We start from the raw sequence: 144,179 nt of genomic DNA, 5'->3' as shown, positions 1-144,179 counted from the left end.
CTCTCCCAATGGATAGAATTCGATTACAAGGTGAGTCAAACTCTCCTGATTGATGGAATCCTATTACAAGGTGAGTCAAACTCTCCCGATTGATGGAATCCTATTACAAGATGAGACAAACTCTCCCGATTGATGGAATCCTATTACAATGTGAGTCAAACTCTCCCGATTGATGGAATCCTATTCCAAGGTGAGTCAAACTCTCCCGATTGATGGAATCCTATTACAAGGTGAGTCAAACTCTCCCGATTGATGGAATCCTATTACAAGGTGAGTCAAACTCCTGATTGATGGAATCCTATTACAAGGTGAGACAAACTCTCCCGATTGATGGAATCCTATTACAAGGTGAGTCAAACTCTCCCGATTGATGGAATTCTATTACAAGGTGAGTCAAACTCTCCTGATTGATGGAATCCTATTACAAGGTGAGTCAAACTCTCCTGATTGATGGAATCCTATTACAAGGTGAGTCAAACTCTCTCGATGGATAGAGTCCTATTACAAGGTGAGTCAAACTCTCCCAATGGATAGAATTCGATTACAAGGTGAGTCAAACTCTCCCGATTGATGGAATCCTATTACAAGATGAGATAAACTCTCCCAATGGATAGAATCCTATTACAAGGTGAGTCAAACTCTCCCAATGGATAGAATTCGATTACAAGGTGAGTCAAACTCTCCCGATTGATGGAATCCTATACAAGGTGAGTCAAACTCTCCTGTTTGATGGAATCCTATTACAAGGTGAGTCAAACTCTCCTGATTGATGGAATCCTATTACAAGGTGAGTCAAACTCTCCTGATTGATGGAATCCTATTACAATGTGAGTCAAACTCTCCCAATGGATCAAATCCTATTACAAGGTGAGTCAAACTCTCCCAATGGATTGAATCCTATTACAATGTGAGTCAAACTCTCTCGATGGATAGAGTCCTATTACAAGGTGAGTCAGACTCTCCCAATGGATAGAATTCGATTACAAGGTGAGTCAAACTCTCCCGATTGATGGAATCCTATTACAAGATGAGATAAACTCTCCCAATGGATAGAATCCTATTACAAGGTGAGTCAAACTCTCCCAATGGATAGAATCCTATTACAAGGTGAGTCAAACTCTCCCAATGGATAGAATTCGATTACAAGGTGAGTCAAACTCTCCCGATTGATGGAATCCTATACAAGGTGAGTCAAACTCTCCTGTTTGATGGAATCCTATTACAAGGTGAGTCAAACTCTCCTGATTGATGGAATCCTATTACAAGGTGAGTCAAACTCTCCTGTTTGATGGAATCCTATTACAAGGTGAGTCAAACTCTCCTGATTGATGGAATCCTATTACAAGGTGAGTCAAACTCTCCTGATTGATAGAATCCTATTTCAAGGTGAGTCAAACTCTCCCGATTGATGGAATCCTATTACAAGATGAGACAAACTCTCCTGATTGATGGTATCCGATTACAATGTGAGTCATACTCTCCCAATGGATAGAATCCTATTACAAGGTGAGTCAAACTCTCCCAATGGATAGAATTCGATTACAAGGTGAGTCAAACTCTCCTGATTGATGGAATCCTATTACAAGGTGAGTCAAACTCTCCCGATTGATGGAATCCTATTACAAGATGAGACAAACTCTCCCGATTGATGGAATCCTATTACAATGTGAGTCAAACTCTCCCGATTGATGGAATCCTATTCCAAGGTGAGTCAAACTCTCCCGATTGATGGAATCCTATTACAAGGTGAGTCAAACTCTCCCGATTGATGGAATCCTATTACAAGGTGAGTCAAACTCCTGATTGATGGAATCCTATTACAAGGTGAGACAAACTCTCCCGATTGATGGAATCCTATTACAAGGTGAGTCAAACTCTCCCGATTGATGGAATTCTATTACAAGGTGAGTCAAACTCTCCTGATTGATGGAATCCTATTACAAGGTGAGTCAAACTCTCCTGATTGATGGAATCCTATTACAAGGTGAGTCAAACTCTCTCGATGGATAGAGTCCTATTACAAGGTGAGTCAAACTCTCCCAATGGATAGAATTCGATTACAAGGTGAGTCAAACTCTCCCGATTGATGGAATCCTATTACAAGATGAGATAAACTCTCCCAATGGATAGAATCCTATTACAAGGTGAGTCAAACTCTCCCAATGGATAGAATTCGATTACAAGGTGAGTCAAACTCTCCCGATTGATGGAATCCTATACAAGGTGAGTCAAACTCTCCTGTTTGATGGAATCCTATTACAAGGTGAGTCAAACTCTCCTGATTGATGGAATCCTATTACAAGGTGAGTCAAACTCTCCTGATTGATGGAATCCTATTACAATGTGAGTCAAACTCTCCCAATGGATCAAATCCTATTACAAGGTGAGTCAAACTCTCCCAATGGATTGAATCCTATTACAATGTGAGTCAAACTCTCTCGATGGATAGAGTCCTATTACAAGGTGAGTCAAACTCTCCCAATGGATAGAATTCGATTACAAGGTGAGTCAAACTCTCCCGATTGATGGAATCCTATTACAAGATGAGATAAACTCTCCCAATGGATAGAATCCTATTACAAGGTGAGTCAAACTCTCCCAATGGATAGAATCCTATTACAAGGTGAGTCAAACTCTCCCAATGGATAGAATTCGATTACAAGGTGAGTCAAACTCTCCCGATTGATGGAATCCTATACAAGGTGAGTCAAACTCTCCTGTTTGATGGAATCCTATTACAAGGTGAGTCAAACTCTCCTGATTGATGGAATCCTATTACAAGGTGAGTCAAACTCTCCTGTTTGATGGAATCCTATTACAAGGTGAGTCAAACTCTCCTGATTGATGGAATCCTATTACAAGGTGAGTCAAACTCTCCTGATTGATAGAATCCTATTTCAAGGTGAGTCAAACTCTCCCAATGGATAGAATTCGATTACAAGGTGAGTCAAACTCTCCCAATGGATAGAATTCGATTACAAGGTGAGTCAAACTCTCCCGATTGATGGAATCCTATTACAAGGTGAATCAAACTCTCCCGATTGATGGAATCCTATTACAAGGTGAGACAAACTCTCCCGATTGATGGAATCCTATTACAAGTTGAGTCAAACTCTCCCAGTTGATGGAATCCTATTACAAGGTGAGTCAAACTCTCCCAATGGATAGAATTCGATTACAAGGTGAGTCAAACTCTCCCAATGGATAGAATTCGATTACAAGGTGAGTCAAACTCTCCTGATTGATGGAATCCTATTACAAGGTGAGTCAAACTCTCCCGATTGATGGAATCCTATTGCAAGATGAGACAAACTCTCCTGATTGATGGAATCCTATTACAATGTGAGTCAAACTCTCCCGATTGATGGAATCCTATTACAAGGTGAGACAAACTCTCCTGATTGATGGAATCCTATTCCAAGGTGAGTCAAACTCTCCTGATTGATGGAATCCTATTACAAGGTGAGTCAAACTCTCCCAATGGATAGAATCCTATTACAAGGTGAGTCAAACTCTCCCGTTTGATGGAATCCTATTACAAGGTGAGTCAAACTCTCCTGATTGATGGAATCCTATTACAAGGTGAGTCAAACTCTCCCAATGGATAGAATCCTATTACAAGGTGAGTCAAACTCTCCCAATGGATAGAATCATATTACAAGGTGAGTCAAACTCTCCCGTTTGATGGAATCCTATTACAAGGTGAGTCAAACTCTCCTGATTGATGGAATCCTATTACAAGGTGAGTCAAACTCTCCCAATGGATCGAATCCTATTACAAGGTGAGTCAAACTCTCCCAATGGATAGAATTCGATTACAAGGTGAGTCAAACTCTCCCGATTGATGGAATCCTATTACAAGGTGAGACAAACTCTCCTGATTACAAGATGACACAGCTTCCCTTAAGATTTATGTTCTTGACGGTTCCCTCACGTTGACTGACTCCCTCTGAAGATGCTGTAAAAGGGCAGATTGTGTGAGATCTGTGTTGGAGTCGGGATTGATGGGTTCAAATGGCCTTTTCTAATTCCAACTTTCTTATCTTTATACATTGACTCTAACGTACCGACCATTTAGCACCAGCTAGCTATTGATTTATGGCCAAGTTTCCACTAGGACTCATCCGAGATGCAGTTAGCCGACTGCCTACTGAGGGGCGACAGGGTCGTAGGATGCTCTTAAATAGATAATCAAGGTCCTGTTTCCCTCCAAGAGGCAGCTCTTCCCTCTGGTGTAGTTTGAGATCTTGTTGAACGAGTTTATATTTCATTCCCTCTGGGTCTCTGGCTCTGATGCAAAATCTGGATAAATTACAAGTACAAAAAAGATCTAAACCTGAGGCTAAAGGATCATCAATCCAAAGTTACCCAATGGAAGCTCCTCTCTAACCAAAGAGGCTCAGGTTAGTTTCAGGAACAAGAACAAAATCTTGTTTTTAAATATCACCTTTAACCTAGAAAAACCTCCCAAGGCGCTTTACTGAAGCGTATTCGGACAATAATAGACACTGGGCCAAAGGAAGAGATGCTGGGAAGGGTGGCTAAAAGCTTGATGAAAGAGATGGTTTAAGGAGGGTCTTCAAGTAGGAGAGAGAGGTGGAAGGGTTTTCCAGAGCATTGGGTCTAGATGGTTGAAGACATGGTCGCCAATGATGGGGCAAAGGGAGAGATGATGCATAAAAGGCCAGAGTCAGAGGAACAGGGAGTTCTGAGGGGCTGTAGGATTGTAAGAGGTTTCAGAGTTAGGGGGAGGGGTGAGGCCATGATGGAATTTAAACATGAGGAGGAGAGTTTTAAATTGGACACATGTAGCTCAGCGAGCACAGAGGTGATGGGTGAGTGGGACTTGGTGCGAGATAGAATATGAACTGCATAATTTTGGATGAGCTAAAGTTTACAGAAGTTGGAGGATGGGAGGCCGTCCAGGAGAGCGTTGGAATAGTCGGGTCTGGAGATAACAAAGGCACGGATGAGGGTTTCAGCAGCAGATGAGCTGAGGCCGGGGCGGAAACGACCGATGTTATGGTCTTTTTCATGGACAGGATATGGGGTTGGAAGTTCAGCTCAGGGCCAAATAGGACGGGAAGGTTGTGAACAGTCTGGTTCAACCTGAGACAGTGTCCAGGGAGAGCAATAGAATAAGTGGAATGGGTGTGGAATTTGTGTGGCGGCTGAAGTATTCATACTGGTCAGGCCGCCTAGAAACAGTTTTTTTTTAATATATATTTCAAAATATACCTTATTTCATAAAATTTTAAGATACACACAGTTCAATGTAAAAAGGCACAATTTCAAGCAATACAGTTTGAACCAACACAATGTGGATCGTACACACTATGATCCCATTATTACAATTCAAAACACAGTACATATCTTCTAATACAAGGTGGGGTGGCCTTACACGGTGGCCTTTCCCCATCGATCCTTTGTGTAGGTCACACCTCACCTCAGTGAGTGCATCCCTCAACACGTCCTCCTGGACCTTGGAATGTGCCAGTCGGCAACACTCGGTCGTGGGCAGCTCCTTCAGCTGGAAGACCAGCAAGTTTCGGGCGGACCAAAGGGCCTCCTTCACCGAGTTGATGGTCTTCCAGCCGTAGTTGATATCTGTCTCAATGTGCGTCCCGGGGAACAGCCCATACAGCGCAGCATCCTGTATTACCAAACTGTTAGAGATGAACTGGGACAGATACCAACACATCTCTCTCCACACCTTCTGCATGAAGGGGGAGTCCATCAGGAGGTGGACGATGGTCTCCTCCCCAGTGCAGCTTCGAGGGCTGCTCACAGTGGCACTGAGATTCTTTACCTGTTGGATGGACCGCACTGGGAGGACCTTTCTCACCACCATCCAGGCTAGATCCTGGTGCCTGTTGGTCAGTTCTGGTGATGAGGTGTTCTGCCGAAACAGGTTGGTGCCTCAGTGAAATCCGACCAACTGCTCTCATGGATCTAACTTTGGGCTCTCACTGTTGCCTCATTATGCAGAATCTTCACTTACAATATTGTAGGAATTCTTTAAGAATTAAATGCTGTAGTTTCTCTCAAAGATGATGCAAATGTTCCAAGTTAATAAACCTTTGTTTCTTCCTGCCCTGCGGTGTATAAAACTGGATCCAGGCAAAGCTTCACATGGAAATTCAGACAATTACATATGAAAGAATTGTTCCTATTCACCCTATCTACAGGACACTGTCATCTCGTGCCCCACTCTCTCCAAAGCTAACTTTTGGAGGAGGCAAAAAATTGGAGATAAAATACCTGTGGTCAGTTTTAACAACAACAGCTACTTGCATTTATATAGCGCCTTTAACGTAGAAAAATGTCCCAAGGTACTTCACAGAGGTGTGAGAAACACAGACATTGAGGTAAAGATGGTGCAGTCAGGAGGGGTGACCGAAAGCTTAGTTAGAGAGATGGGTTTCAAGTCGGGTTTTAACAGAGGTGATGAAGTGGCAGGGTGGAGGGGTTCAGGGAGGGAATTCCAGAGCATGGGATCTAGGTGGAAGGTGGGCAAGAGAGGATACACAAAAGGCCGGAGTCAGGGAACGGAGAGTTAGGGACACAGAGAGTTGTGGGGCTGTAGGAAGAACCCGCAGGGGTGAAGCTCTGGAGGAATTTAAAGACATGAATGATAATTTTATGATGCATCGGGGGACCGAGAGCTAGCATTAGGTCACCAAGGACAGGGTGACGGGTGAGTAGAATTGGTGCTGGGCGGAATACAAGCAGCCATGTTTTGGAGTAAGATGGAGTTTACGGAGGGAGGACAAAGGGAGGCCGGCCAGCAGAGTCTTGGAGTAATTGTGAGTGGAGGTCATAGAGTTATACAGCACGGATAGAGGCCCTTCGGCCCATCGTGTGAGGTGTGGATGAGGGTTTCAGTGGCAGATGGTCTAAGGCAGGGGTGGAAAAGTGGGGAAATATCGGAATACCCACTGACATTTTCAGACAAAGCGAAGAAGGTCATCAGGGAGATTAGAGAGAAATTATCTCGCTGCAGATCAGAAGTTTCACCCTGGATTAAACATCCAGCTTGGGAAGGAAGCTTTAAGCAGAAGTTTATCCCGAACAGTAATACAGTCTCCAGTCCATCCTTTTATTGGCGTCTATTGGATATGGCGCACTGAGCAGAGGCATGGGTGTAGCTGCAGATTCCTACAGGATATAGGAACAGATTAATTGTTCTCACAACTCCCTAGACAGTTGGCAGCCACCTCGCAAGCATCTTACTGGGAACATAGGAACAGATGGAGGCCATTCAGCCCCTCAAGCCTGTTCCGCCATTCAATCAGATCATGGCTGATCTATATCTCAACTCCATTTACCCGTCTTTGCTACATATCCCTCGATATCCAACAAAAATCTATCGATCTCAGTCTTGAAAGTTTCAATTAACCCCCAGCATCCACAGCCTTTTGAGGGAGAGAATTCCAGATTTCCACTCCCCCTTTTGTTCTTCCCAAGCTGAAGAATCATTGCTGAAGTAGAAAGAAAGTCACTATTGTTACTAACCATAGTTACTGATCTTAGGTTTGGATTAGACCGGTCCTGAAATATACCAAGCCAGTTTGGTGTTTGTTTCAGTTGAGTGTTCGTTAGTGCTGTTCACCTGCCATCGAAGTCTAAAGCTTGGCACACAAAGCCCCTGGGTCAGCACCACATCTGTACCAGTCACTCATACTGCCAGTATAAACTTGGTGCCAGTTGATGCTAAGTATTAGTACTAGTGACATTAACTGATGCTAAGTGTTAGTACTAGTCCCATTAACTGATACTAAGTGTTAGTACTAGTGACATTAACTGATGCTAAGTGTTAGTACTAGTCCCATTAACTGATGCTAAGTGTTAGTACTGGTCCCATTAACTGATGCTAAGCTTTAGTACTCATCCCATTAACTGATGCTAAGTGTTAGTACTAGTCCCATTAACTGATACTAAGTGTTAGTACTAGTCCCATTAACTGATACTAAGTGTTAGTACTAGTCCCATTAATTGATGCTAAGTGTTAGTACTAGTCCCATTAACTGATACTAAGTGTTAGTATTAGTCCCATTAATTGACACTAAGCTTTAGTACTAGTCCCATTAACTAATACTAAGTGTTAGTACTAGTCCCATTAATTGATACTAAGCTTTAGTACTAATCCCATTAATTGATACTAAGCTTTAGTACTAGTCCCATTAATTGATACTAAGCTTTAGTACTAGTTCATCTGTTCTTCAGATTGAAACTTTAATATGTTTCCTCTGAAACCTTTTGATTTTTAGGATAATTATTATGATGATCTATAATCAACATTTATAACCCATAATACAGGGAGTCCAATAAAGTGAAACAGAAGTAAACCTGCAGTTAACTTCCTCTGTCTCAGTTACCAGCCTCGTCGATGGAGCAGCCAATGTAGACGACTACATTTTGAGTGAGATTTCTGCTGTGAGTTACCGGAGTGAAGAATTTAAAATTATCATGTTTAATGTTTAGCTGATGATTGGAGGAGTTTATTTTGCTGCTTTTGATAATTTCCCAGCACTTTATAGAAACAATGCAGCGTTTGGCCCGTAATTAGCTCCCAGAGGACATCTCACCGATTCAATAATTAACACAATCTAAGACCTGTGTATAGGTCATCGCTAACACCCTTTAACATTGAACAATAAACACATCAAAGTGGCAGAAAAGAGGAACAGCACAATTATGATACTCTACTTCAAAACCCACCGTTGCTATATAGTTGCCTGATTCCCAATTTTCCCAATTCAGGTGTCTCCCAATTGCCAGCCCAGTAACTGTACTGATGGGGATATAGGGAAGACCTTTAGTATAAAACATCTTAATATAAAAACAATTTGAAGTCATTTCTCAGTGAAAGTGTTTGATGACTGTTCCTGTATTGTAATCAAACGGGAAGCCCTTATATCTGAAGACCAATGCAATCAACTCTTCATTTTGAAAGGTTGTTTATTACTTGTTTGGGTTATAATTGGATATTCACCGGCCTATCAGCCTCCTCCCAATCACCAGTAAAGAAGGAGTCATCAACAATGCCACCAAGACACCTTCTCACCAATAACCTGCTCATTGCCGTTCAGTTGGGTTACCACCACAATCACTTGGCTCCTGACCTCATCACAGCCTTGATCCAAACATGGCTCCAAGAGCTGAGTGTCAGAGGAGAGGTCAGAGAATAGGGCACCCTGGACACCATGGCAGCAGTCGACTGAGTATAGCATCAAGAAAAACTGAGATCAGTGGGGATGAAAGGGAAAACTGCCAGTAGTTGGAGACACACCTGACACAAAGAAAGATGGCTGTGATTTCTGGTGACCAATCATCTCAGCCCCAGGACATCACAACAGGAGTTCGTCAAAGAAAGGTCCTCGGATCAAATATCTTCAGTTGCTTTATCAATGACCTTCCCTCTGCCATAAGGTCAGGAATGGGGCTGTTCACTGACAATTCCACAGTGTTCAGATCCATTCACAATTTCTCTGTCCATGCCAGCAGGTCCAGGTTTGAGTTGACAGGTAACAGGTAACCTAGCTACTCAAGTGCCAGGTAATGACCAGCTCCAACAAGAGAAAGCCCAGCCATTTCCCCCTGAACTTCAACACCACCAGTAACACCGAGTCCCCCACCATCAACATTCTGGGCTCACCATGATCAGAAACTGAACTGGACCAACCACATCAACACCGTGGCTACAAGAGCAGGGCAGAGGCTGAGTACTCGGTGACGAGTGGGTCATCTCCTGACCCCTCAAAGACTCTTCACCTTCTACAAGGCTCAAGCACAGGATGGAATACTCCGCACTTACCCGCATGGTGCAGCCTCAACACCCAATGCCATCCAGAGCAGTTTGTTTGATCCGTCCTCCAGCCACTGGACCCAATATCCATTCCTCGTCCACCATTGGCTCACTGGGGCTGCAGTGTGTACGACCTACAGGATGCACTGCAGCAACTCACCAAGGTTACATCAACAGCACCTCCCTCCTGTCACCTCCATCAATCAGAAAGACAAGAGCAGCAATGTTGTGGGAACACCATCACCTGCACGTTCCCCTCCAAGTCACACACCATCCCGACTTGGAAATATATCGTCCGTTCCTTCATCATCACTGGGTCAAAATCCTGGAACTCCCTTCCTAACAGCACTGTGGGAGAACCTTCACCACACGGACTGCAGCGGTTCAAGAAGGCGGCTCACCACCACCTTCTCAAGTGGCAATTAGGGATGGGCAATAAATGCCGGCCTCGCCAGCGACGCCCACATCCCGAGAACAAATTAAATAAAAAGCTATTTAGGCACCTGCCCAATTTTATGTCTGTCAGAAATATTTGACCCTTTTAAAACCCCATTAGTCCCATATAGTCTACTCTGTGTCCGGCAATTTCAAACCTGTTTGTCTGAATTTCTTATTTCAATTTAATTTCTGTTTTTGCTACTTTGACCACATGATGGTGCCAAAAGCCTGGAAGGAAAGTTTAATCTTTCTCATCAGCAGCCTTTGAAACCTTTTGCATTGTCTTAATGATTTGTTAAAATATTTAAATTGGTCAACAGATATTAGCGCTAGTTTTATATAATGTGACTTCTGAAGGTGAAATAATTTTTAACACTCAGCACAAAATGTGACAGTCAGTTGTCGTATTAATTTCACCAGTACTAAAGCAACATAGTGTTGCAATGCAATGATATTACCCTCGCAGTTTTATCTGTTGATGGTTTTCCTTTCTGGTTTGTTATGGGTTGGTATAGTTTGGCTTGGTTTGGCTTGGCATAGCATAGGATGGGTTGGTATTGGTTGATATGGGTTGGGTTGGGATGGTTTAGTGTAGTTTGATAAGGGTTGATATGAACTTGTATCATTTGGTACGGGTTGGTATAGCTTGGCTTGGTAAGGGTTGACGTACTTTGATATGGATCGATATGGCTTGTCTTGGCATGGTTTGGTAAGGGCTGGCATACTTTGATATAGATTGATATGGCTTGCCTTGGCATGGTTTGATATGGGTTGACGTGGTTTGGTAAGAGTTGGCATGGTTTGATATAGGTTAATATGGCTTGCCTTGGCATGGTTTGGTATGGCTTGGCATGGTTTGGTAGGGGTTGGCATGGTTTGGCAAGGGTTGGCATGGTTTGATATGGGCTTTGGTTGGACTTCAGACTAAACCAATAACATGTGACACTTGCAATATCAAATCAAATCAGACAAGTTGTTGTGACTGAGTTATTGCAGCACTTTCCTGTCAGTGGTTTTCATGGTCTTTGAAACAACTGGCAATTGGGCTTATGGTAGTTGTTGGGTGAAATGTGATCCACTCTTGTGAATAGATATGATATTTGCTGCTGCCTTCTCAAATGGAAAAATATTAGTTGTTAGGCACAATCTAAACAAGTGGAGCAGCTATTTACTCAAGAATGGCTTTGAAAATATGACTCCCATATGATCTGGGCCAGTAGTTTTCGAGGGTTATTGGGAGGTCCATGGCTTGAGTTAGCTTCTTGGTTTGGTGCACTTCAACAGAACGTTTGATATCACTCCTTGGATTTGAAATACCTTTTTAATGGTCTGACTGTCCCTTCCCTATCAGCATCCGAGCCCAACTCTCACCTTCTGAAGGGGAGGGATAGTGGAGTTAGTTGCAATTTTATCAAATTTTGTTTGCTAACACTTCTGTGAAGCGCCTTGGGACGTTTTACTACGTTCAAGGTGCTGTATAAATACAAGTTGTTGTTGTTGGATACGTAATTTCCAACCTCCTACGAGTTCTTCCGCCGACTCTAAGAATTATACAATTTCGAGTTGATATTGGATTTACAGTGGCCCAATGAACTTTCCACATTGGGACAGCACAAAGATCTACTCCCTGACCTCTAGCTGGCTTGACTTTCTTCAACTGTGAAACCATTTCTATTTATTCACAGTGAGCTTCTGATCAACACTAAACCATGAGGCTGTGCAGGTTTGTAACTTCCTAGACCATATGGTGTTCTACTCTTCGAGAGTCTGGATCACCTTCTGCTGTTAGCCTCTTCCTTCAATGAGAAGGTTGCAGACCAGTTGGGTCCTGCATTCACCATCAAGGTGTTTGAGGTATTTGTCCTCTTGTCAAATATTTACATCAATAAACAACTTAATAAAAGAAACAGAAGAAATCTCTTTGGTGACACCCTTGTAAATTTTAAATTTTTGTCATATCAATGTTAAAGGGTAAGTCATGTCAGGACAGCCCAGCCCCGTGTTATGCTCTTCCTGCTCTATGTGGGAAATCAGGGACCCTTCCGGTGTCCCTGACGACCATGTGTGCGGGAAATGCATCCAGCTGCAGCTACTGACAAACCGCATTGCGGCACTGGAGCTGCGGATGGATTCATTAAGGAGCATTCGCGATGCTGAGAACGTCGTGGATAGCACGTTTAGTGAGATGGTCACACCGCAGGTAAAGGTTGTACAGGCAGGAAGTAATTGGGTGACCACCAGGCAGAGTAAGAAGAGCAGGCAGGCAGTGCAGGGGTCCCCTGTGGCCATCCCCCTCTCAAACAAATATACCGCTTTGGATATTGTTGAGGGGGATGACTTATCAGGGGAAGGCAGCAGCAGCCAACTTCCTGGCACCAGGGGTAGCTCTGCTGCACAGGCTGGGAGGAAAAAGAGTGGAAGAGCTATAGTGGTAGGGGATTCTATCGTAAGGGGAACAGACAGGCGTTTCTGTGGCCGTAAACGTGACTCCAGGATGGTTTGTTGCCTCCCTGGTGCCAGGGTCATGGATGTCACTGAGCGGCTACAGGGCATTCTCAAGGGGGAGGGTGAGCAGGCAGAGGTCGTGGTCCACATTGGGACCAACGACATAGGTAGGAAGGGAGATGAGGTCCTGCATCAAGAATTTAGGGAGCGAGGTAGCAGGGCCTGCTTCTGGGGAAGGTGGGACTTGTACAAGTCGGACGGGTTGCACCTGAACCAGAGCGGGACAAATATCCTTGCGGGGAGGTTTGCTAGCACTGTTGGGGGGGGTTTAAACTAACTTGGCAGGGGGATGGGATACAGAGTGGAGCTACAATAGGGGGTGATGTGCAGCCAAATATAGAGAAAAAAACAAGTCAGCTTGGAAGACAGGGCAAATATGTGAGGGCAAGGCTGGATGGCATCTATTTTAATGCAAGGAGTCTTGCGAATAAGGTGGATGAACTGAAGGTGTTGATAAACACATGGGAGTATGATATTGTTGCTGTCACAGAGACATGGTTGAGGGAGGGGCAAGACTGGCAGCTCAATATTCCGGGGTACAGAATCTTCAGGCGAGACAGAGGGGGAGGTATAAGAGGAGGGGGGGTCGCAATATTAATTAAAGAATCAATTACTGCCATAAGGAGGGATGATATATTAGCAGGTTCCTCTAATGAGGCCATATGGGTGGAGCTTAAAAACAAAAAGGGGGCAAGCACTTTGATGGGAGTGTACTATAGGCCCCCAAACAGTCAGGGGGAGATAGAGGAACAGATATGTAGGCAAATCTCAGAAAATTGTGCAAATAATAGGGTAATAATAGTGGGGGATTTCAACTTCCCCAATATTAACTGGGATACTCAAGAGTGTAAAAGGCTGAGAGGGTACAAAATTCTTAACGTGCATCCAGGAGAGCTTTTTGAGCCAGCATGTAGAAAGTCCTACAAGAGAGGGGGCGGTACTGGACCTAATTCTAGGGAATGTGGCCGGCCAAGTGGAAGAAGTGCTAGTAGGTGAGCACTTTGGTGACAGTGACCATAATTCGGTGAGATTTAAGGTGGTCATGGAAAAGGACAGGGAGGGGACGGAAATAAAGGTTCTAAATTGGGGGAAGGCCGATTTTAATAGGATAAGGCAGGATCTGGCCAAAATGGACTGGGATCAGCTGCTTGTAGGAAAATCCGCATCGGAGCAATGGGAGTCTTTCAGAAGGGAGATTGAGACCATACAATGGCAACATGTTCCCGTAAAGGTCAAGGGTGGTTCCAAGAACTCCAGGGAACCTTGGATGTCAGGGGATATACGAGAATGGATTAGGAAAAAAAGGAGGGCTTTTGGCAGATACAAAAGGCTAAAGACGGAGGAAGCCCTAGAGGAGTACAAAAAGTGCAGGGGGATACTTAAAAAAGAAATTAGGAGATCAAGGAGGTGCCATGAAAGAACACTGGCGAGCAAAATAAAGGAAAATCCTAAGATGTTTTATAAGTATATTAAGGGTAAGAGGATGACTAGGGAAAAAATAGGGCCCATTAGGGACAAAAATGGCAATCTGTGTGTGGAGCCGACAGATGTAGGAGGGGTTCTAAATGAATTTTTTGTATCTGTTTTCACTATGGAGAAGGACGATGTAGACATAGAAATACGGCAGGGGGACTGTGATATACTCGAACATATTAACATCGAGCGGGAGGAGGTATTGGCGGTTTTAGCAGGCCTAAAAATGGATAAATCCCCAGGCCCGGACGAAATGTATCCCAGGCTACTGTGTGAGGCAAAGGAGGAGATTACGGGGGCTCTAACACATATATTCAGAACCTCTCTGGCCACAGGGGATGTGCCAGAGGACTGGAGAACCGCTAATGTAATACCATTATTCAAGACGGGGAGTAGGGAAAAACCGGGGAACTACAGGCCAGTGAGCCTAACATCAGTGGTAGGAAAATTATTGGAAAAAATTCTGAAGGACAAAATTAGTCTCCACTTGGAGAAGCAAGGATTAATCAGGGATAGTCAACATGGCTTTGTCAAGGGAAGATCATGTCTGACTAATTTGATTGAATTTTTTGAGGGGGTGACTAGGCGTGTGGATGAGGGTAACGCAGTGGATGTGGTGTACATGGATTTCAGTAAGGCCTTCGATAAAGTCCCCCACAGGAGACTGGTCAAGAAGGTACGAGCCCATGGAATCCAGGGTGCCTTGGCACTTTGGATATAAAACTGGCTTAGTGGCAGAAGGCAGAGGGTGATGGTCGAAGGTTGTTTTTGTGACTGGAAGCCTGTGGCCAGTGGGGTACCACAGGGATCGGTGCTGGGTCCCTTGCTGTTTGTGGTCTATATTAATGACTTGGATATGAATGTAAAAGGTATGATCAGTAAGTTCGCTGATGATACAAAGATTGGTAGGGTGGTAAATAGCGAGGAGGATAGCCTCAGTCTGCAGGACGATATAGATGGGTTGGTCAGATGGGCGGAACAGTGGCAAATGGAATTTAACCCGGAAAAGTGCGAGGTGATGCACTTTGGAGGGACTAACAAGGCAAGGGAATACACAATGAATGGGAGGACCCTAGGCAAGACAGAGGGTCAGAGGGATCTTGGTGTGCAAGTTCACAGATCCCTGAAGGCGGCGGAACAGGTAGATAAGGTGGTAAAGAAGGCATATGGGATACTTGCCTTTATTAGCCGAGGCATAGAATATAAGAGCAAGGAGGTTATGATGGAGCTGTATAAAACACTGGTTAGGCCACAGCTGGAGTACTGTGTGCAGTTCTGGTCGCCACACTACAGGAAGGATGTGATCGCTTTGGAGAGGGTGCAGAGGAGATTCACCAGGATGTTACCAGGGCTGGAGCGCTTCAGCTATGAAGAGAGACTGGGAAGATTGGGTTTGTTTTCCTTGGAGCAGAGGAGGCTGAGGGGGGTCATGATTGAGGTGTACAAAATTATGAGGGGCACAGATAGGATGGATACTAAGGAGCTTTTTCCCTTCGTTGAGGGTTCTATAACAAGGGGACATAGATTCAAGGTAAAAGGCGGGTGGTTTAGAGGGGATTTGAGAGAGAACTTTTTCACCCAGAGGGTGGTTGGAGTCTGGAACTCACTGTCTGAAAGGGTTGTGGAGGCAGGAACCCTCACAACATTCAAGAAGCATTTGGATGAGCACTTGAAATGCCATAGCATACAAGGCTACGGACCAAATGCTGGAATATGGGATTAGATTAGACAGGGCTGATGGCCGGCGCGGACACGATGGGCCGAAGGGCCTCTATCCGTGCTGTATAACTCTATGACTCTATGACTCTAACTCTATGACTCTATGTTGGAAATAATAAATCGGTATCAAGCTGTTCTTGCAGCAGATGTAACAGGAATTCTGAACATACAAACTTGGTTTTGAGAATCAATTCTAACGTACTTGCTGTTTCAACAACAAACAACAATTTGATTTTGTTACATCTTTCATTTTATTTGAACTGGAGGCTAAAGCAATCCTGAAAGCAGACACTCGACTGAATTGTGTTAGTCACAAGTTAATGTCCACACTTGATTTCGAAGCCAATATCTGGTATGGGTTTACTCATTCTCAACAGAATTTTCTTACAAAGTTGTCTCATGTTCCAATTACTAAACAAATTCTTCATCTAATAATGTTAAATTATACTTTATGACATTTGATACTTTATTAAACTGCAATGTATCACATCACCTGAATAAAATCAGCTTCTCTTTCAAGTGAAACCCCCTCAGGGATGATTTTTGTCCCATTGTTGGGTGGGATGGGATGGTACAGTGCTGAAAATCGGGTCGCAGCACTGACCGCCTTTGTTCCCACACTATTAGGGGGTTTGAAGTGGGCAGTCCAAGCTCTGCGGGAGATGGGTTTAGCCCACTATATCAGGGTCCCATTGCTAATGAGTGAAACTTTGCTGACAGAGCTTCTTACTTGACAACAGTGAATACACTTCAAAAGTACTTCATTGGCTGTAAAACACTTTGGGACATTCTGAGGTGATGAAAGGCCGAATATAAATGCAAGTTCTTTCTTTCTTTCATTTATTCTTCTATTATATTGGTGTGAATTGTCTCTTGCCCATCCCCGATTTCCATCGCTCCACCATTGGCGGCCGTGCCTTCAGCCGCCTGGACCCTGAGCTCTGGAATTCCCTCCATAAACCTCTCCGCCTCTCTCTCTCCTCCTTTAAGACGCTCCTTAAAACCTCCCTCTTTGATCAAACTTTTGGTCACCTGTCCTAATATCTCCTCATACAGCCCGGTGTCAATTTTTGTCTGATTTCTGATCCTGTGAAGCGCCTTGGGACATTTTACTATGTTAAAGGCGCTATATAAATGCAAGTTGTTGTTGTTGAATTGTGGTAGCACCATTAGATAAGATGGCTTATTCGAAGGTGGTATGTAGCATCATCAGTTATATATTTGAATCCGACATCATTAAATTCACTTTAAAAACTCCACTTCAAGGCAATTGAAGGGTTAAAGAGGAGATTGTTGCCATTCAGCAGTCCTGGTATTGGGTGAGACACAGGATTCAAAGGATTGTGGCCAATACCTGGAGTGAGAGGATGGGAACAAGCTGAGTGTGGAATTCATGGTCAGAACAAGTAGCAGGAACATTGTTTGTCTAGCCGATTGTAAGGAGTCACACAACACCAGGTTATAGTCCAACAGCTTTATTTAAAATCACAAGCTATAACCTGGTGTTGTAAGACTCCTTACATTTGTCCACCCCAGTCCATCACTGGCATCTCCACATCATGACTAGCCGAAGACATTCATATCGAGGGTGATTGACCCATTATGGAATTTTGTGATTGTGTGCGTGCTTTATATTATACTTATGAAGGCTACATTGTTGGAGGTGCCATTTTTCAGATGAGAGGTTAAATTGAGGCTCTGTCTTTTATTAAATTTCAAAATATACTTTATTTCATAAAATTTGAGGATACACACAGTTCAATGTAGATACACAGTTACAATTCAAACCAATATAATGCAGGTCGTACACACTACGATCCTACTATTACAATACACAGTACATATCTTCTAATACATTCTGTACAATACAAGGTGGGGTGGCCTTACACAGTGGCCTCTCCCCATCGAGCCTTTGCGTAGGCTGCTCCTCGCTTCAGTGCATCCTGCAGCACATACTCCTGGACCTTGGAGTGCGCCAGTCGGCAACACCCGATCGTGGACAGCTCCTTCAGCTGGAAGACCAGCAGGTTTCGGGCGGACCAAAGGGCCTCCTTCACCGAGTTAATGGTCTTCCAGCAGCAGGTGATATCTGTCTCAGTGTGCGTCCCAGGGAACAGCCCGTAGAGCTCAGCATCCTGTGATACCGAACTGTTTGGGATGAACTGGGACAGATAGCAACGCATCTCTCTCCACACCCACTACACGAAGGGGCAGCCCATCAGGAGGTGGACGATGGTCTCCTCCCCACTGCAGCCTCCAGGTCAGCTCGCAGTGGCGCTGAGATTTGGTGCACGTAGGATGGACCGGACTGGGAGGACCCTTCTCACCACCATCTAGGCTACATCCTGGTGCCTGTTGGTCAGTTCTGGCGATGAGACGTTCTGACAAATGGCATCAACCGTCTGGTCGGGGAACCCCAATCGAATCCACTCTCTCCTTTCCCTGCAGGACCCCCAGATCATTTCGACCACTGTCTGAAGGCCTTGTAGTCGAAGGGGTTCCTCCTCAAGATCTTCTCCACCTGGGACAGGTGAGGGGGGCAGTCAGTTGGATGGGACGTCCTGCGTCTGCTCGGCCAGCATGGCCGGACCCAGCCTTCTCAGTGTGGTGGACAGGCAGAAACTCAGCACATAGTGACACTTGGTGTTTGCATATCGAGGCTCGACACACATCCTGAGGCAGCCGCACACAAAGGTGGCCATCAGGATCAGAGCAGCATTGGGGATGTCCTTCCCCCCTTTGTCTGGGGGCTTGTACATGGTGCAGAGCAACACCACAAATACCTCGCACCTTATCACCAGTGGATGGAGGATATTTGGATTTTCAAAAGGCATTCGATAAGGTGCCACATAAAAGATTGTTACGCCAGATAAGGGCTCATGGGGTTGGGGGTAATATATTAGCATGGATAGAGGATTGGTTAACAGACAAAAAACAGAGAGTAGGGATAAACGGGTCATTCTCAGGTTGTCAGGCTGTAACTAGTGGGGTGCCACAAGGATCAGTGCTTGGGCCTCAGCTATTTACAATCTATATCAATGACTTGGATGAAGGGACTGAGTGTAATGTATCCAAGTTTGCTGACGATACAAAGCCAGGTGGGAAAGTAAACTGTGAGGAGAACACAGAATCTGCAAAGTGATATAGACAGGTTAAGTGAATGGGCAAGAAGGTGGCAGATGGAGTATAATGTGGGGAAATGTGAGGTTATTCACTTTGGTAGGAAGAATAGAAAAACAGAATATTATTTAAATGGTGAGAAACTATTAAATGTTGGTGTTCAGAGGGATTTGGGTGTCTTGGTACAAGAAACACAAAAACTGCAAGCAATTAGGAATGCAAATGGCATGATGGCCTTTATTGCAAGGGGGTTGGAGTACAAGAGTAAGGAAGTCTTGCTGCAATTGTACAGGGCTTTGGAGAGCGCACACCTGGAGTACTGTGTACAGTTTTGGTCTCCTTATCTAAGGAAGGATATACTTGCCTTGGAGGCGGTGCAACAAAGGTTCACTAGATTAATTCGTGGGATGAGAGGGTTGTCCTATGAGGAGAGATTGAGTAGAATGGGCCTCTACTCTCTGGAGTTTAGAAGAATGAGAGGTGATCTCATTGAAACATATAAGGTTCTGAGAGGGCTTCACAGGGTAGATGCTGAGAGATTGTTTCCCCTGGCTGAAGAGTCTGGAACTAGGGGGCACAGTCTCAGGATATGAGGTCGGCCATTTAAGACTAGATGAGGAAGAATTTCTTCACTCAGAGGGTTGTGAATCTTTGGAATGCTCTACCCCAGAGGGCTGTGGATGCTGAGTCGTTGAGTATATTTTAGGCTGAGATCGATAGATTTTTGGACTCTGAGGGAATCAAGGGATATGGGGATCGGGCGGGAAAGGAGAGTTGAGGTCCAGGATCAGCCATGATCTGATTGAATGGCGGAGCAGGCTCGAGGGGCTGAATGGCCTACTCCTGCTCCTATTCCTTATGTTCTTATCACCAGGTTCCTGCTGGTTATGGAGAGGGAGCGCCCCCCACCCCCCCCACATACCAAGCTTCTGTTTGGCCTTGGCAATCTGCTCCTCCCAGTACTTGTTGCAGACCTACAGCCCCCCGAAACCAGATCCCCAGCACTTTCAGGTAGTCAGACCTGACAGTGAAGGGGTCTCCCACCTGCCAATGAACATGGCCTCACTCTTATTGTAGTTCACTCTGGCCCCCAAGGCCAGCTCGAACTAGTCACAGATAGAAACATAGAAAATAGGAGCAAGAGAAGGCCATTCGGCCCTTCGGGCCTGTTCCACCATTCAAAATGATCATGGCTGATCGTCTAACTCTGTACCCTGTTCCCGCTTTTTCCCCATATCCCTTGATCCCTTTACCATTAAGAAATATATCGATCTCCTTCTTGAATACATCTAATGACTTGGCCTCCACTGCCTTCTGTGGTAGAGAATTCCACAGGTTCACCACCCTCTGAGTGAAGAAATTTCTCCTCATCTCGGTTCTAAATGGCATACCCCGTATCCTGAGACTGTGACCCCTGGTTCTGGACTCCCCAGCCATCGGGAACATCCTCCCTGCATCTAGTCTGTCAAGTCCTGTTAGAATTTTATATGTTTCGATGAGATCACCTCTCATTCTTCTAAATTCTAGTGAATATAGGCCTAGTCGACCCAATCTCTCCTCATACGTCAGTCCTGCCATCCCAGGAATCAGTCTGGTAAACCTTTGTTGCACTCCCTCCATGGCAAGGACATCCTTCCTCAGATAAGGAGACCAAAACTGCACACAATGCTCCAGATGTGGTCTCACCAAGGCACTGTATACCTGCAGTAAGACATCTCTGCTCCTGTACTCAAATCCTCTTGCAATGAAGGCCAACATACCTTTCGCCTTCCTAACTGCTTGCTGCACCTGAATGCTCGCTTTCAGCGACTGGTGTACAAGGACACCCAGGTCTCGTTGCACCTCCCCTTTTCCCAATCTATCACCATTCAGATAATAATCTGCCTTTCTGTTTTTACAACCAAAGTGGATAACCTCACATTTATCCATGTCATACTGCATCTGCCATGTTCTTGCCCACTCACCCAACTTGTCTAAATCACATTGGAGCCTCTTTGCATCCTCCTCACAGCTCACATTCCACCCCAGCTTAGTGTCGTCTGCAAACTTGGAAATGTTACATTTAATTCCCTCATCCAAATCATTGATATATATTGTGAATAGCTGGGGCCCAAGCACTGATCCCTGCGGTACCCCACTAGTCACTGCCTGCCACCCGGTAAAAGACCCGTTCATTCCTACTCTCTGTTTCCTGTCTGTCAAACAATTCTCAATCCATGTCAGTATATTACCCCCAATCCCATGTGCTTTAATTTTGCACACTAACCTCTTGTGTGGGACCTTATCAAAAGCCTTCTGAAAATCCAAGTACACCACATCCACTGGTTCTCCCCTATCTATTCTACTAGTTACATCCTCAAAAAACTCCAGTAGATTTGTTAAGCATGATTTCCCTTTCATAAACCCATGCTGACTTTGCCCATTAGTCTGCGGACCGACTGCTGATCAGAGCTGAAGATGGTGACGTCGTCCGTGTACAGGGAGGCCTGAACCGAGAGCCTCCGCTGCCAGGGATCGTCACCCCCCCGATACCTGTGTATTTCCTGATGGATGTGGCAAATGGCTCGATACAACACATGGACAAGACCGCAGAGAGAGAACAGCCCTGCCTGACTCCTGATCCGATCGGAAAGCTCTCTGACTCCCACCCGCTGATGAGGATTGTGCTACAGATGTCCGTGTACAGCAGTCCGATCCAATCGCAGATTCCTTCCCCAAAACCCATTTTGAAGAGCACGTCCATCATGTACGTGTGGGATATTCTGTCAAAGGCCTTCTCCTGGTCCAGGCTGATGACAGCTGTTCACCCCCCTGTCCTGCGCGTCGGCGATCGTATCCCTGAGCAGCACAAGGCTATCAGAGATCTTCCTCCCGGGTACAGTACAGGTCTGATTGGGGTTGATCACCCTCTCCAGAGCAGATTTGAGCCTGTTGCCGATGACCTTAGACAGAATCTTGTAGCCAACATTTAGCAAAGAAATGGGGCACCAATTTCTGATTTCTTCCCTCTCCCCCTTTCACTTGTAGATGAGGGTAACGTTGCCTTTCCTCATGGACTCTGTCATGCTGCCTGCCAGAGGCATACCCCCATACACTTCCAGCAGGGCCAGACCTATCCAATCCCACAGAGCCGAGTACAACTCAACCAGTAAGTCATCGCTTCCGGGAGTTCTGCTCTTCTCGAAGGACTGGACGGCCTTTGTCAGCTCGTCCAAAGTCAGGAGCCGAAACTGAGGCTCTGTCTGATTAGATGGACATAAAAGTCCAATGGTATCGAAGAAGAGTAGGAGATTCTGTGTCCTGGGACCAACATTTCTCCTTTAATCCACACTACCAGAAACAGAGTAACTGCTCATTTATCTCATTTGCTCTTCGTGGGATCTTGCTATGCACAGATTGGCTGCTGCATTTGCCTAAATAACAATAGTGACTGCACTTCAAAAGTATTTCATTAGCTGCGAAGCATTTTGGGAGTTCCTGAAGACGCTATATAAAATGAAAGTTCCTTCTGTGTAAACGCACGAAGTGTGGTAAACAAGGTCGGTGAGCTGCAGGCGCAAATAGCCACATGGGAATATGATGTTGTGGCGATAACGGAGACCTGGCTCAAAAAAGGGCAGGATTGGGTACTAAATATTCCTGGATACAAGGTGTTCAGGAAAGATAGGGAAAGAAAGGAAGGGAGTGGCAGTATTGATTAAGGAGAATATTGCAGTGCTGGAGAGAGAGGATGTCCTGGAGGGGTCAAGGACAGAATCTATTTGGTTAGAGTTAAGAAACAATAGAGGTGCCATTACACTACTGGGTGTATTCTATAGGCCACCAACTAGTGGGAAGGATATAGAGGAGCAAATTTGCAGGGAAATTACAGGGAGGTGCAAAAGCCATAGAGTAGTGAAAATGGGGGACTTCAACTATCCTAATATAATTGTAAACAATTTTACAGCACCAAGTTATAGTCCAACAATTTTATTTTTAATCCCACAAGCTTTCGGGGGCTTTCCCCTTCCTCAGGCGGTGTGGAAATGAGATTTTCGAATCCTTCGCATTTTAAGATCACATAACAATGCCTGGTGATTACTGCCCATTGCCAAGGCAATCACAGTGAGCAGACAGAAAGGTGTCACCTAAAAAGGCCACCGAATATACAAACCCCCAAAAAAAAGAGAGAGAGAAAGAGAGAGAGAGAGATAAGGAAGACAGTCAATGACCCGTTATATTAAAAACAGATAACATTTGTTCGCTGGTGGGGTTACGTGTAGTGTGACATGAACCCAAGATCCCGGTTGAGGCCGTCCTCATGGGTGCGGAACTTGGCTATCAATTTCTGCTCGACGATTTTGCGTTGTCGTGTGTCTCGAAGGCCGCCTTGGAGTATGCTTACCCGAAGATCGGTGGCTGAATGTCCATGACTGCTGAAGTGTTCCCCGACAGGGAGAGAACCCTCCTGTTTGGCGATTGTTGCGCGGTGTCCGTTCATCCGTTGTCGCAGCGTCTGCATGGTCTCGCCAATGTACCATGCTCTGGGGCATCCTTTCCTGCAACGTATGAGGTAGACAACGTTGGCCGAGTCACAGGAGTATGAACCGTGCACCTGGTGGGTGGTGTCCTCTCGTGTGATGGTGGTATCTGTGTCGATGATCTGGCTTGTCTTGCAGAGGTTACCGTGGCAGGGTTGTGTGGTGTCGTGGACGCTGTTCTCCTGAAAGCTGGGTAATTTGCTGCGAACGATGGTTTGTTTGAGGTTGGGTGGCTGTTTAAAGGCGAGTAGTGGAGGTGTGGGGATGGCCATAGCGAGGTGTTCGTCATCATTGATGACATGTTGAAGGCTGCGGAGAACATGGCGTAGTTTCTCCGCTCCGGGGAAGTACTGGACGACTAAGGGTACTCTGTTGGTTGCGTCCCATGTTAGTCTTCTGAGGAGGTCTATGCGATTTTTCGCTGTGGCCCGTCGGAACTGTCGATCGATGAGTCGAGCATCATATCCCGTTCTTACTAGGGCGTCTTTCAGCGTCTGTAGGTGTCCATCGCGTTCCTCCTCGTCTGAGCAGACCCTGTGTATTCGCAGGGCCTGTCCATAGGGGATGGCCTCTTTGACGTGGTTAGGGTGGAAGCTGGAAAAGTGGAGCATTGTGAGATTGTCCGTGGGCTTGCGGTAGAGTGAGGTGCTGAGGTGCCCGTCTTTGATGGAGATTCGTGTGTCCAAGAAAGAAACTGATTCTGAGGAGTAGTCCATGGTGAACTTGATGGTGGGATGGAACTTGTTGATGTTATCGTGTAGTCTCTTTAGTGATTCCTCACCGTGGGTCCATAGAAAGAAAATGTCGTCGATGTATCTGGTGTATAGTGTTGGTTGGAGGTCCTGTGCGGTGAAGAAGTCCTGCTCGAACTTGTGCATGAAAATGTTGGCGTATTGGGGTGCGAATTTGGTCCCCATGGCTGTTCCGTGTGTTTGGGTAAAGAGCTGGTTATCGAAGGTGAAGACATTGTGATCCAGGATGAAGCGGATGAGTTGTAGGATGGCGTCTGGAGATTGGCTGTTGTTGGTGTTGAGTATTGATGCTGTCGCAGCGATGCCGTCATCGTGGGGGATACTGGTGTAGAGTGCCGAGACGTCCACCGTGGTGAGAAGTGTTCCTGGTTCAACTGGTCCGTGGGTACTGAGTTTTTGTAGAAAGTCTGTAGTGTCGCGACAGAAGCTGGGGGTTCCCTGTACGATGGGTTTCAGGATGCCCTCGATGTATCCAGAGAGGTTCTCACACAGGGTTCCGTTGCCTGATACGATAGGACGTCCGGGTGTGTTGGCTTTGTGTATCTTTCGGAGGCAGTAGAAGTCTCCCACGCGGGGAGTACGTGGGATGAGAGTGCGTAGGATGTTTTGAAGGTCTGGATCGAAGGTCTTGATCAGTTTGTTGAGCTGATGGGTGTGTTCTTTGGTCGGGTCTGCGGGTAACCGTCTGTAGTGTTCCTGGTTGTCCAGTTGTCGGTATGCTTCTTTGCAATAGTCCGTTCTGTTCTGTATGACGATGGCTCCTCCTTTGTCCGCTGGTTTGATGACGATGTTGCGGTTGGTCTTGAGAGCTTTGATGGCGTTGCGTTGTGCTCGGGTGACATTCTGGACTGTCTTCCGAGTGCGGCTGATGAATCTGGCATAGACGCATTTCCTGACAGCTTGAGCATACATGTCAAGCTGAGGGCAGCGACCCTCTGGAGGAGTCCAGTGAGACTCTTTCCTCTTCGGTTGCTGTATCGCAGATCCCTCTGTCTGCTGTTCCGGATCGTTGATTGTCTCATTGGGTTCGCTGCTGAAATTTTGTGGTTTGTGGTAGAATTCCCGGAGCCTCATTCTCCTGATGAATTCCTCTGTGTCTGCCGCGAGACTAGTGGGGTCCATTTTGGTAGTGGGGCAGAAATTGAGCCCTCGGCTGAGAACTTCGATTTCGTCTGGTTGAAGGGTGTGGTCGGACAAGTTGACGATAGACTTCCCTGTGGTTGCAACCGTGGTACCAGGGGAAGCTTGGTCGATGCTGGTGGTGATGCCGAGTTTCTCAAGCTTCCTGCTCTTGGTTTTCATGTAGGCAGCGTAGGGATGGTAATAATATAAGGGGCAAAGAGGGGGAGGAATTTTTGAAGTGCGTTCAGGAGAACTTTCTTGACCAGTACGTTTCCAGCTCAATGAAGAAGGAGACATTGCTGGATCTGGTTCTGGGGAATGAGGTGGGCCAAGTGGAGCAAGTGTCAATGGGGGAACATTTAGGGAACAGTGATCATAATATCATAAGGTTTAGAATAGCTATGGAAAAGGACACGGACCACTCTAAAATAAAAATACTCAATTGGAGGAGGGCCAATTTCAGTGGGATGAGAACAGATCTGGCCCGGGTAAAGATCGGCAGGCAAAACTGTAATTGAACAACAGGAGACCTTTAAGGAGGAGATGGTTCAGGTACAGTCTAGGGACATTCCCCTGAGGGAGAAAGGAGGGCAACTAAAGCCAGAGCTCCCTGGATGACAAAAGAGATAGTGAGTAAGATGAAGCAGAAAAAAGGGACAGGTGACAGATGTCAGGTTGATAACACAGGTTGAGAACCAGGCTAAATACAGAAAGTTCAGAGGGAAATGAAAAAGGAAATAAGAGGGGCAAAGAGAGAGTATGAGAATAGACTGGCGGCCAACATAAAAGGGAATCCAAAAGTCTTCTATAGGCATGTAAACAGTACACGGGTAGTAAGAGAAGGGGTGGAGTTGATTAGGGACCAAAAAGGAGATCTACTTATTGAGGCAGAGGGCATGGCTGAGGTACTAAATGAGTATTTTGCATCTGTCTTTACCAAGGAACACCGCACCGCACCTTCAGAAAGACATATTGGCCTTGGAGGGAGTGCAGCGTAGGTTTACTAGAATGATACCCGGACTTCAAGGGTTAAGTTACGAGGAGAGATTACACAAATTGGGGTTGTATTCTCTGGAGTTTAGAAGGTTAAGGGGTGATCTGATCGAAGTTTATAAGATATTAAGGGGAACAGATAGGGTGGATAGAGAGAAACTATTTCCACTGGTTGGGGATTCTAGGAGTAGGGGGCACAGTCTAAAAATTAGAGCCAGACCTTTCAGGAGCGAGATTAGAAAACATTTCTACACACAAAGGGTGGTAGAAGTTTGGAACTCTCTTCCGCAAACGGCAATTGATACTAGCTCAATTGCTAAATTTAAATCTGAGATAGATAGCTTTTTGGCAACCAAAGGTATTAAGGGATATGGGCCAAAGGCAGGTATATGGAGTTAGATCACAGATCAGCCATGATCTTATCAAATGGCAGAGCAGGCACGAGGGGCTGAATGGCCTACTCCTGTTCCTATGTTCCTAAGAAGATGTTGCTGGAGTCTCAGTAAAGGAAGATATAAGTGAGATACTGGATGGGCTAAAAATTGATAAAGAGGAGGTACTAGAAAGGCTGGCTGTATTTAAAGTAGATAAGTCACCCGGTCTGGATGGGATGCACCCGAGGTTGCTGAGAGAAATAAGGGTAGAAATTACGGAGGTACCATCCATAATCTTCCAAACATCCGTAGATACGGGGGTGGTGCTAGAGGACTGGAGAATTGCAAAAGTTTCACTCTTGTTCAAAAAAAGGGTGTAAGGATAAACCCAGCAACTATAGGCCAGTCAGTTTAACCTCGATGGTGGGGAAACTTTTAGAAACGATAATCCGGGACAGAATTAGCAGTCACTTGGGCAAGTGTGGATTGATTAGGGAAAGCCAGCACGGACTTGTTAAAGGCAAATCGTGTTTAACTAACTTCATTGAGTTTTTTGATGAGGGTAGATGAGGGCAATGCAGTTGTTGTGGTGTATGTGGACTTTCAAAAGGCGTTTGATAAAGTGCCGCATAATAGGCTTGTCATCAAGAGAGTAGTGGTAAACGGTTGTTTTTCGGACTGGAGGGAGGTGTACAGTGGTGTTCCCCAGGGGTCGGTGCTGGGACCACTGCTTTTCTTGATATATATTAATGACTTGGACTTGGGTATACAGGGCACAGTTTCAAAATTTGCAGATGACACAAAACTTGGAAGGGTAGTGAACAGTGAGGAGGATAGTGATAGACTTCAAAAGGATATATCAGGCTGGTGGAATGGGCGGACACGTGGCAGATGAAATTTAACCCAGAAAAATGCGAGATGATACATTTCGGTAGGAAGAACAAGGAGAGGCAATATAAACTGGAGGGCACAATTCTAAAAGGGGGTGCAGGAACAGAGAGACCTGGGGTTAGCGTTCACCACTACTCTCTTGATGACAAGTTGAAGGTGGCAGGGCAGGTTGAGAAAGTGGTTAAAAAAGCATACGGGATCCTGGGCTTTATAAATAGAGGCATAAAGTACAAAAGCAAGGAAGTCATGGTGAACCTTTATAAAACACTGGTTTGGCCACAACTGGAGTATTGTGTCCAGTTCTGGGCACCGCACTTTAGGAAAGATGTGAAGGCCTTAGAGAGGGTGCAGAAGAGATTTACTAGAATGATTCCAGGGATGAGGGGCTTTAGGTATGTGGAAAGACTGGAGAAGCTGGGGTTGTTCTCCTTGGAACAGAGACGGTTGAGAGGAGATTTGATCGAGGTATTCAAAATCATGAAGGGTCTAGACAGAGTAGATAGAGAGAAACTGTTCCCGTTGGCTGAAGGGTCAAGATCCAGAGGACATAGATTTAAGGTGATTGGCAAAAGAATCAAAGGTGACATGGCGAGCGGTTTGGATCTGGAATGCACTGCCTGAGGGGGTGGTGGAGGCAGATTCAATCATGGTCTTCAAAAGGGAACTGGATAAGTAGTTGAAAGGAAAAAATTTGCAGGGTTACGGGGAAAGGGCGGGGGAGTGGGACTAGCTGGATTGCTCTTGCAGAGAGCAGGCACGGACTCGATGGGCCGAATGGCCTCTTTCCGTGCTGTAACCTTTCTATGATTCTATCTTTATTGTAATTGTCAATTTTTGTGCTTTGTCTTTCTACTTAACAGTAAATCCATGCATTAGTTACTGTAGTCTGTAAAACCTAGTCTGCGTTTAATATCTGTCATCCTGAAATGCGTTAGTCAGATAGCATAAGACTAAATGAAATCCAGAAAGCAGATTACTGAAAGGAAGTTAATTGTTAATCCTCAGGATTATTGCAGAAAAGTTACACTTTGCAGACAATTTGGGGCAAGATCTGTCACAATGAGAATTTTGACTATTTAACTCAGGGTGCATTTTGGATTAATTTATGTTAAAATGTTATTATAAAAGCTAAATTCTACACAAAAAGCATTAGCTAGGGGGGGGGGCAATAAATGCCGGCCTTGCCAGCGATGCCCACATCACATGATTGAATTAAAAAAATAAACCCAGAAGGCACCAAGCTATCTGGGAATGCACATTTAACTCAATAGCTGGGCCTGGATTAAGTGGCTGGCAGGATTGTGTTTCTTGCATCCCACATCAGTTTGAGACAATGGGGTTTGTTTCTACAGTCGATTCACATTCACTCATACAATGTTGAAATGCCTCATTCATTGGAGAGCCGTGGGAGATGGTTCAGCCAGGCGTGTACTTTAGCTGAGCAGGAGACCCACACCCAGGAGAGAGGGGCAGTGGCATCTTATCTATCTAATTCCCGACACAGAGCTGGCGTAGGGTTAGAGGACTAGGCCTTGGCTTCCAGTCAAGCTAAAAAAAAAAGGGACTTCTCCCGAAGTTTGTGGCAGCAACAGAATGCGGAGGAGAATCTCCTCCTAAGGTCGGGCCCGGCTAGTTTCAGGGAATTGCTAGTCTGTGAGTGAAGTTTGGGTTGGATTGACTTGCTTTGATGTTTTCTGTTGCAAGGAGCATTATGAAATAGATTGGATTTAATTGAAAACTGTATTTTTCTATATATGTCATATGTAAAGAAAACAATCTCCTGGTTTACAATTGGCCTTTTCTCACTAGGGTGTTCATCAGAAGATAGGGGAAGTGTACATGGGGGCACATGGTTAGAGACACTATCCAGTACAACACGGGCTCTGACTGTCACAACCCCAGGTCACATTATCGTACAACTAGACATTGGGCAGTAACAGTATATTCCAGATTGAGGGGGACAAGGGACCAGTTTAGAGGAGGGTCTGGTGATATTTTCCAAATTGGAGATATGCACCCCTCCCCACCACAGTCCAGCTCTCCCCCCCCACCCTCTCCCCATCCTGTGCAACAGCATAACTCCTTGTCTCATCATGAGCAATGCCACGGGAGATCGGGTAGTTAATTGATGAGTCATAAGAACATAAGAAATAGGAGGAGGAGTAGGCCATTCGGCCCCTCGAGCCTGCTCCGCCATTCAATCAGATCATGGCTGATCTTCGACCTCAACTCCACTTTCCCCCCCGATCCCCATAATCCCTTGATTCCCCGAGAGTCCAAAAATCTAGGGGATTCAAGGGATCGGTGGTGGAATGTCTAAATGGGGGTGACATCACACATCAGAGTAATCAGAAGCCACTGTTGGCATGAAAACAAACACAGCAACTTTACATTTAAACACACTGCCTGCTCTACACATCAAATAGCCTCCAGGTTTGCTCCCCAGCCTGTGCTACATTAGTAGAGCTCAGGGACAGCACTATTACTAGCACTATGATGAGCACTATGACTAGCACTATTACTAGCACTATTACTGATCTCAATGGGGAGAATGGTGAAGGGTGGGAGAAATTACGTAGAATCTACAGCGCAGTAACAGGCCAAATCAAAACCTCCGCCACTTTAACAGTTTCCAGTTCCCCGGCCCTAACCGTCTCCTTTTCACCATTGACATCCAGTCCTTCTACACCTCCATCCCCACCAGGAAAGCCTGCGGGTCCTCCGCTGCTTCCTTGAACGGAGGCCCAACCAGTACCCATCCACCACCACCCTCCTCCTCCTCCTCCTCCTCCTTCTCCTCCTCCTCTACCACCTCCTCCTCCAGGAGGAACTTGTTCTTACGTTGAACAACTTTTCCTTTGACTCCACTCACTTCCTCCAAATAAAAGGTGTTGTCACGGGAACCCGTATGGCTCCCAGCTATGCCTGCCTTTTTGTGGGATATATGGAGCATTCCTTGTTCCAATCCTACTCAGGTCCCCTCCCTCACCTCTTTTTCCGGTACATTGATGACTTCCTGCTCTCGTCCCAAACTGGAAAATTTCATCAACTTTGCTTCCAATTTCCATCCTCCCCTTCACATTGTCCATCTCCGACTCTTCCCTTCCTTGACTTCTCTATCTCCATTTCTGTGGATAGGCTGTCAACCAATTTCTATTATAAGCCCGACTCCCACAACTGCCTTGATTACACTTCCTCCCACCCCACTTCCTGTAAGGACTCTATTCCCTTCTCCCAGTTTCTCCATCTCCGTCGCATCTGTTCCGACGATGCCACCTTCCACACCAGTGCTTCCGATATGTCTTCCTTTTTCCTCAACCGAGGATTCCCCTCCATTGTCGTTGACAGGGTCCTCGACCGTGTCCGTCCTATTTCCTGCACTTCTGCCCTCACCCCTTCCTCTCAGAACCATAATAGGGTCCACGTCTTCACCTTCCACCCCACCAGCCACCACATTCAACGGATCATCCTCCACCATTTCCGCCATCTCCAAGGCGATCCCACCACCAAACACATCTTTCCCTCCTCTCCCCTTTCAGCATTCCGAAGGGACTACTCCCTCCGCGACATCCTGATCCACTCTTCCATCAGCCCCAACACCTTCCCATGCGAGCGCAGGAAACGCAACACCTGCCCCTTCACCTTCTCTGTCCTCACCGTCCAGGGCCCCAAACACTCCTTCCAGGTGAAACATTGATTTACTTGTACTTCTTTCAATTTAGTATACTGTATTCGCTGCTCACATTGCGGTCTCCTCTACATTGGGGAGACCAAATGCAGATTGGCCGATCTCTTTTTTTTATTTGTTCATGGGATGTGGGCGTCGTTGGCGAGGCCAGCATTTATTGCCCATCCCTAATTGCCCTTGAAAAGGTGGTGATGAGCCGCCTTCTTGAACCGCTGCAGTCCGTGTGGTGACGGTTCTCCCACAGTGCTGTTAGGAAGGGAGTTCCAGGATTTTGACCCAGCGACGATGAAGGAACGGCAATAAATTTCCAAGTCGGGATGGTGTGTGACTTGGAGGGGAACGTGCAGGTGGTGGTGTTCCCATGTTCCTGCTGCTCTTGTCCTTCTAGGTGGTAGAGCTCGCGGGTTTGGGAGGTGCTGTCGAAGAAGCCTTGGCGAGTTGCTGCAGTGCATCCTGTGGATGGTACACACTGCAGCCACAGTGCGCCGGTGGTGAAGGGAGTGAACGTTTAGGGTGGTGGATGGGGTGCCAATCAAGCGGGCTGCTTTGTCCTGGATGGTGTCGAGCTTCTTGAGTGTTGTTGGAGCTGCACTCATCCAGGCAAGTGGAGAGTATTCCATCACACTCCTAACTTGTGCCTTGTAGATGGTGGAAAGGCTTTGGGGAGTCAGGAGGTGAGTCACTCGCTGCAGAATACCCAGCCTCTGACCTGCTCTTGTAGCCACAGTATTTATATGGCTGGTCCAGTTAAGTTTCTGGTCAATGGTGACCCCCAAGATGTTGATGGTGGGGGATTCGGCTATGGTAATGCCGTTGAATGTCAAGGGGAGGTGGTTAGACTCTCTCTTGTTGGAGATGGTCATTGCCTGGCACTTGTCTGGTGCGAATGTTACTTGCCACTTATGAGCCCAAGCCTGGATGTTGTCCAGGTCTTTTTGCATGCGGGCTTGGACTGCTTCTTTATTTGAGGGGTTGTGAATGGAACTGAACACTGTGCAATCATCAGCGAACATCCCCATTTCTGACCTATCATGGAGGGAAGGTCATTGATGAAGCAGCTGAAGATTTTTGGGCCTAGGACACTGCCCTGAGGAACTCCTGCAGCAATGTCCTGGGGCTGAGATGATTGGCCTCCAACAACCACTACCATCTTCCTTTGTGCTAGGTATGATTCCAGCCGCTGGAGAGTTTTCCCCCTGATTCCCATTGACTTCAATTTTACTCGGGCTCCTTGGTGCCACACTTGGTCAAATGCTGCCTTGATGTCAAGGGCAGTCACTCTCACCTCACCTCTGGAATTCAGCTCTTTTGTCCATGTTTGCACCAAGGCTGTAATGAGGTCTGGAGCCGAGTGGTCCTGGCAGAACCCAAACTGAGCATCGGTGAACAGGTTATTGGTGAGAATGTGCCGCTTGATAGCACTGTCGACGACACCTTCCATCACTTTGCTGATGATTGAGAGTAGACTGATGGGGCGGTAATTGGCCGGATTGGATTTGTCCTGCTTTTTGTGGACAGGACATACCTGGGCAATTTTCCACATTGTCGGGTAGATGCCAGTGTTGTAGCTGTACTGGAACAGCTTGGCTAGAGGCGCGGCTAGTTCTAGAGCACAAGTCTTCAGCACTACAGCCGGGATGTTGTCGGGGCCCATAGCCTTTGTTGTATCCAGTGCATTCAGCCGTTTCTTGATATCACGTGGAGTGAATCAAATTGGCTGAAGACTGGCTTCTGTGACGGTGGGGATATCGGGAGGAGGCCGAGATGGATCATCCACTCGGCACTTCTGGCTGAAGATGGTTGCAAACACTTTGCTGAACACCTCCACTCTGTCCGCAAGCGTGACCCTGACCTGCCGGTCGCTTGCCATTTTAATTCCCCGTCCCACTCCCCCTCTGTCCTCGGCCTCTTACACTGTTCCAATGAAGCTCAACGGAAACTCGAGGAACAGCACCTCATCTTTTGTTGAGGCACTTCACAACCTTCCGGACTCAACATTAATTTCAATAACTTCAGATCATAACCACTGCTTCCATTTTTTTGGACAGCAAGTGCTGGTAATGGTTTTGATGTTGCCATTTACAGCTAATCCAGACCCATCTTTTGTTTCTTTACTTGTCCCAAGCCCACCCTTCTTGCCTGACACCATCATCCCTTTTGTCGTTTAATCACTCCGGCCCTCCACCCCATCACAGAGTTCCCTTTTGTTCTTTCCTCCCCTCCACCCCTCCCTTTCCCTTGCTCTGTATTTGCTTAAAAACTGTTAACTCTTTAATATCTTCCAGTTCTGACGAGAGGTCTTTGACCTGAAACATTAACTCTGTTTCTTTCTCCACAGACTCTGCCTCACTTGCTGAGCTTCTCCAGCATTTTCTGTTTTTATCACAGAAACAGGCTATTCGGCCCAACTGGTCCGTGCCAGTGCTCATTCTCCACACGATCTTCCTCCCACGCGAATTACCTCTCCTCACCCTGCCCCATATCTCTCTCTTCACCCTCATGTCTCCATCCATCCTCCTCCAAAATCCATTCATTCGATCGCCTTCAACCACTCCATGTGGCAGCGAGGTCAGAGTGTGCGTATTATTGGATGGGTGGGCGAGAGTGTGCGTATTATTGGATGGGGGGGTGAAGAGAGTGTGCGTATTATTGGATGGGGGGGTGAAGAGAGTGTGCGTATTATTGGATGGGGGTCAGAGTGTGCGTATTATTGGATGCGGGCGAGAGTGTGCGTATTATTGGATGGGGGCGAGAGTGTGCGTATTATTGGATGCGGGCGAGAGTGTGCGTATTATTGGATGGGGGCGAGAGTGTGCGTATTATTGGATGGGGGTCGAGAGTGTGCGTATTATTGGATGGGGATCGAGAGTGTGCGTATTATTGGATGGGGGGGGCGAGAGTGTGCGTATTATTGGATGGGGGCGAGAGTGTGCGTATTATTGGATGCGGGCGAGAGTGTGCGTATTATTGGATGGGGGTCGAGAGTGTGCGTATTATTGGATGGGGGTCGAGAGTGTGCGTATTATTGGATGGGGGTCGAGAGTGTGCGTATTATTGGATGGGGGTCGAGAGTGTGCGTATTATTGGATGGGGGGCGAGAGTGTGCGTATTATTGGATGGGGGTGAGAGTGTGCGTATTATTGGATGGGGGGGTGAAGAGAGTGTGCGTATTATTGGATGGGGGGGGCGAGAGTGTGCGTATTATTGGATGGGGGGCGAGAGTGTGCGTATTATTGGATGGGGGGGGCGAGAGTGTGCGTATTATTGGATGGGGGTCGAGAGTGTGCGTATTATTGGATGGGGGGGGTCGAGAGTGTGCGTATTATTGGATGGGGGGCGAGAGTGTGCGTATTATTGGATGGGGGTCGAGAGTGTGCGTATTATTGGATGGGGGGGGTCGAGAGTGTGCGTATTATTGGATGGGGGGCGAGAGTGTGCGTATTATTGGATGGGGGGCGAGAGTGTGCGTATTATTGGATGGGGGCGAGAGTGTGCGTATTATTGGATGGGGGGGGTCGAGAGTGTGCGTATTATTGGATGGGGGGCGAGAGTGTGCGTATTATTGGATGGGGGTGAGAGTGTGCGTATTATTGGATGGGGGTCGAGAGTGTGCGTATTATTGGATGGGGGCGAGAGTGTGCGTATTATTGGATGGGGGTCGAGAGTGTGCGTATTATTGGATGGGGGTCGAGAGTGTGCGTATTATTGGATGGGGATCGAGAGTGTGCGTATTATTGGATGGGGGTCGAGAGTGTGCGTATTATTGGATGGGGGGCGAGAGTGTGCGTATTATTGGATGGGGGTCGAGAGTGTGCGTATTATTGGATGGGGGTCGAGAGTGTGCGTATTATTGGATGGGGGGGTGAAGAGAGTGTGCGTATTATTGGATGGGGATCGAGAGTGTGCGTATTATTGGATGGGGGCGAAAGTGTGCGTATTATTGGATGGGGGGGGTCGAGAGTGTGCGTATTATTGGATGGGGGGGGCGGGAGTGTGCGTATTATTGGATGGGGGTCGAGAGTGTGCATATTATTGGATGGGGGTCGAGAGTGTGCGTATTATTGGATGGGGGCGAAAGTGTGCGTATTATTGGATGGGGGGCGAGAGTGTGCGTATTATTGGATGGGGGTCGAGAGTGTGCGTATTATTGGATGGGGGGCGAGAGTGTGCGTATTATTGGATGGGGGGCGAGAGTGTGCGTATTATTGGATGGGGGGCGAGAGTGTGCGTATTATTGGATGGGGGTCGAGAGTGTGCGTATTATTGGATGGGGGCGAAAGTGTGCGTATTATTGGATGGGGGTCGAGAGTGTGCGTATTATTGGATGGGGGCGAAAGTGTGCGTATTATTGGATGGGGGGGGTCGAGAGTGTGCGTATTATTGGATGGGGGTCGAGAGTGTGCGTATTATTGGATGGGGGTCGAGAGTGTGCGTATTATTGGATGGGGGCGAAAGTGTGCGTATTATTGGATGGGGGGGGGCGAGAGTGTGCGTATTATTGGATGGGGGTCGAGAGTGTGCGTATTATTGGATGGGGGCGAAAGTGTGCGTATTATTGGATGGGGGGGGTCGAGAGTGTGCGTATTATTGGATGGGGGGCGAGAGTGTGCGTATTATTGGATGGGGGGCGAGAGTGTGCGTATTATTGGATGGGGGCGAAAGTGTGCGTATTATTGGATGGGGGGCGAGAGTGTGCGTATTATTGGATGGGGGTCGAGAGTGTGCGTATTATTGGATGGGGGTCGAGAGTGTGCGTATTATTGGATGGGGATTGAGGGTGTGCGTATTATTGGATGGGGGCGAAAGTGTGCGTATTATTGGATGGGGGCGAGAGTGTGCGTATTATTGGATGGGGGGGGCGAGAGTGTGCGTATTATTGGATGGGGGTCGAGAGTGTGCGTATTATTGGATGGGGGGGGCGAGAGTGTGCGTATTATTGGATGGGGGTCGAGAGTGTGCGTATTATTGGATGGGGGTCGAGAGTGTGCGTATTATTGGATGGGGGGCGAGAGTGTGCGTATTATTGGATGGGGGGCGAGAGTGTGCGTATTATTGGATGGGGGGGGCGAGAGTGTGCGTATTATTGGATGGGGGGCGAGAGTGTGCGTATTATTGGATGGGGGGCGAGAGTGTGCGTATTATTGGATGGGGGTCGAGAGTGTGCGTATTATTGGATGGGGGCGAGAGTGTGCGTATTATTGGATGGGGGTCGAGAGTGTGCGTATTATTGGATGGGGGGGTGAAGAGAGTGTGCGTATTATTGGATGGGGATCGAGAGTGTGCGTATTATTGGATGGGGGTCGAGAGTGTGCGTATTATTGGATGGGGGTCGAGAGTGTGCGTATTATTGGATGGGGGGCGAGAGTGTGCGTATTATTGGATGGGGGTCGAGAGTGTGCGTATTATTGGATGGGGGGCGAGAGTGTGCGTATTATTGGATGGGGGGCGAGAGTGTGCGTATTATTGGATGGGGGGGTGAAGAGAGTGTGCGTATTATTGGATGGGGGTCGAGAGTGTGCGTATTATTGGATGGGGGTCGAGAGTGTGCGTATTATTGGATGGGGGGGTGAAGAGAGTGTGCGTATTATTGGATGGGGATCGAGAGTGTGCGTATTATTGGATGGGGGCGAAAGTGTGCGTATTATTGGATGGGGGCGAGAGTGTGCGTATTATTGGATGGGGATCGAGAGTGTGCGTATTATTGGATGGGGATCGAGAGTGTGCGTATTATTGGATGGGGGCGAAAGTGTGCGTATTATTGGATGGGGGGGCGAGAGTGTGCGTATTATTGGATGGGGATCGAGAGTGTGCGTATTATTGGATGGGGGCGAAAGTGTGCGTATTATTGGATGGGGGGGCGAGAGTGTGCGTATTATTGGATGGGGATCGAGAGTGTGCGTATTATTGGATGGGGGCGAAAGTGTGCGTATTATTGGATGGGGGCGAGAGTGTGCGTATTATTGGATGGGGGCGAGAGTGTGCGTATTATTGGATGGGGATCGAGAGTGTGCGTATTATTGGATGGGGGCGAAAGTGTGCGTATTATTGGATGGGGGGGCGAGAGTGTGCGTATTATTGGATGGGGATCGAGAGTGTGCGTATTATTGGATGGGGGCGAAAGTGTGCGTATTATTGGATGGGGGCGAGAGTGTGCGTATTATTGGATGGGGGCGAGAGTGTGCGTATTATTGGATGGGGGCGAGAGTGTGCGTATTATTGGATGGGGGCGAGAGTGTGCGTATAATTGGATGGGGGCGAGAGTGTGCGTATTATTGGATGGGGGTCGAGAGTGTGCGTATTATTGGATGGGGGCGAGAGTGTGCGTATTATTGGATGGGGGTCGAGAGTGTGCGTATTATTGGATGGGGGCGAGAGTGTGCGTATTATTGGATGGGGGTCGAGAGTGTGCGTATTATTGGATGGGGGCGAGAGTGTGCGTATTATTGGATGGGGGCGAGAGTGTGCGTATTATTGGATGGGGGTCGAGAGTGTGCGTATTATTGGATGGGGGTCGAGAGTGTGCGTATTATTGGATGGGGGTCGAGAGTGTGCGTATTATTGGATGGGGGTCGAGAGTGTGCGTATTATTGGATGGGGGGGAAGAGAGTGTGCGTATTATTGGATGGGGGTCGAGAGTGTGCGTATTATTGGATGGGGGTCGAGAGTGTGCGTATTATTGGATGGGGGTCGAGAGTGTGCGTATTATTGGATGGGGGGGAAGAGAGTGTGCGTATTATTGGATGGGGGGGCGAGAGTGTGCGTATTATTGGATGGGGGTCGAGAGTGTGCGTATTATTGGATGGGGGGGCGAGAGTGTGCGTATTATTGGATGGGGGGGCGAGAGTGTGCGTATTATTGGATGGGGGGCGAGAGTGTGCATATTATTGGATGGGGGGGCGAGAGTGTGCGTATTATTGGATGGGGGGCGAGAGTGTGCATATTATTGGATGGGGGGGCGAGAGTGTGCGTATTATTGGATGGGGGGGCGAGAGTGTGCGTATTATTGGATGGGGGGCGAGAGTGTGCGTATTATTGGATGGGGGGGAAGAGAGTGTGCGTATTATTGGATGGGGGGTGAGAGTGTGCGTATTATTGGATGGGGGGCGAGAGTGTGCGTATTATTGGATGGGGGTCAAGAGTGTGCGTATTATTGGATGGGGGGCGAGAGTGTGCGTATTATTGGATGGGGGTCAAGAGTGTGCGTATTATTGGATGGGGGGTGAGAGTGTGCGTATTATTGGACGGGGGGGCGAGAGTGTGCGTATTATTGGATGGGGGTCAAGAGTGTGCGTATTATTGGATGGGGGTCAAGAGTGTGCGTATTATTGGATGGGGGGTGAGAGTGTGCGTATTATTGGACGGGGGGGCGAGAGTGTGCGTATTATTGGATGGGGGTCAAGAGTGTGCGTATTATTGGATGGGGGGTGAGAGTGTGCGTATTATTGGACGGGGGGGCGAGAGTGTGCGTATTATTGGATGGGGGGCGAGAGTGTGCGTATTATTGGATGGGGGGGAAGAGAGTGTGCGTCATATTGGATGGGGGGCGAGAGTGTGCGTATTATTGGATGGGGGCGAGAGTGTGCGTATTATTGGATGGGGGGCGAGAGTGTGCGTATTATTGGATGGGGGCGAGAGTGTGCGTATTATTGGATGGGGGTCGAGAGTGTGCGTATTATTGGATGGGGGGCGAGAGTGTGCGTATTATTGGATGGGGGGCGAGAGTGTGCGTATTATTGGATGGGGATCGAGAGTGTGCGTATTATTGGATGGGGGTCGAGAGTGTGCGTATTATTGGATGGGGGGCGAGAGTGTGCGTATTATTGGATGGGGGGCGAGAGTGTGCGTATTATTGGATGGGGGTCGAGAGTGTGCGTATTATTGGATGGGGGGCGAGAGTGTGCGTATTATTGGATGGGGGCGAGAGTGTGCGTATTATTGGATGGGGGGCGAGAGTGTGCGTATTATTGGATGGGGGTCGAGAGTGTGCGTATTATTGGATGGGGGGCGAGAGTGTGCGTATTATTGGATGGGGGCGAGAGTGTGCGTATTATTGGATGGGGGGGAAGAGAGTGTGCGTATTATTGGACGGGGGGGCGAGAGTGTGCGTATTATTGGATGGGGGTCGAGAGTGTGCGTATTATTGGATGGGGGTCGAGAGTGTGCGTATTATTGGATGGGGGGGAAGAGAGTGTGCGTATCATTGGATGGGGGGGAAGAGAGTGTGCATATTATTGGATGGGGAGGAAGAGAGTGTGCGTATTATTGGATGGGGGGGAAGAGAGTGTGCGTATTATTGGATGGGGGGGAAGAGAGTGTGCGTATTATTGGATGGGGGGGAAGAGAGTGTGCATATTATTGGATGGGGGGGAAGAGAGTGTGCATATTATTGGATGGGGGGGAAGAGAGTGTGCATATTATTGGATGGGGGGGAAGAGAGTGTGCATATTATTGGATGGGGGGGAAGAGAGTGTGCATATTATTGGATGGGGGGGAAGAGAGTGTGCGTATTATTGGATGGGGGACGAGAGTGTGCGTATTATTGGATGGGGGACGAGAGTGTGCGTATTATTGGATGGGGGGAAGAGAGTGTGCATATTATTGGATGGGGGGGAAGAGAGTGTGCATATTATTGGATGGGGGGCGAGAGTGTGCGTATTATTGGATGGGGGGGAAGAGAGTGTGCGTCATATTGGATGGGTGGGGCGAGAGTGTGCGTATTATTGGATGGGGGCGAGAGTGTGCGTATTATTGGATGGGGGCGAGAGTGTGCGTATTATTGGATGGGGGGGAAGAGAGTGTGCGTATTATTGGACGGGGGGGGCGAGAGTGTGCGTATTATTGGATGGGGGCGAGAGTGTGCGTATTATTGGATGGGGGTCGAGAGTGTGCGTATTATTGGATGGGGGTCGAGAGTGTGCGTATTATTGGATGGGGGTCGAGAGTGTGCGTATTATTGGATGGGGGTCGAGAGTGTGCGTATTATTGGATGGGGGTCGAGAGTGTGCGTATTATTGGATGGGGGTCGAGAGTGTGCGTATTATTGGATGGGGGTCGAGAGTGTGCGTATTATTGGATGGGGGGGAAGAGAGTGTGCGTCTTATTGGATGGGGGTCGAGAGTGTGCGTATTATTGGATGGGGGTCGAGAGTGTGCGTATTATTGGATGGGGGGCGAGAGTGTGCGTATTATTGGATGCGGGCGAGAGTGTGCGTATTATTGGATGCGGGCGAGAGTGTGCGTATTATTGGACGGGGGGGCGAGAGTGTGCGTATTATTGGATGGGGGCGAGAGTGTGCGTATTATTGGATGGGGGTCGAGAGTGTGCGTATTATTGGATGGGGGGGCGAGAGTGTGCGTATTATTGGATGGGGGGCGAGAGTGTGCGTATTATTGGATGGGGGTCGAGAGTGTGCGTATTATTGGATGGGGGTCGAGAGTGTGCGTATTATTGGATGGGTGTCGAGAGTGTGCGTATTATTGGATGGGGGGGGCGAGAGTGTGCGTATTATTGGATGCGGGCGAGAGTGTGCGTATTATTGGATGGGGGTCGAGAGTGTGCGTATTATTGGATGGGGGCGAGATTGTGCGTATTATTGGATGGGGGCGAGAGTGTGCGTATTATTGGATGGGGGCGAGAGTGTGCATATTATTGGATGGGGGTCGAGAGTGTGCGTATTATTGGATGGGGGTCGAGAGTGTGCGTATTATTGGATGGGGGTCGAGAGTGTGCGTATTATTGGATGGGGGGGGCGAGAGTGTGCGTATTATTGGATGGGGGCGAGAGTGTGCGTATTATTGGATGGGGGTCGAGAGTGTGCGTATTATTGGATGGGGGGGGCGAGAGTGTGCGTATTATTGGATGGGGGTCGAGAGTGTGCGTATTATTGGATGGGGGCGAGAGTGTGCGTATTATTGGATGGGGGTCGAGAGTGTGCGTATTATTGGATGGGGGTCGAGAGCGTGCGTATTATTGGATGGGGGCGAGAGTGTGCGTATTATTGGATGGGGGTCGAGAGTGTGCGTATTATTGGATGGGGGTCGAGAGTGTGCGTATTATTGGATGGGGGTTGAGAGTGTGCGTATTATTGGATGGGGGGGGCGAGAGTGTGCGTATTATTGGATGGGGGCGAGAGTGTGCGTATTATTGGATGGGGGTCGAGAGTGTGCGTATTATTGGATGGGGGGGGCGAGAGTGTGCGTATTATTGGATGGGGGTCGAGAGTGTGCGTATTATTGGATGGGGGCGAGAGTGTGCGTATCATTGGATGGGGGTCGAGAGTGTGCGTATTATTGGATGGGGGCGAGAGTGTGCGTATTATTGGATGGGGGCGAGAGTGTGCGTATTATTGGATGGGGGCGAGAGTGTGCGTATTATTGGATGGGGGTCGAGAGTGTGCGTATTATTGGATGGGGGTCGAGAGTGTGCGTATTATTGGATGGGGGCGAGAGTGTGCGTATTATTGGATGGGGGTCGAGAGTGTGCGTATTATTGGATGGGGGTCGAGAGTGTGCGTATTATTGGATGGGTGTCGAGAGTGTGCGTATTATTGGATGGGGATTGAGAGTGTGCGTATTATTGGATGGGGATCGAGAGTGTGCGTATTATTGGATGGGGGTCGAGAGTGTGCGTATCATTGGATGGGGGGGGGTGAGAGTGTGCGTATTATTGGATGGGGGCGAGAGTGTGCGTATTATTGGATGGGGGTCGAGAGTGTGCGTATTATTGGATGGGGGTCGAGAGTGTGCGTATCATTGGATGGGGGGGGGTGAGAGTGTGCGTATTATTGGATGGGGGTCGAGAGTGTGCGTATTATTGGATGGGGGTCGAGAGTGTGCGTATTATTGGATGGGGGTCGAGAGTGTGCGTATCATTGGATGGGGGGGGGTGAGAGTGTGCGTATTATTGGATGGGGGTCGAGAGTGTGCGTATTATTGGATGGGGGGGCGAGAGTGTGCGTATTATTGGATGGGAATCGAGAGTGTACGTATTATTGGATGGGGGGGCGAGAGTGTGCGTATCATTGGATGGGGGGCGAGAGTGTGCGTATTATTGGATGGGGATCGGGAGTATGCGTATTATTGGATGGGGATCGGGAGTATGCGTATTATTGGATGGGGATCGAGAGTGTGCGTATTATTGGATGGGGGTCGAGAGTGTGCGTATTATTGGATGGGGATTGAGGGTGTGCGTATTATTGGATGGGGGGGCGAGAGTGTGCGTATTATTGGATGGGGGCGAGAGTGTGCGTATTATTGGATGGGGGGCGAGAGTGTGCGTATTATTGGATGGGGGCGAGAGTGTGCGTATTATTGGATGGGGGGCGAGAGTGTGCGTATTATTGGATGGGGATTGAGGGTGTGCGTATTATTGGATGGGGGGGCGAGAGTGTGCGTATTATTGGATGGGGATTGAGGGTGTGCGTATTATTGGATGGGGGTCGAGAGTGTGCGTATTATTGGATGGGGGCGAGAGTGTGCGTATTATTGGATGGGGGGCGAGAGTGTGCGTATTATTGGATGGGGGCGAGAGTGTGTGTATTATTGGATGGGGATTGAGGGTGTGCGTATTATTGGATGGGGGCGAGAGTGTGCGTATTATTGGATGGGGGGCGAGAGTGTGCGTATTATTGGATGGGGGCGAGAGTGTGCGTATTATTGGATGGGGGGCGAGAGTGTGCGTATTATTGGATGGGGGGCGAGAGTGTGCGTATTATTGGATGGGGATTGAGGGTGTGCGTATTATTGGATGGGGGGGCGAGAGTGTGCGTATTATTGGATGGGAGGAAGAGAGTGTGCGTATTATTGGATGGGGGGGGGCGAGAGTGTGCGTATTATTGGATGGGGGGGGCGAGAGTGTGCGTATTATTGGATGGGGGCGAGAGTGTGCGTATTATTGGATGGGGGCGAGAGTGTGCGTATTATTGGATGGGGGGGGGCGAGAGTGTGCGTATTATTGGATGGGGGGAAGAGTGTGCGTATTATTGGATGGGGGCGAGAGTGTGCGTATTATTGGATGGGGGTCGAGAGTGTGCGTATTATTGGATGGGGGGGGGCGAGAGTGTGCGTATTATTGGATGGGGGGAAGAGTGTGCGTATTATTGGATGGGGGGCGAGAGTGTGCGTATTATTGGATGGGGGGGGGCGAGAGTGTGCGTATTATTGGATGGGGGGGGGCGAGAGTGTGCGTATTATTGGATGGGGGTCGAGAGTGTGCGTATTATTGGATGGGGGGCGAGAGTGTGCGTATTATTGGATGGGGGGGGCGAGAGTGTGCGTATTATTGGATGGGGGGGGCGAGAGTGTGCGTATTATTGGATGGGGGTCGAGAGTGTGCGTATTATTGGATGGGGGGGGCGAGAGTGTGCGTATTATTGGATGGGGGTCGAGAGTGTGCGTATTATTGGATGGGGGGCGAGAGTGTGCGTATTATTGGATGGGGGGCGAGAGTGTGCGTATTATTGGATGCGGGCGAGAGTGTGCGTATTATTGGATGGGGGCGAGAGTGTGCGTATTATTGGATGGGGGTCGAGAGTGTGCGTCTTATTGGATGGGGGGCGAGAGTGTGCGTATTATTGGATGGGGGGGGGCGAGAGTGTGCGTATTATTGGATGGGGGTCGAGAGTGTGCGTATTATTGGATGGGGGGCGAGAGTGTGCGTATTATTGGATGCGGGCGAGAGTGTGCGTATTATTGGATGCGGGCGAGAGTGTGCGTATTATTGGATGGGGGTCGAGAGTGTGCGTATTATTGGATGGGGGGGCGAGAGTGTGCGTATTATTGGATGGGGGGCGAGAGTGTGCGTATTATTGGATGGGGGTCGAGAGTGTGCGTATTATTGGATGGGGGTCGAGAGTGTGCGTATTATTGGATGGGGGTCGAGAGTGTGCGTATTATTGGATGGGGGGGGCGAGAGTGTGCGTATTATTGGATGCGGGCGAGAGTGTGCGTATTATTGGATGGGGGTCGAGAGTGTGCGTATTATTGGATGGGGGCGAGATTGTGCGTATTATTGGATGGGGGCGAGAGTGTGCGTATTATTGGATGGGGGTCGAGAGTGTGCGTATTATTGGATGGGGGGCGAGAGTGTGCGTATTATTGGATGGGGGTCGAGAGTGTGCGTATTATTGGATGGGGGCGAGAGTGTGCGTATTATTGGATGGGGGTCGAGAGTGTGCGTATTATTGGATGGGGGGCGAGAGTGTGCGTATTATTGGATGGGGGTCGAGAGTGTGCGTATTATTGGATGCGGGCGAGAGTGTGCATATTATTGGATGGGGGTCGAGAGTGTGCGTATTATTGGATGGGGGGCGAGAGTGTGCGTATTATTGGATGGGGGTCGAGAGTGTGCGTATTATTGGATGGGGGTTGAGAGTGTGCGTATTATTGGACGGGGGGGCGAGAGTGTGCGTATTATTGGACGGGGGGGCGAGAGTGTGCGTATTATTGGATGGGGGTCGAGAGTGTGCGTATTATTGGATGGGGGGGGCGAGAGTGTGCGTATTATTGGATGCGGGCGAGAGTGTGCGTATTATTGGATGGGGGTCGAGAGTGTGCGTATTATTGGATGGGGGCGAGATTGTGCGTATTATTGGATGGGGGCGAGAGTGTGCGTATTATTGGATGGGGGTCGAGAGTGTGCGTATTATTGGATGGGGGGCGAGAGTGTGCGTATTATTGGATGGGGGTCGAGAGTGTGCGTATTATTGGATGGGGGCGAGAGTGTGCATATTATTGGATGGGGGTCGAGAGTGTGCGTATTATTGGATGGGGGGCGAGAGTGTGCGTATTATTGGATGGGGGTCGAGAGTGTGCGTATTATTGGATGGGGGTTGAGAGTGTGCGTATTATTGGATGGGGGGGGCGAGAGTGTGCGTATTATTGGATGGGGGCGAGAGTGTGCGTATTATTGGATGGGGGCGAGAGTGTGCGTATTATTGGATGGGGGGGGCGAGAGTGTGCGTATTATTGGATGGGGGCGAGAGTGTGCGTATTATTGGATGCGGGCGAGAGTGTGCGTATTATTGGATGGGGGTCGAGAGTGTGCGTCTTATTGGATGGGGGGCGAGAGTGTGCGTATTATTGGATGGGGGGGGGCGAGAGTGTGCGTATTATTGGATGGGGGTCGAGAGTGTGCGTATTATTGGATGGGGGGCGAGAGTGTGCGTATTATTGGATGCGGGCGAGAGTGTGCGTATTATTGGATGCGGGCGAGAGTGTGCGTATTATTGGATGGGGGTCGAGAGTGTGCGTATTATTGGATGGGGGGGCGAGAGTGTGCGTATTATTGGATGGGGGGCGAGAGTGTGCGTATTATTGGATGGGGGTCGAGAGTGTGCGTATTATTGGATGGGGGTCGAGAGTGTGCGTATTATTGGATGGGGGTCGAGAGTGTGCGTATTATTGGATGGGGGGGGCGAGAGTGTGCGTATTATTGGATGCGGGCGAGAGTGTGCGTATTATTGGATGGGGGTCGAGAGTGTGCGTATTATTGGATGGGGGCGAGATTGTGCGTATTATTGGATGGGGGCGAGAGTGTGCGTATTATTGGATGGGGGTCGAGAGTGTGCGTATTATTGGATGGGGGGCGAGAGTGTGCGTATTATTGGATGGGGGTCGAGAGTGTGCGTATTATTGGATGGGGGCGAGAGTGTGCGTATTATTGGATGGGGGTCGAGAGTGTGCGTATTATTGGATGGGGGGCGAGAGTGTGCGTATTATTGGATGGGGGTCGAGAGTGTGCGTATTATTGGATGCGGGCGAGAGTGTGCATATTATTGGATGGGGGTCGAGAGTGTGCGTATTATTGGATGGGGGGCGAGAGTGTGCGTATTATTGGATGGGGGTCGAGAGTGTGCGTATTATTGGACGGGGGTTGAGAGTGTGCGTATTATTGGACGGGGGGGCGAGAGTGTGCGTATTATTGGACGGGGGGGCGAGAGTGTGCGTATTATTGGATGGGGGTCGAGAGTGTGCGTATTATTGGATGGGGGGGGCGAGAGTGTGCGTATTATTGGATGCGGGCGAGAGTGTGCGTATTATTGGATGGGGGTCGAGAGTGTGCGTATTATTGGATGGGGGCGAGATTGTGCGTATTATTGGATGGGGGCGAGAGTGTGCGTATTATTGGATGGGGGTCGAGAGTGTGCGTATTATTGGATGGGGGGCGAGAGTGTGCGTATTATTGGATGGGGGTCGAGAGTGTGCGTATTATTGGATGGGGGCGAGAGTGTGCATATTATTGGATGGGGGTCGAGAGTGTGCGTATTATTGGATGGGGGGCGAGAGTGTGCGTATTATTGGATGGGGGTCGAGAGTGTGCGTATTATTGGATGGGGGTTGAGAGTGTGCGTATTATTGGATGGGGGGGGCGAGAGTGTGCGTATTATTGGATGGGGGCGAGAGTGTGCGTATTATTGGATGGGGGCGAGAGTGTGCGTATTATTGGATGGGGGGGGCGAGAGTGTGCGTATTATTGGATGGGGGGGGCGAGAGTGTGCGTATTATTGGATGGGGGCGAGAGTGTGCGTATTATTGGATGGGGGGGGCGAGAGTGTGCGTATTATTGGATGGGGGCGAGAGTGTGCGTATTATTGGATGGGGGCGAGAGTGTGCGTATTATTGGATGGGGGGGGCGAGAGTGTGCGTATTATTGGATGGGGGTTGAGAGTGTGCGTATTATTGGATGGGGGTCGAGAGTGTGCGTATTATTGGATGGGGGGGGCGAGAGTGTGCGTATTATTGGATGGGGGGGCGAGAGTGTGCGTATTATTGGATGGGGGTCGAGAGTGTGCGTATTATTGGATGGGGGCGAGAGTGTGCGTATTATTGGATGGGGGCGAGAGTGTGCGTATTATTGGATGGGGGTCGAGAGTGTGCGTATTATTGGATGGGTGTCGAGAGTGTGCGTATTATTGGATGGGGATTGAGAGTGTGCGTATTATTGGATGGGGATCGAGAGTGTGCGTATTATTGGATGGGGGGGCGAGAGTGTGCGTATTATTGGATGGGGGTCGAGAGTGTGCGTATTATTGGATGGGGGTCGAGAGTGTGCGTATTATTGGATGGGGGTCGAGAGTGTGCGTATTATTGGATGGGGGGGGCGAGCGTCTGCGTATTATTGGATGATGGGGGCGAGAGTGTGCGTATTATTGGATGGGGGGGGCGAGCGTCTGCGTATTATTGGATGATGGGGGCGAGAGTGTGCGTCTTATTGGATGGGGGGGAAGAGAGTGTGCGTATTATTGGATGGGGGGGCGAGAGTGTGCGTATTATTGGATGGGGGGGCGAGAGTGTGCGTATTATTGGATGGGGGGGCGAGAGTGTGCGTATTATTGGATGGGGGTCGAGAGTGTGCGTATTATTGGATGGGGGTTGAGAGTGTGCGTATTATTGGATGGGGGGGGCGAGAGTGTGCGTATTATTGGATGGGGGCGAGAGTGTGCGTATTATTGGATGGGGGCGAGAGTGTGCGTATTATTGGATGGGGGGGGCGAGAGTGTGCGTATTATTGGATGGGGGCGAGAGTGTGCGTATTATTGGATGGGGGGGGCGAGAGTGTGCGTATTATTGGATGGGGATCGAGAGTGTGCGTATTATTGGATGGGGGTTGAGAGTGTGCGTATTATTGGATGGGGATCGAGAGTGTGCGTATTATTGGATGGGGGTCGAGAGTGTGCGTATTATTGGATGGGGGTCGAGAGTGTGCGTATTATTGGATGGGGGCGAGAGTGTGCGTATTATTGGATGGGGGGCGAGAGTGTGCGTATTATTGGATGGGGGTCGAGAGTGTGCGTATTATTGGATGGGGGCGAGAGTGTGCGTATTATTGGATGGGGGGCGAGAGTGTGCGTATTATTGGATGGGGGGCGAGAGTGTGCGTATTATTGGATGGGGATTGAGGGTGTGCGTATTATTGGATGGGGGGGGGCGAGAGTGTGCGTATTATTGGATGGGAGGAAGAGAGTGTGCGTATTATTGGATGGGGGGGGGCGAGAGTGTGCGTATTATTGGATGGGAGGAAGAGAGTGTGCGTATTATTGGATGGGGGGGGCGAGAGTGTGCGTATTATTGGATGGGGGGCGAGAGTGTGCGTATTATTGGATGGGGGCGAGAGTGTGCGTATTATTGGATGGGGGGGGGCGAGAGTGTGCGTATTATTGGATGGGGGTCGAGAGTGTGCGTATTATTGGATGGGGGGCGAGAGTGTGCGTATTATTGGATGGGGGGGGGCGAGAGTGTGCGTATTATTGGATGGGGGCGAGAGTGTGCGTATTATTGGATGGGGGGCGAGAGTGTGCGTATTATTGGATGGGGGGGGCGAGAGTGTGCGTATTATTGGATGGGGGGGGCGAGAGTGTGCGTATTATTGGATGGGGGTCGAGAGTGTGCGTATTATTGGATGGGGGGGGCGAGAGTGTGCGTATTATTGGATGGGGGTCGAGAGTGTGCGTATTATTGGATGGGGGGCGAGAGTGTGCGTATTATTGGATGGGGGGCGAGAGTGTGCGTATTATTGGATGCGGGCGAGAGTGTGCGTATTATTGGATGGGGGTCGAGAGTGTGCGTATTATTGGATGCGGGCGAGAGTGTGCGTCTTATTGGATGGGGGGCGAGAGTGTGCGTATTATTGGATGGGGGTCGAGAGTGTGCGTATTATTGGATGGGGGGCGAGAGTGTGCGTATTATTGGATGGGGGGCGAGAGTGTGCGTATTATTGGATGCGGGCGAGAGTGTGCGTATTATTGGATGGGGGTCGAGAGTGTGCGTCTTATTGGATGGGGGGCGAGAGTGTGCGTATTATTGGATGGGGGGGGGCGAGAGTGTGCGTATTATTGGATGGGGGTCGAGAGTGTGCGTATTATTGGATGGGGGGCGAGAGTGTGCGTATTATTGGATGCGGGCGAGAGTGTGCGTATTATTGGATGCGGGCGAGAGTGTGCGTATTATTGGATGGGGGTCGAGAGTGTGCGTATTATTGGATGGGGGGGCGAGAGTGTGCGTATTATTGGATGGGGGGCGAGAGTGTGCGTATTATTGGATGGGGGTCGAGAGTGTGCGTATTATTGGATGGGGGTCGAGAGTGTGCGTATTATTGGATGGGGGTCGAGAGTGTGCGTATTATTGGATGGGGGGGGCGAGAGTGTGCGTATTATTGGATGCGGGCGAGAGTGTGCGTATTATTGGATGGGGGTCGAGAGTGTGCGTATTATTGGATGGGGGCGAGATTGTGCGTATTATTGGATGGGGGCGAGAGTGTGCGTATTATTGGATGGGGGTCGAGAGTGTGCGTATTATTGGATGGGGGGCGAGAGTGTGCGTATTATTGGATGGGGGTCGAGAGTGTGCGTATTATTGGATGGGGGCGAGAGTGTGCGTATTATTGGATGGGGGTCGAGAGTGTGCGTATTATTGGATGGGGGGCGAGAGTGTGCGTATTATTGGATGGGGGTCGAGAGTGTGCGTATTATTGGATGCGGGCGAGAGTGTGCATATTATTGGATGGGGGTCGAGAGTGTGCGTATTATTGGATGGGGGGCGAGAGTGTGCGTATTATTGGATGGGGGTCGAGAGTGTGCGTATTATTGGACGGGGGTTGAGAGTGTGCGTATTATTGGACGGGGGGGCGAGAGTGTGCGTATTATTGGACGGGGGGGCGAGAGTGTGCGTATTATTGGATGGGGGTCGAGAGTGTGCGTATTATTGGATGGGGGGGCGAGAGTGTGCGTATTATTGGATGCGGGCGAGAGTGTGCGTATTATTGGATGGGGGTCGAGAGTGTGCGTATTATTGGATGGGGGCGAGATTGTGCGTATTATTGGATGGGGGCGAGAGTGTGCGTATTATTGGATGGGGGTCGAGAGTGTGCGTATTATTGGATGGGGGGCGAGAGTGTGCGTATTATTGGATGGGGGTCGAGAGTGTGCGTATTATTGGATGGGGGCGAGAGTGTGCATATTATTGGATGGGGGTCGAGAGTGTGCGTATTATTGGATGGGGGGCGAGAGTGTGCGTATTATTGGATGGGGGGGGCGAGAGTGTGCGTATTATTGGATGGGGGGGGCGAGAGTGTGCGTATTATTGGATGGGGGTCGAGAGTGTGCATATTATTGGATGGGGGTCGAGAGTGTGCATATTATTGGATGGGGGGCGAGAGTGTGCGTATTATTGGATGGGGGGGGCGAGAGTGTGCGTATTATTGGATGGGGGCGAGAGTGTGCGTATTATTGGATGGGGGCGAGAGTGTGCGTATTATTGGATGGGGGGGGCGAGAGTGTGCGTATTATTGGATGGGGGGGGCGAGAGTGTGCGTATTATTGGATGGGGGCGAGAGTGTGCGTATTATTGGATGGGGGGGGCGAGAGTGTGCGTATTATTGGATGGGGGCGAGAGTGTGCGTATTATTGGATGGGGGCGAGAGTGTGCGTATTATTGGATGGGGGGGGCGAGAGTGTGCGTATTATTGGATGGGGGTTGAGAGTGTGCGTATTATTGGATGGGGGGGGCGAGAGTGTGCGTATTATTGGATGGGGGTTGAGAGTGTGCGTATTATTGGATGGGGGTCGAGAGTGTGCGTATTATTGGATGGGGGGGGCGAGAGTGTGCGTATTATTGGATGGGGGGGCGAGAGTGTGCGTATTATTGGATGGGGGTCGAGAGTGTGCGTATTATTGGATGGGGGCGAGAGTGTGCGTATTATTGGATGGGGGCGAGAGTGTGCGTATTATTGGATGGGGGTCGAGAGTGTGCGTATTATTGGATGGGTGTCGAGAGTGTGCGTATTATTGGATGGGGATTGAGAGTGTGCGTATTATTGGATGGGGATCGAGAGTGTGCGTATTATTGGATGGGGGGGCGAGAGTGTGCGTATTATTGGATGGGGGTCGAGAGTGTGCGTATTATTGGATGGGGGTCGAGAGTGTGCGTATTATTGGATGGGGGTCGAGAGTGTGCGTATTATTGGATGGGGGGGGCGAGCGTCTGCGTATTATTGGATGATGGGGGCGAGAGTGTGCGTATTATTGGATGGGGGGGGCGAGCGTCTGCGTATTATTGGATGATGGGGGCGAGAGTGTGCGTCTTATTGGATGGGGGGGAAGAGAGTGTGCGTATTATTGGATGGGGGGGCGAGAGTGTGCGTATTATTGGATGGGGGGGCGAGAGTGTGCGTATTATTGGATGGGGGGGCGAGAGTGTGCGTATTATTGGATGGGGGGGCGAGAGTGTGCATATTATTGGATGGGGGGGCGAGAGTGTGCGTATTATTGGATGGGGGGGCGAGAGTGTGCGTATTATTGGATGGGTTATTTGGAGGATAATTCAATTGACGATGGTGGGGTCAAAATGTCGTGACCTTTTGGTACTTTCTGAAAGACCCTTACAACAAGCTTCAAAAAGAGAGTATGAAAAGAAACTTGCAAGGGATATCAAAATCAATACGAAGAACTTTTATAGTTACATTAGGAAAAAGAGGGTGGTCAGGAGCAGTGTTGGCCCCTTAAAAACTGAAAGTGGGGATATTGTCATTGACAATGGCGGACATGTTGAACGATTACTTTGCGTCAGTATTTACAGTAGAAAAAGAGGATAGCATGCCGGAAATCCCAAGAAAACTAATATTGAATCGGGGACAGGGACTCGATAAAATTAACATAAGTAAAACAACAGTAATGAAGAAAATAATAGTCCTAAAGAGTGACAAATCCCCAGGACCAGATGGTTTCCATCCCAGGGTTTTAAAGGAAGTAGGTGAGCACATTGCAGATGCCCTAACTATAATCTTTCAAAGTTCTCTAGATTCAGGAACTGTCCCTCTAGATTGGAAAATTGCACATATCACTCCGCTTTTTAAGAAAGGAGAGAGAGGGAAACCGGGGAATTATAGACCAGTTAGCCTAACATCTGTTGTGGGGAAAATGCTGGAGTCTATAATTAAGGATAGATTGACTGAACACCTCGAGAATTTTTAGTTAATCAGGGAGAGCCAGCATGGATTTGTGAAAGGTAGGTCGTGCCTGCCAAACCTGATTGAATTTTTTGAAGAGATGACTAAAGTAGTGGACAAGGAAATGTCAATGGATGTTATTTATATGGACTTCCAGAAGGCATTTGATAAGGTCCCACATAAGAGACTGTTAGCTAAGATAGAAGCCCATGGAATCGAGGGAAAAGTACAGACTTGGTTAGGAAGTTGGCTGAGCGAAAGGCGACAGAGAGTAGGGATAATGGGAAGATACTCACATTGGCAGGATGTGACTGGTGGAGTCCCGCAGGGATCTGTCTTGGGACCTCAATTATTCACAATATTTATTAATGACTTAGATGAAGGCATAGAAAGTCTCATATCTAAGTTTGCCGATGACACAAAGATTGGTGGCATTGTAAGCAGTGTCGATGAAAACATAAAATTACAAAGGGATATTGATAGATGAGGTGAATGGGCAAAACTGTGGCAAATGGAATTCAATGTAGACAAATGTGAGGTCATCTACTTTGGATCAAAAAAGGATAGAACAGGGTACTTTCTAAATGGTAAAAAGTTAAAAACAGTGGATGTCCAAAGGGACTTCGGGGTTCAGGTACATAGATCAATGAAGTGTCATGAACAGGTGCAGAAAATAATCAATAAGGCTAATGGAATGCTGGCCTTTATATCTAGCGGACTGGAGTACAAGGGGGCAGTTATGCTGCAGCTGTACAAAACCCTGGTTAGACCGCACCTGGAGTACTGTGAGCAGTTCTGGGCACCGCACCTTCGGAAGGACATATTGGCCTTGGAGGGAGTGCAGCGTAGGTTTACTAGAATGATACCCAGACTTCAAGGGTTAAGTTACGAGGAGAGATTACGCAAATTGTGGTTTTATTCTCTGGAATTTAGAAGGTTAAGGGGTGATCTGATCGAAGTTTATAAGGTATTAAGGGGAAAAGATAGGGTGGATAGAGAGAAACTATTTCCGCTGGTTGGGGATTCTAGGAGTCGGGGGCACAGTCTAAAAATTAGAGCCAGACCTTTCAGGAGTGAGATTAGAAAACATTTCTACACACAAAGGGTGGTAGAAGTTTGGAACTCTCTTCCGCAAACGGCAATTGATCCTAGCTCAATTGCTAAATTTAAATCTGAGATCGATAGCTTTTTAGCAATCAAAGGTATTAAGGGATATGGGCCAAAGGCAGGTTTATGGAGTTAGATCACAGATCAGCCATTATCTTATCAAAAGGCGGAGCAGGCACGAGGGGCTGAATGGCCTACTCCTGTTCCTAACAGGAACTGGGACAAAGTCCATTTGTCAAAGCACGGAAGGTAAAGGGACTGTATCTTCAGTGGAATAACCATGGAATCCCAGAAAAATGGGGCTCACCATTTACACCAGCGTTCGGGTCTTCCTCTGGAGTTACAGCGGAGACAGAACCCCTGCAGTAATTCACCCCCAAAGCATGGACGACAGTGGATTTCCCTCCGAGATAAACTAGCTTCAGTAGTTTTGGTTGATGTGTATTTAAAATTCCTCACTTACTCAGAATCTTTACCGATCCTTCTCATCCCATTCCAAAACGAACCAAATATTGGAATTTCTTAAAATCCACTTTAACTGTAAGTGCAAGACCCATCTTAACCTCACACAGTTGTATCTCAATATTAACTGCACCAGATTTAATATTCAGATTGATTGTTTGCTAACTTTTTCAAAAACTTGAAATTTGTATTTGATGCCATTTTCCTCTTGGATTTCACTTGGAACTCCAGGAAACCTAATAGAAACAAAGAGATAACATATGAGAAGCCTTGTAACTATAGCGACACCCTACAAAATACTAAACCTCACTTCATGCAAAAAAACAAAGAGATCAGTCTCTCAACTGTTGGTCATTGTTACACTAACTTGCATCACAGACAGTGCTGAAGAGGTAATGTCTGGGCTAATAAATGAAAGTCAGCACAGATTTGTTAAAGGAAAATCGCGTTTGACTAACTTGATTGAGTTCTTTGATGAAGTAACATGAGGGTTGATGAGGCTAGTGCGGTTGATGTTGTGTATATGGACTTTCGAAAGGCGTTTGCTAAAGTACCACATAATAGCAAAATTAAAGCCCATGGGATTTGGGAAATTAGATTAAAAGATATGACAGTAGATAAGCAATGGCGATCATTCAAAGAAATATTTCATAATTCCCAACGGACATACATCCCATTGAGAAATAAAAACTCCACGGGAGAAGTGATCTATCCATGGCTAACTAAAGAAGTTAAGGATAGATTAAAAGAGGCCTATAATGTTACCAAGGAGAGTAATAAACCTGAGGATAGGGAGAGTTTTAGAAACCAGCAAAGGAAATCCAAAAAATTGATAAAAAGGGAGAAAATAGAATATGAAAGTAAACTAGCAAGAAATATAAAAACGGATTGTAAAAGCTTCTACAAGTCTGTAAAAGGGGAGAGAGTAGCAAAAGTAAACGTTGGTCCCTTAGAGGCTGAAACAGGAGAAATTATAATGGCGAATAAGGAAATGGCAGAGACGTTAAACAAATATTTTATATCTGTCTTCAAGGTAGAAGACACAAAAAGCATACCAGAAATAGTGGGGAACCAAGAGGCTAATGGGAGTGAGGAACTTAAAGTAATTAATATCAGTAAAGAAAAAGTACTGGAGAAACTAATGGGACTAAAAGCCGATAAATCCCCTGGACCTGATGGCCTACATCATAAGGTTATAAAAGAGGTGGCTGCAGAGATGGATTCTAGAAAGGTCCCAGCGGATTGGAAGGCAGCAAATGTAACCCCGCTATTCAAGAAAGGAGGGAGAGAGAAAACAGGGAACTACAGGCCAGTTAGCCTGACATCGGTCGTCTGGAAAATGCTGGAATCCATTTTTAAGGGCGTGGTTACAGGGCACTTGGAAAATCATAATATGATTGGGCAGAGTCAACATGGTTTTATGAAAGGAAAATCGTGTTTGACAAATTTATTTGAGTGTTTTGAGGATGTAACTAGCAGGGTAGATAAAGGGGAACCAGTGGACGTAGTATATTTGATAAGATGACACATAAAAGGTTGTTACACAAGGTAAGGGCTCATGGGGTTGGGGATAATATATTAGCATGGATAGAGGACAGAATACAGAGCGTAGGGATAAACGGGTCATTCTCAGGTTGTCAGGCTGTAACTAGTGGGGTGCCGCAAGGATCGGTGCTTGGGCCTCAGCTATTTACAATCTATATTAATAACTTAGATGAAGGGACCGAGTGTAATGTATCCAAGTTTGCTGACGATACAAAGCTAGGTGGGAAAGAAAGCTGTGAGGAGGTCACAAAGAATCTGCAAAGGGATATAGACAGGTTAAGTGAGTGGGCAAGAAGGTGGCAGATGGAGTATAATGTGGGGAAATGAGAGGTTATTCACTTTGGTAGGAAGAATAGAAAAATATTTATTAAATGGTGAGAAAATATTAAATGTTGGTGTTCAGAGAGACTTGGGTGTCCACGTACGTGAAACACAGAAAGTTAGCATGCAGGTACAGCAGGCAATTAGGAAGGCAAATGGCACATTGGCCTTTATTGCAAAGGGGGTTGGAGTACAAGAGTAAGGAAATCTTACTACAATTGTACAGGACTTTGGTGAGACCTCACCTGGAGTACTGTGTACAGTTTTAGTCTCCTTATCTAAGGGAGGATATACTTGCCTTAGAGGCGGTGCAACGAAGGCTCACTAGATTGACTCCTGGGATGAGAGGGTTGTCCTATGAGGAGAGGTTGAGTAGAATGGGCCTATACTCTCTGGAGTTTAGAAGAATGAGAGGTGATCTCATTGAAATATATATGATTCTGAGGGGCCTTGACAGGGTAGATGCTGAGAGGCTGTTTCCCCTGGCTGGAGAGTCTAGAACTCGGGGGCATAGTCTCAGGATAAGGGGTCGGCCATTTAAGACAGAGATGAGGAGGAATTTCTTCACTCAGAGTGTTGTGAATATTTGGAATTCTCTACCCCAGAGGACTGTGGATGTTCAGTCGTTGATATAGTTGCGATTACGGAGACATGGCTGCAGGGTGACCAAGGATGGGAACTGAACATCCAGGGGTATTCAATATTTAGGAAGGACAGGCAAAAAGGGAAAGGAGGTGGGGTAGCGTTGTTCGTAAAGGAGGAAATCAATGCAATAGTGAGGAAGGATATTGGCTCGGAAAATCACGATGTGGAATCTGTATGGGTGGAGCTAAGAAACACCAAGGGGCAGAAAACGTTAGTGGAGGTTGTCTATAGGCCCCCAAACAGTGGTGGAGATGTAGGGGAGGGCATTAAACAGGATATTAGAGAGGCATGCAAGAAGGGTACAACTATAATCATGGGTGACTTTAATTTACATATAGATTGGTCAAACCAAATTAGCAATAATACTGTGGGGGAGGAATTCCTGGAGTATGTGATGGTTTTCTAGACCAATACGTTGAGGAACCAACCAGAGAACAGGCGATCCTAGACTGGGTATTGTGCAATGAGAAAGGATTAATTAACAATCTTGTTGTGCAGGGTCCCTTAGGGAAGAGCGACCATAACATGATAGAATTCCTCATTAAGATGGAGAGTGAAGTAGTTGAATCTGAAACTAGGGTTCTGAATCTAAATAAAGGAAATTATGAAAGTATGAGGTGCGAATTGACTATGATAGATTGGGGAACTTTACTAAAAGGGATGACGATGGATAGGCAATGGCTAATATTTAAAGAACGTGTGCAGGAATTACAACAATTATTCATTCCTGTCTGGCGCAAAAATAAAACAGGAAAGGTGGCTCAACCGTGGCTTACAAAAGAAATTAGGGATAGTATTAGATCCAAAGAGGTGACATACAAAATTGCCAGAAAAAGCGGCAAGCCTGAGGATTGGGAGCAGTTCAGAATTCAGCAAAGGAGAACAAAGAGATTGATTAAGGGGGGAAAAAGAGTATGAGAGTAAACTAGCAGGGAACATAAAAACTGACTGTAAAAGCTTCTATAAATATGTCAAGAGAAAAAGATTAGTGAAGACAAATATAGGTCCCTTACAGTCAGAAATGGGGGAAATTATAATAGGGAACAAAGAAATGGCAGAGCAATTAAACAAATACTTTGGTTCTGTCTTCACAAAGGAGGACACAAATAACCTCCCACAAATGTTAGGGAACCAAGGGTCTAGTGAGAGGGAGGAACTGAAGGAAATCAGTATTAGCAGAAAAATAGTGCTCGGGAAATTAATGGGGCTAAAGGCTGACAAATCCCCAGGGCCTGATAATCTACATCCCAGAGTACTAAAGGAAGTGACCCTGGAAATAGTGGATGCATTGGTGATCATCTTCCAAAATTCTATAGACTCTGGAACAGTTCCTACAGATTGAAGGGTGGCAAATGTAACCCCACTATTTAAAAAAGGAGGGAGAGAAAAAACAGGGAACTACAGACCAGTTAGCCTAACATCAGTAGTGGGGAAAATGTTAGAGTCTATTATAAAAGATGTGATAACAGAACATTTGGAAGGCATTAACGGGATTGGACAAAATCAGCATGGGTTTATGAAAGGGAAATCATGCTTAACAAATCTACTGGAGTTTTTTGAGGATGTAACTAGTAGAATAGATAGGGGAGAACCAGTGGATGTGGTGTATTTGGATTTTAAGAAGGCTTTTGATAAGGTCCCACACAAGAGGTTAGTGTGCAAAATTAAAGCACATGGGATTGGGGGGAATATACTGGCATGGATTGAGAATTGGTTGACAGACGGGAAACAGAGAGTAGGAATAAATGGGTCTTTTTCCGGGTGGCAGGCAGTGACTAGTGGGGTACCGCAGGGATCAGTGCTTGGGCCCCAGCTATTCATAATATATATCAATGATTTGGATGAGGGAACTAAATGCAACATTTCCAAGTTTGCAGACGACACTAAGCTGGGGTGGAATGTGAGCTGTGAGGAGGATGCAAAGAGGCTCCAATGTGATTTAGACAATTGGGTGAGTGGGCAAGAACATGGCAGATGCAGTATAACGTTGGATAAATGTGAGGTTATCCACTTTGGTTGTAAAAACAGAAAGGCAGATTATTATCTGAATGGTGATAGATTGGGAAAAGGGGAGGTGCAACGAGACCTGGGTGTCCTTGTACACCAGTCACTGAAAGCGAGTATTCAGGTACAGCAAGCTGTTAGGAAGGTGAATGGTATGTTGGCCTTCATTGCAAGAGGATTTGAGTACATGAGCAGGGATGTCTTACTGCAGTTGTACAGGGCCTTGGTGAGACCACATCTGGAGTATTGTGTGCAGTTTTGGTCTCCTTATCTGAGGAAGGATGTCCTTGCCATGGAGAGAGTGCAACGAAGGTTTACCAGATTGATTCCTGGGATGGCAGGACTGACATATGAGGAGAGATTGGGTCGACTCGGCCTATATTCACTAGAGTTTAGAAGAATGAGGGGTGATCTCATTCAAACATATAAAATTCTAACAGGACTAGACAGACTAGATGCAGGGAGGATGTTCCCGATGGCTGGGGAGTCCAGAACCAGGGGTCACAGTCTCAGGATACGGGGTATGCCATTTAGAACCGAGATGAGGAGAAATTTCTTCACTCAGAGGGTGGTGAACCTGTGGAATTCTCTACCACAGAAGGCAGTGGAGGCCAAGTCATTAGATGTATTCAAGAAGGAGATAGATATATTTCTTACTGCTAAAGGGATCAAGGGATATGGGGAAAAAGTGGGAACAGGGTACTGAGTTAGACGATCAGCCATCATCATTTTGAATGGCAGAGCAGGCCCGAAAGGCCGAATGGCCGACTCTTGCTCCTATTTTCTATATTTGAGTATATTCAAGGCTGAGATCGATAGATTTTTGAACTCTGAGGGATATGGGGATCGGGCGGGACAGTGGAGTCGAGGTAGAAGAGCAGCCATGATCTTATTGAATGGGGGAGCAGGCTCGAGGGGCCATGTGGCCTACACTTGCTCCTATTTCTTATGTTCTTATGTTCAAAAGGGAATTGGATAAATACCTGAAGGGAAAACATTTGCAGGGCTATGGGGAAAGAGCAGGGGCGTGGGAATAATTGGATTGCTCTTTCGAAGAGCCAGCACAGGCTCAATGGCCCGAATGGCCTCCTCCTGTGCTGTACTTACTATGACGATATGATATCCCAGATACAGCTTCTACTGGCTGTGGGATCGCAAAGATAAATACAGGTGCGGGAGGCCTCCCCCCTCCCCCCAGGGATCGGCCCCATTCTCTGTCCCACCCCCTTCCCACCCCAGGGATCGGCCCCATTCTCTGTCCCACCCCCTTCCCACCCCAGGGATCGGCCCCATTCTCTGTCCCACCCCCTCCCCACCCCAGGGATCGGCCCCATTCTCTGCCCCCCTGGACTTGTCCAGTCTCGAGGGTTCTGCCACCCCAAGATCTCTTTCAGCCTCTCCCCAAGCTCATTCAGTACCATTGGTTAAAATGTTCCAAATTTGATCTGTATTTAATTTCAGCTGCCATAGTTCTGCCCATTCGTAAACATTGTCTTGATCCTTCTGTATTTCCTTCACTACTTCCCAATGACATGAGACTCTGCCCTAGTTTAACGTACAAATATGACCAGTTTATTTTACATTTCTGAATCCAGCTTGTTTATGTAGATGAAAAAGAGTAAGGGTCACAAAATTTACCACATCTCCCCCATCACCGATCCCCGAGACACCCCACTCAGTCCATCTCCCCAACACCGATCCCCGAGACACCCCACTCAGTACATCTCCCCATCACGATCCCCGAGACACCCCACTCAGTCCATCTCCCCAACACCGATCCCCGAGACACCCCACTCAGTACATCTCCCCAGCACTGCAAGCTGGTAACGCAAAAGGAAAGATTTTAAATCTTACTCATCAACCAGCCTGAATATCTCCTGATCGAATTCTGGGAAGAAAGTGTCACAGTCGAAATGAGCCATGATTTTTGTGAGATAAATCTGGTCACAGTTGGGGTGTTTCATGGCCTCCTGGAAATAGAACAGAAAACTGATTCCTGACGCTTGCAACTCACAAGAAAGTAACTGCTTGTTAAAGACGCTCTACATTGGGGATTTAAAAAAATACATAAAACATATTTTGACACAACTTCCTTCGCCTGGCACAATTTACTCAAGAGTTACTGGAAGTGTGAACTGGTGAGAACCTTCCCCTTTTCATATAACAGTAACACTGATTGCACGATATAAAACGGACAGCTCAGGTGAGAGCTGGGCCTGTTTCTGGCTGAGGTGGAGATTATCTTGTACAAAAGGAAGGTACTACATAGAACGATCAGAGCCAGAGGGGTCTCCTGGACTAGTTTCGGTCACCATGGCGGGGGACGAGTGGTGGGAAAGGAATTTCTCAGATTTTTCCCCCAAATTGGCCTGGGTTTTTAATCTCGTTTTTCGCCTTTCCCAGGAAATCACATGATTTCGGGTGGGGTGGGGAGTGTACATATTGTGATACACAATGTTTCACGAATGTTTGGGACAGGCTGGATTGACCAAAGGGTCTTTTCCCATCCGTCATTGTGCGTGTGCCACCAGTTTTTGAATGGCTGAATCCAGCTGTTGTAACCTCTGGTTCTTGGGAGCCATTTTTTACTGTGCCATATCCATTCGATCCCTCATCACTCCCCCCCCACCACACCACCTCCACCCCCCTCACTCCCACTCCCACCCTGTGTGTCCATCATTGCTGCTCCTGTTCTAAATGGGCAGCTTCAACAAGTGGCATCGTTGATGAGAACCATTACTCCTACCCCTGTCCCTCAGGTTGGTTCTCTCCATCCCACGTTTCACCATCTCACGAGCAGTCGCAGCAACAGGTAACATCGGCGCACGGGCCTGGAATTTCCTCGGGGCCGTGTCCCATTCTGCTGATGTATCTCTGGCGGAGGTTTGGTGGAAACCCCGTTTACACGAGGAAATTCACCCCCACCATGTTAAAGAACAGGAGGAGGCTCATTAGGGGAGAACAGACCAGCTCTTATCACCGGGTCCCCAGGTTTCTCTTCCAGTTAACATGTAATAGGCTGTCCAGAGAAAGCACCAGGAACTGGGGTAAATGCAAAGCCCAGAAGCTGAGGCTGCAGCCTCTCCCCTAACGGACAGGACACCAGTCGGACGGGCGGAACCCGGGCACAATCTGATCGACGGTGAATAATTTTTAATACTTTTTTTCACATCCTTACCTCAAAGAGCTTGACGCCACCTAGAACCCATATAGTTTCAATCTCTTCACTCAGGGGAGCGAGTGACCCAAGCTGAATAGCGCTGTCCAAGTCTCGACAGAGATAGTTGGCATTCTCGGGCACAGAACTGATAAATGAGATAAAACTGAGGTCATTCACTTTTCCAGCTGAAGTTGTAACTTATAAATTTACATAATTTTCAAACGCACAAGTATTTTCTTGCTTTTAAATCACCCCTTTATAACGAGGAGTCTATAACGAGGGGGCATAGATTTAAGGTGAGAGGGGAGAGATACAAAAGGGTCCAGAGGGGCAATTTTTTCACTCAAAGGGTGGTGAGTGTCTGGAACGAGCTGCCAGAGGCAGTAGTAGAGGCGGGTACAATTTTGTCTTTTAAAAAGCATTTGGACAGTTACATGGGTAAGATGGGTATAGAGGGATATGGGCCAAGTGCAGGCAATTGGGACTAGCTTAGTGGTATAAACTGGGCGACATGGACATGTTGGGCCGAAGGGCCTGTTTCCATGTTGTAAACTTCTATGATTTATAAGATGTAACTGTCAGTAATTTGTTGGCTGTTCAATGTACAAAAATTAAATGGGAGCTGCTTCAGTCTCAGGGCTTCCGTGCATTTGAGAATTACGTGAAAGGCATTTTGTTCAATCAACAAACTGATCTCAGCAGGATTTTACTAGCGGCAGCGAGTTTTGTGATCGAATTTATTCCAAACACATTTCGTCCTTAATGCTACTGTGTTCAGATTTCCACTCGTTTCCCTATTTCAGTGTTGCTAGTCTCTTTTCTTTGCTTCTGCATCAATTGTTTGGCTATCCTAGCCCAGTACCAGAATGCAATAACTTTACACTGACTCCTGGGACAGAGAGTTGCTTGAACATAGGAGGTGATCCCTCACACAGAACAGTTCACTCATTGGTTGAGTTAATGTTAATTAAAGCCTCGGACTTGATTCCCCTCTGAATTACCGCCAGTTTGGGAGTGTAAAATGGGTTCTTAAAGGTCCCCACCTCAGAAGCCCCAGTAAAAAACTGCACCAAAATTATCTTCCCAAAAAGTTGCCACTCCCCTTTAAGGCCTGCTGGGAGCCCGACCTTATTTAGGTAAATGGAGTCAAGGGTCGGGGGGGGGGGGTGCTAATCACACTGACCCATTTTCCCCAACTTCCTCCCGAAACCCACCTCAAAAATTATTGCTACTATACAAGTGAAGTTTCAGGACAAGTGGGCAGGGAGCTGGGAGGTGACAACATTCTCAAGGACCTTAGAAACGGGCAGATGGGTCGAGGTCGTCAAATAGTCAGAAAATGAAACTGACAGAAAAGAAAGGCAACACTTCAAACCAATTAACAATTCAACCCTTTAAGAATCTACTAAGATTTCATGGCTCATACCTGTGAGCTCAAAGTTGTCAGTTTACCAGTGGAAAGAAAGAATGAAGATTGTGCTCTTTAACTGCTTTGTAAATCCAGTTTCTCCATTTTGTGGACAATCTCAAAAGTCTCGTGCAACTTACCTCAAGGTTCTGCTTAGAACGACACTATAGCAGTTTGGCAAAGGAGAGTCTTTGATGGCACTCTGCCTACCCGAGATGACAAGGTTTTTCTTGCCTAAAATTGCAATAAGAACATAAGAAGAACATAAGAAATAGTAGCAGGAGTAGGCCATTCGGCCCCTCGAGCCTGCTCCGCCATTCAATCAGATCATGGCTGATCTTCTACCTCAACACCATTTTCCTGCACTGTCCCCATATCCCTTGATGCCTTTAATATCTAGAAATCTATCGATCTCTGTTTTGAATGTACTCAATGACTGAGCCGCCACAGCCCTCTGGGGTAGAGAATTCCAAAGATTCACCACCCTCTGAGTGAAGAAATTTCTCCTCATCTCAGTCCTAAATGGCATACCCCTTATTCTGAGACTGTGACCCCTGATTCTAGACCCCCCAGACAGGGGAAACATCCTCCCTGCATCTACCCTGTTGAGCTCTAAGAATTTTGTACGTTTCAATGAGATCACCTCTCATTCTTCTAAATTCTAGAGAATACAGGCCGAGTCTACTCAATCGTATAAAGTGACTCCCATTATCTCAGTTTCATTCAATTTGACAGTTTAATCTTGCACAAAGGTTTAAATTTAACAAAACTAGCACCATTGCAAACTGTTATATACAGTAATTTGGGATGGACAATAAGTTAGTAATAATCAAATAAACACATACTGCACAAGTACTGATTAAATAAAAATTATATTGGGAGTTGATTAAAATTTATTGATATCTGTAATTTCTGAGCTGTCTCCTTTGATAATTCCTAAGTGATGGTTTAAAGCCAATCCAGAACATTCCTTCTGGTGTGGTTTGTGAGGTGGTACTGCAGGTGCATTAAATGTTTTGACAGGGTAGATGCTGAGAGGTTGTTTCCCCCTGGCTGGAGAGTCTAGAACTAGGGGGCATAGTCTCAGGATAAGGGGTCGGCCATTTAGGACTGAGATGAGGAGGAATTTCTTCATAGAGTCATAGAGTTATACAGCACGGATAGAGGCCCTTCGGCCCATCGTGTCCGCGCCGGCCATCAAGCCCAGTCTAATCTAATCCCATATTCCAGCATTTGGTCCATAGCCTTGTATGCTATGGCATTTCAAGTGCTCATCCAAATGCTTCTTGAATGTTGTGAGGGTTCCTGCCTCCACAACCCTCTCAGGCAGTGAGTTCCAGACTCCAACCACCCTCTGGGTGAAAAAGTTCTTTCTCAAATCCCCTCTAAACCTCCCGCCTTTTACCTTGAATCTATGCCCCCTTGTTATAGAACCCTCAACGAAGGGAAAAAGCTCCTTAGTATCCATCCTATCTATGCCCCTCATAATTTTGTACACCTCAATCATGTCCCCCCTCAGCCTCCTCTGCTCCAAGGAAAACAAACCCAATCTTCCCAGTCTCTCTTCATAGCTGAAGCGCTCCAGCCCTGGTAACATCCTGGTGAATCTCCTCTGCACCCTCTCCAAAGCGATCACATCCTTCCTGTAGTGTGGCGACCAGAACTGCACACAGAACTCCAGCTGTGGCCTAACCAGTGTTTTATACAGCTCCATCATAACCTCCTTGCTCTTATATTCTATGCCTCGGCTAATAAAGGCAAGTATCCCATATGCCTTCTTTACCACCTTATCTACCTGTTCCGCCGCCTTCAGGGATCTGTGAACTTGCACACCAAGATCCCTCTGACCCTCTGTCTTGCCTAGGGTCTTCCCATTCATTGTGTATTCCCTTGCCTTGTTAGTCCCTCCAAAGTGCATCACCTCGCACTTTTCCGGGTTAAATTCCATTTGCCACTGTTCCGCCCATCTGACCAACCCATCTATATCGTCCTGCAGACTGAGGCTATCCTCCTCGCTATTTACCACCCTACCAATTTTTGTATCATCAGCGAACTTACTGATCATACCTTTTACATTCATATCCAAGTCATTAATGTAGACCACAAACAGCAAGGGCCCCAGCACAGATCCCTGTGGTACCCCACTGGCCACAGGCTTCCAGTCACAAAAACAACCTTCGACCATCACCCTCTGCCTTCTGCCACTAAGCCAGTTTTGTATCCAAAGTGCCAAGGCACCCTGGATTCCATGGGCTCATAACCTTCTTGACCAGTCTCCTGTGGGGGACTTTATCGAAGGGCTTACTGAAATCCATGTATACCACATCCACTGCGTTACCCTCATCCACACGCCTAGTCACCCCCTCAAAAAATTCAATCAAATTAGTCAGACATGATCTTCCCTTGACAAAGCCATGTTGACTATCCCTGATTAATCCTTGCTTCTCCAAGTGGAGGCTAATTTTGTCCTTCAGAATTTTTTCCAATAATTTTCCTACCACTGATGTTAGGCTCACTGGCCTGTAGTTGCCCGGTTTTTCCCTACTCCCCTTCTTGAATACATTAGCGGTTCTCCAGTCCTCTGGCACATCCCCTGTGGCCAGAGAGGTTCTGAATATATGTGTTAGAGCCCCCGCAATCTCCTCCTTTGCCTCACACAGTAGCCTGGGATACATTTCGTCCGGGCCTGGGGATTTATCCATTTTTAGGCCTGCTAAAACCGCCAATACCTCCTCCCGCTCGATGTTAATATGTTCGAGTATATCACAGTCCCCCTGTCGTATTTCTCTGTCTACGTCGTCCTTCTCCATAGTGAAAACAGATGCAAAAAATTCATTTAGAACCCCTCCTACATCTGCCGGCTCCACACACAGATTGCCATTTTTGTCCCTAATGGGCCCTATTTTTTCCCTAGTCATCCTCTTACCCTTAATATACTTATAAAACATCTTAGGATTTTCCTTTATTTTGCTCGCCAGTGTTTTTTCATGGCCCCTCCTTGATCTCCTAATTTCCTTTTTAAGTATCCCCCTGCACTTTTTGTACTCCTCTAGGGCTTCCTCCGAGTTTAGCCTTTTGTATCTGCCAAAAGCCCTCCTTTTTTTCCTAATCCATTCTCGTATATCCCCTGACATCCAAGGTTCCCTGGAGTTCTTGGAACCACCCTTGACCTTTACGGGAACATGTTGCCATTGTATGGTCTCAATCTCCCTTCTGAAAGACTCCCATTGCTCCGATGCGGATTTTCCTCCAAGCAGCTGATCCCAGTCCATTTTGGCCAGATCCTGCCTTATCCTATTAAAATCGGCCTTCCCCCAATTTAGAACCTTTATTTCCGGCCCCTCCCTGTCCTTTTCCATGACCACCTTAAATCTCACTGAATTATGGTCACTGTCACCAAAGTGCTCACCTACTAGCACTTCTTCCACTTGGCCGGCCACATTCCCTAGAATTAGGTCCAGTACCACCCCCTCTCTTGTAGGACTTTCTACATGCTGGCTCAAAAAGCTCTCCTGGATGCACGTTAAGAATTTTGTACCCTCTAAGCATTTTACACTCTGAGTATCCCAGTTAATATTGGGGAAGTTGAAATCCCCCACTATTATTACCCTATTATTTGCACAATTTTCTGAGATTTGCCTACATATCTGTTCCTCTATCTCCCCCTGACTGTTTGGGGGTCTATAGTACACTCCCATCAAAGTACTTGCCCCCTTTTTGTTTTTAAGCTCCACCCATATGGCCTCATTTGAGGAACCTGCTAATATATCATCCCTCCTTATGGCAGTAATTGATTCTTTAATTAATATTGCGACCCCCCCTCCTCTTATACCTCCTCCTCTGTCTCGCCTGAAGATTCTGTACCCCGGAATATTGAGCTGCCAGTCTTGCCCCTCCCTCAACCATGTCTCTGTGACAGCAACAATATCATACTCCCATGTGTTTATCAACACCTTCAGTTCATCCACCTTATTTGCAAGACTCCTTGCATTAAAATAGATGCCATCCAGCCTTGCCCTCACATATTTGCCCTGTCTTCCAAGCTGACTTGTTTTTTTCTCAATATTTGGCTGCACATCACCCCCTATTGTAGCTCCACTCTGTATCCCATCCCCCTGCCAAGTTAGTTTAAACCCCCCCCAACAGTGCTAGCAAACCTCCCCGCAAGGATATTTGTCCCGCTCTGGTTCAGATGCAACCCGTCCGACTTGTACAAGTCCCACCTTCCCCAGAAGCAGGCCCAGTGATCCAGGAAACTGAAACCCTCCCTCCTGCACCAACTCTTTAGCCACGCATTCATCTGTTCTATCCTCCTATTTCTATACTCACTAGCCCGTGGCACTGGGAGTAATCCAGAGATTACAACCTTTGAGGTCCTGCTCTTTAATCTGCTACCTAGCTCCCTAAATTCTTGATGCAGGACCTCATCTCCCTTCCAACCTATGTCGTTGGTCCCAATGTGGACCACGACCTCTGCCTGCTCCCCCTCCCCCTTGAGAATGCCCTGAAGCAACTCAGAGGGCTGTGAATCTTTAGAATTCTCTACCCCAGAGGGCTGTGGATGCTGAGTCATTGAGTATATTCAAGGCTGAGATGGAGAGATTTTTGGACTCTAGGGGAATCAAGGGATATGGGGATCGGGCGGGAAAGTGGAGTTGAGGTCGAAGATCAGCCATGATCTGATTGAACGGCGGAGCAGGCTCGAGGGGCAGAATGGCCCACTCCTGCTCCTATTTCTTATGAACTATGAACGCTAATTGTAAAAGGTACTAGGAATGGCCATAGGAGAAATGTAGTACAGATGTCTGGGAACGGTCAGTTTGCGGTCAACTCCCTTCGGGTCATTGCCCATGTGGACCTTCTGGAACCAGACACCAGTTGGGAAATGTTTCTCCCAGAAGTGATGGGAAGGAGGACTGTCCCGGAGGCGGTACTGACTCCATCCCTCAGGGTGGGGTCAGCTTACTGCACTGGGGGCTGGGGGATCAATTCTACCCTAAACTATTACCGCCAAAAAGGATAATCAGGGAGCTCGGAAACATGGGCTAGAGTTTAACTGGATTGGCAGTGTTTGTAAAAGGGGCAGTCCGCTTAAAGTGACCTGTGAGCTAGAACAGGAGTCTATCATTTCTCAGCAATTTAATATCTGCATCAACAAGACAAACGTACCTGGAGTGGAGACGGAAGTTATCCTTGAAAGAAAGTAGTTAAACTCATTCCTACGGAAGAGAAATGCTATGATTAGTAAGGATGTGGAGATGCCGGTGATGGACTGGGGTTGACAATTGTAAACCATTTTACAACACCAAGTTATAGTCCAGCAATTTTATTTTAAATTCACAAGCTTTCGGAGGCTACCTCCTTCCTCAGGTGAACGATGTGGAACGATTCCACATCGTTCACCTGAGGAAGGAGGTAGCCTCCGAAAGCTTGTGAATTTAAAATAAAATTGCTGGACTATAACTTGGTGTTGTAAAATTGTTTACAATGATTAGTAAGCGCACAGTATATAATGAGTGAAGGACAGTGTCTAGGACTGGGCTCTTGCATAGAGCCGGCACGGGCTCGATGGGCCGAATGGTCTCCCTTCCATGATTCTATGATTGGTGAAGTGGAGTTAGAACCAGGAATTAAATACACCAACTGGGAGAAGCGACACATTTTTACAGATTTGACACTGGTTGGTTGGGGCAGGAGAGCAGCATTGGAAGATTTTTTTGGGGACGGGTTAAAACTTTTACCATCTGATAACATAAACTAAAGATGAACAGTAGCGTCGCATCACAGAACAGAACATTAAACTCCGAAGGAGAGCATGGCTTCACCATTCCAGCCCATTTCCTCCAGCTCCCTGACAGTCCCTTCATTCGAGGGGTCAGTTCCCTGGGTCTTGGGTTGTTGCAGGCAGGAAACTGATGGGACCTAAAGTTCCTGTAAACGTCACTGCGAAAGGACAATCTTCACACTGACAATTCCCACCAGTTCCGCCAATAACTCAGTGAAAATAAAATGAAACCTTTTAAAACCTTGGCTCTTACTGTAGGAGTTAGTAATACTCACGGTAAGTCCCAGGGCAGATTCCCACATTTACCAATCCCCATGTTGCTCTCAGCTGCTGCGATCACACGGAGGAGCTGGCGTCCCATTTTAGTCCCAATGTTCGAGGCTGGGCCTGGGAGCTGGAGATGAGGCAGAGAGACGGCATTAACTGTTTAATTACAGTGCAAGACCAGAGAGAGAGAGACGGCATTAACTGTTTAATTACAGTGTAAGACCAGAGAGAGAGAGAGAGACGGCATTAACTGTTTAATTACAGTGTAAGACCAGAGAGAGAGAGACGGCATTAACTGTTTAATTACAGTGTAAGACCAGAGAGAGAGAGAGACGGCATTAACTGTTTAACTACAGTGTAAGACCAGAGAGAGAGAGATGGCATTAACTGTTTAACTACAGTGTAAGACCAGAGAGAGAGAGACTGCATTAACTGTTTAACTACAGTGTAAGACCAGAGAGAGATGGCATTAACTGTTTAATTACAGTGTAAGACCAGAGAGAGAGAGATGGCATTAACTGTTTAATTACAGTGTAAGACCAGAGAGAGAGAGACTGCATTAACTGTTTAATTACAGTGTAAGACCAGAGAGAGAGAGAGAGAGAGAGGCAGCATTAACAAGCTGCACTTTATTTACACAGGGGTCTGGATTAACTGTTTAACAACAGGGTCAGAATGCAATAATCGTGGGGGACTTTAATCTACAGATAGAATGGACAAGTCAAAGTGGCCAACGTAGTCTGGAGGATGAGTTCATGGAATGCATTCAAGACAGTTTCCTAGAGCAATACATTGTGGAACCAACCAGGGAACAGGATATTTTAGGCCTTGTCTTGCATAAGGGATGAGGTCCTGCAAGGTGAATTTAAGGACTTAGGAGATAAATTAAAAAGCAGGACTTCAAAGGTAGTGATCTCAGGATTACTACCAGTGCCACATGCTAGTGAGTATAGGAACAGGAGAATAGACAGGATGAATGCGTGGCTGCAGGGATGGTGTAGGAAGGAGGGATTTAGATTCCTGGGACATTGGGACCGGTTCTGGGGAAGGTGGGACCTGTACAAGCAGGACAGGTTACACCCAAGCAGGACCGGGACCAATGTCCTCGCGGGGGTGTTTGCTAGTGCTGTTGGGGAAGGTTTAAACTGGAGTGACAGGGGGATGGGAACCTGAGCGGGGAGTCAGAAGGGAGTAAAGTTGAGAGCAGCAAGAGAGGGGAAGACCCAGGGGAAATCTACAATACAAATAGTACAAACAGTTGTTCAAGAACAAGTGAAAGGGAAAAGTGTAGAGCAGCAGAAAGAAAGTGTACTTTAGACACTACAGATAAAGTGGAAACTAGAAGGTGTAAGGCAATTAACCCAGCATCAAAGCTGAAGGTCAGGCTAGGGTGTGTGGCCCAACTAAGAGTTCTATATACAAATGCACGGAGTATAAGGAATAAATTAAATGAACTACAGGTTCAAATTGGAGGGTATGACATGATAACTATTACTGAGACATGGCTGCAGGATGGTCAGGATTGGGAACTAAATATACCGGGTTATAAGGTCGACAGGAGAGATAGGGAAAATGGAAGAGGGGGAGGAGTAGCCTTAATGATTAGAGATGAAATCACTTCAATGATAAAGGAGGATATAACTAGAGGTAAGCAGCCAACAGAGACCTTATGGGTTGAATTGAGAAATAGGAAAGGATCTAAGACTATAGTGGGAGTTGTGTATAGGAGCCCTGGCAGCAGCTCTGAAGTGCTAGATTGTATAAATGCAGAGATTAGACAAGTGTGTAAGAAAGGCATAGTGGTCTTAATGGGGGACTTTAACCTTCACATAGATTGGGAAAAGCAGACTAGCAACTGTCAGAAAGGTAGTGAATTTCTTGAGTGTGTCCGGGATAGTTTTCTACAGCAGTATGTCCTGGAGGCAACAAAGGGGCAAGCCATACTAGATTTAGTAATGAGTAATGAACCAGATTTAGTTAACGGCTTAACTGTGCGTGAACATCTACCCAATAGTGATCATAACATGATTGAGTTCAATGTAGTGTTTGAAAGGGAAAAAAGTGAGTCAGCTGCTAAGATTCTAGACTTGGGTAAGGCCGACTTCAATGGGATGAGACAGAGACTGTCCACAGTAAACTGGGCAAATCTGTTAATGGGTAAAACGACTGATGATCAGTGGGAAATGTTTAAAGAAACATTTAATGTGATACAGAACCGGTTTATACCCCTGAGGGGCAAGAACTCTACTTGCCAAAAAAAACAGCCAAGGACAACTAAAGAGGTAAGGGACAGTATAAGACATAAGGAAAGGCCATACAAAAAGGCAAAAAATGGCACAGATCCTGGCGAATGGGAAAGATACAAAGATCAATAAAGGGTCACAAAACAGATAGTAAGAGCTACAAAAAGAGAGTATGAAAAGAAACTTGCAAGGGATATCAAAACCAATATGAAGAATTTTTATAGTTATATTAGGAAAAAGAGGGTGGTCAGGAGCAGTGTTGGCCCCTTAAAAACTGAAAGTGGGGATACTGTCATTGACAATGGCGGACATGTTGAACAATTACTTTGCGTCAGTATTTACAGTAGAAAAAGAGGATAGCATGCCGGAAATCCCAAGAAAACTAATACTGAATCGGGGACAGGGACTCGAGAAAATTAATATAAATAAAGCAACAGTAATGAAGAAAATAATAGCATGAAAGAGTGACAAATCCCCAGGACCAGATGGTTTCCATCCCAGGGTTTTAAAGGAAGTAGGTGAGCACATTGCAGATGCCCTAACTATAATCTTTCAAAGTTCTCTAGATTCAGGAACTGTCCCTCTGGATTGGAAAATTGCACATGTCACTCCGCTTTTTAAGAAAGGAGAGAGAGGGAAACCGGGGAATTATAGACCAGTTAGCCTAATATCTGTTGTGGGGAAAATGCTGGAGTCTATAATTAAGGATAGGGTGACTGAACACCTCGAGAATTTTCAGTTAATCAGAGAGAGCCAGCATGGATTTGTGAAAGGTAGGTCGTGCCTGACAACCTGATTGAATTTTTTGAAGAGGTGACTAAAGTAGTGGACAGGGGAATGTCAATGGATGTTATTTATATGGACTTCCAGAAGGCATTTGATAAGGTCCCACATAAGAGACAGTTAGCTAAGATAGAAGCCCATGGAATCGAGGGAAAAGTACAGACTTGGTTAGGAAGTTGGCTGAGCGAAAGGCGACAGAGAGTAGGGATAATGGGAAGATACTCACATTGGCAGGATGTGACTAGTGGAGTCCCGCAGGGATCTGTCTTGGGGCCTCAATTATTCACAATATTTATTAATGACTTAGATGAAGGCATAGAAAGTCTCATATCTAAGTTTGCCGATGACACAAAGATTGGTGGCATTGTAAGCAGTGTAGATGAAAACATAAAATTACAAAGCGATATTGATAGATTAGGTGAATGGGCAAAACTGTGGCAAATGGAATTCAATGTAGACAAATGTGAGGTCATCCACTTTGGATCAAAAAAGGATAGAACAGGGTACTTTCTAAATGGTAAAAAGTTAAAAACAGTGGATGTCCAAAGGGACTTCGGGATTCAGGTACATAGATCATTGAAGTGTCATGAACAGGTGCAGAAAATAATCAATAAGGCTAATGGAATGCTGGCCTTTATATCTAGAGGACTAGAGTACAAGGGGGCAGAAGTTATGCTGCAGCTATACAAAACCCTGGTTAGACCGCACCTGGAGTACTGTGAGCAGTTCTGGGCACCGCACCTTCGGAAGGACATATTGGCCTTGGAGGGAGTGCAGCGTAGGTTTACTAGAATGATACCCGGACTTCAAGGGTTAAGTTACGAGGAGAGATTACACAAATTGGAGTTGTATTCTCTGGAGTTTCGAAGTTTAAGGGGTGATCTGATCGAAGTTTATAAGATGTTAAGGGTAACGGATAGGGTGGATAGAGAGAAACTATTTCCGCTGGTTGGGGATTCTAGGAGTAGGGGGCACAGTCTAAAAATTAGAGCCAGACCTTTCAGGAGCGAGATTAGAAAACATTTCGACTCACAAAAGGTGGTGTAAGTTTGGAACTCTCTTCCGCAAACAGCAATTGATACTAGCTCAATTGCTAAATTTAAATGTGAGATAGATGGCTTTTTGGCAATCAAAGGTATTAAGGGATATGGGCCAAAGGCAGGTATATGGAGTTAGATCACAGATCAGCCATGATCTTATCGAATGGTGGAGCAGGCACGAGGGGCTGAATGGCCTACTCCTGTTCCTATGTTCCTTTGTTCTTATAAAGAGACAGGGTTAATTAGTAATTGCACAGTAAAGGATCCCCTGGAGAACAGTGATCATAATATGATAGAATTTCACATTGAGTTGAAGAGTGACATAATTAAGTCAGAAACTAGAGTCTCAAACTTAAATAAAGCCAATTACCTGGGTATGAGGGGCGAGTTGTCAAGGGTAGATTGGGAAATTAAATTAAAGGGTATGATGGTAGATAAGCAATGGTAAACATTTAAAGAACTATTTCAACATCTTCAACGAATATATATTCGATTGAGAAATAAAAACTCCACGGGTAAAGTGATCCATCCGTGACTAACTAAAGAAGTTAAGGACAGTATTAGATTAAAAGAAGAGGCTTATAATGTTTCCAAGAGAGTAGTAAGCTTAAGGATTGGGAGAGTTTTAGAAACTAGCAAAGGATGACCAAAAAATTGATAAAAAGGGAGAAAACAGAATATGAAAGTAAACTAGCAAGAAATAAAAAAATGGATTGTAAGAGCTTCTACAAGTATGTAAAAAGGAAGAGAGTAGCAAAAGTAAACGTTGGTCCCTTAGAGGCTGAGACAGGTGAAATTATAATGGCGAATCAGGAAAAGGCAGAGATATTAAACAAATATTTTGTATCTGTCTTCACAGTAGAAGATACAAAAAGCAAACCGGAAACAGTGGGGAACCAAGGGGCTAATGAGAGTGAGGAACTTAAAGTAATTAATATCAGTCAAGAAAAATTACTGGAGAAACTAATGGGACTAAAAGCCGATAAATCCCCTGGACCTGGTGGCCAACATCCTCGGGTTCTAAAAGGTGGCTGCAGAGAGTGTGGATGCATTGGTTTTGATCTTCCAAAATTCTGTAGATTCTAGAAAGGTCCTAGCGGATTGGAAGGTAGCAAATGTAACCCCGCTATTCAAGAAAGGAGGGAGAGAGAAAACAGGGAACTACAGGCCAGTTAGCCTGACATCAATTATCAGGAAAATACTGGTATCCATTATTAAGGAAGTGGTAACAGGGCACTTAGAAAATCATAATATGATGAGGCAGAGTCAACATGGTTTTATGAAAGGAAAATCATGTTTAACAAATTTATTAGAGTTTTTTGAGGATGTAACTAGCAGGGTAGATAAAGGGGAACCAGTGGATGTGGTATATTTGGATTTTCAAAAGGCATTATAGAAACATAGAAACATAGAAAATAGGAGAAAGAGTAGGCCATTCAGCCCTTCGGGCCTGCTCCACCATTCAAAATTATCATGGCTGATCGTCTAACTCTGTACCCAGTTCCCGCTTTTTCCCCATATCCCTTGATCCCTTTACCATTAAGAAATATATCGATCTCCTTCTTGAATACATCTACTGACTTGGCCTCCACTGCCTTCTGTGGTAGAGAATTCCACAGGTTCACCACCCTCTGAGTGAAGAAATTTCTCCTCATCTCGGTTCTAAATGGCATACCCCATATCCTGAGACTGTAACCCCTGGTTCTGGACTCCCCAGCTATTGGGAACATCCTCCCTGCATCCAGTCTGTCTAGTCCTGTTAGAATTTTATATGTATCGATGAGAACACCTCTCATTCTTCAAAACTCTAGTGAATATAGGCCGAGTCGACCAATCTCTCCTCATACGTCAATCCTGCCATCCCAGGAATCAGTCTGGTAAACCTTCGTTGCACTCCCTCCATGGCAAGGATATCCTTCCTCAGATAAGGAGACCAAAACTGCACACAATACTCCAGATGTGGTCTCATCCAGGCCCTGTACAACTGCAGTAAGACATCCCTGTTCCTGTACTCAAATCCTCTTGCAATGAAGGCCAACATACCATTCACCTTCCTAACTGCTTGCTGTACCTGAATGCTCGCTTTCAGCGACTGGTGTACAAGGACACCCAGGTCTCGTTGCACCTCCCCTTTTCCCAATCTATCACCATTCAGATAACAATCTGCCTTTCTGTTTTTACAACCAAAGTGGATAACCTCACATTTATCCACGTTATACTGCATCTGCCATGTTCTTGCCCACTCACCCAACTTGTCTCAATCACATTGGAGCCTTTTTGCATCCTCCTCACAACTCACATTCCACCCCAGCTTTGTGTCGTCTGCAAACTCGGAAATGTTACATTTAGTTCCCTCATCCAAATCATTGATATATATTGTGAATAGCTGGGGCCCAAGCACTGATCCCTGCGGTACCCCACTAGTCACTGCCTGCCACCCGGAAAAAGACCCGTTTATTCCTACTCTCTGTTTCCTGTGTGTCAAACAATTCTCAATCCATGCCAGTATATTACCCCCAATCCCATGTGCTTTAATTTTGCACACTAACCTCTTGTGTGGGACCTTATCAAAAGCCTTCTAAAAATCCAAATACACCACATCCACTGGTTCTCCCCTATCTATTCTACTAGTTGCATCCTCAAAAAACTCCAGTAGATTTGTTAAGCATGATTTCCCTTTCATAAACCCATGCTGACTTTGTCCAATCCCGTTAATGCCTTCCAAGTGTTCTGTTATCGCATCTTTTATAATAGACTCTAGCATTTTCCCCACTACTGATGTTAGGCTAACTGGTCTGTAGTTCCCTGTTTTCTCTCCCTCCTTTTTTAAATAGTGGGGTTACATTTGCCACCCTCCAATCTGTAGGAACTGTTCCAGAGTCTATAGAATTTTGGAAGATGATCACCAATGCATCCACTATTTCCAGGGCCACTTCCTTTAGTACTCTGGGATGTAGATTATCAGGCCCTGGGGATTTGTCAGCCTTTAGCCCCATTAATTTAGCCCCATTCGATAAAGTGCCACATAAAAGGTTGCTACGCAAGATAAGGGCTCATGGGGTTGGGGGCAATATAATAGCACGGATAGAGGATTGGTTAACGGACAGAAAGCAGAGAGTAGGGATAAATGGGTCATTTTCAGGTTGTCAGGCTGTAACTAGTGGGGTGCCGCAAGGATCAGTGCTTGGGCCTCAGCTATTTACAATCTAAATTAATGACTTAGATGAAGGGACCGAGTGTAATGTGTCCAAGTTTGCTGACAATACAAGGCTACGTGGGAAAGTAAGCTGTGAGGAGGTCACAAAGAGTCTGCAAAGGGATATAGACAGGTGAAGTGGGTGAGCAAGAAGGTGGCAGGTGGAGTATAATGTGGGGAAATGTGAGGTTATTCACTTTGGTGGGAAGAATAGAAAAACAGAATATTTTTTAAATGATGAGAAACTATTAAATGTTGGGGCTCAGAGAGATTTAGGTGTCCTTGTACATGAAACACAGAAAGTTAGCATGCAGGCACAGCAAGCAATTAGGAAGGCAAATGGTATGTTGTCCTTTATTGCAAAGGGTTGGAGTACAAGAGTAAGGAAGTCTAACTACAATTGTACAGGACTTTGGTGAGACCTCACCTGGAGTACTGTGTACAGTTTTGGTCTCCTTATCTAAGGAAGGATATACTTGCCTTAGAGGCAGTGCAACAAAGGTTCACTAGATTGACTCCTGGGATGAGAGGGTTGTCCTATGAGGAGAGGTTGAGTAGAATTGGCCTCTACTGTCTGGAGTTTAGAAGAATGAGAGGTGATCTCATTAAAGCATATAAGATTCTGAGGGGGTTTGACAGGGTAGATGTTGAGAGGTTGTTTCCCCTGGCTGGAGAGTCTAGAACTAGGGACACGATCTCAGGATAAGGGGTCGGACATTTAGGACTGAGATGAGGAAGAATTTCTTCACTCAGAGGGTTGTGAATCTTTAGAATTCTCTACCTCAGAGGGCTGTGGATGCTGAGTCATTGAGTATATTCAAGGCTGAGATTGATGTATTTTTGGACTCTGGGGGAATCGAGGGATATGGGGATCAGGCGGGAAAGTGGAGTTGAGGTCCAGGATCAGCCATGATCTGATTGAATGGCGGAGCAGGCTCGAGGGGCCGAATGGCCCACTCCTGCTCCTATTCCTTATGTTCTTATAACAGGGAGAGAGAAACTGCATTAACTGTTTCACTACAGGGTCAGAGAGGGAGAGGGAGAGTCGCTGGTATCCGCCCTGCCTCACCTCGAGTGCCGGCACCGGCTGCCTGCGCCCCCCGCCCCGGGGCTCAGCGACTCTCCGCTTATTCCGTTGCCCGCAGTCTCCTGTCGGGAGTTTAGAGCGGCCCCGGGCCCTGATCCGGCTCCGGTCCGGTTGCGGTCTCGGTGTCAGTGATCCGGCTCCGGTCCGGTTGCGGTGTCAGTGATCCGGCTCCGGTCCGGTTGCGGTCTCGGTGTCAGTGATCCGGCTCCGGTCCGGTTGCGGTCTCGGTGTCAATGATCCGGCTCCGGTCCGGTTGCGGTCTCGGTGTCAGTGATCCGGCTCCGGTCCGGTTGCGGTCTCGGTGTCAGTGATCCGGCTCCGGTCCGGTTGCGGTCCGGTGTCAATGAGGAATTAGCACTTCCTGAAACTCAAACACAGATGCAGCCAATCAGGTCCGGGACTGGAGTGTGAGTGACAGCAGTTCACAGGGTCCGGGTCCATGGTTTGTGGCAAAGGATTGATTGTCCATCCCTAATTGCCCTTGAGAAGGTGGTGGTGAGCCGCCTTCTTGAACCGCTGCAGTCCGTGTGGTGACGGTTCTCCCACAGTGCTGTTAGGAAGGGAGTTCCAGGATTTTGACACTGAAGGAACGGCCGATATATTTCCAAGTCAGGATAACATATGACTCGGAGGTGATGGTGCTCCCGTGATCTTTTGTTGCCCTTGTCCTTTGCGCTAGTGGAGGTCACAAGGGAGCGAGATGGTGTTGGTAAGTTCGGGGAGTTGTACATACTGCAGCCATCGACCAGTGATGAGAGGGTGGATATGGATTCCAGTGGTAGGGGTGTCGAGTGAGCCCAATGGCTCTGTCCTAGATTGTTTTGAGCTTCTTGAGCACATGTTGCTGCTTGAGCCACCTAGGCAAGTGGGGAATATTCAATCAGAATACCGATTTGAACCTTATCGAGCACGTCCCCACAAGCCTCCGTGCCACCCCAGCCATAGAGTGTAGGATTCTGATCTGTTGAAGAAGTTTTCCAATATTACACTTCTTCAGTTATTATTACCATATTCTGGATCCATTCATGTTGCATTTAAGTTGGACAACAACCAACGGGAGGGGAAAAAATTCACATTTATTGGACATTTTATATATTGAACAATACAAACTGTTTCATTGTGACCCATAACCACAAAATATTTTTAAACAAAAATGCAGCTGCTGCATTCTTACCACATTTAGATGGTTAAAGATATAAAAACTTGAAAACTTCAAAAACATATGGCAGAACAGAATTAGTTTTGATATTCATGAATGAACTGTCGAGATCCGTTGCATACAACTTTGAAGCACTGGTTATTTCTGTCCCGATTCCTTTCAATTCCCCATTCCCCCCTCACCCACCCTGTTCTTCCCCCATTCCCCCCTCACCCACCCTGCTCTTCCCCCATTCCCCCCCCTCACCCACCCTGCTCTTCCCCCATTCCCCCCCCTCACCCACCCTGCTCTTCCCCCATTCCCCCCCCTCACCCACCCTGCTCTTCCCCCATTCCCCTCCCTCACCCACCCTGCTCTCCCCCATTCCCCTCCCTCACCCACCCTGGTATCCCCATTCCCCCCCCCTCACCCCCCCCCCCCTCAGCCACCCAGCTCTCCCCCATTCCACCCCACCTCAGCCACCCTGCTCTCCCCCATTCCACCCCACCTCAGCCACCCTGCTCTCCCCCATTTCCCCTCCTCACCCACCCAGCTCTCCCCCATTCCCCCCCACCTCAGCCAACCTGCTCTCCCCCATTCCCCCCCCACCTCAGCCACCCTGCTCTCCCCCATTACCCCCCACAGCCACCCTGCTCTCCTCCTCGAAGTGTCACACTGTCTCAATCCCAACCTGGCTACCACTGAGCATTAAAAAGCCGCTATCACTAATGCATATAAGTAGAGACTGAGGGACAGAAACAAACACAACATCAGTACAATACTTCATTCAATTTAAAAGTAAACGTTCTCCAGATTACTTTACTGATTCTGGCCCTTTCACCAGATGCAATACAAGTGTTTAAAAGACAGAGACAACGCAGGTCCATTTTAGAGACAGACAGTGTGTTCTGATGAAGGGTCATACCTGAACCATCAAGCTATTTTTCTCCTCGAGACGCTGATTGACTTACAAAATATGTATTGAATGGTTTATAAACTACATGTATTCACTACTAGCCTGAGTACAGCCTTGTGTTTATGTACTTTGTACAAGTAACACGGCCCAGTGTAAGTTAAAAACAGTGGATGTCCAAAGGGATTTAGGGGTTCAGGTACATAGATCATTGAAGTGTCATGAACAGGTGCAGAAAATCATCAATAAGGCAAATGGAATGCTGGCCTTTATATTGAGAGGACTAGAGTACAAGGGGGCAGAAGTTATGCTGCAGCTGTACAAAACCCTAGTTAGACCGCACTTGGAGTACTGTGAGCAGTTCTGGGCACTGCACCTTCGGAAGGACATATTGGCCTTGGAGGGAGTGCAGCGTAGGTTTACTAGAATGATACCCGGACTTCAAGGGTTAAGTTACGAGGAGAGATTACACAAATTGGAGTTGTATTCTCTGGAGTTTAGAAGGTTAAGGGGTGATCTGATCGAAGTTTATAAGATATTAAGGGGAACAGATAGGGTGGATAGAGAGAAACTATTTCCGCTGGTTGGGGATTCCAGGAGTAGGGGGCACAGTCTAAAAATTAGAGCCAGACCTTTCAGGAGCGAGATTAGAAAACATTTCTACACACAAAGGGTGGTAGAAGTTTGGAACTCTCTTCCGCAAATGGCAATTGATACTAGCTCAATTGCTAAATTTAAATCTGAGATAGATAGCTTTTTGGCAACAAAAGGTATTAAGGGAAATGGGCCAAAGGCAGGTATATGGAGTTAGATCACAGATCAGCCATGATCTTGTCAAATGGCGGAGCAGGCACGAGGGGCTGAATGGCCTACTCCTGTTCCTATGTTCCAGTGTACCAGCCTGAACTACTGCCAGCTTCTTCAATTTCTTCCACTGCAGTCTTAACACCGGCTTGTTACTCAGTCCTTTCTGTTGACCCAATCAGTAAGTTTTCGACAAGCAGGTAGACTATACCTTTCTTCCACTTGGGGTTTTTACATCAAATTTCCTGCATGGGAACTTCAGTGTGAACCTTTATAACAGTTCGAGGGCCTACACGTCATCACCACTTTGTTTTGTACAATTTGGTACATGTCTAAATTGACGGGTACGGGCTCAATGCCTTCACACGAGCAGCAGCCAAGTACTGGCTTCAAGCAGAAAATGTCAGTTGGTTGGGGGGGGAGGGGAGCAATCCGATTTTGGGAGGAAGGGGGAAGAGAAGGGGGAGCGGTCCGACTGTGGGGGGGGGGGGGGGGGGGAGAGGAGGAGAGAGAAGGGGGAGCGGTCCGACTGGGGGGGGGGGGGCAGAGAAGGGGGAGCGGTCCGACTGTGGGGGGGGGGGGGGGAAGAGAGGAGGAGAGAGAAGGGGGAGCGGTCCGACTGGTGGGGGGGGGGAGCAGTCCGATGGTGGTGGGGGGGGGGGGGAGCAGTCCGATGGTGGTGGGGGGGGGGGGGGGGAGCAGTCCGATGGTGGTGGGGGGAGGGGGGAGCAGTCCGATGGTGGTGGGGGAAGGGGGGGAGCAGTCCGATGGTGGTGGGGGAAGGGGGGGAGCAGTCCGATGGTGGTGGGGGAAGGGGGGGAGCAGTCCGATGGTGGTGGGGGAAGGGGGGGAGCAGTCCGATGGTGGTGGGGGGAGGGGGGAGCAGTCCGATGGTGGTGGGGGAAGGGGGGGAGCAGTCCGATGGTGGTGGGGGGAGGGGGGAGCAGTCCGATGGTGGTGGGGGAAGGGGGGGAGCAGTCCGATGGTGGTGGGGGAAGGGGGGGAGCAGTCCGATGGTGGTGGGGGAAGGGGGGGAGCAGTCCGATGGTGGTGGGGGAAGGGGGGGAGCAGTCCGATGGTGGTGGGGGAAGGGGGGGAGCAGTCCGATGGTGGTGGGGGAAGGGGGGGAGCAGTCCGATGGTGGGGGGGGGGGGTGAGCAGTCCGATGGTGGGGGGGGGGGGGGGGGGGGGGGGGGGCGGGGGGGAGCAGTCCGATGGTGGGGGGGGGGGGGGGGGGGGGCGGGGGGGAGCAGTCCGAAGGTGGTGGGGAGCGGGGGGGAGCAGTCCGACTAGGAGAGGGGGGTCAAAACTGGGAGACATGAGGAAAAGGGTTAAAGGCAGACGCCTGAATTAGGATAGTGCGAGAAGATACAGGGCTCAAATCCTCCTTTTTTATTTACAGAATTTAATGCTAAAATATTTAAATATTGTATATGCATGAAAGATTGTCAAAATAGATGTCTATAACTAAACACTGTATCAAATATTTACAGGACTGAACGTAGGAAATTCAAATTCATTATTTACAGGAGTATCGACCATGGCCTTTCGCTCCGCCCTTGCAGCAACTCATCATTTCTGTTGAACTTATAGAAACATCTACAGAATGCATTTGCCAATCTTTCATTCTCCATATTTCAGAACAATCTGTTCCTTAAAAGTAAATGTTGAACATTAGGGGGAAAACGTCCATGTTGCTCAATCTGCGCCATAACCTCTCCCGATCGGAATTCTTCCCAATGTATCCTTGTATTCACTCCTCGTTTCCAAGTGCGTGAAAGAAAAAAAATCAAACACACCTGGGCCAGCTCTAGGCTTTGTTTTGTAAGACTTCTGAATGTAATTTCTAAAATATTAAATCCACAGCTTTAATTCCTTTCACGACATAACATTTTGATATTTTTAATTTATCAGATGCACTCAATTTCAATAAATGCACATCAAAAAATCCATCCCTTTTCACTGTTCTCCCTTGGCTCTGCACCACACACGAGCTGGAGGCCGACTCTCACTCGATCCCATACTCCCTCGTCCACACTGACAATTACACTGGATAGGTGGAGGAAGGGAAAGGACGGATAAGTATGACTAGGGCTATTTGCTCATGTGGAGACTAAACACTGGCACAGACTGGTTGGGCTGAATGGCGCCTCCTGTTGTAACGTCTATGAATGTATCTGAAAGGACTCTTACTCTGCCTGTCTGTCCTTACCTAACCACTGCTCTGCCTCTGAACTTTGGGCCCTACTCCTGGCATTTCTTCCCCAGGACTTGGCCGCTTTCCAGAGGTCAGACTGTTGTTCAGGGTGCTGCTGCCTGAAAAACAAAATCCACAATAACTTTAGCTAAAATCAAGCTAATTTTAAATGTACAAAATATCCTTTCAGTACTTGAAGGTTTGTACGTTTATGTAATAAAACACTGTGAGCAAGCCGAGTCTCCTTGTTTAAAGTACAAAATACTGTTCCCAGGTCCATTCCTACCCGTGCTACAGCCTGCAGTGTGATTGGGTGCACACACAGGGAATTATATTATATTATACACAGATGGCTACGTTAGACAGGATTGAGAAAATCAGTTTTACCAACAAGAACACATTTCATTTGAAAGTGTATGTGTACATTTGTTTCTTGGCACTGGATGAATAGACAATTCAATCAGCCTCCACGTTACTCAAAACCAGAAAACATTGATCTAGCCACACAAAGTTTACTGGGTACATTTTAGATAGATTCTTTAAACTTTTATAATTTTTTTTTGTAAACACTTCAAAAAATCTGTTTCCATTAATTTCCAAGTGAACATGTGTTCTGTGGTGGACGGCCTTAAACAAAAACAGACCTGACTAAACGTAGGAAGAAAAGTTATATAGCTGGTTTACTGCCCTCCTCCCCTGGAGGCACTAAATGGTGGGTGTAGTTCCACAGGCACCACTCACATTTGCCCAAATAAGCCTCGGCAGACTACTGGACAGTGAGGGCCATCACCTCCGAGCCTGAGCCTGATGTCCAAATGCATGTAGTTCTGTCAGGGGTCACTGAACAGCAATCAAGAGCAGGAACCCTGGCCGGCCTTCCCGAACTGCAGGAACCGAGGGCACTTGGTGTCCCCACCCTACGATCAGCTAATTCAAGGACCAAAGGATCAAATCCAGGGCATTCTCGGTCTGTATGGCTCCCCCACATAGACAGAGTCAACTGCGCAACTTTAACCTAGCTCAGAAAATCCTAATCCTTTGTGGTTATATAATACAGAATGAGATTGAGATTTAGATTCAGCTTTTGAATCAGGCGGGGTGGGGGGGGGGAGGGAGAGGGAAACTAATTACTGATGGTAACAGGCTCACTGCTGTCTTCATTTGATAAACATAGAAACATAGAAAATAGGAGCAAGAGTAGGCCCTTCGGGCCTACTCCGCTATTCAAGATGATCATGGCTGATGGTCTAACTCAGTACCCTGTTCCCGCTTTTTCCCCATTTCCCTTGATCCCTTTAGCATTAAGGAATATATCTATCTCCTTCTTGAATACATCTAATGACTTGGCCTCCACTGCCTTCTGTGGTAGAGAATTCCACAGGTTCACCACCCTCTGAGTGAAGAAATTTCTCCTCATCTCGGTTCTAACTGGCATACCCCATATCCTGAGACTGTGACTACCGGTTCTGGACTCCCCAGCCATCGGGAACATCCTCCCTGCATCTAGTCCTGTTAGAATTTTATATGTTTCAATGAGATCACCTCTCATTCTTCTAAATTCCAGTGAATATTGGCCTAGTCGACCCAATCTCTCCTCATACATCAGTCCTGTCATCCCAGGAATCAGTCTGGTAAACCTTCGTTGCACTCCCTCCATGGCAAGGATATCCTTCCTCAGATAAGGAGACCAAAACTGCACATAATACTCCAGATGTGGTCTCACCAAGGCCCTGTATAACTGCAGTAAGACAACCCTGTTCCTGTACTCAAATCCTCTTGCAATGTACGCCAACATACCATTCGCCTTCCTAACTGCTTGCTGCACCTGAATGCTCGCTTTCAGCGACTGGTGTACAAGGACACCCAGGTCTCGTTGCACCTCCCCTTTTCCCAATCTATCACCATTCATATAATAATAAGTCTTTCTGTTTTTACAACCAAAGTCGATAACCTCACATTTATCCACTTTATACTGCATCTGCCATGTTCTTGCCCATTCACTCAACTTGTCTAAATCACAATGGAGCCTCTTTGCATCCTCCTCACAGCTCACATTCCACCCCAGCTTTGTGTCGTCTGCAAACTTGGAAATGTTACATTCCGTTCCCTCATCCAAATCATTGATATATATTGTGAATAGCTGGGGCCCAAGCACTGATCCCTGCAGTACCCCACTAGTCACTGCCTGCCACCCGGAAAAAGACCCGTTTATTCCTACTCTCTGTTTCCTGTGTGTCAAACAATTCTCAATCCATGCCAGTACATTACCCCCAATCCCATGTGCTTTAATTTTGCACACTAACCTCCTGTGTGGGACCTTATCAAAAGCCTTCTGGAAATCCAAATACACCAAATCCACTGGTTCTCCCCTATCTATTCTACTAGCTGCATCCTCAAAAAACTCCAGTAGATTTGTTAAGCATGATTTTCCTTTCATAAACCCATGCTGACTTTGTCCAATCCCGTTAATGCCCCTCCAAGTGTTCCGTTATCACATCTTTTATAATAGACTCTAGCATTTTCCCCACTACTGATGTTAGGCTAACTGGTCTGTAATTCCCTGTTCTTTCTCTCCCTCCTTTTTTAAATAGTGGGGTTACATTTGCCACCCTCCAATCTGTAGGAACTGTTCCAGAGTCTATAGAATTTTGGAAGATGATCACCAATGCATCCACTATTTCCAGGGCCACTTCCTTTAGTACTCTGGGATGTAGATTATCAGGCCCTGGGGGTTTGTCAGCCTTTAGCCCCATTAATTTCCCGAGCACTATTTTTTTTTTAACTAATACTGATTTCCTTCAGTTCCTCCCTCTCACTCGGCCCTTGGTTCCTTAACATTTTTGGGAGGTTATTTGTGACCTCCTTTGTGAAGACAGAACCAAAGTATGTGTTTAATTATTCTGCCATTTCTTTGTTCCCCATTATAATTTCCCCCATTTCTGACTGTAAGGGACCTACATTTGTCTTCACTAATCTTTTTCTCTTGACATATTTATAGAAGCTTTTACAGTCAGTTTTTATGTTCCCTGATAGTTTACTCTCATACTCTATTTTTTCTCCTCTTAATCAATCTCTTTGTCCTCCTTTGCTGAATTCTAAACTGCTCCCAATTCTCAGGCTTGCCGCTTTTTCTGGCAATTTTATATGTCTCCTCTTGGATCTAATACTATCCCTAATTTCTTTTGTAAGCCACGGTTGAGCCACCTTTCCTGTTTTATTTTTGTGCTAGACAAGAATGAATAATTGTTGTAATTCCTGCACATGTTCTTTAAATATTAGCCATTGCCTATCCACTGTCATCCCTTTTAGTAAAGTTCCCCAATCTATCATAGCCAACTTGCACCTCATACTTTCGTAATTTCCTTTATTTAGATTCAGGACCCTAGTTTCGGATTCAACTAATTCACTCTCCATCTTAATGAGGAATTCCACCATGCTATGGTGGAATCTCAGCAGTAGTTACTGCAACATGTACAATCAATATAGAAGGTACCAACAATGCATTTCTTCGGGTCTCAGAATTCCATGCTTATCGAAACAAAAGTTCAACAAGGTTCAAACATTGAAAAATCGATTCACGATCAGAAAGCCAGGCTTTACAATGCTGGTTAATGGCCGGACAGTAGCCTCTGTGAGGCTCTTCTCAGTGATGTGCTAATGGAGGAGAATTTTCCTGTGTCCTACAGCAACTGCTTACCTTCTTCCTCTCGGTTGGAGAAACTTTAAAAAAGGAGAGATGGTCATTGGCTGACCAGGTCACTTTATAGGTGAGAGCAGTCCAACCGCTGGTCTGCCTAAGCACAGTCAAGGCTGCCGAGTGAGTAAACTGGCAGTCAGCCCCAGGATCCCCAACAGCTCCAGTTGGGGACACTCCTCGACAGCACTTCAAGGGTTAGTCTGACAATAATTACAGAGTAGCAAATAAAGAGAACATACCATGTTCCTAATCGAGGATGACACTCCAGCCCAGTACTGCAGGATTGCTGTATTGTCAGATGAAACATTAAACCGTAGCCCTGCCTGACTGTTCAGGTCTGACAGCCCTCCTCATGAATCAGTCTACTTTTGCTGGCCCTAGCATTGTGCATCTGCTAAACGGCCTCAGGGCTTTGCTGCTTCAAAACAACAAAAAACCTCTTCGCTCCAGGCCTACGTGTACTCCAGCTTGGTGGGTTTCTATCAGTCATTATATTGCTGTTGAGATCATTAAAATCTACATCAGAAAAACAGCTTTTATTTAAAAAGTGCCTTTCACATCCTCGGGATGTCCCAAAGTGCTTCCCTGCCATTCAATTATTTTGAAGTGCAGTTACTGTTATGTACAGGGGAATGGAATGATGGTATTGGAACCAGGGAATGGAACCTGTCTGAAGGAATAGCCAGTACTTAGCTGCTCCTGTAGAGTGCAAGTATGCAAAAAAACAGAAGTACTTGGGCAGAGTTGTATCTCCAGATTAAATGAGCACCTAGGCCATTTAAGAAACAACAACACTTAAAACAAGTAAATATTCTTCACCCTATCCAGGAGAGGAGGGCAGTAGGGAGTTTCAAAGTGCAGTTCCAAGCAAATTGGGAAGAAGATTTTTCTTCCAGGGGCTGCGGGTGGTGAGGGATACAAGCAAGTAGTTGGAGGTGACTTGTTCAGTGATTGAGACCGGGGATGGAGAGGCCACGTGAGATGGCGATGTTGAGGGTGTCGTCATTAAGTGTAGGAGATAAATTCAAAAGGAAAGAGAGCAAAGGGAGCTGAGATGGAGATTGAAATCACCATGAATGAGGCGTCACTCTGCAGAGTCTGAGAAAGGAAAGGAGGGAGTGAGGATATCTTGGGGAGAAATTTGGGCAGGGCTTGGGGAATGGTAGGTATTGAGGATTTTAAAGGAGAGACGAGAAGGTGGAACACAAATATATTTCAGACACCTTTGAAGTTACATACTATTCATTAACTACAATGGACTCTGCATTATTTACCACAATGGATAGAATCCCTGTTGTATAAGGGAATTGGGGGAGGAACAAAAGTTCCCTAGATTTTTTAAGTTTTAACATTATGTAACAGCATAGATACAAAAATAAAAACAATTATAATCCAAGTGACAAATTGAATTTAATTCTTTCTTGGGCTGTCAGAAAGGAGGAGATTGGTGTTGGTGGATTGGGCAATGAAATCAGATGTCACAAACCCACATCCTACTGCCATTCAATGGCAGCATTTCTCACATGTTTCTAATAGGATTCAAAAGATTAAAAGTCCTTATGCGGCTCCCAGCACCACTAGTGAAATATTTTAAGAATCCTTCCACTTTACTCTTCTCACTTTTCCAACAACTGTACTTAATTCTGAATCGGGAACTCAACCCAGTTACTATAAACTGAACACCACATTTAAAGTGCTTTGTCAGTTTAAAAAAACATTTTGCGGTCATAATATTTAATATTTCATTTTGACCACGTTTCAAAAGGCTGATAAATTTATTTTAAAGCAATTTTTAAATGATTAAAAACAAAATCAAATTTATCCAAATAAAAGGAAAATGGTGACATTTAATTGGAAGGCAATTGAAAATCCAAGTAAGTATTGCATTCACTCTTCAGTACAACAAATAACCATGACATATATTTATATAATGGAGGGCACCAAGAAAACTAGAGAACAGCCTCCATTTGTGGAACAGGAGCTTCCCACCCCCGCTGGAAACAGGACGTGAATCACCCGTGAGTTAGACTATCTCACCTGTTATATTACTGCATCCGTGTGTGTCCTTACCCAGTGAACACCCCATAATTCCACCATTTGCATTAGGGTTAGAAGGCACTGAAGCAAGAAGACCTACAAAACAAGGTAGGCTTTCATGAATAAAGGTTCTCCATTTATCTAGTTGCTGTATAATTTGAAACTTTAAACAAGAGTAGAGGAACAGTTTTCTGTAACAGGCCTGCATTTCATTCATTGTAACACATTACCTCTCTCATTAATTAACAGAATACAAAAATGGATCATTTCCGCTGAAGATTATTGCTAGATATTGTCAAAATAAAAGTGCAAGACAAAAAATTTGGCCCCTCGATAAATGCAGTCTCGGTCCTTGTACTTTATTCTTGTTCCTAATATATTTGGAACTAAAACTCATCCATCCTGTGGGGCCATCTTCATTTTCCAACAGAAAACATGCTCCACATACCACTGGAATCGAGCAGAATCACATTCTGCAGAAACAGCATAAATGGACAGTCTCCCTTTAAGATATTCGGACTTCAGGGTGTGCTAATATTGGAATCCCACAACATGGCATTCCTGTTCCTGTCTGGTATAAAAACCCTTCAGTTTGTTTTGACCTACATTACAGAACAGAAACAGCCATTTGAACTCCACACATGGCCTGAGGGAATGGAGAGTGGGCACAATGTGCAGAGCATGCCTCCTATTGAAAGATAAAGACCCTAGAAGATAAGTAACATATTTCTTTGATATCCTCCACATGCAGACCCTGTAGTACTCAGGGTGAAGACAATTGCCTGGGGAGAGAGAATCCAGCCACTAATCAAGGCTAAAAAATAAGGATTGCTCCTTACGTCTGTTTTACAGATATTGCTAATGAACACCCCATTTTGAAGAGGTTCAAGAGGCAGTGTGGAATGGGAAGAGGGACTTCTGGCAACCACTGGGTTTCCCAATCAAGAAGCGACAGTAGTAAGGAATACACCATTACCCAACTTGCAGGCCTTTGCTTAGAAACATGGCTTTTCCTGGCACTTTGGGACCATTGTGATAAACAGATGTGTCTGCTGGGAGGGATTTGAAATAGTCGGTATAAAAGGCCAACATCCTGAGATGGACAGAACCAAAGACAACAATATCTTATCTCAAATTAAGTAGGACTGATTAACAACTAGTGGCTGAATCTAACCCAGCGAGCTGAAGTCGGAGTGACCATGACAGGTACTTAAGAGCATGTGTTAAGAGGTTTGAAAGATGACTACACTAATTTATGTAGGACTAGAATGAGGTCCCATTGGGAATAGTGGAGACCTGTCAAGATTTAATTTGCATGCATTGAGAAACTCAATTGATAACAGGGTGAGGGAGGGTGAAACTCAATTGATGACGGGGTGAGGGAGGGTGAAACTCAATTGATGACGGGGTGAGGGAGGGTGAAACTCAATTGATGACGGGGTGAGGGAGGGTGAAACTCAATTGATGACGGGGTGAGGGAGGGTGAAACTCAATTGATGACGGGGTGAGGGAGGGTGAAACTGCTGAACAATGAACATAGTTGGAGCTCGGTTTCAGTCACTGATCAGGATGATGTCATAGGTATTCTAGGATGCAGATATGCTACAAAAGAACTATGAGATTTGGCTGTTTCTTCCACTTAATGTTATAAGCACGGTCTGTGGATGAATGAAGTCAGTATGGTGTCCACTACAGATGGTTGTAGTACTTGGCCCGATAATTGTCCCCTTCCAGTAGTCGATGGAAGCTGCCCGCTCTCAGTGAATTATCTCACCTAACAGTGGAGAGAAGTTTGTCATGAGATCAGGCAGACACGTTTCAATGCCAGATGATACAAGAACCTTGAAGTTAATTTGTTCAAGGTACTTGAGCAGAAACAAAGGAGCTAATGATTGTCTGGTAATTTAAACAGGTTGACTGCTGGACCAAACTCACTGATCACTGGTCGAGCAGCAAAGAACCCATCTCTTCAACTGTACTATTGCCTCTTTACATACCTGGGATTTACTGTTTCCTGGGATGGCAGGACAGTCATATGAGGAGAGATTGGGTCGACTCGGCCTGTATTCACTCGAGTTTAGAAGAAAGAGAGGGGATCTCATTGAAACATATAAAATTCTGACAGGGCTGAACAGATTGGATGCAGGGAGGATGTTTCCCCTGGATGGGGAGTCCAGAACGAGGGGTCACAGTCTCAGGATACAGGGTAGAACATTTAGGACTGAGATGAGGAGAAATTTCTTCACTCAGAGGGTGGTGAACCTGTGGAATTCTCTACCACAGAAGGCAGTGGAGGCCAAGTCACTGAATATATTTAAGAAGGAGCTGGATAGATTTCTAGATACAAAAGGCATCAAGGGGTATGGGGAGAGAGCGGGAATATGGTATTGAGATAGAGGATCAGCCATATTGAATGGCGGAGCAGGCTCGAAGGGCCAAATGGCCTACTCCTGCTCCTATTTTCTATATTTCTTTCTTTCCCCCCACTTCCCTCTTGTCCTTGTTCTGTAAAGCCCGCAGATATTTTTCTGTACATGAGGAGTGCTAAAGAAATGCTGGCCATTGTATTGCTGCTTCATGCCTTTCAAGAAAAATAGAAACCACATAAAGCTGTTTCTCCACTCACTTAGGCCTCTGTAACGGGAAAGCTGCTGGTAGATCTGCTTCATTCGTTCGATATTCAGGCCACTAGCTTCAGCATGGTGCACCACGGGTTTTGGGTAATGAACACCAATGATGCATTTTGCAGCTTTCTGTACACTCTCTGGAGCATTCCAGGGATCATAGATATGTTTGGCAGGAAAACCTCGGAGGACTGGCAGATATCGCCTAAAAACACAACGAACACTCCAACTCAGTAGAATGCCAACACCCATAAATCTTAGATAGCATGTGAAAAATGTAGAATTTACATCAAACTAAAAAAATATTTTAATTTACAATGATTCCTGAAATATAGTTTAAAAAATTGTGGTAATTTAGCAAAATATGACCACATATACATGCATTCTAGGTTGGATATTGAAGTTCCCTGTAGTTTGGGCTAATTAAGGGAATGTTAGCTGCAAGCTGAATAGCTTTCTCTCATCTGGGCTGTGTTCTGGGTACAAAAAGAATAACCTTAGATAATATAACCTGTGCCTACATATGGTAGCGGAGAGCGATATTGAACCAGTCACAACTACAGTCACAAGTTCGGGACAGACAAATACTAACAACAGAGGAGAAAACCACAGATGGGTGGTGAGGAGTACAAGGAAGTGGTTGGAGATAGCCTCGTCAATGATCAAGACCACGAGAGTGGAGGTATCGCGGGAGATGGCAAGATCAAGGGCTTGGCTGTGAATATGGGGTATGAGAGTTTACAGAGAAAGGGGTATAGGGAGGACCAAAAGGCAGTGAATTCAGAGGAGAGAGAAGCTAAATGCAGATTGAAATCACTCAGGATGAGTTGTCACTCAGCACAGAGGCCGAGAGGGGAAATCTTGGAGTGAAACTTGGCTGGGACGCTGATAACTGGGGTTTTTATAGGAGAGGCACTCGAAGGAGGTGCAGCTTTGAGAGGAGTAGAGGAAAGAGAGCAAAGTATGACTGCCTTGTTGATCAGGGCCACACCACCACTGTGGTAGTTTGGTGGGGAGATGGTCCTATCGACTATCCTAATATAGACTGGGATAACAATAACATAAGGGGCAAAGAGGGGGGAGGAATTTTTGAAAAGTGTTCAGGATAACTTTCTTGACCAGTACATTTCCGGCCCAACGAGGAAGGAGGCATTGCTGGACATGGTTCTAGGGAATGAGGCGGGCCAAGTGGAGCAAGTGTCAGTGGTGTAGCATTTAGGGAGCAGCGATCATAATATCATAAGGTTTAGAATAGCTATGGAAAAGGACACCGACCACTTTAATGTATAAATACTCAATTGGAGGAGGGCCAATTTCAATGCGATCAGTACTCGGTCCCTTGCTTTTTGTGATATATATTAATGATTTGGACTTAAATGTAGGGGACACGATTAAGAAGTTTGCAGATGACAAAAAAATTGGCCGTGTGGTTGATAGTGAGGAGGAAAGCTGTAGACTGCAGGAAGATATCAATGGACTGGTCAGGTATGCAGAAAAGTGGCAAATGGAATTCAATCAAGAGAAGTATGAGGTAATGCATTTGGGGAGGGCAAACAAGGCAAGGGAATACACAATAAATAGAGGAAATGAGGAACCTTGGAGTGCATGTCCACAGATCCCTGAAGGTAACAGGACAGGTAGATAAGGTGGTTAATAAGGCATATGGAATACTTTCCTTTATTAGCTGAAGCATAGAATATAAGAGCAGGGAGGTTATGCTGGAACTGTATAAAACACTGGTTAGGCCACAGCTTGAGTACTGTGTACAGTTCTGGTCACCACATTACAGGAAAGATGTGATTGCACTAGAGAGGATACAGAGGAGATTTACGACGATGTTGCCAGGGCTGGAGAATTTTAGCTATGAGAAAAGAATGGATGGGCTGGGGTTGTTCTCTTTGGAACAAAGGAGGCTGTGGGGTGATTTTAATTGAGGTATATAAAATTATGAGGGGCCTAGATAGAGTGGATAGGAAGGACCTATTTCCCTTAGCAGAGGGCTCAATAACCAGGGGGCATAGATTTAAAGTGATTGGTAGAAGGATTAGAGGGGAGCTGAGGAATTTTTTTTTCACCCAGAGGGTGGTGAGGGTCTGGAACTCACTGCCTGAGAGGGTGGTAGAGGCAGAAACCCTCAACTCATTTAAAAAGTACCTGGATGTGCACCTCAAGTGCCGTGACCTACAAGGCTGCTGGAAAGTGGGACTAGGTTGGGTGGCTCATTTTCGGCCGGTACGGGCACGATGGGCCGAATGGCCTCCTTTTGTGCCGTAAATTTTTACGATTCGATGAACCGATCTGGCCCGGGTAAATTGGAATCAAAGTTTGGCAGGCAAAACTGCAATTGAACAGTGGGCGGCCTTTAAAGAGGAGATGGTTCGGTTACAGTCTAGGCACATTCCCAGAAAGGTAGGGCAACTAAAGCCAGATCTCCCTGGATGATAAAAGAGATAGTGAATAAGATGAAAAGGAAAAAAGGCGCATATGACAGATGTCAGGTTGATAACACAAGTGAGAACTCGGCAGAATATAAAATGTTCAGAGGGGAAGTGAAAAAGGAAATAAGAGAGGCAAAGAGAGAGTATGAGAATAGACTGGCAGCAACATAAAAGAGAATCCAAAAGTCTTCTATAGACATGTAAATAGTAAACGGGTAGTAAGAGGAGGTGTGGGGCTGATTAGGGACCATAAAGGAGATCTACTCGTGGAGGCAGAGGGATTGGCCGAGGTACTAAATGAGTACTTTGCATCTGTCTTTACCAAGGAAGAAGATGCTGCCAGAGTCTCAGTAAAGGAAGGTATGGTTGAGATACTGGATGGGCTAAAAATTAATATAGAGGAGGTACTAGAAAGGCTAGCTATACTTAAAATAGATAAGTCACCCAGTCCGGATGGGATGCATCCTAGGTTGCTGGGAGAAGTAAGGGTGGAAATTGCGGAGGTACTGGCCATAATCTTCCAAACATCCGTAGATACGGGGGTGGTGCCAGAGGACTGGAGAATTGCAAATGTTACATCCTTGTTCAAAAAAGGGTGTCAGGATAAACCCAGCAACTACAGGCCAGTCAATTTAACCTCGGTGGTGGGGAAACTTTTAGAAACGATAATCCAGGACAGAATTAACAGTCACTTGGACAAGTATGGATTGAATAGGGAAAGCCAGCACGGATTTGTTAAAGGCAAATCGTATTTAGCTAACCTGATAGAGTTTTTTGATGAGGTAATAGAGAGGGTAGATGAGGGCAATGCAGTTGATGTGGTGTATATGGACTTTCAAAAGGCGTTTGATAAAGTGCACAAAGATTAAAGGGGGCAGTAGCAATATGGATACAGAATTGGCTAAGTGACAGGAATAAGATTAGTGGTGAATGGTTGTTTTTCGGACTGGAGGGAGGTGTACAGTGGTGTTCCCCAGGGGTCGGTGCTGGGACCACTGCTTTTCTTGATATATATTAATGACTTGGACTTGGGTATACAGGGTACAATTTCAAAATTTGCAGATGACACCAAACTTGGACGTGTAGTAAACAGTGAGGAGGATAGTGATGGACTTCAAGAGGATATAGACTGGCTGGTGGCATGGGCACACACATGGTAGATGAAATTTAACACAGAGAAATGCAGAGTGATATATTTTGGTAGGAAGAACGAGGAGAGGCAATATAAACTAGAGGGAACAACTCAAAGGGGTACAGCAACAGAGAGATCTGTGGGTATATGTGCACAAATCATTGAAGGTGGCAGGGCAGGTTCAGAAAGCAGTTAAAAAAGCATACGGGATGCTGGGCTTTATAAATAGAGGCATAGAATACAAAAGTATGGAAGTCATGATGAACCTTTATAAAACACTGGTTTAGCCACAACTGCAGTATTGTGTCCAGTTCTGGGCACAACACTTTAAGAAAGATGTGAAGGCCTTAGAAAGGGTGCAGAAGAGATTTACTAGAATAGTGCCAGAGATGAGGGACTTCAGTTACGTGGATAGACTGGAGAAGCTGGGGTTGTTCTCCTTAGAACAGAGAAGGTTGCGAGAAGATTTGACAGAGGTATTCAAAATCATGAATAGACATAGAAACATAGAAAATAGGAGCAAGAGTAGGCCATTCGGCCCTTCGGGCCTGCTCCGCCATTCAAAATGATCATGGCTGATCGTCTAACTCAGTACCCTGTTCCCACTTTTTCCCCATATCCCTTGATCCCTTTACCATTAAGGAATATATCTATGTCCTTCTTGAATACATATAATGACTTGGCCTCCACTGCCTTCTGTGGTAGAGAATTCCACAGGTTCACCACCCTCTGAGTGAAGAAATTTCTCCTCATCTTGGTTCTAAATGGCATACCCCGTATCCTGAGACTGTGACCCCTGGTTCTGGACTCCCCAGCCATCGGGAACATCCTCCCTGCATCTAGTCTGTCTAGTCCTGTTAGAATTTTATATGTTTCGATGAGATCACCTCTCATTCTTCTAAACTCGAGTGAATATAGGCCTAGTCGACCCAATCTCTCCTCATACGTCAATCCTGCCATCCCAGGAATCAGTCTGGTAAACCTTCATTGCACTCCCTTCATGGCAAGGACATCCTTCCTCAGATAAGGAGACCAAAACTGTACACAATACTCCAGATGTGGTCTCACCAAGGCCCTGTACAACTGCAGTAAGACATCCCTTTTCTTGTACTCAAATCCTCTTGCAATGAACGCCAACATATCATAAGAACATAAGAAATAGGAGCAGGAGTAGGCCAATCGGCCCCTCGAGCCTGCTCCGCCATTCAATAAGATCATGGCTGATCTGATCCTAACCTCAAATCTAAATTCATGTCCAATTTCCTGCCCACTCCCCGTAACCCCTAATTCCCTTTACTTCTAGGAAACTGTCTATTTCTGTTTTAAATTTATTTGATGATGTAGCTTCCACAGCTTCCTGGGGCAGCAAATTCCACAGACCTAATACCCTCTGAGTGAAGAAGTTTCTCCTCATCTCAGTTTTGAAAGAGCAGCCCCTTATTCTAAGATTATGCCCCCTCGTTCTGGTTTCACCCATCCTTGGGAACATCCTTACCGCATCCACCAAATCAAGCCCCTTCACAATCTTATATGTTTCAATAAGATCGCCTCTCATTCTTCTGAACTCCAATGAGTAGAGTCCCAATCTACTCAACCACTCCTCATATGTCCACCCCTTCATACCCGGGATTAACCGAGTGAACCTTCTTTGTACTGCCTCGAGAGCAAGTATGTCTTTTCTTAAGTATGGAGACCAAAACTGTATGCAGTATTCCAGGTGCGGTCTCACCAATACCTTATATAACTGCAGCAATACCTCCCTGTTTTTATATTCTATCCCCCGAGCAATAAAAGCCAACATTCCATTGGCCTTCTTGATCACCTGCTGCACCTACATACTAACCTTTTGATTTTCTTGCACTAGGATCCCCAGATCCCTTTGTACTGCAGTACTTTCCAATTTCTCGCCATTAAGATAATAACTTGCTCTCTGATTTTTCCTGCCAAAGTGCATAACCTCACATTTTCCAATATTGTATTGCATCTGCCAAATCTCCGCCCACTCACCCAGCCTGTCTATATCCCCTTGTAGGTTTTTTATGTCCTCCTCACTCTCTGCTTTCCCTCCCATCTTTGTATCATCTGCAAACTTTGATATGTTACACTTGGTCCCCTCCTCCAAATCGTTAATATAGATTGTAAAGAGTTGGGGACCCAGCACCGACCCCTGCGGAACACCACTGGCTACTGGTTGCCAGTCCGAGAATGAACCATTTATCCCAACTCTCTGCTTCCTGTTAGATAACCAATCCTCCACCCATGCCAGAATATTACCCCCAATCCAGTGATTCTTTATCTTGAGCAATAATCTTTTATGTGGCACCTTGTCGAATGCCTTCTGGAAGTCTAAATACACTACGTCCACTGGCTCCCCTTTATCCACCCCGTACGTTATGTCCTCAAAGAACTCAAGCAAATTTGTCAGACATGACTTCCCCTTCGTAAAGCCATGCTGACTTTGTCCTATTAAATTATGTTTATCCAATGTTTATCCTACTGTCTCCTTAATAATAGACTCCAAAATTTTACCCACCACAGATGTTAGGCTAACTGGTCTATAATTTCCAGCCTTCTGCCTACTACCCTTTTTAAATAAGGATGTTACATTAGCAGTTTTCCAATCTGCCGGGACCTTTGCCGAGTCCAGAGAGTTTTGGAAAATTATTACCAAAGCATCCACAATCCCTACTGCCACTTCCCTCAAGACCCTAGGATGTAAGCCATCAGGTCCAGGGGATTTATCCGCCTTGAGTCCCATTAATTTACTGAGTACCAATTCCTTAGTGATTTTAATCGTATTTAGCTCCTCCCCGCCAGAGCCCCCTGTTTGTCCAGTGTTGGGATATTCTTAGTGTCGGGATATTCTTAGTGTCCTCTACCATAAAGACTGAAACAAAATATTTGTTCAGCATTTTTGCCATCTCCATGTTTCCCACCATTAATTTCCCGGTCTCATCCTCTAAGGGACCTACATTTGCCTTAGCCACCCTTTTTCTTTTTATATAACTATAGAAACTCTTGCTATCTGTTTTCACATTTTTTGCTAATTTATTTTCATAATCTATCTTCCCTTTCTTAATCATTTGCCTTTCTAACTGCTTGCTGCACCTGAAATCTCGCTTTCAGCGACTGGTGTACAAGGACACCCAGGTCTCGTTGCACCTCCCCTTTTCCCAATCTGTCACCATTCAGATAACAATCTGTCATTCTGTTTTTACAACCAAAGTGGATAACCTCACATTTATCCAACGTTATACTGCATCCGCCATGTTCTTGCCCACTCACCCAACTTGTCTAAATCACATTGGAGCCTCTTTGCATCCTCCTCACAGCTCACATTCCACCCCAGCTTTGTGTCGTCTGCAAACTTGGAAATGTTACATTTTGTTCCCTCAGCCAAATCATTGAAATATATTATGAATAGCTGGGGCCCAAGCACTGATCCCTGCGGTACCCCACTAGTCACTGCCTGACACCTGGAGAAAAATCCATTTATTCCGACTCTCTGTTTCCTGTCTGTCAACCAATTCTCAATCCATGCCAGTATATTCCCCCCAATCCCATGTGCTTTAATTTTGCACACTAACCTCTTGTGTGGGACCTTATCAAAAGCCTTCTGAAAATCCAAGTACACCACATCCACTGGTTCTCCCCTATCTATTCTACTAGTTACATCCTCAAAAAAACTCCAGTAGATTTGTTAAGCATGATTTCCCTTTCATAAACCCATGCTGACTTTGTCCAATCCTGTTAATGCCTTCCAAGTGTTCTGTTATCACATCTTTTATAATAGACTCTAGCATTTTCCCCACTACTGATGTTAGGCTAACTGGTCTGTAATTCCCTGTTCTTTCTCTCCCTCCGTTTTTAAATAGTGGGGTTACATTTGCCACCCTCCAACCTGTAGGAACTGTTCCAGAGTCTATAGAATTTTGGAAGATGATCACCAATGCATCCACTATTTCCAGGGCCACTTCCTTTAGTACTCTGGGATGTAGATTATCAGGCCCTGGGGATTTGTCAGCCTTTAGCCCCATTAATTTCCCGAGCACTATTTTTTTTACTAATACTGATTTCCTTCAGTTCCTCCCTCTCACTGGACCCTTGGTTCCCTAACATTTGTGGGAGATTATTTGTGTCCTCCTTTGTGAAGACAGAACCAAAGTATGTGTTTAATTGTTCTGCCATTTCTTTGCTCCCTATTATAATTTTCCCCATTTCTGACTGTAAGGGACCTACATTTGCCTTCACTAATCTTTTTCTCTTGACATATTTATAGAAGCTTTTACAGTCAGTTTTTATGTTCCCTGATAGTTTACTCTCATACTCTATTTTTCCCCTCTTAATCAATCTCTTTGTCCTCCTTTGCTGAATTCTAAACTTCTCCCAATTCTCAGGCTTGCTGCTTTTTCTGGCAATTTTATATGTCTCCCCTTTGGATCTAATACTATCCCTAATTTCTTTTGTAAGCCACGGTTGAGCCACCTTTCCTGTTTTATTTTTGCGCCAGACAGGAATGAATAATTGTTGTAATTCCTGCACACGTTCTTTAAATATTAACCATTGCCTATCCACCGTCATCCCTTTTAGTAAAGTTCCCCAATCTATCATAGCCAACTCGCACCTCATACTTTCGTAATTTCCTTTATTTAGATTCAGGACCCTAGTTTCAGATTCGACTATTCGAATGGTCTATACAGAGTAGATAGAGAGAAACTGTTCCCATTGGCTGAAGGGTCAAGAACCAGAGGACATAGATTTAAGGTGATTGGCAAAAGATCAAAGGTGACATGAGGAAAAGCTTTTTTACACCGCGAGTGGATAGGATCTGGAATGCACTGCCTGAGGGGGTGGTGGAGGCAAATTCAATCATGGCCTTCAAAAGGGAACTGGAAAAGTACTTGAAAAGAAAAAACTTGCAGGGTTACGGCGTGGGACTAGCTGGATTGCTCTTGCATAGAGCCAGCACGGACTCGATGGGCCGAATGGCCTGCTTCCGTGCTGTAACCTTTCTGTGTTCTATAATTGTATGGTAGAAAGTATAGCCAGGCACAGAGGCTTTGTTATGAGGCAAGGTGTTGCCAAGGTGAGCCAAGTTTCAGTGAAAGCCAGAATGTCAATGCAATCACCCACAGGATGACACCCATCAAATATTCTTTTACCTCAAAACAGATAAGCATTAAGTACCTGATATAATCTCCGTTAGGGTCAGTTCTACGTCCAAAACCCACAGGACAGTAGCAATGAAAAAACTGTTGGAAGAAGGAGCTGCAGGACAGCCACATCCAACTTCCAGCATTTACACTCCAGTCAGCATCTAGTAATAACTCTTCAAATACCTGCAAAAACAACAAAGTGCAATAAGGTGTTATCTGAAAGAATGGTCAAATCTGGAGCAGCACAATTGTGAAATCAAGGGTAAAGTTTATAAATTCACACTCCCGGTACAGTTTCACGTGCCAGGAGCGCACGTTCATTAATTTGGCTGCAGGATTTTTGCACCTATTAAAATTTTGAACTCTGCATCAGAATAGCAAATTCATAAAAACTACTCTCCAACTTCAGTGAAACTTTCGAAAATGCCTGTATTTAGGAAAGCCAGTTTTCATTATTACAAATCATTTATCAAAGTGAATGCTTCTTCATAGTTTCAATAAAGACACTACCTGAATCGGTTTCTCATTCCAATATTTTACATCTCTCGTTGAAATGTACCATGGGCTGGGTGGGGGTTGGAAAGAGAAAGAAATGGAACATGTGGGTTCGATACCTGGAGACCTGCTGGCAATTGTTGGATGAAGACAGGACTGGCTAGGCTGTGATGCCTCACAAGGTCAAACAGCCTGCCAATACTCATTGGCCAGGTTTACATTTGAAGGAAGATCGCAGATGGACAAAGCACTGGGTCGTCAGTACTCATGAAACCAAATAGCAACAGGAATTACACTTTCAGCAGAGAAAAATGGGTCAAAAAAATGAAATGTTAAATTACCCTAAGAGCAATCTTGTATTGTGAATTACAAGTGGCTTCAGGTAAATCACTTTGGCAGATAACCTGTGGGTAACAGTACATGCCCAAAACTATAAGCAGTGCTATCAAATAAAATAAAAAACCATCACAGGAAAGAAAACCCAACTTTACTGTCCACTATAATTCAAAGTTACCTTCATTCCTTCTTCCCAGCTAATCCAGAGATCGCCTCTCGTCAAAAAGCAAGCCACTGCATGCCGGGCTAAGTGATGGATCCATCCTTCCTGACGGAGCTGCGTCATTATAGCATCAATCCAAGGAAATCCCGTCCTCCCTTCTGCCCACTTAGCCAAAGCCTCAGGATTCCGGTCCCATGGAATCTGAACACAAATAGGATTTCCCTCCATTTTATCGAACCTGGGGTTGTTACTAGCAACTGCATAGAAGAATTCACGCCACAACAGCTGCCCGTAGAGAGACAAAGGAGGGGAGCTGTTTTTCTTCACCTGTGGAGAAAAGAGGGGGAAGTTCTCAACATATCCACGTTGCTGACAGGTACCGAATATTGATAATTTCACTATAGGCACAGTAATCCTATGTTAACCCAATTGTTGCTGCTGGCAGTGAAGAAAAAGAAATTAAATTTTCACTTTTCTGGTACCAGTGGTAGAGTTACTCCATGGGACCGACACAAACAGCTTTCTACTCAATTTCCCCGTGGTAGCAGGGCCGACAGCAATGGAGACTGATCTTATTCCCACTATTTAAGTTTACTCCAATTCTCTGGGAGTCTCTTGAATCTTTTGAGGATCCTTTATCCTGATCTTTTTTTCAGCTGTGTGTTTGCCAATAATAAATCTGTGCCCCCCCAAAAAATAATCAGACTCAAAACATCTACTCTGCACAGCCCCAGTGCACAGTATATGGACAGGTAATTGTTACACTTGATGCCAGCAGCTGGAGAGAAAATCTTGCCCATGTCCATTAATGTGCAGAACAGTGAATAATAATCTTCAATGATGCATCTCTGCCGGAAGTGAACCAGCTGCACAATGTTCTGGAAAAATCACTGGAGTGGTGGGCCTCATTCCAATGGTACTTCTGATATGGTACAAGCCAATGTGAGGTTAACACCAAGCCAAGTGGTATCCCTTCTGCCGTGCAGTATTAAAGCCCTGCTCATGCACTGAAGCAGCACTTTATTTTGACCGAGCGACAGAAGAGTAAGAAAACTAAAAACTACTACGTGAACTCCCTGCAAGGCCTTGTGAGTCAAATAAGCAAAGAATGCACCTTAAATCGATGAAGATGACCACACAAGGTAGGTAATTTTGCTTTTATCGTTCAGCACCCCATACACAGTTGTACACTAATCAACTAAAGCAAGAGGATAGACACGCTTTTGGGATAAGATACAGGCAGCTGTCAGGACAGTTCCAGCAAAGACATTATCACCCATACCCAAGTCCAGGCAGTGTTATTCTGTAAAACTAAGCTTACTCCATGTGGCTGTTTTACATGTCACTGGGTAAAACAAACTTGTCTTCCTCATTCTTTGTTATGGTGCATCCTGCACACACTGCCCTCTTCCCTGCAGGGAGTGCATACAGTAATTCTGTTACTGTTCCTTTTGTGCTAAAGATCAAAATAAGTGTTGCTCCAACACGTATACAGGCTTTTATACTTCAGGGTACAGTGTGGGCCAATTCTGCCTGACATCAGCATGTACTGACACCAGAAACATCACCGGGGTATCAGCCACCAAGTAGCTTCTCCAGAATGTCGATCAGCTGGTTGTGTGGAGGATGCTGAATAAATATGGAAATTCATCGCAGTCACAGCTCATACAACTGACAACATAACTGTGGCTATAACACCTCACATTCGATTTTAGGTTGGGAAAGCTGTAGGGATTGCTTTGCTCTTTTTACGGACAATCTAAGTGTATCTCTACAAGCCGTACCTTTTTATATAAGTCGGTTAGCTTAAAGTAAAACAGGCGGCATGACAAACAACCAAATCGCAGGTATGGACTTAGCCCAGTAGGGCTTGCAAGCAGTGAATTGGAATTCATTCGTGGTCTTTCAAAGTTTGCTACCCAGGCCTGAAAAAGATGGAAGAAAAAAAGTTGGAAAGATTTGCTAAATGCTTTATTGATTCATCTTTTTCCCTGGACAAATGCACAGTTCACTTAATTCATCAGCTCTAGGAATACAGGCAGAATATATTCAGGGTCCAGTCACATTTTAATAAGTTAATCATTTTTTAGTATGATGGCAGCATTTTCAAACTATGTGTGGGAGACTACTCCTTGGATAATCACAACCAATGGGACTCTACATGTGTTCACTACTGACTGATCTTAGTGTTCACTTTTATTTTTCATTCATAGCTAGGATTGAGTATTCCTTTCACAAGAGGGTTATTTCTTACTTTTCTCTCCAAATGTCTTTCTAATCTAGTAAGAGCCTCTGTTTCACCACCTGGCCACACAGCTGAAGGGAGACCTTCTGTATCAAAGCCTAAGAACAGAAAAGCATGGTTAAAAATAAACAACTGCTTTATAGCAGCAATTATAGGTAGCAATAGCAATAAATGGGTAAAGGAGGATCTCTAGGGGTCCGCCAACATCACACAGTCCCAAGTTTGATTGCCAGTCTTGGCTGATCTTAGACTTGGTGAGATTAGAGTCACAATCATCTCATCATCTCTGGATTAATGATGAATAACAATCATTATTCCCACTCACTAACTAGAGACTGTTACTGGAGGCGGAGGTGTGCGTATGTGAACATCTGCTAGGGACTGGATGAGACTCAGTTTTGATATTCCTGCAGTCGCAGTCTGCTAACATTCACTGTCTAAGCTCATACAATGACCACCCGGGTGAGGTAAGAGGTGACTAGTTCATGGAACCCAAGAGAAGCTCAAGTAAATCCAATCCTATACGGGTAACCTCCTCACATGATTCAGTACTATAAGGCTAGTTGGTACTAAAAGATGCATTGAGGAGTAAATAATTTAAAGATAAAGAACTTTGCTTGGTCATTGCTCGCACCAATATAAAGCAGAACTAATGAATTCCTGGGAAAAATTTCTTAACATGTACTTTGTTAACTCTGATTATATGGGCTGCGGATATTATGCAGAGTTATGGTTTACAAGACTGTGTGGGTATTTTAAGCCGTGGCTTAGTTGGTAGCACAGTTGCCTCTGATTCAGAAGGTTGAGAGTTCAAGTCCCACTCTGGGGAGCACATAATCTAGGCTAACCCTCCAGTGTAGGACTGAGGGAGTGCTGTTTTTTTTTTATTCGTTCACGGGATGTGGGCGTCGCTGGCGAGGCCAGCATTTATTGCCCATCCCTAATTGCCCTCGAGAAGGTGGTGGTGAGCCGCCTTCTTGAACCGCTGCAGTCCGTGTGGTGACGGTTCTCCCACAGTGCTGTTAGGAAGGGAGTTCCAGGATTTTGACCCAGCCACAATGAAGGAACGGCGATATATTTCCAAGTCGGGATGGTGTGTGACTTGGAGGGGAACGTGCAGGTGGTGTTGTTCCCATGCGCCTGCTGCTCTTGGCCTTCTAGGTGGTAGAGGTCGCGGGTTTGGGAGGTGCTGTCGAAGAAGCCTTGGCGACTTGCTGCAGTGCATCCTGTGGATGGTACACACTGCAGCCGCAGTGCGCCGGTGGTGAAGGGAGTGAATGTTTAGGGTGGTGGATGGGGTGCCAATCAAGCGGGCTGCTTTACCTTGGATGGTGTCGAGCTTCTTGAGTGTTGTTGGAGCTGCACTCATCCAGGCAAGTGGAGAGTATTCCATTACACTCCTGACTTGTGCCTTGTAGATGGTGGAAAGGCTTTGGGGAGTCAGGAGGTGAGTCACTCGCCGCAGAATACCCAGCCTCTGACCTGCTCTCGTAGCCACAGTATTTATATGGCTGGTCCAGTTAAGTTTCTGGTCAATGGTGACCCCCAGGATGTTGATGGTGGGGGATTCGGCGATGGTAATGCCGTTGAATGTCAAGGGGAGGTGGTTAGACTCTCTCTTGTTGGAGATGGTCATTGCCTGGCACTTACCTGTACTGTCAGAGGTGCCATTTTTGGTAGGTGGACGTAAAAGATCCCAAAGCACTATTTCATAGAATCATAGAATGATACAGCACAGAAGGAGACCCATCGTGCCTGTGCCGGCTCTTTGAAAGAGCTATCCAATTAGTCCCACTCCCTTGATCTTTCCCCAGAGCCCTGAAAAATTTTTCACTTCAAGTATCTATCCAATTCCCTTTTGAAAGTTATTATTGAATCTGCTTCCACCGCCTTTCAGGCAGTGCATTCCAAATCAGAACAACTCGCTGTGCAAAAAAAAAGTCTCATATTGCCTCTGGTTCTTTGGTCAGTCACCTTAAATCTACGTCCTCTGGTTACCGACCTTCTGCTACTGGAAACAGTTTCTCCTTATTTACTCTGTCAAGTTCATCATTTTGAACACCTCTATCAAATCTCCTCTTAGCCTTCTCTGCTGTAAGGAGAACAACCCCAGTTTCTCCAGTCTCCCCACATAACAAGTCCCTCATCCCTGGACCCATTCTAGTAAACCTCCTCTGCACCCTCTCTAAGGCCTTCACATCCTTCGTAAAGTGCGGTGCCCAGAATTGAACACAATACTGCAGCTGAGGCCGAACCATTGTTTTATAAAGGTTTAGCATAACTTCCTTGCTTTTGTACTCTATGCCTCTATTAATAAAGCCCAGGATCCCATATGCTTTTTTAACAGCCTTCTCAACGTGTCCTGCCACCTTCAAAGATTTGTGTATGTACACCCCCAGGTGTTTCTGTTCCTGCACCCCCTCTTTAAAATTGTACCATTTAGTTTATATTGCCTCTCCTCATTCTTCCTACCAAAATGTATCACTTCACACTTCTCTGCATTAAATTTTATCTGCCATGTGTCTGCCCATTTCACCAGTCTGTCTCTGTCCTCCTGAGGTCTGTTACTATCCTCCACATTGTTCACTACATTTCCGAGTTTCGTGTCATCTGCAGACTTTGAAATTATAACCTGCACACCCAAGTCCAGGTCATTAATAAATATCAAAAAGAGCAGTGGTCCTAATACTGACCCCTGGGGAACACCTCTGTATATTTCCCTCCAGTCTAAAAAAACATCCGTTCACCACCACTCTCTGCTTTCTGTCCTCTAGTCTTTGTATCCACGTTGTCACTGTCCCTTTAATCCCATGGGCTTTAATTTTGCTAACAAGTCTATTATGTGGTACTTTGTCAAACACTTTTTGAAAGTCCATATACACATCAACCGCACTACCCTCATCAACCCTCTCCGTTACTTCATCAAAGAACTAAATCAAGTTTGTCAAACGCGATTTGCCTTTAACAAATCCGTGCTGACTTTTATTTATTAGCCCATATTTTTCCAAGTGCTGATTAATTTTGTCCCGGATTATTGTCTCTAAAAGTTTCCCCACGACTGACGTTAGGCTGACTGGCCTGTAATTGCCGGGTTTATCCCTCTCCCCTTTTTTGAATAGGGGTGTAACATTTGCAATCCTCCAATCCTCTGGCCCCACTCCCATATCCAAGGAGGATTGGAAGATTAGAATTGTAGAAATTTATGGCAGAGAAGGAGGCCATTCGGCCCATCGTGTCTGTGCCAGCTGAAAAAGAGCTATCCAGCTTAATCCCACTTTCCAGCTCCTGGTCGTAGCCCTGTAGGTTATGGCACTTCAAGTGCACATCCAAATACTTTTCAAAAGCAATGAGCGTTTCGGCCCTACGACTCTTTCGGGCAGTGAGTTCCACTGGGTGAAAAATCATCCACAACTCCCCTCTGATCCTTCTACCAATTACTTTAAATCTATGCCCCCGGTTATTGACCTCGCTGAGAAGGGAAGTAGGTCATTCCTATCCACTCTATCTAGGCCCCTCATAAAATTATACACCTCAATTAAATCACCAATCAGCCTCCTCTGTTCCAAAGAGAACAACCCCAGCCTATCCCATCTTTCCTCATAGCTACAATTCTCCAGTCCTGGCAACATCCTCGTAAATCTCTTCTGTACCATCTCTAATGCAATCACATCTTTCCAGTAAACATAGAAACACAGAAAATAGGAGCAAGAGTAGGCCATTCGGCCCTTCGGGCCTGCTCCGCCATTCAAAATGATCATGGCTGATCGTCTAACTCAGTACCCTGTTCCCGCTTTTTCCCCATATCCCTTGATCCCTTTACCATTAAGAAATATATCGATCTCCTTCTTGAATACATCTAATGACTTGGCCTCCACTGCCTTCTGTGGTAGAGAATTCCGCAGGTTCACCACCCTCTGAGTGAAGAAATTTCTCCTCACCTCGGTTCTAAATGGCATACCCCGTATCCTGAGACTGTGACCCCTGGTTCTGGACTCCCCAGCCATTGGGAACATCCTCCCTGCATCTAGTCTGTCCGGTTCTGTTAGAATTTTATATGTTTCGATGAGATCACCTCTCATTCTTCTAAACTCGAGTGAATATAGGCCTAGTCAACCCAATCTCTCCTCATACGTCAGTCCTGCCATCCCAGGAATCAGTCTGGTAAACCTTCGTTGCACTCTCTCCATGGCAAGGACATCCTTCCTCAGATAAGGAGACCAACATTGCACACAATACTCCAGATGTGGTCTCATCCAGGCCCCGTACAACTGCAGTAAGACATCCCTGTTCCTGTACTCAAATCCTCTTGCAATGAAGGCCAACATACCATTCACCTTCCTAACTGCTTGCTGTACCTGAATGCTCGCTTTCAGCGACTGGTGCACAAGGACACCCAGGTCTCGTTGCACCTCCCCTTTTCCCAATCTATCACCATTCAGATAATAATCTGCCTTTCTGTTTTTACAACCAAAGTGGATAACCTCACATTTATCCAACGTTCTACTCCATCTGCCATGTTCTTGCCCACTCACCCAACTTGTCTAAATCACATTGGAGCCTCTTTGCATCCTCCTCACAGCTCACATTCACCCCAGCTTTGTGTCGTCTGCAAACTTGGAAATGTTACATTTAGTTCCCTCAGCCAAATCATTGATATATATTGTGAATAGCTGGGGCCCAAGCACTGATCCCTGCGGTACCCGACTAGTCACTGCGTGCCACCCGGGAAAAGACCCATTTATTCCTACTCTCTGGTTCCTGTCTGTCAACCAATTCTCAATCCATGCCAGTATATTACCCCCAATCCCATGTGCTTTAATTTTGCACACTAACCTCTTGTGTGGGACCTTATCAAAAGCCTTCTGAAAATCCAAGTACACCACATCCACTGGTTCTCCCCTATCTATTCTACTAGTTACATCCTCAAAAAACTCCAGTAGATTTGTTAAGCATGATTTCCCTTTCATAAACCCATGCTGACTTTGTCCAAGTGTTCTGTTATCACATCTTTTATAATAGACTCTAGCATTTTCCCCACCACTGATGTTAGGCTAACTGGTCTGTAATGTGGTGACCAGAACTGTACACAGTACTCAAGCTGTGGCCTAACTAGTGTTTTATACAGTTCTAGCATAACGTCCCTGCTCTTATATTCTATGCCTCGGCTAATAAAGGAAAGTATCCTGTATGCCTTCTTAACCACCTTATCTACCTGTCCTGCTCCCTTCAGGGATCTGTGGACATGAGGAGAAATTTCTTCACTCGGAGGGTGGTGAACCTGTAGAATTCTTTCAAGGTTCCTCTGTTCCTCTATACTTCTCAGTATCCTCCCATTTATTGTGTATTCCCCTGCCTTGTTTGCCCTCCCCAAATGCATTACCTCACACTTCTCTGGATTGAATTCCATTTGCCACTTTTCTGCCCACCTGACCAGTCTATTGATATCTTCCTGCAGTCTACAGCTTTCCTCCTCACTATCAACCACACAGCCAATTTTTGTATCATCTGCAAACTTCTTAATCATGCCCCCTACATTTAAGTCTAAATCAGTAATATATACCACAAAACGCAAGGGACAGCCTTCCAGTCACAAAAACACCCATCGACCATCACCCTTTGCTTCCTGCCACTGAGCCAATTTTGGAACCCATGAGCTTTTAATTTTCTGACCAGTCTGCCATGTGGGACCTTGTCAAAAGCCTTTCTAAAATCCACGTGGACTACATCAAACACGCTACCCTCATCGACCCCTTATGTTACCTCCTCAAAAAATTCAATCAAGTTAGTCAGACACGACTTTCCCTTAACAAATCCATGCTGAGTGTCCTCGATTGATCCGTGCCTTTCTAAACGATGATTAATAATGTCCCTCAAAAATGTTTCCAAGATTGTGGCTATAGCTTTGGCAATTTCCACCCTTACTTCCCTCAGTAACCTAGGGTGCATCCCATCCGGACCGGGTGACTTTTCTACTTTGAGCACTGCCAACCTTTTAAGTACCTCCTCTTTGTCTATTTTTATCCTATCCAATATCACTACTACCTCCTCCTTTACTGCTACAATGGCAGCATCCTCTTCTTTCTAGTGAAGACAGATGCAAAGTATTCATTTAGTACCTCAGCTATGCCCTCTGCCTTCACAAGAAGATCTCCTTTTACTATTTTACTATTTATATGTTTATAAAAGATTTTTGGGTTCCCTTTTATGTTAGCCGTGAATATATTCTTCTAATCTCTCTTTGCCCCTCTTATTCCCCTTATTAGATCTCCTCTGTACTTTCTGTATTCAGTCTAGTTCTCTACTGTATTATGAACTCTACATTTGTCATAAGCCCCCTTTTTCTGTTTCATTTTAATCTCTATATCTTTACTTATCCAGGGAGCTCTAGCTTTGGATGCCCTTCCTTTCCTGCTCATGGGGATGTGTCTACTCTGTACCCAAACCATCTCCTCCTTGAAGGCCTCCCATTGTTCAATTACTGTTTTGCTTACCGATTTTTGATTCCAATCCACCTGGGCCAGATCCCTTTTTAACTCACTGAAATTAGCCCTCCTCCAGTTAATTATTTTTAGGTTTGATTGTTCCATGTCCTTTCCCATAACTATCCTAAACCTACTGATGTTATGATTCTATATCTTTTCCCAAAGGTAGGGGAGTCTATAACGAGGGGGCATAGATTTAAGGTGAGAGGGGAGAGATACAAAAGGGTCCAGAGGGACAATTTTTTCACTCAAAGGGTGGTGAGTGTCTGGAACGAGCTGCCAGAGGCAGTAGTAGAGGCGGGTACAATTTTGTCTTTTAAAAAGCATTTGGACAGTTACATGGGTAAGATGGGTATAGAGGGATATGGGCCAAGTACAGGAAATTGGGACTAGCTTAGTGGTATAAACTGGGCGACATGGACATGTTGGGCCGAAGGGCCTGTTTCCATGTTGTAACTTCTTCTATGATTCTATGATAACTGTTCCCCCACTGAAACATGCTCCACTTCATTCCCCAGAACTAGATCCAGCACTGCTTCCTTCCTCGGTGGGCTGGAAACACTTTGATCAAGAAAGTTCTCTTGTACAAATGTCAGGAATTCCTCCCCCTCTTTGCCCTTTACACTATTACTATCCCAGTCTATATTAGGATAAATGATGTCCCCCATTATCACTACTCTATAGTTTTTGCATCTTTCTGAAATTTGCCTGCAAGTTTGCTCCTCTATCTCCTTCCCACTCTTTTGATGAAGAGCAGGGGAGTTCTCCACAGTGTCCTGGCCAATATTTATCCCTCAACCAACACCTAAAAACATATTATCCGGTCTTTTATCACATTGCTGTTTGTGGGATCTTGCTGTGCGCAAATTAGCTACTGCGTTTCCTACATTACAACAGTGACTACACTTCAAAAAGTACTTCATTGGCTATAAAGTACCTTGCGACGTCCTGAGGTTGTGAAAGGCGCTTTGATAAATGCCAGTCTTTCTTTCTTTAAATGGATCTAATCATAGACCTGGTCACCCCAGAAATACACTTGCGCATCACCGATTTTAATCGGTACACCATTGGCGGCTATGCCATCAGCTGCCTAGGCCTTAAGCTCTGGAATTCCCTCCCTAAATGAGTACTTTGCGTTGGTCTTTACCAAGGAAGAAGATGTTGCCAGAGTCTCGGAAAGGAAGATATAGTTGAGATTCTTGATGGGCTAAAAATTGAGAAAGAGGAGGTACTAGAAAGGCTGGCTGTACTTAAAGTAGATAAGTCACCCGGTCCGGATGGGATGCATCCTAGGATACTGAGGGAAGTAAGGGGGGAAATTGTGGAGGTACTGGCCATAATCTTCCAAACATCCTTAGATATGGGGGTGGTGCCAAAGGACTAGAAAATTGCAAATGTTACACCCTCGTTCAAAAAAGGGTGGAAGGATAAACCCAGCAACTACAGGCCAGTCAGTTTAACCTCAGTGGCGGGGAAACTTTTAGAAACGATAATCTGAGGCAGAATTAACAGTCACTTGGACGAGTGTGGATTGAATAGGGAAAGCCAGCATGGATTTATTAAAGGCAAATCGTGTTTAACCAACTTGATTGAGTTTTTTGATGAGGTAACAGAGAGGGTAGATGACGGCAATGCAGTTGATGTGGTGTATATGGACTTTCAAAAAGCGTGTAATAAAGTGCCACATGATAGGCTTGTTATTAGGATTGTGGCCCATGGAATAAAGGGGACAATAGCAACATGGATACAGAATTGGCTAAATGACAGGAAACAGAGAGAAGTGGTGAATGGTTGTTTTTCGGACTGGAGGGAGGTGTACAGTGGTGTTCCCCAGGGGCCGGTGCTGGGACCACTGTTTTTCTTGATATATATTAATGACTTGGGCTTGGGAGTACAGGGCACAATTTCAAAATTTGCGAATGACACAAAACTTGGAAGAGTAGTGAACAGTGAGGAGGATAGCGATAGACTTCAAGAGGATATAGACACTCTGGTGGCATGGGCGGACACATGGCAGATGAAGTTTAACGCGGAAAAATGCGAGGTGATGCATTTCGGCAGGAAAAATGAGGAGAGGCAATATCAACTCGAGGGCACAATTCTAAAAGAGGTGGAGGAACAAAGGGATCTGGGGTGTTCGTGCATAAATCATTGAAGGTGGCAGGAAAGGGTGAGAAAGTGGTTAAAAAAGCATACGGGGTCCCCTGGGCTTTATAAATAGAGGCATAGAGTACAAAAGCAAGGAAGTCATGATGAACCTTTATTAAACACTGGTTCGGCCACAACTGGGGCATTGTGTCCATTTCTGGGCATTGCACTTTAGGAAGGAGGTGAAGGCCTTAGAGAGGGTGCAGAAAAGATTTACTGGAATGATTCCAGGGATGAGGGACTTAAATTACGTGGATAGACTGGAGAGGCTGGGATTCGACTCCTTGGAACAGAGAAGGTTGAGAGGAGATTTGATAGAGGTATTCAAAATCATGAAGGGTCTAGGCAGAGTGGATAGAAAGAAACTGTATCCATTGGTGGAAGGGTGAAGAACCAGAGGGCATAGATTTAATGTGATTGGCAAAAGAACCAAAGGTGATATGAGGAAAAACTTTTTTTTACACGGCAAGTGATTAGGATCTGGAATGCACTGCCCGAGGGGGTGGTGGAGGCAGATTCAATCATGGTCTTCAAAAGGGAACTGGATAAGTACTTGAAATGAAAAAATGTGCAGGGCTACAGGGATAGGGCTGGGCAGTGGGACTAGCTGGATTGCTCTTGCATAGAGCCGGCGCGGACTAGATGGGTCGAATGGCCTCCTTCTGTGCTGTAACCTTTCTATGATTCTATGATAAACCTCTCCACCTCTCTACTTTGCGCTCCTCCTTTAAGACAGTCCTTAAAACCAACTGTCCTAATATCTCCTTATGTAGCTCGGTATCAAATTTCGTTTCATGATCGCTCCTGTGAAGTGCCTTGGGATGTTTTACTACATTAAAGGCACTATATAAATGCAAGCTGTTGTTGTTGAAATACTCAATGAGCCCTTCTTGACTATTCAAGAACCAGAGGTACTCACTGCCTTGGACTAAATCGGACAACTAAAATTTACAGATGAAGTTTCAACTGCAATTTTCATCTTAGTGGAAATTACTTCAGTCAGTGTGACCAAATCAATGATTTAATTCTGCTAAGTTAAAGCTGCTTAAAAGGGAAGTTATTGCTTTGGAAGTCATGAAGAAGCAGTATAAGCAGTAGAGATGAATAGACAAGTGTAGAAAGAAAACACTTTAAAACTGCATGAGGAGATCGCACAATAGTCAGATCTGTCTTTTTCCTGATCTTCCATCTAGAACACTGTTGAGTGGTGAGCAAACGTTTTTACTGAGCTTCCTTTGCAAGACTGAATTGCCCTTCCCATTTTTACCATTAATAGATTATTTTTATTTGACTTTTACCTGGATTTAACTTTTTTTTACATTCCTGAGAAATTTAAACAAAAACTAGAACAGAAATAAAGAACCGTACAATGTTGCAGTACCAAATCTCTGCTGCTAGAGGGCTTAGCTATCCTAAGACAAAAAAATGGGCAACGCACCAAGTGAGTTTGGTCCACTGAACAAACTGACCACTGGTACTTGCTGTGGGTTCCTGGCACAAGATATGCAGAGCCCAGACCTGACAATAAAGCTTGTGCAAAACAAATATCAGGTACAAATTAATCTGAATATATATCTAAACAGGATACTTTGCTACAGCACAAATCAACACCATAGAGGAAACAGGAGATCAGTGGCTTGGCAACATGTCAGCATGAAGGAAATTGCAGGGGGGGGCAGGGAAGAGAATGGCCAAATGGGGGGTGAAAAGAGGGGAACCAGAAATGTAACACACTAAAGAACTACAGAAGTTTATAGCACAGGAGACCATTCAGCTCAACATGTCTACACAATGCAAAACTATTCCCAATGCCCCATTCTCTCCCCATAGCCCTGTATCTCCCTCTGCTCAAACCATTTATCCACTTTTCCCTTATAAGCTGCAATGGTGTCTGCCTCAACCAAACTTTAAATAAAAACGAAATTCTGCTCCAAACACGATTATAGTTTAATTTAAACTCTTCAGGCAATGCGAATGACCAGAAGAGAGTTTTGAAATATTTTTTGGTTCATACCTAATTCTTCCAACGATGGGACTCCATACTTGTCATCAAGGACAGGTGCTGTACATTTTCCCATGCTCTCTCCAGTGATCTTTTCTACAGGCATTTCTAGAGATTTCATTCGGTTTATAAGTGTCTGGAAACGCTTGTACGTTAGAGGTGACTGTCCACCATTTAGTTCGATGATCCTGTTAAAGAAACAAGTTCAATTGCTGATGAGACAAGGCCATGATAAATCTAGATTAAGTAAATTGCATAGACCTCTGCTCTGTACCATTAATTCATGTCAAGCACAGAGACTAATTAAAACAAATCGGTTTTTAAATCAAAGATACAATTCAAATCAACTTCCGCTATTAAAAACTTTAATTATGAAGTTTAAAAGCATAATACTTGCAGCACTACACGTTGTTCGGGGTGGAGGGGGGGTGTCATGGAAAGAGAAAGAAGAATGGGAAAGACTGGGGGGAAAAAGGTGAGGCATTTTTCTGAATGACAGCAAGTTAAAATAATGGAAGAAATCAAGCTGTGCTCTTTGTAACATCTCCTAAATACTGGCAATAGTTTTATTAATAAACGTTTGGGAACATGTCCGCTACTTTCTGAAATGAGAGGGGGCTATTCGAACTGGTTTCCAGTTATTCAAGGTGCCCCGTTTCTGTTACCAGAAACTCCAAATGAGCAATGTAAATCCTCCAGCAGCATCCAGTGTCAGGAATCAAGTGCTGCAAGTTCACAACATTACTTTTTAAAAAAAAACTTGACAAAATGATTCATTCACAAGACTTTATACAGATGTTCAGATATTATGTACATTCATCTTCTGAATACAATTTTACCACCCGTTCCTAGCATTACCTTGTTCTGAATTTGATTCTGATATATCGAAGTAATGTTGTGGTTCCACCCACCTGTATCTAGCCTGTTCCCCTGGCCTCTTCAGTCAGTTGGTAGATCTCCCAGGCTGCCACATGTACTACTTGCACAGTTTAAAACTGGCCTCATAAATGCTGTAATAGCTCCCCACCAACCCAAACATTATTCTCCATTGCTGAGCTCATCAGTGGGAGAGTGCCAAGACCAGACATTTTCTATGCTGTTTAGCTCACCAAGTTCAAACAGACAAGCCCAGCATATAAAGAACAGTCAGTGCTATTCCAGACTCTCAGTGTGGTGCGAGATCGGGCAGTCAGAGAGTACACGTCTGCAGAGTGATTCAGAGAGTAACCACAGCATTTATACATGGTTAGCTTTAAAGATAGCAAAGGTACGTTTCGCAACCTGGGAAACCACAGCTAACCAGGAGCAGTTGAGTACAGCTGAGACGAGCTACAAAATTACTTTGATATTGCAAGGTCTTACTTGCATCCTGTGTACACAACAGGCCATTTATAACTGACAACTTGAAACTGGTTCCCTTTTTCAAAAAAGTTCTTTATACAAATCAGTTGGCATGAACAGAACCTTATTTGCAAACAGCATTACCATCGCCGCATCCCCCACCATCAACATCCTGGGGGTCACCATTGACCAGAAACTTAACTGGACCAGCCATATAAATACTGTGGCTACAAGAGCAGGTCAGAGGCTGGGTATTCTGCGGCGAGTGACTCACCTCCTGACTCCCCAAAGCTTTTCCACCATCTACAAGGCACAAGTCAGGAATGTGATGGAATACTCTCCACTTGCCTGGATGAGTGCAGCTCCAACAACACGCAAGAAGCTCGACACCATCCAGGACAAAGCAGCCCACTTGATTGGTACCCCATCCACCACCCTAAACATTCACTCCCTTCACCACCGGCGCACCGTGGCTGCAGTGTGCACCATCCACAGGATGCACTGCAGCAACGCGTCAAGGCTTCATCGACAGCACCTCCCAAACCCCTGACCTCTACCACGTAGAAGGACAAGAGCAGCAGGCACATGGGAACAACACCACCTGCACGTTCCCCTCCAAGTCACACACCATCCCGACTTGGAAATATATCACCGTTCCTTCATCGTCGCTGGATCAAAATCCTGGAACTCCCTTCCTAACAGCACTGTGGGAGAACCTTCACCACACGGACTGCAGCGGTTCAAGAAGGCGGCTCACCACCACCTTCTCAAGGGCAATTAGGGATGGGCAATAAATGCTGGCCTCGCCAGCGACGCCCAGATCCCATGAACGAATTTTTAAAAATTCCTGAACCTCCCCATTAGTCACCCCACCACTGCCACTCACCCCAATCCTCATCCAATGTGATGGCTCTGTCTCACCCTCTGATGCATCTCTTTCACGGTCAGCCTCACCCAAAGCTATGCATTCATCGGTTGGCCACTTCACCATCACTCACTCACATGTCTGTTCTTTCTCCCCTTCTAGGAGAAGGGGCGCAAAATGCACGTGAGAGGGTGAAGACTGGAGGGGGGGCCACAACAAGTCGTATCCTCACAGACGCGGAGGAGGAGGCGCTGGAGATCAGCCGACGCTCGAGTGCCTGTCCGTCGGGGATGGCGAGACCGGCACCCCACAAACGTCTGGTGACACAACTTTAACATTCATCACACACAACATGAATTGATGTTAACAATGCTTGCCATGTTCAACACCTCAGTATGCTCATCGCAACATGACACATCTGTGATGATGCTTAATATTGCCGTCTGTTCTCTTACAGGCCCTTCAATGACCGCAGTGACGGCAGAGGGCGATTCCTCAGAGGAGCTCCCGGCCTCTGAGGGTTCACAGTCATGTCACAGCGAGCCATCCACCAGCGCAGATACTCACACCTCGTTGGGTCGGCACCTGGTGAGTCACCACACACAAGTGAGCAGACATTGCTGGGAGGGGCAATTGTGGAGAGTCCGTGTCGATGAGCACTCTCCTCTCCAGGCTCTGCTCAGCTGGACGCAGATGCTGAACCCCAGGGGCCATCCTTTAAAAGGGGTATGATCGAGGGACAGCAGCACATTTGCGAGGTACTGGAACAGGTGCCATGCGCACTCTCCACAATGGCGCAGAGGATGGAGGAGTTCAACTCCTGCAAGAGTGGAATGGTGGCAAAAGTATGGGAGGGAATCTCTGAGATACCGTCATAGGGACTTGAGCAAGTGTCTGAGAAAGTGTCGCAGGTAAGTGCAGGAATGTCTGCGATGGAGAGAAGGCTAGCCTCTGTTGAGCTTCAAGCACGGCTCACAAATGAGTCCATTCAGACCCTAACAATGGTCGTTCCGTCTCAGGGTGAGCAACATTTTGCCACCTTAAACAGGCAGGCAGATACTTTACAACTGGGCTTCCAAGGCCCCATATACATCCTCCAAACTGTTGTTGGTGGTAGGAGTGATGTGGGCCTGGTCCAGGAGAGGGATGATGGAAGTGGGGACGCCACTCAAAGCGCTCCCATGTCTCCCCCGTTGCCCCCCTCTCAACCAGCACCCGCAATGCTGCCTCCTCTCCAGGTGGCTGAATCTGCCCCTGCACAGGTGCAGATGGAGCAGTCTTTGGAGGGGCCCTCACGGCTCCAAAACCAGGAGGGCATAGGCCGAAAGCATCTAAGCAGTCAGGGCATGAACATGAGCAACCTGCCACTACCTCTGCTGCAGCCACAGGGGATGCACCACTTAGAAGTAGGAGGAAGAGAAAGGCGAAGGATTTGTGATCATGAAGGGGATGCGCAAGGGTGTCTGACAGAATGTCATGTTTTTCATTTATAATTGTTTTTTGTTAAAGTCACATTAAATGTTATTATTCTCACCACTACTGCCACGTCTTGCCTGTTCTTGACTGGCTTTTATGATAGGGCCCTTTCATGAGGTTTACCCTGAACGGCGACACTTAATGCCACCCATTGGGTCATTTTACAGTGGGTGTATGAGTAGTTGCAGGACTGTTTTGTGCAGAGAGGGGTGGCAAGACTTGTGATGTTACTTGTCCTCGGATGTAGTGGTGAATGCAGCCAGGGCGCCCCCCCATTCTGATGGTGTCAGTTTGAGGGGGTCTGAAAAGCTGGTAAATATGTGTGAACAGAAGAATTGTGAGTGGAAAGTAAGAATTTTCAGTGAAAACACAAAGATCTCGCAGCCAAAAGTTTGTCTGAAAGAACTGAGTGCCCGGCTGCAATAACTCACCTTTTATCCCCATCTGTCAAACAAGCATTTGAATGTCCAACTGGCTGCTGACTGAAACACATCTGGTAGAACATGGAGTGTTTCCCACAGCATGGAAAACATGCTGGCAATGTTTCAAAATCAGACCTCTGTCTCAATGTGGACAAAATTAAGTACTTCAAGTATCTAAATAACTCTTTTAACTGTCATCCCGCTGGCTTTAATTGCCGGTGGGACTTCCGCATTCGGGAGGCGCGCACACACCCAGACGCATCAGTGGGGAACCCTGAAGTCTGCGGGTTGGAGCCGGGTTCCGAACCCGCTTGGGATTTCCCCGATTTTCGGAGCCCCCAACGCACCCGCTACTTCATTCCAAAATCAAGCCCTTGGAGACAATTCAAAAACTTACTTGTCCAGATCATACAAAGTGTGTGAAATCCGCACTATCACTTCTACTCCTGCCTCGCTGGCCAGCTTCGTGATAGCTGCATCTCGCTCCTTGCCAAAGGGCTCAGAATCATATTCAAAGGAAAGACGGGAGATATTCCATTCCTAGAGTAAATTTAGAGAATAACCAAAAAAACTTTAATTTGACATTTTTAAATATATCTTTACTTCCCCAAATCATGAGACTTGGGAATTTAGAGCCTATAAAATCATAAATGGTGCCAATGGACAGGATACATCCACGATTCCCACATGAATTCTTTGTTGTGAAGGGATGCAGAGTAGAGATTAAGAAATTCACAAGAGTTAGAAAAAAAGGGAGCACAATCCTCCCAGGCTACTATAGCGTGTGCCTCCTAGTAATTGATCACAGCGAAACCCTTAGAGGGTTGGGAACGAGTCGTTCCATCCATCCACCCTCCCAGGCATCAGTCATTAGCACAAACCTACAGAAAATGGAAAGGAGGGGATAAAATACACTAAAACTAATGTAAAAATAGTGGCCCAGAATTTGCTATAGCAGGGCAAAGAATGGTGCCCGCCATTAGTTAGACTTGCCCTTGCCCGTTTAATCTCGATGATATTTTGCCCGGCAAGTTGCCGAGGGTGGGAGATGGAAACGGTGCTGCTCCCTCTACAGGGCATCTGGGACCTGAGTGAACAGGGCAAGCAACTGGGTATCTCCTTAACCAATCAGATTGAAGGATTGTGAGATTAACAGCGCAAGGACTGAGAAGGAAGCGTAAATTAGAATGAGTGAATTCAAGGTCAAATCAGGTACAGAAAGAGAAATAAAGAGAAGGAAAGATTGGATTTAGAGAGAGAGAGAGAGAGAGCGCGAGAGAGAGAGAAAAAAAAAGACAGAAAGGTAAAATTTTAAAAATGTTATTACATTTTTCTTAAAATCGCCAACAACTAAAAGCTGAAGGGATGAGACTCCACATTTCTAATGGTTGCTTTTCAGTGCCAGAGAGTTTGATTGGCAGTAATCATCACTTATCACATCATTAAAAGGGTTCTTAGACTGAAATGGACAAGACTTAACTTTCTGTGGCGAATTTAGTTTGTATCTACCGTGAAAATACAGCAACTTCATGCCGTTCAATGCATTTTAATGGTGAGGTAGACAGTGACTTTTGGATTTCTGTGCATCTGCCCCTCGCCTGAAGTTGCTGTGCATTTGCGCATAAATAATAACGAGCGCCATTAGCCTCACCATTATTTTGACAGCAAATTCTGGGCCATCAAGACGAAGATCATATATAAAAGCTAACCTGCGCCTGGATAATATTTTCAAAACATTACTCAAATTAGTGCAACAGTAAATAATCATGTGCCAATTTCTCAATTTGCTGTTTAACAAAACCAGATGCCATTTATAAAAGATCCACCTGGCGGCAGCAGTAAAGATATATCTATATATATATGTATCTATACACACACTGTAGCAATAATACATATATGATCCATGAATGCACCAATGTGTTTGCAAGGACTGTAAAACTCCTTTAATTCATACCAGGTGTAAGATGTCTATTACAAAGCCTCCTTCACAGTAGATTGCATTAATGTACTACAACACAATTTTTCAATTGAAACGTACACTTCTGGAAGATATTTTTCAGTATCATTAACTGTTGTCCCTCTGGAAATGAAGCTTCAGATTTCTCCTGTAATTGGTTTGTATTTGTTTCTTTGATGGGACATACAGAGATGTCCACAGTAAGTGACTGAAGTTGATCAGCTTCCTCTATTGAAGAAAACAATCTCATAGCTTGAAGGTGACCATTCAGAGCTGGATGGTAAAAGTTATTTGCACAATTTGGAATTTATTTGGTCAGTTTGAGATGCCTCAAGCATTAGTGCCATTTTTCTATGGATGGTTCCATAAAGATCATAAAAGTAACGTAAAGATATTGTGCAACCTTTATACTTGTGCTGGAGATACTGAATTGCATGCTCCTTGTACACTGTATATTCTTACAAGATTATGCAACATTTCAATCCTTTCACAATAGGAAATAAAAAAGTAAAACCACACACCTTAAACAATCTGGGAAAGACATCAGCTGGTTGCCCACGAATAACAAACAAGCGGGAGTTTAACTTCCGCAAATTGGTATCAAGATCTTCAAGACACTGTAACAGGAATCTGGAGAGCAGAAAGGAAAAATAAACAGCAATGTTAATTCAGTACATACCATTAAGGGCATAGGAACTACCGGTAAACAAAAGAAACCATGGAACACTGTCTTTACACAATATTTGAAACGAGTATTCCCTCCTGCCACATGCAGGTTATAAATCATGGAATCATTCATGTTTGGTTTTCAACCCTAGCTAGATCTTCATATGGTGTTGATTGCTGTTCCGACAGGACACAAAAACCCTCCAATGGAATGTGAAACAACTTTTGGAATGTTGTGTTTAGGTAAAAATCTAGATGGACCATAGCATACAATGCAATGGCTGCTAAGGTATAAAACAGTATACGTGATTTAGAACAACAGTCAATTGACCAATTCAATAATCAATGGGATAAAAGTCACATCCAGATTTGGAACATTTGTTCTGTATTCCACGATTTTGGCCCATCAATGAGCTGTAACACACCAAATCGTATATCATCCCACACTCCATAAGGATCTTAATCACAGCCACATTGCAGTGGACAGGTATCAAGCAAAATCACAGGGATAGAAACTAGAAAACGGGGATAGTTTTATGATGTTTTATAAATACATAAAGAGCAAGAGAATAACTAAGGAAAGAGGAGGGCCTTTTAGAAACCAAAGAGGTAACCTGTGTGTGGAGGCTGAAGATATGGGTACGGTGCTAAATGAATACATTGCGTCTGTCTTCACGAAAGAGGGGGACGATGCAGATATTGTAATTAAGGAGGAAGGGTGTGAAATATTGGATGTGATAAATATAGTGAGAGAGGAAGTATTAAAGGGTTTATCATCTTTGAAAGTAGATAAATCACCAGACCCAGATGAAATGTATCCCAGGCTGTAATGAGAAGCAAGGGAGGAAATAGCAGAGGCTCTGATCATCATTTTCCAATCCTCCCTGGTACCAGACATGGTGCCGCAGGATTGGAGGACGGCTAACGTTGTACCGTTGTTTAAAAAGGGAGAAAGAGATAGACCGAGTAATTATAAGCCAGTCAGTCTAACCAGAAAGCCGATAAATCCCCAGGACCTGATAATCTGCATCCCAGATTACTAAAAGAGGGAGAGAAAACAGGGAACTACACACCGGTTAGCCTAACATCAGTAGTAGGGAAAATGCTAGAGTCGATTATGAAGGATGTGATAACAGGACACTTAGAAAATATCAACGGGATTAGACAAGGTCAACGTGGATTTATGAAAGGGAAATCATGTTTGACAAACCTACTGGGGTTTTTTTGAGGACATAACTGGTAGAATAGAAAAGGGAGAACCAGTGGATGTGGTTTATTTAGATTTTCAGAAGGCTTTTGATAAAGTCCCACATAAGAAGTTAGTGTGCAAAATTAAAGCACATGGGATTGGGGGTAATATTTTGGCATGGATTGAAAATTGGTTAACAGACAGGAAACAGAGTAGGAATAAATGGGTCTTTATCCAGGTGTCAGGCAGTGACTAGTGGGGTACCGCAGGGATCAGTGCTTGGGCCCCAGCTATTTACAATATGTATTTATGATTTGGATGAGGGAACCAAATGTAATATTTCCAAGTTTGCCGACGACACAAAACTAGGTGAGATCGTGAGTTGTGAGGAGGATGCAAAGAGGCTTCAAGGCGATTTAGACAAGTTGAGTGAGTGGGCAAATACATGGCAGATGCAGTATAATGTGGATAAATGTGAAGATATCCACTTCGGAAGAAAAAACAGAAAGGCAGAGTATTATTTAAATGGTGATAGATTGGGGAATGTTGATGTACAAAGATGACCTAGGTGTCACTGAAAGCAAACATGCAGGTGCAGCAAGCAGTTAGGAAGGCAAATGGTATGCTGGCCTTCATTGCAAGAGGATGAGAGTATAGGAGCAAGGATGTCCTACTGCAATTAGACAGGGCCTTGGTGAGACCACACCTGGAGTATTGTGTGCAGTTTTGGTCTCCTTACCTAAGAAAGGATATACTTGCCATAGAGGGAGTGCAGCGAAGGTTCACCAGACTAATTCCTGGGATGGCAGGACTGTCGTATGAGGAGAGATTGGGTCGACTCGGCCTGTACTTCCCTCAAGTTTAGAAGAATGAGAGGGGATCTCATTGAAACATATAAAATTCTGACAGGGCTAGACAGACTGGATGCAGGGAGGATGTTTGCCCTGGCTAGGGGGTTCAGAACGAGGGGTCAGAGTCTCAGGATATGGGGTAGGACATTTAGGACTGAGATGAGGACAAATTTCTTCACTCAGATGGTGGTGAACCTGTGGAATTTTCTACCACAGAAGGCTGTGGAGGCCATGTCACTGAATATATTTCAGAAGGAGCTAGATAGATTTCTAGACACAAAAGACATCAAGGGGTATGAGGAGAGAGCGGGAATATGGTATTGAGATCGAGGATAAGCCATGATCATATTGAATGACGGAGCAGGCTCAAAGGGCCTAATGGCCTACTCCTGCTCCTATTTTCTATGATTCTATGTTTCTACCTCGGTGGTGGGCAAATTATTGGAATCAATTCTGAGGGACAGCAAAAATCGTCATTTAGAAAGGCACGGGTTAATCAAGGACAGTCAGCATGGATTTGCTAAAGGAAGGTCGAGTCTGACTAGCTTGATTGAATTTTTTGAGGCGGTAACAAGGAGGGTCAATGAGGGTAATGTGTTTGATGTAGTTGATAGGCTTTTGGCAAGGTCCCACATGGCAGACTGGTCAAAAAAGTAAAAGCCCATGGGGTCCAAGGGAAAGTGGCAAGTTGGATCCAAAATTGGCTCAGTGGCAGGAAGCAAAGGGTAATGGTTGACAGCTATTTTTGTGACTGGAAGGCTGTTTCCAGTGGGGTTCCGCAAGGCTCAGTCCCTTGCTTTTTGTGGATATATTAATGATTTGGACTTGAATGTGGGGGGCTTGATCAAGAAGTTGGCAGATGATACAAAAATTGGCCATGTGGTTGATGATGAGGAGGAAACTGTAGACTGCAGGAAGATATCAATGGACTGGTCAGGTGGGCAGAAAAGTGGCAAATGGAATCCAATCCAAAGACGTGTGAGGTAATGCATTTGGGGAGGGCAAACAAGGCAAGGGAATACACAATAAATGGGAGGATACTGAAAGGTGTAGAGGAAGAGAGGGACCTTGGAGTGCATGTCCACAGATCCCTAAAGGTAGCAGGACAGGTAGATAAGGTGGTTAAAAAGGCATACGGGATACTTTCCTTTATTAGCCGAGGCACAGAATATAAGAGCAGGGAGGTTATGCTAGAACTGTATAAAACATTGGTTAGGTCACAGCTTGAGTACTGTACACAGTCCTGGTCACATTACAGGAAAGATGTGATTGCACTGGAGAGGGTACAGAGGAGATTTATGAGGATGTTGCCAGGGCTGGAGAATTTTAGCAATGAGAAAAGATTGGATAGGCTGGGGTTGTTTTCTTTGGGACAAAGGAGGCTGAGGGGTGATTTAATTGAGTGTATAAAATTATGACTGGACTAGCTAGAGTGGATAGGGAGGACCTATTTCCTTTAGCAGAGGGGTCAGTGACCAGGGGGCATAGATTTAAAACATAGGAAGATTAGAGGGGAGCTGAGGAGAATTTTTTTCACCCAGAGGGTGGTGGGGGTCTGGAACTCACTGCTTGAAAGGGTGGTAGAGGCAGAAACCCTCAACTCATTTAAAAAGTACTTGGATGGGCACTTGAAGTGCCGTAACCTACAGGTCTATGGACCAAGTGCTGGAAAGTGGGATTAAGCTAGATAGCTCTTTTTCGGCCGGCAAGGACACGATGGGCCGAATGGCCTCCTTCCGTTCCGTAACTTTCTATGATTCTAAGACAGACCACCCCTCCGCATTCCATGAATTCCTGGAAGCTTGCCGTTAAGATCAACCATGGAAGTCAATCTCCAGAACAAGAATGGTGTAGAATTAAAACAAAAAACAAAATACTGGTGATCTGAAACAAAAACAGAAAGGGATGGAAACACTCAGGTCAGGCAGCATCTGTGGAGATAGAAAGAGGCCAGGTTAATGTTTCACATCAATGACCTTCCGTCAGGATTGAAAGGTCATCAACCTGAAATGTTAACCCGTCCCCTATCTCTCCAAAAAAGGAGGTAAACCAGGTAACCAAAGGTCAGTCAGCTGAATGTCGGTGGTAGGGAAACTTCTGGAGACCATAACTGGGGACACAACTAATTGTCACGTGGACAAACATGGGTTAACAATGAAGGCCAACATGGATTCATTAAAGGCAAATCCTGTCTGACAAACTTAATTGAGCTCTTCAATGAAATAACAGAGAGGGCTGATGAGGGTAGTGTGGTTGATGCTGTGTATATGGACTTTCAGAAGACATTTGATAAACTGCCACATAATAAACTGGTTAGCAATATTGAAGCCCATGGAATTAAAGGGGCAGTGGCAGCATGGATATGAAACTAGATAAGAGACATAAAGCAGAGAGTAGTGGTGAACAGTTGTTTTTCAGACTGGAGGGAAGTATACAGTGGTGTTCCCCAGGGGTCGGTATTAGAACCACTGCTCTTTTTGATATATATTAGTGACCTGGACTTCAGCATAGGGGACTTAATTTCAAAGTTTGCAGAAAACACAAAGCTTGGAAATTTAGTAAACAGTGAGGAGGATTGCAGCAGACTTCAGAAAGACATAGGCAGACTGGTGAAATGGGCAGACCCATGGTAGATGAAATTTAACGCAGAGAAGTGTGAAGTTATGCATTTCGAAGGAAAATTGAGGAGGCGCAGTATAAACTAAATAGTACAACTTTAAAGGGGCTGTAGGAACAGAGAGACCTAGAGGTTCACGTACACAAATCTTCGAAGGTGACAGGACAAGTTGAGAAGGCTGTTAAAAAAGCATATGGGATCCTGGGCTTTATTAATAGAGGCATAGAGTACAAAAGCAAGGAAGTTATGTTAGACCTGAATTATGTCCAATTCTGGGCACCACGCTGCAGGAAAGTGACATGGACTTGGAGAGGGTGCAGAGCAGATTTACTAGAATGGTACCAGGGATGAGAGACTTCAATTATGTGGAGAGACTGGAATTGTTCTCCTTACAGCATAGAAGGTAAAGGGGAGATTTAATAGAGACGTTCAAAATTATATGGGGTTTTGATAGAGTAGGTAGGCAAAAACTGTTTCCAGTGGCAGGAGGGTCGGTAACCAGAGGACACAGATTTAAGGTAATTGGCAAAAGAACCAGGGGGGAGATGAGAAGAATTTATTTTATGCAATGAGTAGTTATGATCTGGAAGGGCAGTGGAAGCAGATTCAATAATAACTTTCAAAAGGGAATTGGATAAATGCTTTATGGGGAAAAATTTACAGGGCTATGGGGAAAGAACGGTGGAGTGGGACTAATTAGAAAGAAACATATAAAATAGGAGCAGAAATAGGCCATTCAGCCCTTCGAGCCTGCTCCGTCATTCAACATGATCATGGCTGATCCTCTATCTCAATACCATATTCCCGCTCTCTCCCCATACCCATTGATGCCTTTTGTATCCAGAAATCTATCTAGCTCCTACTTAAATATATTCAGTGACTTGGCCTCCACAGCTTTCTATGGTAGAGAATTCCACAGGTTCACCACCCTCTGAGTGAAGAAATTTCTCCTCATCTCATTCCTAATGTCCTACCCCGTATCCTGAGACTGTGACCCCTCGTTTCAGAGCTGGCACGGGCTCGATAGGCCGTATGTGCTGTATGATTCTATGACCCACAAATGCTGCCTGGCCTGCTGAGAGTTTGCAGGATGCTCCAGTATGTCAGTGCAGCATTTACTTCAAAACAGCTTGTCTGAAACCAGATGGTGTCACCGAGCATTAATATAAGAACATAAGAAATAGGAGCAGGAATAAGCCATATGCCCCCTCGAGCCTGCTCCGCCATTCAATCAGATCATGGCTGATCTTCAACCTCAACTCCACTTTCCTGCCCGATCCCCATATCCCTTGATTCTCCTAGAGTCCAAAAATCTTTCGAACTCAGCACTGAATATACTCAATGACACAGCTTCCACAGCCCTCTGGGGTAGAGAATTCCAAAGATTCACAACCCTCTGAGTGAAGAAATTCCTCCTCATCTCAGTCTTAAATCTCTTATTCTGAGACTATGCCCCCTAGTTTTAGACTCTCTAGCCAAGGGAAACAACCTCTCAGCATCTACCCTGTCAAGCCCCCTCAGAATATTATATGCTTCAGTGAGATCACCTCTCATTCTTCTAAATTCCAATTGTAAACAATTTTACAACACCAAGTTATAGTCCAGCAATTTTATTTTAAATTCACAAGCTTTCGGAGGCTACCTCCTTCCTCAGGTGAACGATGTGAAAATCCAAATGAGACTGGAATTGTTCTCCTTAAGCATAGAAGGTAAAGGGGAGATTTAATAGAGACGTTCAAAATTATATGGGGTTTTGATAGAGTAGGTAGGCAAAAACTGTTTCCAGTGGCAGGAGGGTCGGTAACCAGAGGACACAGATTTAAGGTAATTGGCAAAAGAACCAGGGGGGAATCAAACAGCTGAGGCCCAAGCACCGATCCTTGTTGCACCCCGCTAGTTACAACCTGAAAATGACCCTTTTATCCCTACTCTTTGTTTTCTGTCCGTTAACCAATCCTCTATCCATGCTAATATATTACCCCCAACCCCATGAGACCATATCTTGTGTAACAAACTTTTGTGTGGCACCTTATCAAATGCCTTTTGAAAATTCAAATATACTACACCCACTGGTTCCCTTTTATCTACCCTGCTAGTACTTTCTCAAAAAACTCTTAATAAATTTGTCAAACACAATTTCCATTTTATAAAACCATGTTGACTCTGCCTGATCATATTGTGATGTTCTAAGTGCTCTGTTACCACTTCCTTAATAATGGATTCCAGCATTTTCCCAACAACTGATGTCAGGCTAACTGGCCTGTAGTTCCCTGTTTTCTCTCTCCCTCCTTTCTTGAATAGCGGGGTTACATTTGCTACTTCTAATCCGCTGGGACCTTTCTAGAACCTAAGGAATTTTGGAAGATTACAACCAATGTATCCACTATCTCTGCAGCCACCTCTTTTAGAATCCTCAGATGTAGGCCATCAGGTCCAGGGGATTTGTTGGCTTTTAGTCCCATTAGTTTCTCCAGTACTTGTTCTCTTCTGATATTAATTACTTTAAGTTCCTCACTCTCATTAGCCCCTTGGTTCCCCACTATTTCTGGTAAGCTTTGTGTCTTCTACTGTGAAGACAGATACAAAATATTTGTATAACTTCTCTGCCATTTCCTTATTCACCGTTATAATTTCTCCTGTCTCAGCCTCGAAAGGACCAATGTTTACTTTTGCTACTCTCTTCCTTTTTACAGACTTGTAGAAGCTCTTACAATCCGTTTTTATATTTCTTGTTAGTTTACTTTCATATTCTATTTTCTCCCTTTTTTGGTCATTTTTGCTGGTTTCCAAAACACTCTCAATCCTCAAGCTTACTACTCTTCTTGGCAACATTGTAGGCCTCTTCTTTTAATCTAATACTATCCTTAACTTCTTTAGTTAGCCACAGGTGGATCACTTTTCCCCTGGAGTTTTTATATTTCTTGTTAGTTTACTTTCATATTCTATGACTGTTAAACTCTCAGTCCCTTCCTGCCACACTCTGCTTATCTTTACCCAAATCACTACAGTTCTATGGCCTTGACTTTTCTCTTTAGATTTATAATTTTCACCCCTCCCCTTTAGTTTAAAGTCCTATTCACAGCCCTGGTTATTCCCTTCGCCAGGACGCTGGTCCCAGCCCAGTTTAAGTGCTGGCGCATCGAATGGCTCCGGGTGATGAGCCAACGGAACAGCTCCGTCTTTCCCCAGTCCGGGTGCCAGGGCCCCATGAATGGAGACCCCGGCCTCCCACATCGCTCTTCCGGCCACGCGTTTAACTTGCTCATCCGTTTAGAATCAGAGAAAGTTATGGCCAAAGGAGGCGGCTATTTGGCCCATCGTGCCTGCACAGGCTGACAGCTCAGGACGGTAGAGAGGCGGCTCCGGGGACTCCGGCACCAACAGGCCGAGGCCCAGCGCCCCGGGCCCACGTGCACAGCCCCAGCCAATCACAGGTCAGGAGCGGAAAGGGGGGGGGGCCGTCTCCGCGGCAACGCGTCGCCAGCGGACTACGTCATCGCTCCTGCCGTTACCAGGGCAACCAGAGTTTGCTCCTCACCGCCACCTGTTGACGCCCACGCTGGAGGAGCCGGCGAACCACGGGTCGATGATGTAGAGGCAGCGGACGGTGTCGGCTCCCCGCACCGTCTCCAGCAGGGCCGGGTTATCATGGAGCCGGAGGCCCTTCCGAAACCAGTGGATCGAGTTACCGCCCATGAGCCCGTCAGAGTCCCCGCGAACGCGGGCTCTTTCACCGGGGCGGCGCCAGACTCCTCCCCGCCCGCGATTCAAATCCGTTAAACTGTCGACCGGTCAAAAATTCAAAACTGCAGCCGCCCCGCGCTCGCTAAACCGTCGCCGGCACTCATACCACGTGACCCCGCGGCGAGCGAGCCTCGCCATTGGTCAGCCGGAGACACGTGACCGCCTCCTCGTGGGAGCCATTACTGGACGGCTGGGGTTAATGGCGCGTGTGCTTGGACACCCCCCCCCCCCCCCCCCCCATCATCCTTCTCCCGGACCCCCCTTCACCCCTCTCCCGGACCCCCATCACCTTCCCCCGACCCCCCCTCCCCACCACCTTCACCCCTCTCCCGGACCCCCCTTCACCCCTCTCCCGGACCCCCCTTCACCATCCCCCTCTCCCGGACCCCCCATCACCCCTCTCCCGGACCCCCCATCACCCCTCTCCCGGACCCCCCATCACCCCTCTCCCGGACCCCCCATCACCCCTCTCCCGGACCCCCCATCACCCCTCTCCCGGACCCCCCATCACCCCTCTCCCGGACCCCCCATCACCCCTCTCCCGGACCCCCCATCACCATCCCCCTCTCCCGGACCCCCCATCACCCCTCTCCTGGACCCCCATCACCTTCCCCCTTTCCCGGACCCCCCCTCCCCACCACCTTCACCCCTTTCCCGGACCCCCCTTCACCTTCCCCCTTTCCCGGACCCCCCCTCACCACCACCTTCTCCCTTCATCCCCCCTTCACCTTCACACCTCTCCCGGACCCCCCCTCACCACCAACTTCCCCTTCACTCGCCCTGGACCCCCCCCCTCCCACCTTTATCCCTCCCCCGGACCCCCCTTTCTCACTCCTCCCCCTGCCTTGGAATCCTCCCATCACCCCTCCCCCTGCCTTTTCACCCCCTCCCCCCGCCCCAGAACACACCTTTCAACCCTCGCGCTGCCTGGAACCCCCCTTTTCATCCCTCCCCCCGCCCCGGACCCTTCACACCTGCCCTGAATCCCCTTCTCCCGCCCCAGAACACACCTTTCAACCCTCGCACCGCCCCGGACCCCTCCCCCTTCACCCCGCCCCGGACCCCTCCTCCCGCCTTCACCCCGCCCCGGACCCCTCCTCCCGCCTTCACCCTTGCCTGGACCCTCATTCACCCCTCCCCCCACCTCCCGCCTTCACTTCACCCCTCCCCCAGCCCTCTTCTCCCTCCCCCTTCTCCCTCACCCAGCCCCACTTCTCCCTCCCCCCTCGCCCACTTCTCCCTCCCCCCTCGCCCACTTCTCCAGCCCCTTCCTCCCCCCTCGCTGTCCGGCTGACAATAACGGCGGTGCCTGAACCTCAGCCCCGCACCTGATTGGCCGCTGGTAAAGTCCCCGGATCGGCAGGGGGCCTGGAGCCGGAAGTGCACCGAGTCCTCGCTCAACAACAAAAGCAAAATAGTGCGGCTGCTGGAGAAGCTCAGCAAGTGAGGCAGCATCTGTGGAGAAAGAAACAGAGTTAATGTTTCAGGTCCAAGACCTTTCGTCAGAACTGGAAGAAGTTGAAGATTAAACAGTTTTTGAGCAAGTACAGAGTCCGGGAAAGGGGGGAGGAAAAAAGAGGTGGTCTGTGATAGGGTGGAGGGCAGGAGTGATTAAATGACAAAAGGGATGATGGTGTAAGGCAAGAAGGGTGGGAATGGGATAAGGAAAGAAACAAAAGATGGGTCTGGATTAGCTGTAAATGGCAACATCAAAACCATTACCAGCACTTGCTGTCTGAAAAAATGGAAGCAGTGGTTATGATCTGAAGTTATTGAAATCAATGTTGAGTCCGGAAGCTTATAAAGTGCCTAAACGATAGATAAGATGCTGTTCCTTGAGCTTCATTGGAACGGTGCAAGAGGCCGACGACAGAGAAGCCAGAGTGGGAGTGGGACAGGGAATTAAAATGGTAAGTGATTGGCAGGTCAGCTTACGGACTGAGCGGAGTTGTCCAGCAAAGCAATCACCCAATCTGCAGTGTAGAGGAGACCGCATTGTGAACAGCGAATACAGTATACTAAATTGAAAGAAGTACAAGTAAATCACTGTTTCACCTGGAAGGAGTTTTTGGGTCCCTGGACGGTGGGAAGGGAGGTGGTGAAGGGGCAGCTTTGCTTCTCCTGCACTCACACGGGAATGTGCCGTGGGGAGGACTGCGGAAGTTGGGGCTGATGGAAGAGTGGATCAGGGTGTCACGGAGGGAGCGGTCCCTTCGGAATGCTGAAAGGGGAGGGGAAGGGAAGATGTGTTTGGTGGTGGGATCGTGCTGGAGGATGATCCGTTGAATGTGGAGGCTGGTGGGATGGAAGGTGAGGACAAGGGGGACCCTATTGTGGTTCTGGGAAGGAAAGGAAGGGGTGAGCACAGAAGAGGGCAAAACAACTTGTATGTATATAACGCCTTTAATGTTGTTAAGCACTTTGGGACGTTTTACAAGAGTAATTATCAAACAAAATTTGACACCAAGCCACATAAGGAAATATTAGGACAGGTGACCAAAAGTTTGGTCAAAGAAGTAGGATTTAAGGAGTCTCTTAAAAGGAGGAGAGAGAGGCAGAGAGCTTTAGGGAAGGAATTCCAGAGCTTAGGGCCTAGGCAGCTGAAGGCACGGCTGCCAATGGGGGAGCAATGAAAATTGAGGATGCGCAAGAGGCCAGAATTGGAGGAATGCAGAGAACTGAGGGTTGGAGGAGGTTACAGAGATAGGGAGGGGGGCGAGGCCATGGAGGGATCTGAAAACAAGGATGAGAATTTTAAAATCGAGTTGGTCCCGGACCATGAGCCATTGTAGGCCAGCGAGCACAGGGGTGATGGATGAACGGGACTTGGTGCGAGTTAGGATATGAGCAGCAGTGTTTTGGATGAGTTCAAGTTTATGGGGGGGGTGGATGATGGGAGACCGGCCAGGAGAGCATTGGTATTGTCAAGTCTTGAGGTAATAAAGGCATGAATGTGGGTTTCGGTCTTCCCAATATTTAGTTGGAGAAAATTTTTGGTCATCGTGCGCACAAATCTTTGAAGGTGACAGGACAGGTCGAGAAAGAGGTTAAAAAAGCATACGGAATCCTGGCTTTTATAAATAGAGGCATAGAGTACAAAAGCAAAGAAGTTATGTTGAACCTTTATAAAACACTGGTTCGGCCACAACTGGAGTATTGTGTCCCATTCTGGATACCACACTTTAGGAAGGATGTGAAGGCCTTAGAGAGGGTGCAGAAAAGATTTACTAGAATGGTTCCAGGGATGAGGGACTTTTTTTTTTTTTATTAGGCCCCCCTTTTATAAGAAGGGGGGGTGTGGGGTGTGCTTAAATACTAAAAAACCAAATAAACCAAAACCAAGTGTTCAAATTAAAATTTTATTATCCTCGTCCAGGATGCACTCCAGCCCCTGCGGTGCCCACCGGCCGCGGAAAGCCTCGAGCGTACCGGCAGACACCGCGTGCTCCATCTCCAGGGCCACCCGGGCGCGGAGCATTCCGCGGAAGAGAGGCAGACAGGCCGAGCGACCGCCCCCACGGACCACGATCATCCTAGACCTGTGGATGGCCACCTTGGACAGGCCCAGGAGCAGGCCCACGAGAACGTCCACCGACCTGCCCGCCCCCCTCCTCACCGGGCGGCCAAAGATCAGGAGCGTGGGACTGAAGTGCAGCCAGAACTTGAGGAGCAGCCCCTTCAACTAATGGAACAGGGGCTGCAGTCTCGCACACCCAGTGTACAGATGGAACACGGACTCCTCCAGGCCGCAGAAATCACAAGCGGCCTGGGTGTCCGTGAAATGGCGTAACCGCCGGTTGCACGCGACTGCTCCGTGCGCCACCCTCCACCCCAGATCCCCAAAGTAACACGGGAGGACCCCTGTATAGAGAGCCTCCCAATGGGGACCCCCGTCTCCGCCGGACGGCAGGCTGGCACGCCAGGGCGTGTCTGGCCGAGAGACGAGGGCGAGGAAGTGGATGGTGTGCAGGAGCAGCCCGTACAGGAAATCCCTCCGCGCAGTGTGAAACGGCACGGAGGGAATTTCCGAGAGACGGCTCAAGTTGTGAGGCGCGGCCCCCCGAGGGAGGTTCTGGGGTTTGGCGCCGAGGAGGAACTCCGTCCGAACGGGGGGGATGAGGGACTTCAGTTATGTGGGATAGACTGGAGAAGCTGGAGTTGTTCTCCTTAGAGCAGAGCAGAGTAGATTGAGAGGAGATTTGATAGAAGTGTTCAAAAATAATGATGATGGGTTTAGATTAAAGTAAATAAAGAGAAACTGTTTCTATTGGTGGAAGGGTTGAGAACGAGAGGACACATATTTAAGGTGACATGAGGAAAAAACTTGACTTGAACATTTATGGCGGACAACTGGTTTAGCCATTCATTGCCAGATCTGGCTGGACCACATAAAGCAATATCGGGTCCTTCTCTCCTCTGCAAAACTGCTCACTATTCCAGGATCGTCCTGGAATGCAAAGATAACCTCCAGCTTCTCTTCACTATAAACCATCTTCTTAAACCCCTCTCCTCTGCCTTCTCCACTCTCATCTCCAAGTGCGAGGAGCTCATGGACTTCTTTGTTACCAAGATTGAGACCATCCGTTGAGCTGCCTCTGCCGCTTCCCTCCCCCTACCCCATCAAGCCAAACTTCCCCTAAGGTTCCTCCCTGCCCTAGCCCTGAACTTGCATCTTTCTCTAGTTTCTCTCCTATCACCCCTCATGCCCTCTCCGAGCTCATCTTGACCATGAGACCCACCTCCTGCTCCCTCGATCCTATTCCCACCAAACAGCTGACCACCCAACTTCCCTTCCTGGCCCCCATGTTAGGTGATAATGTTAACGGTTCGCTCTCCTCAGGTACTGTCCCCTCCCCTTCAAATCTGCCTACATCATCCCTCCTCAATAAACCCACCCTTGACCTCTCTGCCCTTACAAACTACTGCCCCATCTTCAACTTCCCTTTGCTCTTCAAAGTCATTGGACATGTTGTCACCTCCCAAATCCGTGCCCATCTTTCCCGCAACTCCGTGTTTGAATCCCTCCAATCAGGTTTCCGCCCCTCCCACAGTACTGAAACGGCCCTTATCAAAGTCACAAATGACATCCTATGTGACTGTGACCGTGGTAAACTAACCCTCTTCATCCTTCTCAACCTGTCTGCAGCCTTGATCCTTTGACCACAACATCCTCCTCCAACGCCTCTCCTCCGTCGTCCAGCTGGGTGAGACTGCGCTGACCTGGTTCCATTCTTATCCAGTCGTAGCCAGAGAATCACCTGCAATGGCTTCTCTTCCTGCTCCTGCACCGTTACCTCGAGTCCCCCAAGGATCTATTCTTGGCCCTCTCCTATTTCTCATTTACACGCTGCCCCTCGGCGACAACATCTAAAAACACAACGTCAGGTTTCACATGTACGCTGACGACACCCAGCTCTACCTCACCACTACCTCTCTCGACCCCTCCACTGTCTCTCATTTGTCACACTGCTTGTCCGACATCCAGTACTGGATGAGCAAACATTTCCTCCATTGGGAAGACCAAAGCCGTTGTATTCAGTGCCCGCCACAAACTCCATTCCCTAGCCTCCGACTCCGTCCCTCTCCCTGGCCACCGTCTGAGGCTGAATCAGACTGATCACAACCTCGGCGTCCTATTTGATCCTGAGATGAGCTTCCGACCCCATATCCGCTCCATCACCAAGACCGCCTACTTCCACCTCCCTAAGATCGCCCGTCTCAGCCCCAGCCTCAGCTCATCGGCTGCTGAAACCCTCGTCCATGTCTTTGTTGCCTCTAGACTCGACTATTCCAATGCTCTCCTGGCCGGCCTCCTATCTTCCACCCTCCATAAACTTGAGCTCATCCAAAACTCTGTTGTCCGTATCCTAACTCGCACCAAGTCCCGTTCATCCATCATCCCTGTGCTCGCTGACCTACATTGGCTCCCGGTCCGGGACCAACTCGATTTTAAAATGCTCATCCTTGTTTTCATATCCCTTCATGACCTCGCCCCCCTCCCGATCTCTGTAACCTCCTCCAGCCCTACAACCCTCCGAGATCTCTGCTCTCCTTTAATTCTTGTCTCTTGGGCATCCCCAATTTTAATTGCTCCATCATTGGCAGCCGTGCCTTCAGCTGCCTTGGGCCCTAAGCTCTGGAAATCCCTCCCTAAACCTCTCCGCCTCTCTACCCCTTTAAGATGCTCTTTAAAACCTACCTCATTGACTAAGCTTTTGGTCACCTGTCCTAAGATCACCTTAAGTGGCTTGGTGTCAAATTTTGTTTGATAATCGCTCCTGTGAAACGCTTTGGGATGTTTTACTATGTTAAAGACGCTATATAAATGCAAGTTATTACTCACACTTGACTGAGCTAGCAGGAATAAACCACTGGAGGGAGTAGGAGGCAAAGAGTTAACATTCCTGGTCACAGGTGAGGGAGGTCATCCAGCTCACCTTAGCTCAAACACTCCAAAACCTGACAGTCCCCATCACCTTGTGAATGGAGCTAAGGCTATCATCTCCACTAGATTTGCTTTGAATCTATTCCAAATATTGATTACTATTTGTGAAGAAATTCTTCCTGACATCAGTTTATCCCTCACAATTTGGCAGTGTGCGCTCCCATCCTACTGCGTTTGTTGCTGTTTCTATTTATTTCCATAAGGTAACCCCTGAGTCACCTTATTCTGAGGCTAAAGAGACCGTTCCTCTGATCTAACCTCGGAATTCAGTCCCTCTGACATGGGATCAGCCGTTTGGCTCTTCGCTGAGCTGCCTCCAGGATTTGATTATTTCCCTTGCGCCTTGTTGAACTATATGCACAATATCAAGGCAGTTGCTGTGGTTTTAGGCTTCACCTACATATTTCTTTTGTGATTTGAACCAAAGACCACTCCTGTAAGTGAGCCAGAGTGTGACGTTACAACATCTGGTCAAGTAGAAAAGACATACTTGCTCTCGAGGCAGTACAAAGAAGATTCACTCGGTTAATCCCGGGGATGAGGGGGCGGACATGAGGAGAGATTGAGTAGATTGGGACTCCTCTCATTCTTCTGAACTCCAATGAGTAGCGATCTTATTGAAACATGTAAGATTGTGAAGGGGCTTGATCGGGTGGATGCGGTAAGGATGTTCCCAAGGATGAGTGAAACTAGAACTAGGGGGCATAATCTTAGAATAAGGGGCTGCTCTTTCAAAACTGAGATGAGGAGAAACTTCTTCACTCAGAGGGTAGTAGGTCTGTGGAATTTGCTGCCCCAGGAAGCTGTGGAAGCTACATCATTAAATAAATTTAAAACAGAAATAGACAGTTTCCTAGAAGTAAAGGGAATTAGGGGTTACGGGGAGTGGGCAGGAAATTGGACATGAATTTAGATTTGAGGTTAGGATCAGATCAGCCATGATCTTATTAAATGGCGGAGCAGGCTCGAGGGGCCGATTGGCCTACTCCTGCTCCTATTTCTTATGTTCTTATAATCCAAGGTTGAGCTGAAGCCCCTGTTGTTGTACGCATCTCCCAGTATTTAACCCACTGGATATAGAATGTAATCGCCCAGACTTTAGAATGGAAAGAATCAGATCGTGGACTATGCTAGAAACTGCAGAACAGTTTAATTAAAAGTAACAGGCAAGCAGTAGCAAGAGACAATATAGCAGCTTGCAGTATTTTTTATACAGAACATTTGACGCACAATCCTTCAGGTAGAAAAGTAACAAAAGACCTGACACTTTGCTAACTCCACTGATCACACTAACACTGGACCACAATCCACACTGTCATTGTTATACTTGGCTACTTATAATGCTTTATAAAGCTACACGAGAACCACCCCCACACAAGCTGCGGTGATCGAACCGGCACACTGTGGCGATACAGGTTACAACCGGCACACTGTGGCGATACAGGTTACAACCGGCATACTGTGGCGATACAGGTTACAACTGGCACACTGTGGCGATACAGGTTACAACCGGCACACTGTGGTGATACAGGTTACAACCGGCACACTGTGGTGATACAGGTTACAACTGGCACACTGTGGTGATACAGGTTACAACCGGCACACTGTGGCGATACAGGTTACAACCGGCACACTGTGGCGATACAGGTTACAACCGGCACACTGTGGTGATACAGGTTACAACCGGCACACTGTGGTGATACAGGTTACAACCGGCACACTGTGGTGATACAGGTTACAACCGGCACACTGTGGCGATACAGGTTACAACTGGCACACTGTGGTGATACAGGTTACAACCGGCACACTGTGGCGATACAGGTTACAACCGGCACACTGTGGTGATACAGGTTACAACCGGCACACTGTGGTGATACAGGTTACAACCGGCACATTGCGGTGATACAGGTTACAACCGGCACACTGTGGTGATACAGGTTACAACTGGCACATTGCGGTGATACAGGTTACAACCGGCACACTGTGGTGATACAGGTTACAACCGGCACACTGCGGTGATCCAGGTTACAACTGGCACATTGCGGTGATACAGGTTACAACCGGCACACTGCGGTGATCCAGGTTACAACTGGCACATTGCGGTGATCCAGGTTACAACTGGCACATTGCGGTGATACAGGTTACAACCGGCACACTGCGGTGATCCAGGTTACAACTGGCACATTGCGGTGATACAGGTTACAACCGGCCCATTTGGTGATACAGGTTACAACCGGCACACTGTGGTGATACAGGTTACAACTGGCACATTGCGGTGATGCAGGTTACAACTGGCACATTGCGGTGATACAGGTTACAACCGGCACACTGTGGTGATACAGGTTACAACCGGCACACTGCGGCGATACAGGTTACAACCGGCACACTGCGGCGATACAGGTTACAACCGGCACACTGCGGCGATACAGGTTACAACCGCCACACTGTGGCGATACAGATGAAAACATAAAATTACAAAGGGATATTGATAGATTAGGTGAATTGGCAAAACTGTGGCAAATGGAATTCAATGTGGACAAATGTGAGGTCATCCACTTTGGATCAAAAAAGGATAGAACAGGGTACTTTCGAAATGGTAAAAAGTTAAAAACAGTGGATGTCCAAAGGGACTTAGGGGTTCAGGTACATAGATCATTGAAGTGTCATGAACAGGTGCAGAAAATAATCAAGAAGGCTAATGGAATGCTGGCCTTTATATCTGGAGGACTGGAGTACAAGGGGGCAGAAGTTATGCTGCAGCTATACAAAACCCTGGTTAGACCGCACCTGGAGTACTGTGAGCAGTTCTGGGCACCGCACCTTCGGAAGGACATATTGGCCTTGGAGGGAGTGCAGCGAGGGTTTACTAGAATGATACCCGGACTTCAAGGGTTGTTACGAGGAGAGATTACACAAATTGGGGTTGTATTCTCTAGAATTTAGAAGGTTATGGGGTGATCTGATTGAAGTTTATAAGATATTAAGGGGAACAGATAGGGTGGATAGAGAGAAACTATTTCCGCTGGTTGGGGATTCTAGGAGTCGGGGGCACAGTCTAATAATTAGAGCCAGACCTTTCAGGAGTGAGATTAGAAAACATTTCTACACACAAAGGGTAGTAGAAGTTTGGAACTCTCTTCCGCAAACGGCAATTGATACTATCTCAATTGCTAAATTTAAATCTGAGATAGATAGCTTTTTGGCAACCAAAGGTATTAAGGGATATGGGCCAAAGGCAGGTATATGGAGTTAGATCACAGATCAGCCATGATCTTATCAAATGGCGGAGCAGGCACGAGAGGCTGAATGGCCTACTCCTGTTCCTATGTTCCTACCGGCACACTGCGGCGATACAGGTTACAACCGGCACACTGTGGCATTACAGGTTACAACCGGCACACTCTGGCGATACAGGTTACAACCGGCACACTGTGGCATTACAGGTTACAACCGGCACACTGTGGCGTTACAGGTTACAACCGGCACACTGGCGATACAGGTTACAACCGGCACACTGTGGCATTACAGGTTACAACCGGCACACTGGCGATACAGGTTACAACCGGCACACTGTGGCATTACAGGTTACAACCGGCACACTGTGGCGTTACAGGTTACAACCGGCACACTGTGGCGTTACAGGTTACAACCGGCACACTGTGGCGTTACAGGTTACAACCGGCACACTGTGGCGATACAGGTTACTACCGGCACACTGCGGCGATGCGGGTTACAACCGGCACACTGCGGCGATGCAGGTTACAACCGGCACACTGCGGCGATGCGGGTTACAACCGGCACGCTGCGGCGATGCAGGTTACAACCGGCACACTGCGGCGATGCAGGTTACAACCGGCACACTGCGGCGATGCGGGTTACAACCAGCACACTGCGGCGATGCAGGTTACAACCGGCACACTGCGGCGATACGGGTTACAACCGGCACACTGCGGCGATGCAGGTTACAACCGGCACACTGCGGCGATAGTTTACAACTGGCACATTTTGGTGATACAGGTTACAACTGGCACACTGCGGTGATACAGGTTACAATTGGCACACTGCGGTGATACAGGTTACAACCGGCACACTGCAGTGATACAGATTACAACCAGACAGTAGTTAGAAGCTGTTCCCATTGGCAGAAGGGTTGAAAACCAGAGGACACAGATATAAGGTAATTGGCAAAAGAATCAAAAGCGACATGAGAAGAAACCTTTTTATGAAGCGAGTGGTTATGATCTAGAATACGCTGGCTGAGACCATAAGAGATAGGAGCAGGAGTAGGCCATTCGGCCCCTCGAGCATGCTCCGCCATTCAATGAGATCATGGCTGATCTGATTTTTACCTCAACTCCACCTTCCTGCCTTTTCCCCATATCCTTTCACTCCCTTGCTGATCAAAAAATTGTCTAACTTGGCCTTGAATGTATTCAATGACTCAGCCTCCACAGCTTTTTGGGGTAAAGAATTCCAAAGATTCACAACCCTCTGGGAGAAGAAATTCCTCCTCATTTCTGTCTTAAACGGTCAACTCCTTATTCTGAGACTATGCCCCCTAGTTTTAGATTCCCCCATGAGGGGTAACATCCTCTCAGCATCTACCCTATCAAGTCCCCTCAGAATCTTGTGTGTTTCAATAAGATCTCCTCTCATTCTTCTAAACTCCAATGAGTATAGACCCAACCTGTGCAATCTTTTCTCACAAGACAACCCTTCCATACCCGGAATCAATCTAGTGAACCTTCTCTGAACTGCCTCCAATGCAAGTATGCCCTTCCATAAGTAAGGGCACCAGAACTGTATGCAGTACTCCAGGTGTGGTCTCACAAGCACCCTGTACAGTTGTAGCATGACTTCCCTGCTTTTATACTCCATCCCCCGAGAAATAAAGGCCAATATTCTGTTTGCCTTCCCGATTACCTGCTGCACCTGTACGTTGACTTTTTGTGTTTCATGTACGAGGACACCCAGATCCCCCTGTACCGCAGCATTTTGTAGTATTTCTCCATTCAAATAATATTTAGCTTTTTTATTTTTCCTCCCAAAGTGGACGACTTCACATTTTCCCACATTATATTCCATCTGCCAAATTTTTGCCCATTCGCTTAACCTGTAAATATCCCTTTGCAGACATTTTGTGTCCTCATCGCAACTTGCTTTTCCACCTATCTTTGTATCATCAGCAAATTTGGCCACAAGACACTCTGTTCCTTCATCCAAGTCATTGATATATATTGTAAATAGTTGAGGCCCCAGCACTGAGCCCTGGGGCACCCCACGAGTTACAGACTGCCATTTTGAAAATGACCCTTTTATCTCGACTCTTTGTTTTCTGTTAGTTAGCCAATCCTCTATCAATGCCAGTATATTACCGCCAACAGCATGAGCTCTTATCTTGTGCAGTAATCTTTTATGTGGCACCTTAACAAATGCCTTTTGGAAATCCAAATATACTGCATCCATTGGTTCCCCTTTATTCACCTTGCCCATTACTTCCTCAAAGAACTCCAATAAATTTGTCAGACACTATTTCCACTTCATAAAACCATGTTGACTCTCCTTGATTGTATTATGAGCCTCCAAATGTCCTGCTACTACTTCCTTAATAATGGATTCTAGCATTTTCCCAATGACAGATGTTAGGCTAACTGGTCTATAGTTACCTGCTTTCTGTCTCACTCCCTTCTTGAATAGGGGTATCACATTTGTGGTTTACCAATCCGCTGGGACCTTTCCAGAATCCAGTGAATTCATAGAATCATAGAAGAAGTTACAACATGGAAACAGGCCCTTCGGCCCAACATGTCCATGTCGCCCAGTTTATACCACTAAGCTAGTCCCAATTGCCTGCACTTGGCCCATATCCCTCTATACCCATCTTACCCATGTAACTGTCCAAATGCTTTTTAAAAGACAAAATTGTACCCGCCTCTACTACTGCCTCTGGCAGCTCGTTCCAGACACTCACCACCCTTTGAGTGAAAAAATTGCCCCTCTGGACCCTTTTGTATCTCTCCCCTCTCACCTTAAATCTATGCCCCTCGTTATAGACTCCCCTACCTTTGGGAAAAGATTTTGACTATCGACCTTATCTATGCCCCTCATTATTTTATAGACTTCTTTAAGATCACCCCTAAACCTCCTACTCTCCAGGGAAAAAAGTCCCAGTCTGTCTAACCTCTCCCTGTAAGTCAAACCATCAAGTCCCGGTAGCATCCTAGTAAATCTTTTCTGCACTCTTTCTAGTTTAATAATATCCTTTCTATAATAGGGTGACCAGAACTGTACACAGTATTCCAAGTGTGGCCTCACCAATGCCCTGTACAACTTCAACTAAACATCCCAACTCCTGCATTCAATGATCTGACCAATGAAACTAAGCATGCCGAATGCCTTCTTCACCACCCTATCCACCTGTGACTCCACTTTCAAGGAGCTATGAACCCGTACTCCTAGATATCTTTGTTCTATAACTCTCCCCAACGCCCTACCATTAACGGAGTAGGTCCTGGCCCGATTCGATCTACCAAAATGCATCACCTCACATTTATCTAAATTAAACTCCATCTGCCATTCATCGGCCCACTGGCCCAATTTATCAAGATCCCGTTGCAATCCTCGATAACCTTCTTCACTGTCCACAATGCCACCAATCTTGGTGTCATCTGCAAACTTACTAACCATGCCTCCTAAATTCTCATCCAAATCATTAATATAAATAACAAATAACAGCGGACCCAGCACCGATCCCTGAGGCACACCGCTGGACACAGGCATCCAGTTTGAAAAACAACCCTCCACAACCACTCTCTGTCTTCTGTCGTCAAGCCAATTTTGTATCCAATTGGCTACCTCACCTTGGATCCCGTGAGATTTAACCTTATGTAACAACCTACCATGCGGTACCTTGTCAAATGCTTTGCTGAAGTCCACGTAGACCACGTCTACTGCACAGCCCTCATCTATCTTCTTGGTTACCCCTTCAAAAAACTCAATCAAATTCGTGAGACATGATTTTCCACTCACAAAACCATGCTGACTGTTCCCAATCAGTCCCTGCCTCTCCAAATGCCTGTAGATCCTGTCCCTCAGAATACCCTCTAACAACTTACCCACTACAGATGTCAGGCTCACCGGTCTGTAGTTCCCAGGCTTTTCCCTGCCGCCCTTCTTAAACAAAGGCACAACATTTGCTACCCTCCAATCTTCAGGCACCTCACCTGTAGCGATGGATGATTCAAATAACTCTGCTAGGGGACCCGCAATTTCCTCCCTAACCTCCCATAACGTCCTGGGATACATTTCATCAGGTCCCGGAGATTTATCTACCTTGATGCGCGTTAAGACTTCCAGCACCTCCCTCTCTGTAATATGTACACTCCTCAAGACATCACTATTTATTTCCCCAAGTTCCCTAACATCCATGCCTTTCTCAACCGTAAATACCGATGTGACATATTCATTCAGGATCTCACCCATCTCTTGTGGTTCCGCACATAGATGACCTTGTTGATCCTTAAGAGGCCCTACTCTCTCCCTAGTTACTCTTTTGCCCTTTATGTATTTGGAGAAGCTCTTTGGATTCTCCTTTGCCTTATCTGCCAAAGCAATCTCGTGTCCCCTTTTTGCCCTCCTGATTTCTCTCTTAACTCTACTCCGGCAATCTCTCTACTCTTCAAGGGATCCACTTGATCCCAGCTGCCTATGCATATCATATGCCTCCTTCTTTTTGACTAGGGCCTCAATCTCCCGAGTCATCCAAGGTTCCCTACTTCTACCAGCCTTGCCCTTCACTTTATAAGGAATGTGCTTACCCTGAACCCTGGTTAACACACTTTTGAAAGCCTCCCACTTACCAGACGTCCCTTTGCCTGCCAACAGACTCTCCCAATCAACTTCTGAAAGTTCCTGTCTAATACAATCAAAATTGGCCTTTCCCCAATTTAGAATTTTAACTTTTGGGCCAGACCTATCCTTCTCCATAGCTATCTTAAAACTAATGGAATTATGATCACTGGTCCCAAAGTGATCCCTCACCAACACTTCTGTCACCTGCCCTTCCTTATTTCCCAAGAGGAGGTCAAGTTTTGCCCCCTCTCTAGTCGGGCCATCCACATACTGAATGAGAAATTCCTCCTGAATACACTCAACAAATTTCTCTCCATCCAAGCCCCTAATGCTATGGCTGTCCCAGTCAATGTTGGGAAAGTTAAAGTCCCCTACTATTACCACCCTATTTTTCTTGCAGCTGTCTGTAATCTCCTTACATATTTGCTCCTCAATTTCCCGTTGACTATTTGGGGGTCTGTAGTACAATCCTATCAAAGTGATCTCTCCCTTCTTATTTTTCAGTTCTACCCATATAGACTCTGTGGGCGAACCCTCGGATATATCCCCTCTCACTACTGCCGTGATGTTCTCCCTAATCAAGAACGCAACTCCCCCTCCTCTCTTACCTCCTGCTCTATCTTTCCTATAGCATCTGTACCCTGGAACATTGAGCTGCCAGTCCTGCCCCTCCCTTAGCCATGTTTCAGTAATAGCTATAACATCCCAGTCCCATGTACCCATCCATGCCCTGAGTTCATCTGCCTTGCCCATCAGACTTCTTGCATTGAAATAAATGCAGTTTAATCTAGACTTCCCTTGGTCTTTGCCGTGCTTTTTCAGACCATCTGTCCGATCATGTTCTGTACACTCTCCCTTACTGCCTTTTGTTTCTGTCCCACTTTATTTCCCACTGACTTCCTGCATCGGTTCCCATCCCCCTGCCACATTAGTTTAAACCCTCCCCAACAGCACTAGCAAACACTCCCCCTCGGACATTGGTTCCAGTCCTGCCCAGATGCAGACCATCCAATTTGTACTGGTCCCACCTCCCCCAGAACCGGTTCCAATGGCCCAGGAATTTGAATCCCTCCCTCTTGCACCATCTCTCAAGCCACGTATTCATCCTAGCTATCCTGTCATTCCTACTCTGACTAGCCCGTGGCACTGGTAGCAATCCTGAGATTACTACCTTTGAGGTCCTACTCTTTAGTTTAACTCCTAACTCCCTAAATTCAGCTTGTAGGACCTCATCCTGTTATAGAGTCATAGAGTTATACAGCACGGATAGAGGCCCTTCGGCCCATCGTGTCCGCGCCGGCCATCAGCCCTGTCTACTCTAATCCCATATTCCAGCATTTGGTCCGTAGCCT

General features: G+C 46.4%; 2 protein-coding genes across 3 annotated transcripts; both read right to left on the bottom strand.

The window, feature by feature from the left end:
- Positions 1 to 53,558: 53,558 nt before the first annotated feature.
- On the bottom strand, positions 53,559 to 77,755 carry zgc:153031. The gene is made up of 7 exons (XM_068000007.1): positions 77,379 to 77,755; positions 69,056 to 69,174; positions 68,165 to 68,214; positions 63,136 to 63,229; positions 61,606 to 61,732; positions 60,282 to 60,397; positions 53,559 to 54,148 (listed from the first exon to the last, which is right to left on the bottom strand). The coding sequence occupies exons 2-7, from the start codon at positions 69,139 to 69,141 to the stop codon at positions 54,058 to 54,060; spliced, it is 564 nt and encodes a 187-aa protein (XP_067856108.1). The 5' UTR covers positions 69,142 to 69,174; positions 77,379 to 77,755; the 3' UTR covers positions 53,559 to 54,057.
- A 3,727-nt stretch (positions 77,756 to 81,482) lies between these two features.
- On the bottom strand, positions 81,483 to 130,002 carry cry1b (cryptochrome circadian regulator 1b). Of its 2 annotated transcripts, none has more exons than XM_067999191.1 (11): positions 129,860 to 130,002; positions 119,986 to 120,094; positions 117,905 to 118,047; positions 113,416 to 113,591; positions 102,781 to 102,869; positions 102,311 to 102,451; positions 100,542 to 100,853; positions 99,564 to 99,715; positions 90,809 to 91,011; positions 88,183 to 88,278; positions 81,483 to 82,567 (listed from the first exon to the last, which is right to left on the bottom strand). In XM_067999191.1, exons 4-11 carry the CDS (start codon positions 113,522 to 113,524, stop codon positions 82,464 to 82,466), a joined length of 1,206 nt encoding a protein of 401 aa, XP_067855292.1. In that variant the 5' UTR covers positions 113,525 to 113,591; positions 117,905 to 118,047; positions 119,986 to 120,094; positions 129,860 to 130,002; the 3' UTR covers positions 81,483 to 82,463. The 2 variants fall into 2 exon arrangements, with proteins under 2 accessions (XP_067855292.1, XP_067855291.1); XM_067999190.1 differs by lacking the exon at positions 129,860 to 130,002 and adding an exon at positions 128,326 to 128,630.
- Positions 130,003 to 144,179: the final 14,177 nt, after the last annotated feature.

The sequence above is a fragment of the Heptranchias perlo genome, chromosome 18 (assembly GCF_035084215.1).
Source record: "Heptranchias perlo isolate sHepPer1 chromosome 18, sHepPer1.hap1, whole genome shotgun sequence".
NCBI lineage: Eukaryota > Metazoa > Chordata > Chondrichthyes > Hexanchiformes > Hexanchidae > Heptranchias > Heptranchias perlo.
Note: the sequence above shows the minus strand (reverse complement) of the source record. Positions and strands in the feature narration are given on the sequence as shown.

Bases quoted from the DNA above. Each gene is read 5' to 3' on its own strand.
- cry1b (XM_067999190.1), bottom strand. From the start codon at position 128,483: ATGGGCGGTAACTCGATCCACTGGTTTCGGAAGGGCCTCCGGCTCCAT. The intron at 99,716-100,541 runs GTAACTTTGAAT...TTGTTTTTGCAG, and splicing joins GCTGGGAAGAAGGAATGAAG to GTATTTGAAGAGTTATTACT. The intron at 82,568-88,182 runs GTGAGATAGTCT...TTTGTTTTTCAG, and splicing joins CGGATGCAGTAATATAACAG to GCAGCAGCACCCTGAACAAC.
- zgc:153031 (XM_068000007.1), bottom strand. From the start codon at position 69,141: ATGGGACGCCAGCTCCTCCGTGTGATCGCAGCAGCTGAGAGCAACATG. The intron at 68,215-69,055 runs GTGAGTATTACT...TCTCTTCCGTAG, and splicing joins AATCTGCCCTGGGACTTACC to GAATGAGTTTAACTACTTTC. The intron at 61,733-63,135 runs GTAAGTTGCACG...CTCATTTATCAG, and splicing joins GTTCTAAGCAGAACCTTGAG to TTCTGTGCCCGAGAATGCCA.